This window comes from Lytechinus variegatus, chromosome 6 (genome assembly GCF_018143015.1).
Source record: "Lytechinus variegatus isolate NC3 chromosome 6, Lvar_3.0, whole genome shotgun sequence".
In the NCBI taxonomy this organism is placed as follows: domain Eukaryota; kingdom Metazoa; phylum Echinodermata; class Echinoidea; order Temnopleuroida; family Toxopneustidae; genus Lytechinus; species Lytechinus variegatus.
This window is the reverse complement of record NC_054745.1, coordinates 46,731,371-46,855,087: the sequence shown is the minus strand read 5'-3', so window position 1 is coordinate 46,855,087 and position 123,717 is coordinate 46,731,371. Positions and strand designations below refer to the sequence as shown.

The window sequence follows — 123,717 nt, the reverse complement described above, 5'->3', positions numbered from 1 at the left end:
GTGGTAAATGGTATTCAACAAAATGTTCATTGGCGATGGTTCGCTTGTTCTTAAAGTTGCTTTTAACAGTTTCATGAAACAACCCCCTGGTTTAATTCTTTTCTTCAATTCCAATCCTAATCCCATCTTAGTTTGTTTGGGGTTTTGTTTTGTTTTGTTTGGGTAATGGTATTGGCAATGAAGCAAAATATCTTCTCTTATTGATAGTATTTAGATATAATATTGAGTGTACATAATTCTTTTGCTAGTTGATTTTAAATGATTGATTTTTTTTATAGATTTGATGTATCTTATGTTTCTGTTGCATAATTTATTGAATATTGATTGATGAGGTTCTTTCTCACAAGCTTGCATCACACAATGAAACCAATTTTTTTTTTAACAAGTGCACACCAAGTTACCGATAATGCATATAGCATTTCCATTTATTTGAAAGCAGGAAAAAAGGGCATTGTACATTAAATGCCTTGCTCACGGGTAAAGGCCCGCGGCCAGGGATCGAACCCCTGACTTTCTATGTATAGCCAGGCACCTTCGGCCACGGCATCTCTACAATTGACTATAGTGTAAAGATCAGTTATTATCTTTTGAATCTGAAAGAGTATAGTACCCTGAACCCATCAATGTGTAATACATTGTATGTAGTCTTGTTTTCTGCTACTAGTATACTAGTGTTTAAAATCTCACTGATAGATATGAGGTATAGATGACGTCAGTTGCCATGGTGTCATGGTGGCTTGGTAACACATGAACCTGTGTTTCTCATAGGAGAAAATAGCTGCTATCTGAATTTGATCGGTTGCAACATATTTTTCATACAAATGCAGACCTGCCAACCAGTACGTTGTTGGCATATTTAGTACGTTTTTACAAAATTGTAATTTATTGAGAAAAATCATCTCTATATGTCTCTATTTCATAAAACTTACACAAATATGGTTATTAGATCAATGTAATTTCAGGTAACATGTTTTTTTTTTTTTCAATCATTTTGTTTAAAACCAGGGAGAGATATATGTTTGAATGTTTTTTAGCTTGAGTGCTGTGATGAGCCAGTGCGCCACTCATTTTGGGGGGAAAATTACAGTTTTTTATCACAGAATACAATTTTTCACTCCCAGAGTTTGGCAGGTCTGCAAATGTGTATAGACGATTGTCAGCTATGACTGTGTTAAGAACCAGCCCCCCATGACAACATGGCAACTGACGTCACACTTTGGTTCTCTGTAGTGCCTCCCATTTTCTACCTGATATAGTAAACCATTACACATAACTGAGAATATAAAGATAAATCAAAATAGTAAACACGGATTTCACAAGAATGTCTGTAAAACCAAACTTGACTGTCTCTATATCATTGTGGAACTAGAGCTGGTACAATTACATCAACTGAACTTTAGAAAGGACTGTGTGTACACAAATACACCCACGTGGGAGAATAATAGGTACTTCATGGACAATAATGACCTTTCATTTCTTTCATCATGATAGGCAGATTTCAAAGTAAGATATTACGTAAGCTTGCCTTACTTAGCAGGATGAAGAAATTGAATAGATCAGGTGACTAGAATAGCACACAAATCAACACTCTAAGGTATTTGTTGCATTCCTACTTTGAATGCATATTATAGCTTGTTGCACAATGTACTTGGCAAACTGTGAAATACTAGTCATTCGTTGACGCATTGTTGTTTTTGTGGATATAAATGAAAAACACAATTCAAAAGAATATATGAATAATCAAAGCATTAAAGTTGGTGCTTATCTCATTAAGTTTTAAACCACCATGTCACTTAAGTACAAATGACCTTCCTCTGATCATGCGCAGAGTGGAACTACAAATTTACTTATTTCCATTGCTTGGAAAATACCCAACATTTGACTTGAATCCCATGCTTATAATTATTTCACAGCAATTACACCTTGTATTCCAGAATCCTTTGGTATATATATTATATGCAAATGGGCACTTGGTGGTAATTTCATTGGATTCTGTATGAGCTCTAATTGAAATCTTAAAGAACAGGCATTTATGTATGAAGTATGACTTAAATCTTTATAACACACCATAAGTATAAGTTATTTGACTGTTGTCATCCACATTGTAATATAATAAATTGATTTATTACTGCAAAGTTTTAAGTTTCATCAGTTGTTGATTTAATATAGGTGGTGATAGTTTGATTGTTTTCAAGTTTCATGCATCTTATGAAACCAGGTCCCAAGCGACATGTCCATCTTGTATGTTAGACCAAAATACATTTTGTCAGAATCCATTTGCAAAATATATGGACCTCACATATTGGTATGTGAGCTTGAAATTAAGAAAAGCATATTTATGATTTCATGAATAATTAAGGATTGAATTCATTAGAAAAACATGAATTCAAATAAATAGAGAAAAAGTGAACAAGAAAAACACTGGAATTTCCATCACATTTAGATGATGTAAAATAGGAAAGTTATGACAAATGTTTTTGTGGAACAGTTGCACTGGTCATTATGCAAATAAGTGGACTAATGACATTGCACACTCATATTACATTAATCTCTGAATTATTTGGAATTATCATTGTTTGTGATTCAATCAAGATGGTCTATTTTCTCATCTATAAAAATTATATAATTTAGAAAAAAAATGTTGAATGCATATGAGTGGCGTCATTGACTCTAATTTGCATATCATTGAATTATGGATACAACTGCATGCAAAACTTTCTTAATATACATCAAATTTTGATGAAATTTTCAGCATTAAGCTTGTTTGTTTTTCTCTAAGGATTCGTGTAACTTTTTCCTGGGATAGACTTGATCTATAAATGGGTACTCCATGCTGAATCTAATTATATCTAAGGAAATAGAGCTAGATTCACCGAGCAAGGTGGGGGGAAATATTTGTAAATCGATTTTTAATTCTGACATTGTCAGGAGTAGGGGAAGGTGGGGTAAGTTATGACACTTTTTGCTTTTTGCATGTTAGAATTGATATGATTAATAATCTTGTCGAAATGAGTACCTTGCCTTGAAATTTAATTCTTATGAAATATTTTCCACCTATATATAACTTTCTATCCCCACACTGAAAGTCATCGTGACCTTTGAAAAAAACGATGTCAAATGGCTCAACTTGCCCCATATATGGGGTAAGTTTGAGCCACCTTCTGGGGTAAGTTGAGCCACAAAAACTATGTACAAAATGTATGAGGGGAGAACCAGCATGTCAATTTTTTGTTTTAAGTCTTTTAACTTGCTAATTCTCTATAAATACTAACATCCTTTCAAAGGAAAAGAGCAGTCATGTAAATTTGCTCCTTTCAGCCAGCATTTCAATCGATTTTTATGGTTTGTTTGTTTTTTAAGATACATTACCATAGGAATTACCATGGCCCAACTTGCCCCATGCTGTTTGGCTCAACTTACCCCAGTCCGAACTTAGTGCGATAATTTTGTATCCACACATTTATTATGCATCCATCATATAAAAGACTATGACAAGAATGAAAATCCATACCTGGACTAATAATGTTGTTATCATGTCTTTATTATAAAAGACGTGTGTGTTTATAAAGCACTTATCTATTTCACACTCTTTTTTACTTTTTTGGCTGAAATTCATATTTTTCCCTCTAAAAAACTACTTTTTGTTTCAAAGTTGAAAACAATGTGGTGGGGTTAGGGGTTATGCTATGCTGGGTCATCAATACATGACACCACCACAATGTCTGACTCATTCATTATTGGCCTGGGGCTGGTGGCTCAACTTGCCCCTATGCTCAACTTACCCCGCCTTCCCCTACACATTAGGTAATCTGATGTCATTTCACCAACTTTCCTTTCCTTATGTAATTATATGAAATCATAATTATTTCATGTTTTCATAAATCATGGACAAGTCCATCCCAACAAAAAGTTGATTTGAATAAAAAAAGAAAAATAACTTTCTTATTTTACATCCGATTTTGATGAAATTTTCAGCATTATGCTCATTATATTTTTTCTATTGATTCAAATCAACCATTTCTGGGGTGGACTTGACCTTTAACATTACAAAATAACAAGTGGGGATGTTACTATCATCAGTATGCTATATTCATGAAGATTATGCATAGAGTTTTCTCCAAAATCTGAAATAATGCAAATGTTTAGAATGTCATAAGTAATTCCTTTCCAATATTGATCAAAATGTCTGTGTTTTGTTTGATTCATCTGTCATATATTATTTTAATCCTGGAATACTCCCTTTAAGCGCACGCTAAAATCAGACAAACATAACACTGAAAATTAACATTAGACAAGGAAAACAAAGTTATGGCATTTTAAAGACTTGCATTATTCCGCTGAAACAGATCAGACCACAGATGGATTAAAGGAATGCTCAAGGCTGAAGATATTCATATCTTAATAAACAGAATAAAAAATTCACAGAGAGTAAAATGCTGAAAGTTTGATCAAAATCGGATGACAAATAATAAAGTTATTGAATTATAAAGATTTGCATTATGAAACAGTTATAGGAATTTCTTTATGAGTATTCATTAGGTGGGCTGATGTCATATCTCTACTTTTTTGTATTTTATTATATGAAAATTTTTATTCAAAATTTTTTACCAAGAACTTGAAAAACTGGATTGACAACTGATTAAGTGCATTAGTTGTTTATTGCCGCAAATTATTTCATCATAGTAGAGACACATCATTTACACATGTGTGAAAAAAATGAAACATTTATGATTTCATGTAATAACATAGGAAAAAGGAAAGTGGGGATGTGGCATCATCAGCCAACCTAATGAATATTCATGACGATGTGCACATAATTTTCTTCACGAAATGTTACTTGCTCTGTAAATTTTACTCTATTTAGGTATAAATATTTTCAGCCCGGACCATCCCTTTAACTGGAACACATCCATGATCGAACATATGTCATTTTGAATTTTTGAATCTCATAAATTCTGCTCACATTTAGAAAATTGGCACACAGGCTAAATTTGTTTTTTTAGACACCTAAGCAGTAAGAACACAAAACCATTTAAAGGACAAGCCTACCCCCAAAAAATGATTTGAATAAAAAGAGGAAAGTCTAACAGTCAAGCATAACACTGAAAATTTCATCGAAATGGGATGTAAAATAAGTCAAGAAAGTTATGACATTTTAATGTTTCACTTAATTTCACAAAACAGTTATATGCACATCTTGGTCGTGAGGCACATGGGGGTGCTGATGACATCACTCACTGTTTCTTCTGTATTTTATATATGCGATATGAAATATTATAATTTCCTCCTCGTCCTGTGAAACAAAGCTTTATTTCTCCCTAAACATGTGGAATTACCATTGTTTAGCATTTTATGGTTCAGTCAAGTTGGTCCTTATTGTGAAATCTGTAAAAATTGGAATATTATCTAATTCAAACAAGAAAAAAAACAAAAGACAAAAGAAGTAGTGAGGGACGTCATCGCTTCTCCCATTTGTTACTTAATTGTGCATATAACCATTTTGTAAAAAAAATAAGCGAAATTTTTTAAGTGTCATAACTTTCTTATTTAACATTGGAATTTGATGAAATTTTCAGCACTATGCTTGTTTGACTTTTTTCTATCGATTCAGATCAGTGGACTTGACCCTTAAAGGGGAATCCAACCCAAATAAAAACTTGTTTTTATAAGGTTAAGAAAAATCAGACAAGTTGATCGGTGAAAGTTTGAACAATATTGGACAAACCAAAAGAAAGTTATGAATTTTTAAAAGTTTTAAATATTGGTAATCACTACACCCATGGAGACTTCAAATTGGCCGCATATGGGATGTCATAGTGATGTAAGGCAAGGACTACTCTTCCATGTACTTCAATACATATTATGGCTAAAATGAACTTTTTCCTAAAAGTTTTATTTCAAATTATATTTTCTTTTCTGAGGACATAAAACAATATACTACCTGGGTTATATTTAGATTACTGCCCCAGGGAATAGGTACTAATGAGAAAACCACAAATCCCTGATAATAAAGTACATGGCCTATGGGAAAGTTGTCCTTGCCCCTTGTCATAATTTACTTACCCAGTTGCCAATTTGATATCTACATAGTATTAGTGATCTCAATTTCAAAACAGCTATAACTTTCTTATTGCTTGTCCGATTTCTTTCAAACTTTCACCATTCTGTTTAATTTATTTTTCTCCTTCCCAACACAACATTTTATGGCCAAGGCTGGATTCCCCTTTAATTGTCACGGACGTGCTACCGATAACCCAAGTAAAAACGTCTCCCATTTTCATTGCATCCGTTGGTCCCATTACTTCCCCTCCTCTCTCTCTCTTTCTCTATTCTCTTTTCTATTATCTCCCCCCTCTCTCTCAATGACCCCCCCCCCCGTAGCTAGTAGCTGTTCGATTTCACAACGCAGTTATCGGTATGCAATATTGTTAGGGTCGAAGCATGGACCTATTACGGAATAGGTCCATGGTCGAAGTCACACTTGTGTTTATTAATTAAACGGCACCACCATCACATTCGATCGTCATCACACCACTATTCATTCTTTTCAAAATAGGGGTACTATTAATTGGCATCGTCATCATTGATCATATATCAACATCAAACATTAAAGAAGCACGTATCCGAAACAATCGTCACCACCGCTATCATGTTAATCATCACCAACACCTCCATCATAATCATCTCGCCATTATTACCATCATCACATTCGACCAAATGTTGTTATCATCTTCACCACCACCTCGTCACCATCATCGACCGCCGTCACCACTATCATCATCGTCATTATACCACCAACATCATCGTCATAATCAACCACCGTCATCATCATGGCCATCACCTTCGTCATCACTATCATCATCATCGCTATCATCATCACTATTATCATCATCATCACTATCATCATCATCATTAGTCATGACCACCATCAACGTCATCGTCATAATCAACCACCGTCACCACCATAATCACCATCACTAACATGGCCATCACCATCATCATCACTATCATCATCACCATCGTCATTATCATCACCACCACCATCATTGTATTCATTTGAGAATCCAAAATCAACATCAATAGAATAATTTGTGTGATCCTAAAAATCAGAAAGAAATTTAGATCCTTTATCAGCATTACAGAAAAACAAAAACAACATTTGTCTGAGAGAGAAATGTCACCATGACAACATGATACTTTATTTTATCTCTGATACAGAGTACGTAATGGTTTACAGACAATAATATTCCTTTCTTACTGAAAGCACAATTTAACTTGAACTTTACGAAATACAAATGAACCCCATGCAGTGTAAGGGGATCAATTACATTCCTGCATTTATCAAGTATGCTGTACGAGCTACTACTAGTTATTTCTTTCATATTTCTTTGTCTCCTTCGTCTTCTTTTTTCTTCTCCTTCCCACCCATTAAGTTGTCAATCTTCATCACCTTTTCAAAAATTCTCTATAAATCTCTTACATCAATATTTCCTCTTAATTTCACTAAAATAGGAGAAGATATCAAGGTGTTAATACAAATATTTCTTTTGATAATTAAGAGCATTTGCAAGTTTCATGAATCAAGGAGTTAAGGGCAGTGTTATCAAACAGATTTGTGCAGTTTAGATGTGAAATAGGGAGTTGGGCAAGCGTTTCAAAGTTGAATTAATGTGAGTCTATAGGTCTGTTCATATCGGTGGATCAACCCGTCTGAATTGTTACGGTATACAACAATTTAAGGTATTGATGATCAACTGATTTTGAAATTTGCTCACTGAAAATTTTGAATTAGAAAGAGTTTTTATTTTGTTTTACTTATAGTTAAATTCAGTAGCTAAATTATTTTTTCGAACTTTTTTTTGTAAAAAACGAAATGAGCTGTATTTGTTGAATTAATTAATCCGGTATAAATATTTTTTGTCACTGGCGGGGGTAGGGGGAGGGGGCACAAGCCAACTTGATTTCAATATGTAGCATAATTATTTCAAGGTATTGTCAACCGAAGCGTAAAAAAAATCAATTCTATATAGTGAGATAAAAATGTTGATTAAGAATTCAGAAAGAGGCGACAAATTTGTACGTGAAAAAAATTACTCCCTATACCTTCTCAAATCACTAGTCAAAATGACTAGTTAATCGAGTCAGCAGGATGCAACTTATTCTTGTGATATTTGACTATATTCTAGTGGTATTTTACTAGAACGGAGTAATTTCTGAGTACTAAATACGTCAGAAATGTATATCATTTGCACCATCTGACCCAACTGCATATAGTCACTTTGACTAATTTGTTGAAGAGTTCGACCTAAATCAATCTTTGACGTTTCTTAGAAAATGCATTCAAAGGAAAGTCCACCTTCCACAAGTTTAAATTAACAAAAGCATTTTTTGGGGGGAGGCAACATGATGCAGCAACAGCCCAAGTCAATGATAAATTACACAAATTCTAATATGTTGCTTCATGATGACCGAAAATATGAGATGATGGTATGAAAATGATATTCATTTTCAGTGACAATTGAATTGATATGATATCATGACATATGGCAAGCTGCTTGCAGGTGACGTAACTAAATTCACTTTAAAAATATAAGATATAAATTTTCGCAAAATCTTCATTAATAGACTTATATTCACTTTCCATTATACCGTTAATACCAACCTAATTTTGAAGTGATCCAGCTTCCCCCATTGAAATATATCTTAAGCGACTGATAGGCCTCGAAAGGGGCAATTTCTTGAATAAATAATTGTTATCAAAGATGAAGGTTAAAAAAAGATCGAACATTGTAATTATCATGAAGTATCTTACAGAGTTACCTAAACACATGTTATGGGAGCGGCACCACCAGGGAGCACCTATATTTTTAAAGAAAATTAATTTTTAAACATTTGAAAAACCAAATGCAAACGAAAATATAATGGCAGAGAGCAAAAGAGCAGGAAGAAGAAAAAGGAAAAGGAGGAAAAAACATTGAAAACATGTGTTCGGTTGGGTAGATAAATCCCATGATGTTAAAAAGTCACATCATAATAACTATTTCAGTCACCGTACCCCCCAAAACGACCATAGAGACGCTACTATGGCCCCGGACTCTGGCCCCAAAAATATTTTAAATAAATCATTTCAAACGAGCAAGGTATAGTCAATGAGTATCTTCAAAAGTAATAAATAAGTTAACAACTAATTACAATGGATCCAAACCATTCTATTATCATACTAAATGGTTTCGACGATCACATACACATGCAACTGGAACAGGAAGATTCTCCTCAATATATCTGGGGGGAAAGACAAAAAAAAAGTAGAAGTCATTCATTTGAGCACATCTTTTTATTTTCACATTATTTCTTCGTTTTATCTATTCATTATCACTTATTGTACTAATAATTACCAATATCACCACAACTGTAACTATTATTCATATTATTTTAGTTGTGGTACCATGTTGTGTAGTACTAGAGTAATAGTAGTAGTGGTGGTGGTAGTAGTAGTAGTAGTAGTAGTAGTAGTAGTAGTAGTAGTAGTAGTAGTAGTAGTAGGAGGAGGAGGAGGAGGAGGAGGAGTAGTAATAGTAGTAGGAGTAGTAGTAGTAGTAGTAGTAGTAGTAGTAGTAGTAGTAGTAGTAGTAGTAGTAGTAGTAGTAGTAGCAGTAGTAGTAGTATAGTAGTAGTAGTAGTAGTAGTAGTAGTAGTAGTAGTAGTAGTAGTAGTAGTAGTAGTAGAAGTAGTATTTTTAGTAGTAGTAGTAGTAGTGGTAGTGGTAGTATTAGAAGTAGTAGTAGTAGTAGTCATTGGCGGCGGAAGCCAAAAAATTTAGGGGGTGTCCACCTGAAATTTTAGGATGGACACAGGTAAAAAATTTGAAAAGCGCCCCCAAAAAGGTTATCAACCTAAATGTTAGTAGTTGCTAACCAAAAATTTTTGACAAGCAAAAAAAAAGGTCATCAACCTAAATTTTAGGGGGGACAACACACGTCTCAAGGGGGGTCCACGTGAATTTAGGGGGGACGCATAAAAAATTTGGGGGGGGCCGTCCCCCATCTAAAATTCAGGGGGGGACACGTCCACCCCCGCTTCCGCCGCCTATATATGGTAGTAGTAGTAGTAGTAGTAGTAGTAGTAGAAGTAGTAGTAGTAGTAGTAGTAGTATAGAAGTAGTAGTAGTAGGAGGAGGAGGAGGAGGAGTAGAAGTAGAAGTAGTAGTAGTAGTAGTAGTAGTAGTAGTAGTAGTAGTAGTAGTAGTAGTAGTAGTAGTAGTAGTAGTAGTAGTAGTAGTAGTAGTAGTAGTAGTAGTAGTAGTAGTAGTACACTCTAAATTACAGGGATTTAAAATAAGTCCAGCTGGACTGTAGTTAGGGACCAGTCGATTTCTGGATTTAGTTTTAATCCTAAAGACTTTAAATCTAAATCTCAAATGAGTTAGATTTAAAACTTTCGAGATTTAAAAATGAATCTTAAGGATTCAAACTAAATCCGGAATTCGATTGGTCCCTAACTACAATCCATGTGGACTTATTTTAAATCCCTGTAATGCAGAGTGTAGTAGTAGTAGTAGTAGTAGTAGTAGTAGTAGTAGTAGTAGTAGTGGTGGTGGTGGTGGTAGTAGTGGTGGTAGTGGTGGTAGTAGTAGTAGTAGTAGTAGTAGTAGTAGTAGTAGTAGTAGTAGTAGTAGTAGTAGTAGTAGTAGTAGTAGTAGTAGTAGTAGTAGTAGTAGTAGTAGTAGTAGTAGTAGTAGTAGTAGTAGTAGTAGTAGTAGTAGTAGTAGTAGTAGTAGTAGTAGTAGTAGAAGTTAGCATGATCGCTTTTTTCAACTTGAGAATTGGGATTATGTTATGATGGTTGTTGCTGAGGCATTTAGTCAATTAATTTTGACCGAATATACATTTTCATTTTAAAGGTCCGTGCTTCCATTTATACGAAATAAAATGACTTCCGGTATTTTTCATATACATGTATTGAGATATCATTTTCTATTGAAAATTGGTCATGGTTAAGGTTTATGATTTTTGCAGGGAATTTCCTTCGATACCTTTGCCTGCCAATTCATAGTAGTTCACTCATGAGAAACTCGATATTCTCGAATGAACTTCCCCATGTTACAATTCGCATGTAAGCACTAACTCTTTCCAAATGAAGATTTTGCCTCAGCTTCCTCTGACCATGGACCTAGTAGGTCCATGCTCTGACAAAGCATTTAATTTATAAGAAATGAAAGTGTGACCGAGTAACTATAGTACGTCAGTAAACAAATTTAGAAACATTTTCTTCTTTCTTCACACATCGGATGTTGGTGTCAAGTACAAACCATTATAAATTACACTTTGTTGCTTATCGGTGGATAGTATATGTGATGAAAATATTTTTAAATGAATATAAATCGAATCATCAAAATTTGAAAATTCCTTTATCTCAAATTAAATTTTCTGCGTAAATTCTCAAACCAATTATCTCGTTACATACAAAATGTTCAATGAATTACTAGACTTATAAATAGTGAAAATGTTATCTTACTGGTAAGTTCCATTGACACAGGGTCCTCTGATTAACACTACTCTCCAAGAAACGACTGGCCGACATAGATTCATGATCGATAACGAATGGATGTCAGGATCGATGCAGTTGCGACATTCACATTGGGCGTACTGGATGTCTATGGGGAATCTGAAACAAAAACAAATTATGAAAAGGGCAAATCCGACGTAATAATAGTGAAGTTGATAACTTATTAGACGGGATTTAGTCCTAATAGATTTTCTATGTTTAAAGTCTTATCATTATAATTTGGACAAAGATCTGACTTCTTATCCCCCCCCCCAAAAAAAAAGTACTATTGAATTGCCCTTCTGAAATTTGATATATCAATAGGAGTGTGTTATTGTTGTTTTGTTTTATTGGGCTGGAAAATAGATCAATATAATATTTCAGTATAAGGTTATCTAAACTTAGAGTCTCATTATTTATTCCACGTATCATAATGTAAGATAGAAATAAAGATACATTAAATCTATCAAAAGACACACATATATTGTCAGAATATAAATAGAAAGCAAAAAAAGAATAAATTGACCTATAATTGTTTTTGTATAGAGAAACTAAAATATTTTGAGAGGAAAAGTAATTGTTTTGCTACTTGGTAACATAATCATTGTGGTATAGATATATATTGAGTAATTAATTAGCATGTATTATCATTCCAGTGGGTCTATATCACTTCTGGCCAGGTATGAGTAGATGATGACTCGAGGTGGCGACATTGACATTGGTTCATATCAGGCAGAAGAATGAGTCACATAGTTAACAACAAAATGTAGACATTCTGTGTCTGAGAGAACAGCTCTCTGGTCATGACGTTCTTTTATTTTACGTCCAAAGTTGATGAAAATTTGATTCATATTAACATTCTGTTTTGATGGGCTTAACTTTTAAAGCAAACTGAATTAATCCATACCTGTTGAGATTAGAATTCGTCTTGTATTTCCATGGACAAAGGGTTCTCTCGTTGAGGGCGTGTTTTCCCTCACCCAGATTAACCGGGACCGGCGTTGTCGGTTCGGTTGCGTAGACAGAGAAGTTGAACCGATTTTCTAAATCATATTCTAGATTCGATTCTAACTCGATGACTTGTTCACTTGGTACAGTGTTGATACACCGTTGAAGATCTTCGATTGGTGGATCAATACACGATTGTGTGTCTGGAATCTCTTCTATATCAACAAGACTCTCAAGGCCACCCATACTATCATAACTACTATATAACTCAGTTACATAGTCATATCCAACAGCTCGTTCTATTTGAATAAAACAAATGAAGTTTTGCATAAGATGATATCTTCAATGGAGTTTTGCAATTGATGACATTAATGATGACAAATGCAATCTTTGTTTACATTCACAACGTTGGAAAATGTGAAGATCTGTGACCCGTTTCATTAAGATCCGATCAGCCAATCGGATTGAAGGATGGTTTTCAAATCTTATTTCAATTTTTGTTATTATAACAAGTTTAATGAGACAGGCACCGGATATTTTTTTTTGTGGAAATGGCAGAGTGACAGAGGACATTTTTTCAGCTTTTAGGGGCAGGTTATAGTATTATCATTATACATTGCAGAAGCGAAGTATCGATTTTATATAAAATCATTTGATCTTCACCAATTTTTCTATTTATGCTAATTGATATTGAAATTAGTTTCAAATTAAAGGAGATATCACTTTGTTTTCATAGATTATAGAAAAGATGAAAATGAAAATTTCAACTCAAAATATGTTTGCGAAACCAAGAATACAATCTCCGTTTTACAGCAGAAAGGGGGTTTTCGAGTCATAAACATAATAGACTATAGGTGAAAAAATAATGAAAATAGAAATATCTATCAAAATATTAATTGAGCTAGTTGAAAACAAACACAAACCCCTTCCTGTCTCTCTCATTTGGGGAAGTTTTTTTTAAGTACATGTAGTATAGGACTGAAATTCTTTGTAAGCCTTTACTAATAATCATTCAATAGTGGCGTGCAGATGGGGGGCTTAATTCCCCCCCCAAAAAAAAAAAAAAAATTATTGTAATGATATAATCAAAGAGAGAATGATGAAGTATTGGTTTCTGAATATTATGACCAAATCTATCACAAAACTAGATTTTTGATAAAAATGTCGCCCGCAAATTTTATTCAAATTTTGTCCAATACAAGCTCCCTGAATCTTTTTTTTCACATTTCCCTACTCATCTGATCAGCTGATTATATTTTTGATTCAGAATTAAGAATACGACCTTCATCGTTCATAAATCCATGCAAAAATAACGAAGAACTAGGCCTAGACACATGGTCCTGCATATTTGCATACATGTTGATATCATGTAAATTTATATCATCCAATGAAATCCTTGATTCTAATTGGCAGATACAACTGAATGGCAAAACAAAAATGATAATATCCATGCTAACTTTCATGTAATAAGGAACAATGTTTTTAGTCTTATAATTAGTGAGTATAGATCTTACCGTTTCTCTGTAGCATGTCACTGTTGCTCTCTTTTTCTGACGGTATATTCTTCCAACCAATCACGTGTCCAGAAATATTTGACGTCATCGGAGATGAGAGCATCACGATAACCGTTATGATAACTGCATTCTTTTGATCAAAAATTAACAAAAAAGTGATAAAATTTGATAAGAAACAAACATCGACACCTTTATAGATGTCAGTTGAATTTGGCAGATTTATATGATGCTATTTATGTTATTATCAGCAATCATTAGAATTATTATTATGTCTAGTAACATCGTCGTTATTGATATCATTATCATCAGCAATCCAGTCATTTTAATTAGTAAAATACTTGCTATAATTACCCCCAAAATAATCGTCTTCGTTATCATAATATATAGGGCGCGTCGGGGGCGTAGTGGTTCTGACTCTCGCCTTTCAAACAGAGGGTCGTGGGTTCGAATCCTAACCATGGCGTGTTTTCTTTCAGCAAGAAATTTATTCGCACTGTGCTGCACGCGACCCAGGTGAGGTAAATGGGCCCCGGCAGGATTTATTCCTTGCATGCACTGAGCGCCGGTGATGGTAGCTCGAGCTAAAGCCGGGGTAATAATAGCAGCGCTTTTTATCCTCAGGAAAAAAGCGATTTATAAATACAGCTATTATGATTAGATTATCACAGAAAGTATGAAAAAGAAAATAATTTTTTTTAAATTGTTCAAACTCACCATCACTGTAAAATATGTCATCTTTTTGTCATGAAAGAAAGTATTGCCTTTTAATGTCCTTTTTACAATATTCACTCTAGAGCCTATATACTCCTACCAGAAATTATGCCAAGAATTCAAGATATGTGAGGCAGACAGACCAATAAACGTGATATATCAATCACTGTCGTATTTCTAATGATTGATGGTCAAACCATCTTTTACCAATTTATAGTAAACTCATGATAATTGCCATTTGGTTATTAATCATCCCAGTGTACATAAAAATAAGGATCCATAACTTTCCCTTAGTCTTTAATTTGTTTGGGGATTAAACCTCTGAATTTTTCCGGACCCGCTTTTGTTTTTAGGATCTAAAAATAAACGGATAACGATATCTGTGTGAATGCGGATATCAAGGTTTTATAATTATGTAAAATGGATTGCAATTGAATTGAACCAATTCCGAAACGAGGATGTGTTCAATTTCTCGCAGCGCTTTGCAAAGCAATAGCTGATTCAAGAAAGTGATCGGGCCTTATAGGCAGTGCCCTGGGAACGATTCTTTTGGCTGAGGTGCTGAAGTAGGCCTAAATTCAGAGGCGGATCCAGCTTTCATCAATAGGGGGGGGGGGAGGATTCACCTATAATTTCCCCGATCGGCCACTCATTGTTGATTTTTGTTTGTTTCTTTGAAGGGGCATTCGTATCAGTCCCTTATTAGCTGTCTTGTAAAATAACATTCATGATATTTCAATCTTATAAGCTCTATTTAAATAGTGCAAGCGCGAAACGCGAGCTATTTTATTTATTTATTTTTGAAATTTCATGTATTTAGTCTTTAAAATTAAACGTTTTCGGCAATGTTTGTGATCCTAATTGCGGAACGGTACCTTCCTCTTACTTGTAGTAAGACGATTCATATTTCAACAATCAAATAAAGCGAAGCGTTTATGAATTGAGATGAAAGATTTTTTTAATTTTATTTTTCAAGTCTTCCTCTCACCTTTTTTCATTCACACATCTTCATCCTCTCTTTTCTCTTCTTTCCCCCTTCATTTCCATTTTTTTTTTCTTTATTTTTGCTCCGCCAATAGGGGGCCCAGCCGCCCAGGACCCTCGGCCCCCTGGATCCGCCTATTTAAATTTGACAAGCAATAAAACAAAGGTTTCACCTCAAAATGAAGATCGTTTTAGTGCCAAAAAAAATTCTGCTTACGATAACTCCCGTAGGAACTCGGCAGGGCAGCATTTTGCTGGTAAATGTCAAGCTGGTATGTAACCTAGGAAACAATTGTCACCCTTCTCTTTATTCCTGTTCCCTGGGAACGATTTTTGTTTAACTTGGGATGCTGAAATAAATTTGACAAGAAAAAAAAAGGTTTCATTACAAAAGGAAGGCTATTTGGGGACAGAGAAATTTGACAAGCATAAGGCAGGGGGAGGGGGGGGGGGTCAGTACAAAATATGGGTCATTTCGCTTTCATTTCACAATTTTTTAAAATACCTACCAGAATTCTAGAGGTTGTTGCCAACACGCAGAACTCTAAATAAAATCTTGAGGGTGGTTCAGCACCCAGCACCCCCGCTTCCCAGGCAGGGCTATTCCTTTCATTTCATTTGTACCCCTCCAAACATTCTCATTTATCTGATATTAATCTATTTGACTTTATTATCTTCTTATTCTCCTTCTTCTTCTTTGTTGAAGGGGTGCAACATTGAAAATAGGTAGACTACTTATGTTGCACCCCTTCACTCTATCAGATTTATACGTCTTCCGAAATTCAATCTTTTTCTATCCCCAATGATAACGCGTATGGCGTCGGGATGAAACAATAGGGATGAAACCAAAATGGTTACGGCATATTTTCTCTTATTTTAATTTCAGGAGTATTAGGTAACGGCTCCTCTATTTTCATTCCTTCTCCCTTTACTTCTTCTTTTATTTTTCATCTTGTTTTTTTTTGGGGGGGGGTGGATTTATTTCCCTTTTTAATTACTTGAAAAATCAGAGAGGCCTGGTTGGTCCCTGAACGCCGTCTGTTTCAAAATATATTTTTGCTCTCAATATCTGTAGAAGATTAGAATGAACTGTGTCATATTGTCAATTATGATAGTGTGTAAGGTATACATGAACGCTAGCTATTACACTGTATTATTTCATTATTGTCAGTATAAATAGCTTTCCCAATCTATTTGAGTTAATTTTAATGATATGCCGATAACATTCATGAAATTTATGATGTTGATTGGAATTTTGCCGTGTCATTGCTTGACTGAAAAAAAAAATCGTGTAGCTGCTATTCAGAAACGAAACCAAACGAAAAAAATGAATTAAAGAGGCAGCATTATTACTGGCAGCTTCCTGCCTGTTGTCATTATTGAACTTATTGTTTCGAGTTGGCCCAATAATGATTTCGATTTAGGTTGGCAAAATAAACAGACAATAGTTAATTTCAGTCAACAGTTGTAAGGGCAAAATAATTTTGTCCGCCAGTTTAAAGGACAAGTCCACCAAACAAAAACTTGATTTGAATAAAAAGAGAAAAATTCAACAAGCATAACACTGAAATTCCATCAAAATCGGATTTAAAATAAGAAAGTTATATGACATTTTAAAGTTTCGCTTTATTTCACAAAACAGTTATATGAACGAGCCAGTTACATCCAAATGAGAGTGTCGATGATGTCACTCACTATTTCTTTTGTATTTTATTGTTTGAAATATGAAATATTTTGATTTTCTTGTCATCGTCATGTGAAATGAAGTTTCATTCCTCCCTGAACACGTGGAATTCCATTATTTTAACATTTTGTGCTTCAGGCAAGGAGGTCCTAATCATCAAATTCGTAAAAATTGAAATATTGTATAATTCAAACAATAAAAAACAAAAGAAATAGTGACATCATCAACTCTCTCATTTGGATGTAACTGGCTCGTTCTAGAACTATTTTGTTAAAAATAAGCGAAACTTTGAAATGTCATAACTTTCTTATTTTACATCCGATTTTGATGAAATCTTCAGCATTGTGCTTGTCTGATTTATCTCTATTGATTCAAATCAACATTTTTCTGAGCTGGACTTGACCTTTAAGAAAAGGATGAATACCTCGTCAATGCACGCGCGCGCGCGCGCACACACACACACTTTTTTCAAACAAGTGCACGCCAAATTACCAATAATGCATATAGCATTTCCATTTACTTGAAAGCAGGATAAAAGGGCATTTTACATCAAATGCCTTGCTCACGGGTATAGGTACCGGGGATCGAACCCCGAACTTTATGTATAGCCAGGCGCCTTAGACCACTCGGCCACACAGACACACACACATCCTTCTGAATTGAAATTGAATAATCCTAGTGGTGTCTACAATTTGGGTCTAATAACGAGCACTTCCAAATAAAAGTAAGACCTTGGAAACATTTTTGGGGCAGATAAATTTGATGTGCCTCGATATCTTTGACAGGAAAGGATGTACGCTAAACAACTCGATGAAAATGACATTGATTTGTTATTGAATGTGATGCTATATAATTGTATCATCTTGTATTTTGTTAAACGGCAAAATTAATAAATCTGAAATCTAAATCTTCTTTTACTAAATCAACAAAAGCTTCTTAAAATGCTTTTGACATTTTGAAAGTCAATGGGTATACCCGGTTACTTTCGTATCGAGGCAAGTAATATCATGCAATCAAGGGAAAATGAAATAACTTATTGTATCAATAATGGTATAGTTTCGAAAGTATTACTGATATAATGATCTTATTAGAGGAATAATATTAAGTGGTAAACTAGGTCAAGGGAAATTGGGGATCCTCATCTATTAGAGGTATACAATCTATATTTGGATTACTTAAGTTTATGAAATAATCAAAAGTCTATTAATTGAAATATCTCACTTCCTGGCTTTGAGTAAGATCGTACTCGCTTTTTGGATATAGGTTTAAATGTATGTTTATATAGTCTTCAGTTCTTGTCCACAAAATCGTCCATGATGATAAATTGAATGACAAATCAAGTTGGCAAAAATTTTACAGTCAAAACATAAAACGAAAAGGTTGATTTTATAGTGCATTATTTTCCTCATCGAGAATTTGACGCAAGAGAAATGTTTGTTTTAACTACATAAAACAGTTGAGATTTCGCTAGTTTGGGGTATTCATTTTCTACGGCCCTAGTGAAGAAATGTTTTTGTCCGATTGATGATGATTATAATGATAGTAATAGTAATGATATATTAGTAATGTATTATCATTATTATTTTTTGTATTATTATTATTAGGTCTATTATCATTAATAGTATTATTGTTATTATTACTAGTATTACCATCATAATGAGACAGATGATAGTGATATTGATAATAAATATTATTGATTTGCATATTTTATATGAAAACGGATAAAATGTCAATCTGAAGAAAATAAGTCTTTAATTGCATTGAATTGAGGTAATACCAACTATATCCAAAATAGAAAAATCCATGAATGAATACTATTTAAAATATGAATTGATAAATCTCGGAATAATGAATCAATAAGAAGTCATTATTCATGAATTAATAGATAAGTAAATGTATATTAATCAATAAAAAAATTGATCTCGGTAAGATTAGAATAAATTAGGTGTGACAAAGGACGGGGACAGAGTCGGGGGAATGGTGTGGGAAGATATTTGTTTTTATATGGGGATACATCTGCAATCACCAATAACCTCTCGCTACGTATCTACATTTTATTGATTTCAGTACAAGCTTGTTGACGTTCCAGAACCAGCAATTAAAGTCGGCAATGTTTCAATGAACCTTGGACAAAGAAAACTTTCTCTTTCAGTTTCTTCTCTTAACAACCACGCAATAATTATGTGTACTCACATATATTCGGATTTTCGATTTCCTAAAGTTAATCAGATTTATCCCGAATTTCCCTTTTCCATCCCCTCCCACACCTTCCATAAACCGAACGGTGATTTTATTTTCAGAGCGTCTTGGGGGCATGAAAAAAATATATATATACAAAGAAGCGCACTTTAAAATTCCTCTCTGATATTTCAAACTGCCTATTTAATAAAAAGCTCTCAGAGATTGGCCTAACATATAGAGTGAAAGTATAAAATCTAAAACTCTCTTGCTTCAAATATTTAGTTAGTATCAGATTGAGTTACATTTATTTTTAAAAAATGGCAATTTGATTTAGAAAGAAATTCAATCTTTGAAACAGGCCCGTGCCTCTCCCCCCTTTGAGAAGCAAAATTAAAATTTGTAATGTGAAAATGCCATTAAAACAAAAGAGTGCCCCCTCCCCCTTGGAAGTGAAGACCTTTTTTTTGCTTGTCAAATTTTCCCTTGTAAAAATGTGCCCCCGCCCCTTGGAAAATTCTGGATCCGCCCCTGGTTTGAATTACCGAATTTTCAAGCAGACGCTTCAATTCTAAAATAGCTTTCACTTTTTGCTGTTTTGGGTGAGAAGGAGGCGAACATAATTGTGTAGATTTCGTTGTGTTAATCACAAATTACTAGTTTTTTTTCTGGAAGAATGCAATTCCAAGAAATGAGAGATTTTGTACTCATTACAATGAGTGTAAAATTATGAATGAATTCTACTACCTTTTTAAAGTGCAGCCTCTTGACATGACCAACGAATCACCTAAAATCAATATTACTGGAATCATTCAAACACTTTAAAGGTGAACCAATTATTCAATTCTGAAAATAAAAGCATTCTTTCTAATTTAAGCAAGTTCTGTCATTATATTGGCACATTTTATTATGCATATTTATTTTAGATAGTCTGCTTTCTTTTTCAGGATGTGCCCATAATTTTGTAATAAATATTATTTGTCTTTCTTCATTTTCCTTTACTCTCCTCCTTTCTGCGCCCCTCCCCCACCACGTGACCACCTTCATACTATCCCCTTTAAATTTCCTTTCTTGTATGTATTTCCATTACTTGATATTTCTTTGTTGTTGATCTTTCTTTTATCCTGTTTATTTTTGGTAATTTTTATATCAATCAAATTTTAGATTTAATGATCTTTATACATATTGTTTTTATGTACTCTCAAATTGCTTGTTTGGCTAAGTATTATTCAAATGCTGTTATGTAATGTGTTTCAATATAATTGAAATTCAATACATTTGCTTTATGTTTGTAATTATTTCTTTCCTTCCTTCCTTTTTTCTTCACTTCCTTCTTTCTTTCTTCCTTTTTCCCTCCGTTTTCCTTCTGTTTGTCTTTTCCTCGAGACTAATTCATTCATTCATACTATTCGTCAAGTGAAACTTTTCCTATACTCTCTTACTTTCATAATCACTCTTTCTCTCTCCTTCTCTTTCTTTCTTTCTTACCGTTTTTTTTCTTTTCTCTTTCCCTCAAGATAATTGATTCATTGAATGAGGTTTGTATTATCCTAATATTAACAAATATTACAACGGTTCATTCACAATTTAGTTTTTATCATCAATAGAAACTAGAAGACCACAAAACTAAATAAAACAATAAATGGTAGGAATTTTTCTTATTGCTTATTAAACGATTTTCATATCCGCCTCAAGTGAGATTTTTTCGATTAACATAATTTGTGATGAGGATCATAATCTATTTATAGATTTGTGGTTGGATGACAATTTAGTGCAGTGATATATTTGTACATGTATGTAGACCTTTTTTTATGTATGTTATACAAAATATGAATATTGGAAGTTAATCTGATGACCTGAAACAACAAAACCATCTAAACCTAACCACATTAATATTACAACCCCTCATCAGACATGATCGCCCCATAAGACGCTCAGCATGTTCGGAAACTTATCACTAACAGAAAATTATGCATGCGTAAAGTGCAAATTAAATTATTTTCTGATCCAGAAACGAATGATGTAAGTTTAATAGTTTTAGGTGGAGGGCAATTATTTGACTAAATAAGTAATGATGGTGCGGGTATGAACCGTAGTCAGATACACAAGGTGCGGGGGACAGGGGTGCAAGGGCAAATTGACCCCCCCCCTGAAGAATGGAACCTTACAATTTTCATCAATATATTACACAAAGAAAATGATTTTATTGATTTGTAGCGCGTTTATAATCAATGCCGCATTAGTCCAGTCAATATAGGGTTTGACCCACCACTAATTGCAACACTGGATATTCCACTGCAATGCTTTCCAGGAAGGTCCCCTGAACAACATACTAAAAGTCCCAAAAAATCCAAGCACTGGAAATTTATGAAATTTGCATATTATGCAAATTAGCCATAAAAAGTTAGAAAAATAAGGAAAATAGTCCAAAAATTACAAATTAAGTGTCCAAAACAATTTTATTTGAGCGAAAATTCATGATAAATAACTTTAATCAATGTTTTTAATCAAAAGTGCAAAAAAATCTACCTCATTTGCATAATATGCAAATAAGCATCCTTATATGGAAAATTGTCAAGATATTGTGAGTTTTCTCTCATTGACTGCTTGAAAATTTCAATAATGTTGAAATTTACATGCTGCTATCACTAAGGACGTTGAATAGATTTATATTAAGCTTAGTTTCTGTAGTGTCATTTGCATATTATGCAAATAAGTATGTAATAAATATTCAAGAAAACACACTGGTGATACATTCCTAAAAAAATGCAAGTAGATTATCTATTGAAATTTGAATATGGCAATGCCTTAAGTTACAGGAAGTTAACACCATATTAAAAGCCATTAAATAGACAAGCATAGGAAAATCACAAAATTTGCATTTTATGCACATTAGCCATAAAAATTTATAATTTATAAAATAATCCCAAATTTGGAAATCAAGTGCGGAAAACAATATAAAATGAATGGAAGTTCATGATAATCTTTACAAATTTAATAATTCTTCAAATAAAATAAATCTACATCATTTGCATATATCATTATGAGCATCCTTGTATGAAAAAAACAACCCAGAAATTTGTATTTTTCTCATACAAACAGTTAAACCCTCATTCCAAAGAGACCAAGAGCTCTGAAAGACTGCTGTAAGACCATAAAACTTGCTTGATCTTTCAACGAACTTTTAAAGATCTCTGATGTCTTTCACGATTCCTGATAGATCTTTCAATGGTCTTTGTGGTCCTCGTGAGTCCAAAACATTTTTGAAACGGTTCAAAACAGTCTTTCAGGAAAATTGTTTTTGCTGGCCTTTCAATGAACTTTCAAAGTTCTTATTAGTCTTTCTATGATCTTTCGGCAGTCTCTCGAGATTTTTTCAGAGATTACTGTAAGACTCATGAGAGATCATTGAAAAATCATCAAAAGATAATTGAAAGACCAGGCAAAGTCTATGGAAAGAATTCTGAAGGATCACTTGATGCATAGACATCTCTGAAAGACCATTGAAAGATCTCTATAGGACAGGTGTCTTTCAGAGTTCTTCGAGGGGTCTTTCTGAGCCATTCCACAGAGATGACAAAATTCAGTGATCTTGGAGACTGCTGTATAAGACCTTGCCAATTTTTGGTCTTTGAAAGGCCCTTCAAAGGTCTCCCCTCTGTGAATCTAGATCAATATATGACTACTAAGAATGCCTAGTACATTAATTATCAGCTTACCGGTAATATCTGAAGTGGAATGTACATATTATGCAAATAAGCATCCGGCATGTTATAAATAATCAAGAAAACTTGTGATATTTTCCTCTAAAATTCCACGTAGATTATATATATGTAACCTTGATGACCTTGCTTGGTTGATATTGACTTTTTTTCATGAGCAGTTACCACCGGAGCAGATACCCCACTCATATTGTGCAATGATGAGTCAGTTCTACATGGGTCTTACTGTTTGAATGCTTCATATTTCTACCCAAGTCCTGCTCTCTCCTTGACTTGGTAGAGTCTTTGCGTTTCTTGCTAGTATAGTCCACGATAGCATGCTCCTTGATTGTCAAGTGATCAGTACAAGATGTCACACCCAGTACAATAAAAGCTCGTTAGCTTTGAATATTTGGTCCTTGTAGCACACCACTTGTCTTGGTGGTGAATATGAGTAACTTCCTTGGATCACGAGATCCCTGGGCATGGTTTATAAATACCAATGAGCATTTGCCCATACGAGCGACATGAAAGCCATTCATAAAGTCATGATAAAGGCTTAAAGTGTATATAGACATCTTTTCAGATACAGGAATCATGATTAGACGTCCTTGCTGAATCCAGTTGCTGCTTCAGGATGAAGCATCCGTTTTCTGTTCTTTCCTCTTTGATGAATCTCCTAAGGATGGCAACTATCTCCATATATTGTAGCTATAGTTTCTAAGCAAATCGTATGCAAATAATATCAATTTCCTGATATTTATGGCAAATGGAAATTCCTCAGTGAGACAATGAACAACCGAGTAGACTTTAACAGATGAAGGACTAAGCCAGATTATTGCCTTTCCAACAAGAGGACACAACATAACGGAACACCTTTAACATCACTATCAAATACCATCCAACATTGATTAAACAGTGTTTACCCATTCCAGGATTCATTTGCCACTTTGTGTTACTCACTGGTATACCGTGAGGGTATACAGGGGACTAAACCTTTCAGAAATTATGGTACGACTAAGGATGTCTTCTGGAGGAATGCTGAATTTCATAGTGTCATGCAGATGTACTTTGGACAATCATACAACTCTCTGTACTGAAATCCGACAAGTCGAGCATAGGAGATTGAATGTCAATCAAGAGGACTTTGACAAGAACCAAACCATTACCCTTGTCTTCTTCCGACACAAGTTGCCTCAATGAGACACTGGACATAAATCATGTAAATTGTGTCGGAAGAAAAGTTTTATAGGAAGGCTTGCGCATGTTGAGCATCAGTAAGGTGAAGCTCAGAATAGCTACAATGCATGAAGGAGGACCATAGAATGGTTTGTAGACAAGCCTTTCGTACATAATTTGTTGACCGGATTGGCAATGATCCAGGCTGTAACAACTAGCATGTTGGAAGCCCTTAATATCATGCGCTATGACTACATTGGAAGACAACAGATTTTTTAGTCTTAGTATTTACCACTGATCATGATGATGATGACGCTGCTCTGCAAGTCCTGGAACCCTGTTGTGACCCAGACATGGCCAGAGTCAAGCGGGTGTAGCCAAACTACTGAAGAAATTGTTAAAGAAAACAATCTGCATGAAGCTACTAGGCCAGATGGAATCTCTGTTACACTTCTTAATGAGACTACTCATCAGATCTCACCTGCCATAAGTTTGCTTTTCTTGGCCTCCCTTCTGTCGTTCTCATCCATATAAGAAAGGGATGTCAGCTCTAACAAACTACTCACCAATTTCAAATAATGTGCTTTGTTCTTGCCAATCGCATCATCTTGTCAGACTAACAACATGGCTTTAGGACGTGAAGAGCACATTTCCAGTATTTCCCTTAAATACAAATTATATTAGGATAAATATGCATGCTTAGTGATAGCAGCATAATGATTTGAACAACAGTCAATGTGAGAAAATCAAAATATCTTGACATTTTCCATACATGGATACCTATTTGCATAATATGCAAATGAGGCAGATTTGCTAGCTTTTTAAAAGAAAAACATTGTACTTATTTATTCATCATTAAAATTTTGTTCAAATCAATTGCTTTTGACATTTGATAATATAATCTTTGGATTATTTTCCTTATTTCCTATTTTTAATGGCTAATTTGCATAATATGCAAATTAATTTTCAGGCATTGTGATGAATTCTCATGCTAAGTGATAGTAGCATATAAATGTCTACATAATTCAAATGTTTTCAAGCAGTCTATATGAGAACAATTACAATATCTTGAAATATTTCCATATAAGGATGCTTATTTGCATAATATGCAAATTAGGTAGATTTGTTTGCGCTTTTGAATAAAAACATTGAATACAGTTATTTATCATTACTTTTCGCTCAAATTAAATTGTTTTGGACGCTTAATTTGTAATCTTTGGACTATTTTCCTTATTTTTCTAACTTTTTATGGCTAATTTGCATAATATGCAAATTTCATAAATTTCCAGTGCTTGGATTTTTTGGGACTTTTAGTATGTTGTTAAGGGGACCTTCCTGGAAAGCATTGCAGTGGAAAATCAAGTGTTGCAATTAGTGGCGGGTCACCCCCCTATTCTGGCTAGATTGACTGGACTATAGGCCTACCTTTTTGATCAGTTCAAAACGTGTGTCAAAAATTTCCTCTCGCGCTTTGCGTTCATAGTATAGTTGCATAGGCATCCTTTCCAGGATAACAAGCATTGCCTAGCATGTCCCAATTAGTATGGAAACTGTACATAACATTCTCAAAAAAAGTTTGCTCGCGCTTCGCGCTCGCATTTTATAAATGATGATTATGATATTAAATGTTTATGTTGATTTATAAGAGTAAAGATAAGAAGTAATTATAAAAACTACCACTTCAAAGAAACAAATAAAGAATCATGTTCGAGCGACCGATCGGGGAAAATATGGCTGAAAATAATTTCACCCCCCCCCCATTGGCGAAGGCTGGATCCGCCCCTGTATAAAACATGTATTTTAGAACGAGATGGCTTTAATTTTGGGATGATAACCCCTTTTTTTGCTTGTCATTTTTGTCGAAATGACCTTAAATTTGGGGTGATACTAACCTTGGACAAGTCAAATATTCCAGCCCCATGTCCCCCCTACCTTTTGGGAGAGATTTCCGCCCCTGGTCTGGCGTATAGGGCATGCACTCTTTCAGTGGCTTCAAAAAGTGGGGGGCAATCAGCCCCCCCCCCCCCAGGATCGCCGCCTCTGGATCAGCCTGCCGCCACTTTTTTCAGTTTCCTTTTATTATGATCGAGAGGAGGCAATTCCTTTATTGACTCCAAGATATTGTACACGCTCTCTCCTTTTTCTTTTTAATTCCTCTTACGGCTTTATCTTTCCTTATTCCTGTAGACGTTTTTATATTCTCACTTAACTTTATATAATTTCCATTATATGGAATGAAAGTGAAGGGAAGGAAAAAGAAAAAGAAATAAAATCAATAAAAGAATAGGAAAGAAAACAAATAAATGCAAAGAAAAGAAAATGTAAAAGAAAAAAGGAAGAGATCAGTGAGAATTAAGAGAAAAGAAAAGACAAAAAAGAAAAGACAAAGAAAACAAGACAAAAGAAAAGAAAAAAGGAAAGGAAAAAAAAGATAGAAAGAAAAGAAAAGGAAAGGAAAGAAAGAAAATAAACGAAAAAATTAAAGAAAGAACAGAAAAAAATATACGGTATATATATAAAAATTATTAAGGAAATTATATGAAAGAAAACAAAAGAATGGACGCTATATAAGATAAGATAGAACAGCAACTTTTATAGAAAAAAACAAGTAAGAAAAATTGTTTTAGTGAAAAATACTCATTATGACTCATGCATGCATAACTCTCAGGAAAATGATAATCATATCAACTCTATTTCTTCCTAGCCCCCCGCCATGCCTAGCCTGCGGCGCCTGCGCGTTTCCGTTTTACACCCTGGCGAAGGCATTTTCCGGAAAAGTAGCCAAAAAGCGACTAGTGAAGAGTCTACACACGTCGCTGGTTAAGGTTGCATGCAGCATGTTGCGACCACTGATCTCTACACAGGCGAGTCCACCACCGCATGCAATTTGCACAGTTACTGATCAGAGCACAGAATTCCTCGGCACTTCATGTACAGAGAGAGCGGCAGTCAGGAGTGAAATCCGAACATGCTTTTGCAGTTGCGTTGTTTATATATTTTTTTTCTAAAAATAAATTATTAACTAAATGAATAGAATGACAGACAAAATCAAAATAAACAGATACTTATAATGGAAAGACAAATTGAAGTTTGATGGATTGATACACTTAGAAGCTGCCGAAAGATAGATATAGAAGACTGATAAATAGATATAGACAGATAGATAGATAGAAATAGAGAGAGGGAGAGAGAGAGGTGGATAGATAGATAGAAAGAGAGATGGATGGATAGATAGATAAATAGAGAGAGAGTGAGAGACAGAGAGGTCGATATATAGAGGGAGAGGGGGAGAGAGAGAAAGAGAGAGAGAGATAGATAGATAGAGAGATGTTATAGATAGAAATATGGACGGACAAAGAGAAAGAGAGAAAAAAGACAGACAGGTGCTAGAGAAGGAGAGAGATAGAGAATTTGAGAGACAGATGTTAGATAGATAGAAAGATAAAAGAATGAGAGAGACAGAGAAGATAGACAAATTAACAGATAGATAGATACATAGATAGATATAGAGAGAAATAGAGAAAGACAGACAGATGAATAGATAGAGATAGATAGATGTTAGATAGATAAAGAGGGAGAGAGACAAAGAATATTAACAAATTAACAGATAGATAAGTTTAAAAAATAGATAGATAAACAGAGAGAGAGAGAATAAGAGAAAGACAGACAGATGGATAGATAGATAGATAGATAGAGAGAGGGAGAGATTAAATAGATAATTAATGAATGAGAGAGACAGAGAAGATTATGAACAAATTGACAGATAGATACTCTAGTTAAAAAAATAGAGAGAAATAGAGAAAGACAGACAGATGGATAGAGAGATGGATAGAGAGATAGATAATTTGAGAGATAGATAGATGTCACTATAGATCAAGAATGAGAGAGAAGAGCGACAAATTAACAGATAGATTCTGTAGTTACATAGGTAGGTAGAGAGACTTTTAGAGAAAGACAGACAGATGGATGGATAGATAGAGAGAGAGAATTTGAGATAGATATTATGTTACATAAAGAATTAGAGAGACAGAGAAGATTATTAGAGATATAGATACTGCAGTTACATAGATAGATAGATATAGAATTTGAGAGATAGATATATAGACAGATAGAGAGAAAGACAGACATCAGCAAATCGGCAAGGCAAATGATCAAGGCAAACATGATTCGTATTGAACCTGGAAAATATAATATAAGCTCAGCTGCCGAGTACGGCATGTTCTGCGGATAACTTCGACTTTGGATCGCGCGCCCAGCTGATAATGTAAACAAACGTAGACGTAGACTCTTCACTAGTCGCTTTTTGGCTACTTTTCCGGAAAATGCCTTCGCCAGGGTGTAAAACGGAAACGCGCGCGGCGGCCATATCATTTGAGTTCGAGCGTGGAAAGCGATCATTGGTGGGGAGTAGAGCAGTTGAAAGTCTCACGCAAAATGGAGAATTTGCGATTAATTCTGGGATATTTCATTCTATTAATTGTGGCAGAATTGTCATCAGGGATAATGCATGACCTTACAGTAATAGTTCCTCCAGGAAGAAGAGAATGTTTCCATCAAACGATGAATTCCGGCAGCAATTTGGAGTTCGAGTTTCAGGCAAGTTTTACGATTCGGCCCCATATATTAAATGTTTTGTTAGTGCGATTTCATGATGTGCACGCAACATGACACAGACTCGACTTGGAGAGCGAGGGAGGGAGCCTTTGCTGCCGTTGAATTAGGCGTTGACCTGCGTGGTGTGCGATCAAGAATCGCGTAGGCCAACCCGTCGCCGTTGGTATAACGTCAAGAGTTTAATTATTCAATTAAAAAAGTCAGTCTCAATTTATAAGCCCGAGTCGATTCGATTAGATTTTTGTGTAAACCCTCTATTGGTGGAAAATAATATGGCAAGCCAAGACAATCATAGTTTTTCAATCTCTATTTTTAATTAAGAAAAAAATAATTTAAAGAATCAAATTTACTTAAGAACCAAGTTATATGATGAATAACTGTATTGGAACCTGACAGTGTCAAAAAATCAAGCATTTGTCCCAAAGAAAAAGAGAAAATAAGCCAAACATTGCCAACCTTATTTCACCACACAGTCACAGGGCACTCACACATTGTACGAGGTTAGTATGTACTAACCTCGTACAATAGACCGTGTTTGACCCTGGATTTCGAAGTAGTCGGCAAACATCGCTTCATTGCTGAAGTAATATTTGCCGAAGCTCCTTCTCGCTACGCACCGGGGCTCTTGCCGGTAAGTAGCAAGAGTTTGTTGAATGTAAAAGAATAATAAAATAATAATCCGATAAAAAAAGCACATTTTGCTTACCTCGGCCTCGAAAGTGACTTCGCTTGTCTCTTCCACGGAAATACAAGGAAGCCCGTTGGTGGCGCTAATAATTTCACAACCTTGATTCAACTCCTCGGTAATTTTATAACTGTATCTAAATTCTTTGAATGCGCAATCCTCATGATTAATTTACTAATTATGGGCACCAATTAATGAAATGCCTTCAAAAAACATAATTAATGATTATTATTGGTGATGATAACACTCATTTGCATTAATTCAAAAAGATGACTGATAAAAAAAAAATGAAAATAATATACGTGCCTGGAAAGAAACCAGCAGTACAAGCTTTGACGAACGTCAATAATACGTATACGGTATACCAAAGTCTATACAATGAAAAGATTGGACACTTCACGGACTTTGCGTAATGCCTTGCGTCGATATGCGTGTAAAATAGTGTAGGTGCCTATTCTTTCCCTTGTCGTGTCTTTGATATGAATATAAATCGCGCGCCCTCTTCAGGAGAAAATTGATATCAACGCTGACTGATTTCTATCTCCGTAAAATCTTCACTAAAGATCAAGAAAATATACATATTTTTAGAAAGAAACTTCAAGAAGTCACGGAAGGATCTAAATGATTCGGTAAGTGTCATAGCAGGATGTGGAATATGTATTTAAACATAATCTTTTATGTGGGCAAAAGCCCACTGTATTTTCGAAGTGTAGTGGTGTGTCGCGTGCGTATGACTGATAATCCTTCACTCGCGAGACGATATGAACCCATGGGTGGTCACAGGGAGGAGTAGCAGCTTGTTTATATAATTACGTTCATAGAATGAGTGGATGTCGTGTAGATCCCTCGACCCACATGTACACAACGCAAACACAATTTGGTCGACTCTTGAGCCGCTTATGTATGACGTACATCTGGTTAGCTATGCCATTTTGAAGAACAATTTATGATGAAAAATATTATTACAGAAACATTAAAATTTAATATGTGATTATAAATAATAAGTATAATACTAGTAATCATTTATAATCACATATTTAATGTTAGTATTTGTGAAATAATAACATCTTTAACTTTGTTATTATTTGTCTCATGTCTCTCAAATTTTGACCATACTGTTTCACTTCTTCTGCTCTTCTCATTTATAAGTAAGGTGGGATTCCCTTCACTTCTTAATCAAGTCAGCCTTTTTTGTTTATGTTTTTTGAGAGAACTGCCTAAATTAAATTATCTGTGATTTTTTATTTCAGGTATTGGAAGGAGGAGATTTAGACATTAATTTTATTTTACGTTCACCAACGAACAAAGCTTTAGCAACAGAAGCAAGAAAACAAGATGGAATTTATTCGTGAGTAATGATATCATTGGCCCGTATTCTGAAGTCCGGTTTACATAGACCATGGTCTAACTCTGTGCTAAAATCATGGCAAGCCAAAAGTCTCAAAATTTTAATTACGTTGTATGTTTCTTACGTTTACTGTGCTCTTTCCTGATTTATCGATGGTGAAGACAATCATCCATTTATACTTCCTAGACTCTTATGAATGATTTGAGTGCCAATGAGCTGAAAAATGATATCTCTACCGTTAGTGATTTATGTAACAATTGGCTATCCAAACATAAACCACAACTTTAAACCCGACTTCAGAATACAGGCCATTGTATTAAGGAGTATTGAAAGGGGAAGTCTACCCCAACAAATTGATGAAAATTAGCTATTTGCAAATGATATTTCCTTCAATTAATTGGATAGTAACTCAATGGTTTAATTTCCTTCAAGAAATTGATCCACTAAAATCCACAGAAATTGTTCTGCAGTCTGCACTCAACGCAGCTCAGGTCATTAGGTACCTGGCAGGAATAAGATTATTGTTAGTACATGTAGTAGTAGTAGTAGTTGTAGTAGGGGAAGGCAGGGTAAGTTGAGCATAGGAGCAAGTTGAGCCACTACCCTCAGGCCAATAATGAATGAGTCAGGCATTGTGCTGGTGTCATGTTTTGATGACTAATTACATAACACTTAACCCCACCACATTGTTTTCAACTTTGAACAAAAAGCCATTTTTAGAGGGAAAAATACAAATTTCAGCCAAAAAAGTTATAGATATTAAAGGTCTTTTTACCCGCACACGTCTTATTTGTTAGTCCAGGTATGGATTCTCATTCTTGTCATAGTCTTTTATGTGATGGATGCATAAGAAATGTGTGGATGTGAAAGTATCACATAAAGTTAGGACTGTGTATATTTGAGCAATAAGCAGGCAGAAAGGAGCAAGTTCACATGACAGTTCTTTTTACTTTTAGAGGATGTTAGTATTAATAGAGAATGATCAAGTGGAAATACTTTAATTAAAAAATTTACATGCTAGTTCTTCCCGCATACATTTTGTACATAGTATTTGTGGCTCAACTTTATACCCAAGTAGTAGTAGTACATGTAGTATAAGTAGTAGTAGTAGAAGTAGTAGTAGCAGTAGTAGTAGTTGTAGTAGTAGTAGTAGTAGTAGTAGTAGTAGTAGTAGTAGTAGTAGTAGTAGTAGTAGTAGTAGTAGTAGTAGTAGTAGTAGTAGTAGTAGTAGTAGTAGTAGTAGTAGTAGTAGTAGTAGTAGTAGTAGTAGTAGGAGTAGTAATAGTAGTAGCAGCAGCAGCAGCAGTAGTAGTAGTAGTGTAGTAGTAGTAGTAGTAGTAGTAGTAGTAGTAGTAGTAGTAGTAGTAGTAGTATTTAAAGTAGTATGTAAAAGGCACAAATACAATGTAATTTTTAATAATTCCTTTTTGGACCGTAAAATGCTTTTGTGCTGTAAAAGGCTTGCTGTGCATCAAAGCCAGTATGATAAATTCAAGTCCCTTTTGATATACATAGTGGCATTGATACATGTATGCACTAAACAAGAACTGGATCTTATCATTCCTTTTTTTCAGATTTAATTTACAAGAGACAGGGGACTACCTCATGTGTTTTGATAATTCCTTCAGTCGAATGTCAGAAAAGGTTTGTCATTCTTTCCTTCTTAATTTCTTATCTGACCTACTACATGTATATGTCAAGTTTAATAGTCTCATGAATAACAAAACTTTAAAGGGATAAAAATACAAAGAATGCCAGAGATATGAATTTTGAAAGTTATGATATTGACATGTGATATTAGTTCAACTGCTCTTCAACTGCTCCCGAGATGATGAACTACATGTATTCTGCTTTATGATATTGACATGTGAGATTAGTTCAACTGCTCCCTAAATGATGAACTACATGTATTCTGCTTTATGATATTGACATGTGAGATTAGTTCAACTGCTCCCTAGATGATGAACTACATGTATTCTGCTTTATGATATTGCTAGAATATTTCAGCCTGCTCCTAATAATCTGAACATGTTGCCTATGCCATGTCAATGTAAATCAGGGCTGACAGGTTTTATCTAAATTTAACTTTTAAGATAGCAATTTTGTCAAACTGCATCATTTATGATAATTTCTTAGGATTTTGTTTGAACTTGTTTGGTTAAGATTTGTATTACATGGTACAACCTATAGGTTACTCAATGCATCGCTCCAATTAATCTTGTTTGACTTCTGTCAATATTGATGAATCAGAGCTGTGTAAACATCATCAGCTGGTGATTTCACACGTGGCATAAAAGAATTCTCATATGAGATACCTGCACTATGAAAAGATCTACTAAAATAATTTTAAATAATGTATAGAGCTTTGAAACTATGTGTGTGAAACGATAGATATTAAAATGATTTAAAATAATGTATAGAGCTTTGAAACTATGTATGTGAAACGATAGATATTAAAATGATTTAAAATAATGTATAGAGCTTTGAAACTATGTATGTGAAACGATAGATATTAAAATGATTTAAAATAATGTATAGAGCTTTGAAACTATGTATGTGAAACGATAGATATTAAAATGATTTAAAATAATGTATAGAGCTTTGAAACTATGTATGTGAAACAATAGATATTAAAATGATTTAAATAATGTATAGAGCTTTGAAACTATGTATGTGAAACAATAGATATTAAAATGATTTAAAATTATGTATAGAGCTTTGAAACTGATAGAAATGGATATAGTTACAAATCATAGCCAGGGATTACTCTGAATTGATCTTACTGTCATGAAACCTTCAGTGATCTCTGGTGTAATAACAAAGAAAAGTGTTTCAGAGAAAATATACATTTTGTCTTTGATTTACATGGTGTTTTTTTATGAAGCAACTGTAGCCTTATAAAAAAATACTTCATGAAAATATATTATTTATCATCATCATCATCTTAATCATCATCACCATCTTCAGCATCAGCATCAATATCAGCAGTGGCATCATGATGATCATCATCGTCTTCATAAACATCATCATTGTCAACATCATCTCCATCATAATTATCATCACCATCATAATCATCATCATCACATCTTATCTTGTAATCATACCCTATCATTATTTGAGTGTATAAATTCTTTTTATCCTTCACAGATTGTTTATTTTGACTTAGCATTAGACTATGAGGATGAAGGAGAATCTGATGTTCCTAAATGGATGGATGCGGTTGCTAATAGAAACGAAGAGGTAGAGATTACCATGGAGGAGATTCAAGTAAGATATCAGGCATAAAAAATAACATTATTTTTAATTTCCAGAATACTTCATCTTTTGCAGTGCTGTTAATATAAAGTGTACAATAATTCTTCTAGACACAGCTTTTAGTGCTTCATTTTGGTATGAATAATTTACCTGTTCTATTAATTGCACAAAATCTGAAAATTCTCCATATTCCAATACAGTCCGACCTATCTTATCCGGACACGTTGGGACCAGCACCAATCCGGATAAGGGATTTATCCGGATCTGGGAGACCCAATATTAAATACACGCAGCTGCGGCCTCGATCCCCACAACGGCGGTAGCTACAGTACACGTTATCTATTGTAGTGGCCGTACAGACAGTGCCGGTATTCACTGCAGTGTCAGTGCAAATTATAGGCGGTATTTTAACGGAAATGAAATCGAACGATGGCCAAAACTTTTGGATAATTTACCTGCTAAAATGATTGAGGTATAAATCGAGCATACCTCGAAAGAAAAAAGAGAATGAATGACTCGATGAAAGTAAGTTTCACAATTAGATCATCACGGCGGCTATCACAGCTTCGCAATGTCAGCCATTGTTAAACTGACTGTAGGCTCAAACATGATAGATGGTGCTGTCCATATTGAGGCCTAGCGTTAGCTAGCGAGACATGCGTTGTTTTTCCCGGGAAAACAAAAAGAGAACGTGATGAAATGTTTGTACTGCGCCCCGATTTACTGGAAAATTATCCTGCCTTTCGGTGATTTGGGTGAGATATTTTCATGAAAAATAATGTTGTTTTAGGTAGACTATATTGTAAAATATATGTAATCAAAGTGAGTTTGTGTATAGGATTGAGTTTAGATTGCAATCTCATCTCCTCACGTACTAATTGAAAAAAAAAATCTCGGCAAGTGTGCGTCCGGATAAGGGAGGTCGGACTGTATTTGTACTGTACATACATAAATAATGATCATAAAAGTTAGTAATTACCTGTACATTTTATGATTTTTCTACAATACATCTCTAACTGCCATGGAATTATGCTGGTATCCAAGGTTATTATGAATTTATCACTATGCGTTAAGTCAATCTTCCATAGTCAGTTAACCTAATTCAATAAGAACTATTTTCTGAAGTTGAATTTAACTAACAGACCATGGTCTTTACTCCATGCTAAAATTATGGGAAACCTCATTTTATTGTTTACATTGTTGTGTTTCTGTTTGCTGTGCTTTTTCATCTACCTTAATAGTGAATGAAAGAGGGTTATTCCCAAGCAGTTATGTGAATGAATTTAGTGTTAAATGAGCTGTTAAATTGATCATGTATTGTTAGAGATGTTTGTCATAGTTGGCTTTCCACACACACCACAGCCTTAGACCAGAATTTTAGGGGTGCTCCAGGCTGATAATAAAGAGTAAAAGTCACTGAGCAGAATGCTGAAAATTTCAATGAAACTTGATAAAAAAATAACAATGTTAATAAAGTTGCATCGATGATTACCTTACACATTAAATCAGTTTTCAATCCTATTTTTTTGGTGGACAAAGTTTGAATAAATAGAATTTCATATTATAAAATACAAAAGAATAAGTGGGTATATGACATCAGCTTGAACCTCATTGCATATTCTTGAATATGTGCATACAGCTACATGTAACTTTTTACCAAAATAATGCAAAACTTCAAGATGTCATAAACTTAAAATTCATTCTTTGTCTGAATTAATGAAATTTTCAGTTATTTCTTTGTCAGATATTTATAGTTCAAATCATATTACTTTCTGGAAATTTCTCCCAGGTTTCAGAGTTCCAGAATATGGAATATTCAAATTCTTAGACCTGGGGGATATTTGCTACCAAATTTGCCTTGATACAAATGAGTGATATCTTTTAAGGGGATGTCTGTACATATGTGGTAGCTCCTTTTGCATTTGGTTTTTATCCTAATTGTACAAAGAGTCATTTTGACAAAGAAAAACAGATAAACATTGGACTGAATATGAGAGGGTTAAGCAAGAAAGGAAAGGTTGCATTTGATGAGAAGGAAAGAAGAAGATGATACCATATCTAGTGTGTGTGATGCCATTCCTGGCTTAGGAAAAGGTTTATTTAGGTAAAGCTTTATTAGGTAAAGTGGAGGTGCCGTGGCCGAGTGGTCTAAGGCGCCTGGCTTTACATGTAAAGTCCAGGGTTCGATCCCGGCACCTATGCCCGTGAGCAAGGCATTTAATCTACAATGCTCTTTTATCATGCTTTCAAATATAGAATGGAAATGCTATATGCATTATTGGTTAATAGGTCAGGTGTGCACTTGTTAAAAAAAAGCTTATCAATCATTGCACTTCCGAAAATGCAATGATACAATAAAATCTTTGTTTTAACATGCATATTGGCAACTTCAATTGAATTTTCATCTTTGGTTCATTTAAACGATACTATATCCATATTGTTTGAAAACCATATTTGAGAAATATAGCTGTTGCCAATTTAAGGGTAGAAAGAAGAATTTTAAAGATATGTGAGTTAAACAACCTGCATGGTATAAAATTATATATTTTTTTATTTTTTGCAGACATCATTAGATATTGTGAGCGACAACCTACGTAAGTCGCAGACTCACCAACGACAATGGCGCAACATAGAGTTCCGGGACCGTTATCTAACAGAACGTAACTTTGAACGTGTGAATTTCTGGTCAGCTGTCAACACCATAGTTATGTTGGTAACATTAATCATACAGGTCGTTATGATTAGGAGTTTGTTTGCTAATAATACCAAAGTGAGAACATGATTGGTATTGTATGCTCAAATTAAGTAGAGAATATAAGCTCTGTTCATACATTTATATTTTTTGAGCAATATGTTAGATGCAGATTTTTATTTCATAAGATTAAATCGTGTATGGACATACGCAGTATTGATTTGTATAGTTCATTTGGTTTTGCTAATAAGTAAAACTATTACTTTTATTATTATTGATAATTTTTTTTATTATTTTATTATAACTAATATTTATTTTCAATGCTATTATTATTCTTATCATTATTATTATTACAAGTAGTAGTAGTAGCAGTAGTAGTAGTAGTAGTAGTAGTATCATGTTATTTTTTATATTGTTTCAACATTTTTATCATAATTATTGCTGTATTGATAATTAAACTATTTTCATTATTATGATTATCATGTTTAGCGACAATGGTCCTAACTATGATCATATCAGGTTTAGCAATCAGATATACACATATTATTAGAATGCTATTAGACCAGAATCATGTTAGTTGTCGTCAGTCAGTACCAAACAGATTACTGACCTGCAATCAATCAATGCAATATTACATCCACCCTCCCAGCAATATGTCACATTGGTAGATATACATGTACATGTACAGATGTACTACAGACTTTACAAGATTTATTAACATTCAGGCATAGGAGTATTCTGAAAATTGTCCTATTCTTCTATTATCTTGCTATTATTAGATTAAATCAGTATTGTGAAATTATCTTTCTCTTTAAAGACTGCCCAAATTTTATCTCTATTTTTCTCTTACGCTCTTTAAATGTTTTGCCTAGATCAATTTATAGAGGCATCTCTTTTAAAATGCCCATGCATTATTGAGAAGTAGCAAAATATACATTACTCCCTTTATACACTTATGCTGACATCTAAAAGAAAAGAGAATTCATCACTTTACATTTAATCATAAATGGCTGAAAAATCTTACATGTACATTTTGAAATGTCTCCTCAAATAAAATACTTCTTACAGAATCAAGTAAGGAATATATCACAGTGACAAACATACTTCTGTAAATTTTGTTTAAATTTCTGATAAGTTAAGAAAAAAAAATGATTCACAATTTTCAGAATATCTATGTACAGTATCTCAAGATATGTGAATGGGTTGAATCAATCTTTGTGCCATTTTGCAGCTCAAGGCATGAAGCTCACACATGTACAAGTGTAAGAAAGATACTAGATATTAAAGAAAATACAGATTTTGCACAGAAGTTAAAACAGAATTTGAGAGAAAATTTTCAGAATATGGCCCCTCTAACACAAAACAGTAATGAATTGTAAAGTTAATTGAGTTATTATACATTGACCATTGCAATCATTCAGAGAAATCAATTTGACAAGTACCCTCTACTACTGGGGCAATTCAGACTTTATACTGAATAATATGCTTGTGTGGTAGTGTTGTAATTGATTATTTTATTGTATTTTTGAAACCAAATAGTGCCTTATATTATGTTTATTATGACATTCATACATGTATGAATATCTCTCAAATCATTGCAATTGTATTGGATTAATGCTTTATATTTGGTTTAGATGAATATGACTTCAACCTAATACCTGTTTTAACTGTTTGATGAAGAACTCAGTGCCTTTTTCTGGCTAATTTTCAGCATATAGGCCCATACAAATCAATGGTGAATGATGCTGAATTGGATTCCTGCTAAGATACATGATAACGGAGATTGTATTAGATTCAAAGACACTATAAGGGGAAGACGGGGCACTCTGGTGATTTTTTGACGCGCTTTATTTCATTCATGGGGAAGGGCATTGAACTTGCTTTATTGGCATGCAGGTTGTGTATAAACCGCATCTAAAGGGAAAATGATAGAAGGTATGAGGGAGAGGGCACAGGGGCCGCTTATTTGGAAATCTCTGAGATAGACGTACATGTATGCATTTTAACTTTGTTAGCGTTTTTAAAGAAAAATGACGATATGTACATGTATACTTAACGAACCCTGTCGGGCGCTCTTCCCAAGCGTTTCATCCACTGTCAGTCTTTTCCCTTGTAGTTTCTTTGTTATTAACAGTGCTATTAAGAGTATCATTGATTCTGGAGTCATGTGTGTTTGGTCATTCAGGGCTCCGTAACACAAAGATTAGCGATCAATTGCTAAATGAACTGACCAATCAATATCAATGTTTTACGCTCATTAGGTTTAAAATTCTGACCAGGAACCAATCAGTGCTGTTCTTTCATATTTGCAATTCATCTCATTTGTGTTCCGGAGCCCTGATCTTTGATTCTCTTCAAATGAAATAAGACCAATGAAGATCTTTAAAAATCATCTGAATCTGCATGTTTAAAGTTTGATTAGAGCATAGCACTCACATTATGTTAAGAATTTGAGAATCTCAACTAAGCACAAACAACAGTGGGACAGTAGTCCTGTGTGATGTCATATAAATAGCTTTGTGAAAAGACAGGTTGGTCTTCTTTCTTGTAGTAAATTTAGTGCTTCCTTCAGTTGTTTCATGTGTCCTTTTAAATCAAACGATCACAAAATTGAATTTCACTGGGTCATAGCTCACTGGCAATTACATCATTGACAGCTACCACATTTCATGAAATTTATATTGAAGTTCAGTTTGAATATTAGTTATGTTAATTTATTTCATAGTACATTTGTTTATTTTTCTAATTTTTTTATTCCTTTTTGATAAATCAATAGTAATTATTTGGTATGTTTTTGTAGCATGTGCTGATCCAGGTTTGTGCAGAAGGTGGGCACCTAGCCTGCAAAATTTTGTAAAGAGGGCGGTCGCTGTAAAATATGTTCATTTCGGAGCGATTATCTTTTTAAAGGACAAGTCCACCCCAACAAAAAGTTGATTTGAAAAAAGGGAGAAAAATCCAACAAGCAAAACACTGAAAATTTCATCAAAATCGGATGTAAAATAAGAAAGTTATGACATTTGAAAGTTTTGTTTAATTTCACAAAATAGTTATATGCACATCCTGGTCAGTATGGAAATTGGCAGACTGATGATGTCACGTACTCACTATTTCTTTTGTATTTTATCAAATGAAATATGAAATATTCTAATTTTCTCCTTGTCAAGTGAAACAAAGTTTTATTTCTCCCTGAACATGTCAAATTACCATTATTTTAACAGTTTATGGTTACGTTAAGTTTATCCTTATTGTCAAATATGTAAAAATCAAAATATTGTATTATTCAAACAATAAAACACAAAAGAAATAGTGAGTGATGGACATCATCGACTCTCTCATTTGCATATCGCTGAGTTGTGCATTTAACTGTTTTACGAAAAATATGCAAAAATGAGAAATGTCCTTACTTATTTTACATCCGATTTTGATGAAATTTGCAGTGTTATGTTTGTTATCAATTCAAATCAACAACTTTCTGGGGTGGTCTTGACCTTCAAATACTTTTTCAAATGTATTGTGTTTGTCAAATCTTTGTGCCAATTAGCACCCTGTATATGAAAGTCAAACTCTGGATCCATGCCTTATAGAGTGCATTCTTATATAGTTAACCAATGCCATTTTGCTATTGATTCTTATGTAATTCTAATCTCTTTATTTTGTATATTTGAAATGTTTCTGATGGTTTGAACATGCATGCCTATTTGAAAAGGGTTTATTCAAGTCTAAAGTGGGGGGGGGGGGTAACAGAAAAAGATACGATTAATATTGCAATTGACTATAACTTTTCTTACATGTATTGCCATAGATAGATGTACTGATACGCTTTGATTGTATGTCACTGGGAGCTATATGACTTCATATTCAAAGATAATTAACTCTTTGTAGAAATGAATGTTACAACATGTGTTTGACATTTCTTTTAATTTTTTTTTCAAATGTTCAATAAATTAAGAATAAATAATTCGCTTATGTGTTTCATTGGTGTGAGTATTTTGTATTTGAAATTCCATGGATAACTCAAAGCAAAAGATGCTTAGCATTTTTTATGCATGATTTCTTATCCCAGTGTGTTTCAGGAACGTTTGTTGAAAGCAATATATTCTCTTTGCAACACACTTTACACGTATGATCTACATGCACATGTTTTCGATTTGCTGTTAAAGTTCTATCTAAAAATTGAAAAGTTTTGAGAACAGAAATCTAAACACCAAATTCTAAGCTATCTTTGAAACTTTGAGGTTTATGACAGCCTGCCAGTAATACTTTTCTTTTTCTTCCTTTTGAAGGAAATAAAAGGTATAGATAAGTTAGAAAATAAAGGGGCTTGGATATTGAGAGAGCTAGATGTTAGAAAGTTCAAAGAAGAGAATGAGATGAGAGGTTATAACTTTGTTACAAGTTGTTTCATCACATCAAGTCATAATGAACAAATTCCTTTTCACGTGTGACTTTTTGATATTTTAACATATGAAGCTTCACCCCTTATATTATGCCTTATCTGAAGCTGACATTTATTAATGATCCCATTTGAACATAACTGTGTTCTCAGTTATTCTTTTTTTTCTCTCTTCTCTGTCACACCACTGGCTCACATCCTGCACTCTTATTTCTCTCATTCTCTATTGTATACACCCCCTTCCCTCTCATTCTCTATTCATCTGCTTGTACCTTCCTCTTGTATTTGGTTGTTCTTCAGTCATCTCTCTCTCTATTCCCTCTTCTTTATTGTCCACTATCATCTCCATCCAACCATCCATCCTACCAACCATCCACCCAACGAACCATCCAACCAACCAACCCTCCATCCAATCAACCATCCATCCAACCATCCATCCAACCATCCCTCCAACCATCCATCCATGAATCCATCCAATCAACAAACCAACCATCCGTCCAACCATCCATCCAACCATTCAACCAATCAACTATTCATCCATCCAACTAACTATCCAACCATCCAATCAACCATCCATCCATCAAACCATCCATCCAACCATCCATCCTACCATCCAACCATCCATCCATCTAACCAACCGTCCATCCATCCAATCCAACCATCCATCCATCTGTCCAACCATCCATCCATCAATCCAACCATCCATCTATCTAACCAACCATCCAACCAACCATCCATCCATCCAACAAACCATCCATCCATACAACCATCCGTCCATCCATCCAACCAACCATCCATCCATCAAACCAACCATCCAACCAACCATCTATCAATCAATCAACCAACCAGTCAGTCAATCAATCTATCAACCAACCAACCAGTCAATCAGTCAACCAATCAATCAACCAACCAATCAATCAGTTAAACAATCAACCAACCAATCATTCAACCAGTCAGTCAGTCAGTCCAGCAATCAATCACTCACTCAATCAACCAATCAATCAATCTATCAACCAACCAATCAGTCAACCAATCAATCAATCAGTCAGTCAACCAATCGATCAATCAACAAATTAGTCAACCAATCAATCAAGTTATTAATTGCAAACTAACCAATGATTGCTAGTCTGCTTCTATCAACAAAATTTATCAGTTAGATATGAAATTGCAGAATGAAAAAAAATTGTAATCAATTGTTACTGATGTAAATACATTTTGCGGTACACTCTGACAAACATGTCTCTATTGCATTCAAATCTCTCTACTGGATTCAGATTTCTACATATCATTTAAGGCATTGTTATTACTGACATCAAAGTTTCATTTATTCCTTAATAATCAGTGTTCAAATTCTCACATGATCAACCACAATATGGTTACATTCTTAGTAGCTCTAATTCACAAAGAAAGCATCAAAAGATGGATTTGCGCTTTTATCACTGGCATTGAAATGACTTATTGCAGCCTATTGTTTTGAATTAATAGGACTCCCATAATTTATTTCAAATACTTATCATAAACAGTACATTCATTGATCTTTATGAAACAGGCCCCAGGCTAGAACTTGATAGAACACAGACCTTAATCTGCAAGACCCATTATCACAATCAATCCGCTATCCCAAAGTCCCTAGCATCCCCTGCCGTTACCAGATCTTGTAGATCTACAATCAGCAATAATTAACAGATAAAACAGGACAAACTTCTTCAAATTCTACTTTTTCTTTCGTATATGCAAAGTTTGGACCAATGGATACCGTTAGATCCCATACTTTTGATATTCATATAAGAATGCTTTAGCACATGACCATGTTTTTCAGTTCCTGTGTTTTACGTGGATAACAAGCCTAATTATAATAATAACAGCTGGATTTATAAAACGCTTTTCGCCCGAGGATACAAAGCACCGTTATCATTACCCCGGCTTTAGCTGCACTGCCCTTTTGGACACTCAAGCAAATGAGGAATGTATTCCTACTGGGTACCCATTCACGTCACCTGGGTTGAGTGCAGCACAATGTGGATTAATTTCTTGCTGAAGGAAACCATGCCATAGCTGGAACCCACATCCCTCAGATTGAGAGACAAGAGTCATAACCACTAGACCACAACCCCCAAAAATAATGTATAGTGTATATCCATGAAGAAGAACATCGATAAGTGAACAGCTAATCCTCAAATGCATTACCTAACTTCTTCTCATGTCACTTTCTCTTGATCCAGAAAGCTGTGGTTGTAATAGGAAAGGATTACCAAAGATAAAATCAATCGTACAACTACGAGTAGCTGAAATAAATTTCTGAGTTAGGTTGGCTTATATAGCGTTCAGTCTACTACGTGACTGCACAACAGAATACTATAATAAATACAGGAATAGAGTTTTCCTCAATCACTTCTTCTTCTTGTACCGTGGCCGTTTCGGTTGTCTTAAGAACGGATTATCAATGATCTCAGGATCGTGTCGTCTCTTTGCCGGTGTGGACTGAGCGCCCTCATCTTCCGTTCCTTTCACCTTCCCTTCCGTATCTTGAGAATCCCTCTTCTCCTCGCTCTCATCCGCTGATTTAATGTCGCCCTCTTGTGCTTGTTCATCATCACTTTCTTGTAGGATATCATGTTCCTGTGGTATAAGGGCATCTAGGTACGGTACAGGTGAAGGGGTACAAGCTATCACTGCAGCAAAAAACAAGTAACAAATAAAGATATAATTTTGTTTTTAATATAATGGACTTAAAAGTTAAATGCCAGTTGTAATGATTTCAAGATGAGGTTTGTACTGTATCTAATGACTACCACATCTGTATGTATAAATAAAAGAATATGTGCCTAGGATTAAGGAAGATTGTGGAATTGTGATTACTATCATCAGTTAATAATATTATACCATCTAGTTACATGGGAAGAGATTGCTATCATCAGTTAATAATATCATACCATCTACTTACATGGGAAGAGATTACTATCATCAGTTAATTAATGATTTCATACCATCTACTTACATAAGAAGAGATTACTATCATCAGTTAATAATATACCATCTACTTACATGGGAAGAGATTACTATCATCAGTTAATAATATCACACTATCTACTTAACATGGGAAGAGATTACTATCATCAGTTAATAATATCATACTATCTACTTAACATGGGAAGAGATTACTATCATCAGTTACTAATATCATACTATCTACTTTATGGGAAGAGATTACTATCATCAGTTAATAATATCATACCATCTACTTAAATGGGAAGAGATTACTATCATCAGTTAATAATATACTATCTACTTACATGGGAAGAGAAAACTATCATCAGTTAATAATATTATACTTACATGGAAAGAGATTACTATCATCAGTTAATAATATCATACTTACATGGGAAGAGATTACTATCATCAGTACTTACATGGGAAGAGATTACTATCATCAGTTAATAATATCATACTTACATGGGAAGAGATTACTATCCCCAGGGAATAGTGTCTGATTATCTCCTGTTTTTGCAATGAATCTAGTCAAAGCTCTTTCTACATCACGTCTTTGTGAAGCAGCCTTCTCCCGTACGGTCTTGTAATCATTATCCTGAGGCTTGAAAGTCTGGTAGAAATAATAGATAAAAATAAAAAGATAGATGGCTTAAAGCTTTTATTTATTAAAAGATTTTTAGTGAATACATACATAATAGAATAAAATTGAATTATACAATATTTTCAGAGAGAATCAAAATTGGTTATCCAAAGATTGACATTACACCGCATTAAAATAAGATCTCATCTGATAAAGGATAGTAGTTGGAGCAAAAAATGATATCATGAGAAGGTATTCAATAAAAATAAATAACCACAAAATAGCAAAATAGAACCAAGATAAGGTTAAGAAAGATAAAGGGCAATTCAATGTTCACATATCTTTGATATATGTAACCTTCTTGAAATGATTGTTTTACACTTCATATGAAAAGGTAGAAATGCTCTCAAATTAAAACAGACAGAGCAGTTTGTGAAAAGAGGTAAAAATGGGAATAAAATGGGTTTGAAAGTAGACTAGTTGGACATACAAAACGCTTGATGGATTTTCTTTGAACAATTAGGACTTACTGGTGTTTGTATGTATGTATGAGAATCAGGAAAGGCTGGTAGATGATCATAAATATAGGATGGATGTTTGTTACGTTGACCAACTTGTAAACCAGATGGGTCAGTGGTTGGTCGTAATCTGTCCTCTGAAAAACAAACAAATTAAGCTTGGTATTAGGGAAGTAACAATAATTATGAGTTCTGTTATTTAGGTGGAGTATTATAAATATCCACTGCATATTTTGTTTCACGTATGGCCTGACATTCAAGATTCAATGAAAAACAGCTGAAATGTTTCGATGAATCAACAGTGCTTAGTCCCATTCAATCAGATATATGCATGACTCTCACTACACTTCAATTTCTTATGATTTTTTATGATTCCCAAAATATACATGCACATTATTCCAGGATTTTGAGGCAACTTTCTACATACATATCTTCTGAACACACATAATTCTATATTTAGAGATGAATTTCATTTTGAATTACACTGTTTGATCTAGGCTGGGGTCATTCAAAGAATACATACATTAAACAAGCCAGTGAGGTAGCTGGTATCTAAGTAATCAATTATTTCTTATACCACTCTGGGATCATCCAAACACTCCCCTCCTCCCTGGAATGCACAATTCATTTTGAATTGTATGGTATCAAAATAATCTGCCGTACTTCCCCCATCACACACACATATCTCTCTCTCTCTTCCCCCTTCATTAGACAGTGCGTCCCAGAAAAAACGAAACTGAAATTAAGCGATGATTTATCATAACTTAAAAATATAATAGACAAATGACCTACCAAAGTAAAGCTTAGAATCTCCTCTTTCATCTGATATTACTTAGATTATTCCCCATTCACGCATGAGTGAGCAAAAACAATTTGAAGAAAGGATACTAAAAACTCATTTAGCGGGGGTATCTGAATTTCAAAAAGAAAATCACATGCCTAAATGTTCGATATCTGCTCTTTTTTTTGATACCTTAATGAGAAAAAATGGCCAAGAAGTAAAAAAAGTTATATTCCCTTGAAACAGTGCTTGTATTTCCATAATTTCATTAAATAAACATGTTTTCACTGGTTACCCACAAAAGCTATCGCATGGTTAACAAAAGACTTAATGGGTGATCGTCAAAAAAACGGAGTGTCAAGTGAGTTTGAACTCTGGCCTGCAGAACCTCTTAATTTTATGAAATCATTGAAATTCAAGCCTTATTTCAAATAACCAGAACTTTGTTATTTCAATTTTCATGACCATTTTCTGTAATTGAGGTATCAAATTAAAGAGCAGATATTGAACTTTTTAAAAGTATAGTTTTCTTTTTAAAACCAAGATACAGCCCGCCAAATTACTTTTTGGTGACCCCTCTTCAAATTGTTTTTGCTCACTCATGTGTGAATGAGAAACAATCTAAGTTATTTCAGATGAAAGAGGAGATTCTACGCTTTACAACGGTAGGTCATTTGTATATTGTATTTGTGATTAAGTTATGATAAATCTCGGTTTCGTTTTCTGTGGGACACACTGTATAACACTTCTAAACTATTCATCCAAGTTTCAATGTATAATCTATATTGCCAAATTTCAGCTGTCAAGCAGCAAACACATTCTATCAAATTTTAAAATCTTGACTAAAAAAGACTTACGCTTAGGAATGACTATCTTATGTTTTCTACGAGCAAATTGCTTGAGATCTGAGCAGTCAACTCCCATCTGAGACATCGCCATGGCAATATCTGTAACCATAGGCAATGAACGACAAGCAAGCTCACAGTATGCCCTACTGCTTTGTCCTAATTCTGTGATAACTGGAAAAAAACAGACATTGGGATGTTAAACAAATGAAATGAAAAATACAGATTTGACATTACATTGATATTCTCCTTGTTCTCCCACATCTCACTAATACTCCTCCTCCATTTAATTATTCCTCCACTCCCTAGATTTATTTATCGTTAAACTTATTACAAGAAGGATAAAACTAGGTGTTCCTTTCTTAAGTGTAGAGGGAAATATTCATCCTCGGTTGGACAGGCAATACTGATATTTTTTCCCGGGGCTTCAGCAATTGGTAAAAATAGTAATAAACCCAACCTCACAGGAATAATTTCCTCTACACTTTTTCAAGCCTGGTACATGTATATTTGTAAAGTAGTCATAGGCTTCCAGTCAGAAAACAAAAAGGAAGGTGGCAAATATCACTTCAGTATTAGCAAGTACAATAATGCGTTACAAAAGTAAACTATGATAAAAGTTGATACAGATTTCCTGGTTGGAACAGTACTCAACTCTCTAAAGCGGCTATGCTACTTTCAAAATTTCTATTTTGAGATGCTGCTAGGTTTGTGCTCCTCCTGGTCATGTGCATTGAGCTATGATACATTCTCTATGACTATGCTCAAAAACCTGTGCTAAAGAACTCCCTCAAATACCAAACAAACACCAATCCATTTGACACTGGTATATTTGAGCAGTACATTAAAAACTAATTAGTTTACCCTGGGACTTCAATTGCCCCACTCTCCCCTACTATCTAAGTTTCATGAACTAGGTTTATGGACATTCTAAGTTATGATGAATTTCAAAAGTTTAATCTTGGTTAAGATATCAATGTTGACGATGATGATGCCGCCGACGCGGCTGTCGGCAATGCAGTGCCTATAGTCTCCCTCTGCTATGCAGGTGAGACAAAAAAACAACCTATGGTTACGGTTAACGGATTAGAGGTTAAGGTTAGGGGTAGGGGTGAAGGGTTAGGGTCTATTAAAGGGTTAGGGGTAAGGGGTAATGGGGTAAGGACCCTTACCTTAACCCTCACTTAGGGTTAAGGTTAGGGTTAAAGGTAAAGGTTAGGGGTAATTGTTAGAGGTAAGGGTTAGGGATTTAGGGTTAGGGGGTTATAAGGCAAGAATTAGGGGTAGGGGTTATGGGCAAGCGGGTTATAGGGCAAGGGTGTTAGGGGTTAAGAGGAAGGGGTAAGAGTTAGGGGTAAGGGGTTATAGGGCAAGGGTTAGGGGTAAGGGTTAGGAGTAAGGGCTAGGGTTAGTGGTAAGGGTCAGGGTTAGGGATAAGGGTTAGGGGCTATAACTTACAGCTTTGAATGATTTCGGTGAGTGTTTCTAAGCATTCTTTATCTCCTGTTGAGAATCCTGCTTCGCTACATGTAGCTGCCACAGAAACAAATAGCGCCCTCCTGTGTGAAGCTGTAAGCTGTGAATTATCTGTTGACGTCATGTCTCCTCCTGAAATTATGAAAGAGGGACATTATAAAAATTACTTTTCAGTTATTATAAAATCCATTTCATTTTAACCAACCTGTGCATCTAGAATTAGTACATGTACTTGGTAGGCCAAATATGCCCCCCTCCCAATAATATAATATAATTTTTAAAAAATTGGAGTTAACTTGGTAACAAAATAAACTACAATACAATCTACTTATTTTGTGACTAATAATTTGCTGGTGTGAGAAATTTCCTTACATAACTGCCACTAGCATTATATATTGTAACAATATACAAAAGTGAGTTTTGAAACACTGTATTAAACAAAATTTCAAAAGTTTAAACTGTATAGAACTAGAGGGAACATCTGGAGACCCGTACAACACAACTCAAACAGCCAAATGTTGTTGACTCAAATAGAAAAAGATTAGAAGAAGTTAAAAAACAGAATATGGTAGCACCAACATGTTTGACTGGCACAATTGTGTGCTCAAGCTGCAAAGGAACATAACAATGATTGATCGTTGGAACACAACACCAGCTCTTTGGAATTTAACTTTGGGATTTTAAATCACTTATTTCCAGAAACTGGAAAGCTGATTGCTTCCTTAAAATATTAATTCTCAATTCACACACTTTATTTTCCCTGTCACAAAGGGGTAATTAAGGAGTAATGAAAAAGGGTGCGGTAGCGCCACTCACACTAGTGCCAGGTTAGCTATACTAACCTCACACTAGTGCGAGGTTAGCTATACTAAACTCACACTAGTGCGAGGTTAGCTATACTAACCTCACACTAGTGCGAGGTTAGCTATACTAACCTCACACTAGTGCGAGGTTAGCTATACTAACCACACACTACATGTAGTGCGAGGTTAGCTATCCTAACCTCATACTAGTGCGAGGTTAGCTATCCTAACCTCATACTAGTGCGAGGTTAGCTATACTAAACTCACACTAGTGCGAGGTTAGCTATACTAACCACACACTAGTGCGAGGTTAGCTATACTAACCTCATACTAGTGCGAGGTTAGCTATCCTAACCTCATACTAGTGCGAGGTTAGCTATACTAACCTCATACTAGTGCGGGGTTAGCTATACTAACCTCACACTAGTGCGAGGTTAGCTATACTAACCACACACTACATGTAGTGCGAGGTTAGCTATCCTAACCTCATACTAGTGCGAGGTTAGCTATCCTAACCTCATACTAGTGCGAGGTTAGCTATACTAAACTCACACTAGTGCGAGGTTAGCTATACTAACCACACACTAGTGCGAGGTTAGCTATACTAACCTCATACTAGTGCGAGGTTAGCTATCCTAACCTCATACTAGTGCGAGGTTAGCTATACTAAACTCACACTAGTGCGAGGTTAGCTATACTAACCACACACTAGTGCGAGGTTAGCTATACTAACCTCATACTAGTGCGAGGTTAGCTATACTAACCTCATACTAGTGCGAGGTTAGCTATCCTAACCTGCAAACATGATTACACAGTGGATTTTTTAGAAGTCTGTAAAGATTGCTTCATAACATTTCAAATGGAAAATAACGGAAAAAGTATTTTCCCTCAAAATACACAGAATAGCAACAGAAATTACTCCAAAATAACAAAATGAGAATATTAAATGGCCACAAAACCCCAGAAAACACAATCTCACTTCGCTACAATCATGACAATTCACACATCGTGACTGCTCTCGACATCAGCACACTCGATAGTACCCCGCGCCCGTACCTGACGCCGGGTTGAGCTTCACATGCACACATATCGCTCAACTGCACAGCACGGTCGTGTGTTGCTGCCCTCTACGTTTGAAGATGTAACAGCCCCGGTGGGGTCACTCAGCCGCAGAGGGGGACACGTATGACCGTTACCACAAATGCAAGTGACCCCCTATTGCAGTCAATTTCAAGGACATTTTGTGAAATTTACCCCCCTATTTTCACGCAAAATAAGGACAAAATTGCGGGAAAATGGTACCTTGAAACACCCCTAATTATAAGATTGTAAGGACACTTTTGCCCATTTCGCAAATTTACCCCTATTTACCGTATTTCAAGGACAGTTCATTTAACACCCTTTCCTCATTAGAGCTAATTGCAACACAGGCGTCAGAGTGCTCAGTCCTTAAAGATGACCAAGAGCCAAGTCATACTGATACAATAATCCAAAAAAAAATTATTTTTCTTGAAAAATAAGAAAAGTAGAATTCTTTGTAAAAATAAATGTAGAGTTGTCCATATAAAGATACAGAGCATGATGCCCACGCCCCCTGCGGCTGGTGGCTCGGCGACGGATTTTACTTCTCGTAATTGTTCTCCCCTTTTTCCTGACCCCTATTTCCATCAGATCGAGGACGGTGAGCACCCCTATTTTCACTACTTCGAGGAGTGTTCTGTCCGCGGATGTTCCGTGAAATTGAACCCTTTTCCCGCGATTTTGGTAACGGTCATGCGGTCCCCAAGTCATATTGAGAGACGCCACCGGGGTAACAGCACGATATCTTGGTCTTAAAATCCAAGATGGCGGATTGGCGAAAGTCGTTGACTGATGATAACGATGTCCAAAAAACCCCAAAATTATCGTTGAAATTTAATTTCACTGTAAAATAATGCTAATAATGTGAAAGGCGAGGATGAATGCAAGCTAAATGTGTTTGAAAAATTGTTAAATGCACCCGATTAGAACGGATTCTATTGTGTTGTTGGTACAGTAGCAGATACAAATTTTGACCAGTGCGAGTGTACGCGCTGTGATTTTGCTATTCAATGTGTAAACTTTTCCGTGTGTATTAAGTCTATGGGGAAACGTAATTTCCGTTTTCTGACATGCTGAAACGGAATTTGAGATTTTCTGAAACGGAAAAGGCCATTTTTTTGAAACGGGAAATCACTGTCCCTAAACAAACCCACACAAAATACCAAAATCACTTATCTCTGCCTGGAAAGTGGCTTCAAGCCACTTTCCAGGCAGAGGTAAGCAATTTTGTCGCTTCGCATGTCTCTTCCACATAAAGAAAGGAAGCTCAATGTTGGCGCTAATAAAAGTCACAAACCTAATTCAACTAGCCGGTAGTTTTATAAATATGTCTAAATTCATTGCATGCGCAATTCCTATGATTGTTTGATTAAATTTAGACACCAATAAATGCAATACCTTCAAACACATTCTAAGTTTTTTTTGGCGATAACACTTTCTTGAATTTGTTTAAAGCGATGACAAAAACATCTACGTACGTGTGCCTTGAACGAAGCCAGCAGTGCAAGCCTTCAAGTACATTAAGTAATATTAAAAATAAATACATCAATGTTTGTTTTTAAACTGTGCCGCATTCTAGTACCTGCGCGATCATTTGGGAAAGACTTCCATATGTCCCCTCCACTAATTTTTAAAAATACTTCTCCAAAACCCCCCTTCTGTCTTTCTCTTTTTTTCTTGTTTTTTTTCTTCTTACTTCCGGTGGGAACTTGGATTCGAACCTCTCGTTGCAGAACGAAGCATCTCCAGTCTGTCGCCTTACTCACTGAGCTAACAGGAATTGTTGAAAGCCATGGGTTTCATAACGGTTATCAACCAATTACGACTAGTCTACTCTCCAAGAGTATTGGGTATTTATTTTTGACTAAAATAAACCGATGCCATCATCAGCCATGCCATGGCATTGGGAATTACACACACTCAAATTTTTGACGGAATAAAGCCATATTTTGGTATGTATCCGACTTTTCCTTCTTAAATCTCTTAGATATATGTTAGATAAAAATTATAGGCCTAAAAGGCTGAACCTAATTTTTTTTTTCAAATTTTTAGTGGAGGGGACATCACATATTATATGGAAGTCTTGCCGCGATTTGCATGCTGACGAGAATGAGATTAATATACTTCTCATACTAGAAGTCCATACTGCCCCCAAAAAAATGATTTCATCTTTTGGCAGTACACGCAGATGATGAATGGGAAGGAATCTTTGGCTCCGTTGTCGTTGAGAGTAAGCATAGCCATAGGTCTGGTCTTTAGGTGTAAGGTTTTTTACAAACAGCAATTGTAACGAATGGGACTGCAGTGTAACATAATCGGAATATAGTCATGCGTCACTCCAATCTTACAGCGGGATCTCTGCCTTGCAGAAAGGGGTATAAACTTAAACGTAGCCAAAAATTACAAGAGGAATTAATGGGCTTACCTTTAGAATACTTTCAGACTGAAAGCTGACAATAAAGACCAATAAAAGTGACTCCAAATAACAAAAGTCGCTCCTCCAATAATATCCGTACCGTACCGACAATAGTGTCGTCGAAAGGTCAAAATGGAAAAAGAAAGAAGAAGAACGGACCCCCCGGCCCCCCCCCCAACATCAGGGGAGGGGAAGATCCGGGGGAGGATCGAGGATTTTCCAAGGGGGGGCAAAATTTTAAGAGGAAAAAGGTTTTCAACCACAATTTATGGATATTTCGTCCCCTAAAAAAGTAACAATAAAAAAGGTCTTCACTTTCGAAAGAGCTATAGGGCGGGGGTCACCCGGGGGTCACCTAGGTTATGGCGCATATTACAAATTTTAATGTTGCTTTTCAAAAATTCAATTCAATTCAATTCGGTTTATTATGAAAGACATTGTAAAACAGTCCGAAGACTGACACATACAAAGTTAACAGAAAAAAGGAAAAATACATTGAATTATATACCTACGAATTAACAAAATATAATAAGAACGTAATAGTAAGATTAAATATTGCACTCGAGGTTCAGAAATATAATTAAGGGGATAATGCTATGTAAGGAGAAAATAGAAAAATCGGTAAAAACACACAAAAATATTGGGATATGTATTATGTTGATCGATTTCAATGTAAACTGAGGGGGGGGGGGACTTGTCAATTATGAAAAAGGAGGTGAAGGGAAGAAGACAATGTCATACTTTTACACACAAATTACATATAGACATTGAGTTCAATGGCATATAAAAGAGGCACATATCACAGAGCAGCATTCAGTAATGCTGTGACATGAGGGATAGTTGAGTTCTTGTATCTCTGAGTTCTGCATCGCGGTAAGTCCAGAAGATGTGCATTACGCAGGGCCGAACTGTGTCGCGAAACAGATTGACGTGTGGGGGGTAACATGTCTCGATGGCGGTGAGATTTGAGAAGACCAAGTCCAAAACTCAAGATGAGATCCTTTCTGCGTTCACATAATGAAGAGAGGCCAAAAAGAGTGAGTTGTTGAGAGTATGAAAGAGATGACGGATACAAAATCATACGAAGAGCTCGTTTTTGGAGTCTTTCAATTTCGTCACTTTGTGTTTTAGTGATTGCAGATCCCCAAACCGGAACACCAAACTCCAACAGTGGACGAATATACACTTTGTAGATATTTACGAGATCATGCTTATCAACTCCAAATTTCTTTAGAATGCAGAGGATGTCACTGCAGCAGTGTGCAGTGAGATGTATATAATTTTAGGCTGTTTACATTTCTTGTTATATGTTGTTTTAATTGAATTTCCTTTTTTCTAGATGTTTAATTTCTGCATCTTTTTCTTAATCCTTTTCTACATAAAGTCCCATAGGGCAGGTTATGTGTTAATGTATAGGCATAGAGAAATCCAAGCCAAAGAGCAAACTGTACGTCTACCCTATATTGTTCCGATTTGAATAGGTTAATCAAGTTCATTGTCTGGTTTTCTGTTAAGACATGGTAGAGTACCAGCAACTCTAATTGGGAAACAATAAGTAACTTAAGAACATAGCAAAAGAATAATCTATGTTGGTTCAGTTTCTGCATGCTTTATATAGAGAGAAAAAGCTTTCAGCTATCAGTTTTATCAAAGTTTTCATAGAGAGAGAGCGACAGAGATTCAGAGAAAGAGATAGAACTCCTAAGTTGTACTTTTGACAAGCTTCTCATCTAGATTTTACAAGTGAGCTATATAGGGTGTAATCTGCTTAAAGCCTCCAATTGGTAAGTTAATTCTTTCAGTAATTTAAGTATTATATAATGCGATATACATGTAACTCTAACATACTTGCGATGGATCGTATTCGTTAACAGACATATCGACTGTTATAAGAAAATAGTTATATCTATAAGTTTATTTAATTAACCTGTAAAGTAATGTAGATCAATACGTATTTCATTTTGTTGTAGAATTAAGAGTCCTTGGTAGTATAGTATTTGTATGAATAGGCAAGTTTATTCTTTAGTGCTTTGGTTATTAGTTTCAGTTGTTATATATGCATTATGATTTATTATATGTTTCTTTCTTTGTATTTGCAGTATTTTATCTCAATCTTGGTTCGTCTGGGATGATGAAATAAAGCACCATTTCACATAAGCCAACACCATTTTTGTGAATATATTTCTTTTGGAGTGTATTGACTTTGAAACTCCGCATTGGTTACCGAGGGTAAAGTGCGGCAGTCACAATAAAATACAAGTGCTTAAAGCAGTTCGTGACAGACACCAGCAGTCCTGGCTTTTAGGAGAAACTGAGAGGGAAGATGTCGGCTATAGAAGAGTCTAACTTAGTAGAAGAGATACGTGAAGATAGATCTACTCGAAGTGGGATAAGTGTTCACAGTATGAAGAGTAGAACTAGCCAAGTGGCAAAGAGTCATGCAAGTTCTCTTCAGTCAGTGAAGAGTGAGAGACTGTCCATTAAGAAACATGAAGCCTCTCTTAAAGTTAAGCAGTCATTTGAAGGTGACCATCTAAAACTGTTGCAGCAAGAAACAGAAGTCGAACAACTTTTTAGAAAGCGACGGATAGCTCTTCAACAGCAACTAGATAAGGAAGAAGCTACCTTCAAACGGCAACAGAAGGAGATTGCAATGAGAAAGGATCGCCTAGCTAGACGCGAGCGTTTAGCTCAATTGAGTGCCATAAAGCAAGTATTAGAGGAATTTGAAGATGAAGAATTGGGCGAAAGTGATTCAGAGATTTCATTTAGAGGAATGAGAAAGGAAGAGAAGAGTGAGGGAATGCAGAGATTCTTTGATTCCCAAGAAAAGATCCACCCCCATCAGTCAGAAAAGACAGGAGTTCATCAGAAAACCGAGGCGATATCTGATCTAAGTAACCCATGGGTGCCACCTGGGTTGGACAGTTTAGTATCATCGCTAGAAGCTTCTGTTGCCCAAATCACCCGCATTGCTATTGGACAAAGTGAAGTAAGTAACCAGTTGGCAGCAACTAGCCAACTACCAAAGATCGATGTTCCAATGTTTAGTGGTGAACCGATGAATTATCCTTTGTGGAAGAATGCATTTGATTGCATGGTGGATGCTAAGCCAATCAGTGACTCTAATAAATTGAACTATTTGAACACCTACGTTTGTGGAAAGGCTAAAGAAATTGTTGAACACTATTTGTTATTAGGAGAGGACGATGGTTATCAGAAGGCTCGTGCAGAAATTGATAGTAGGTTTGGCAACCCAAGTGCTCTCAGTGTTGCTTACACCAGAAAGCTCTGTTCATGGCCAAGTATTGAAAGTAAAGATGCAAGTGGATTGAGAGACTTTTCCGACTTCTTGCAGAAGGTCTTGTCAGCCAAGACGAAGGTCAAGAACCTTGGAATCCTGGACTTTCCCCAAGAGAATGCAAAGCTTGTAGCAAAGTTGCCAGAGTACTTGGAAGATGAATGGCGAGAGGAAATAGAAAGCTGGCGCGAGACTAATAGCCCCCAAAGTTATCCCTCGTTCTCGTGTTTCGTTGGTTTTGTGAAGAAAGCAGCTGACAGAGCGAACATTCCCGAGTTGGAACCTTTAAGGTTAAACCTATCAAAGCGAGCTCAAAACGAAAATGCACGGATTTTTTCTATCTCTGGGATGGAGGATGTAAATTCGACATGTCCTTTCTGTGATGGAAGCCATCACCTCGAATCATGTGCAAGTTTCATGATGAAACCTATCGCAGAAAGGAAATTATTCTTCTTTAAGAGAATGTTGTGTTTTGGTTGTGCTCTTACATGTGAACATCGTGGTAGGGAATGTATGCACAAGAGAATGTGTAGAATCTGTAGAGGCAGACACCTAACATGTCTACATGAAGATAGGTCAAAGAAGACAGAAGACCAGGGAATTCCCGATCAAGGAGCCAACAACACAAAATGAACATTTGATATATTCTTTGTTTTCCGCTATCTTCTCTCTTTCAATCTATTCTTTCCCTTTTCTCGTTTCGTTTCTTTTCCATTATTAGTCTAATCATTTCGCTAGAGTTGTCATTTCAGTTTTTCATATGGTTTTGATCTTTCCTGTTTGTCTAGTTTTCTTGTTCACATTCTAGTCTTATTCTTCTTTCTAGTGTTATAGCTATCTTTACTTCCAGTTTTTTTTTATACATATGCACAAGTAATTGATTAGATTTCCTTTGTTTGTTGAATCTGCTGACATGCGTGCAGTTACAATATATGATGTTATACTTAATGCTTAATGCCAATAATATTTCTTAGTGTATCCAAAGTAGTTTAAGAAGATAATAATGTCTTAATTTTGTTGTGCCTGGCAGCAACGGGATTGGAATGTTATGGTTCACATTTGTTTTGTTAAGTTCAATGATGATAGGTGATCAGTTAAAGTATCTTACATGTTCATATGGTTTTGAGTTTATTGGTTGATTTGAGATATTCAGACATAATTGATAATGTGTGTGTTTTAGTTAGGTAACTGATGGCAATCAGTTAAAGGAGCCATGTCACTGCAGCAGTGTGCAGTGAGATGTATGTAATTTTAGGCTGTTTACATTTCTTGTTATATGTTGTTTTAATTGAATTTCCACTTTCCTAGATGTTTCATTTCTGCATCTTTTTCTTAATCCTTTTCTACATAAAGTCCCATAGGGCAGGTTATGTGTTAAGGTATAGGCATAGAGAAATCCAAGCCAAAGAGCAAACTGTACGTCTACCCTATATTGTTCCGATTTGAATAGGTTAATCAAGTTCATTGTCTGGTTTTCTGTTAAGACATGGTAGAGTACCAGCAACTCTAATTGGGAAACAATAAGTAACTTAAGAACATAGCAAAAGAATAATCTATGTTGGTTCAGTTTCTGCATGCTTTATATAGAGAGAAAAAGCTTTCAGCTATCAGTTTTATCAAAGTTTTCATAGAGAGAGAGCGACAGAGATTCAGAGAAAGAGATAGAACTCCTAAGTTGTACTTTTGACAAGCTTCTCATCTAGATTTTACAAGTGAGCTATATAGGGTGTAATCTGCTTAAAGCCTCCAATTGGTAAGTTAATTCTTTCAGTAATTTAAGTATTATATAATGCGATATACATGTAACTCTAACATACTTGCGATGGATCGTATTCGTTAACAGACATATCGACTGTTATAAGAAAATAGTTATATCTATAAGTTTATTTAATTAACCTGTAAAGTAATGTAGATCAATACGTATTTCATTTTGTTGTAGAATTAAGAGTCCTTGGTAGTATAGTATTTGTATGAATAGGCAAGTTTATTCTTTAGTGCTTTGGTTATTAGTTTCAGTTGTTATATATGCATTATGATTTATTATATGTTTCTTTCTTTGTATTTGCAGTATTTTATCTCAATCTTGGTTCGTCTGGGATGATGAAATAAAGCACCATTTCACATAAGCCAACACCATTTTTGTGAATATATTTCTTTTGGAGTGTATTGACTTTGAAACTCCGCATTGGTTACCGAGGGTAAAGTGCGGCAGTCACACAGGATATACAGTCTTCTTGAAGAGCGTGAAATCATGTGTTGGACCTTATCATCCCACTTGAGATCCGAACGAATCATCACACCAAGAAGAAAATGGGGGGCGGGGTGGCACGAGCCCCCTGTGCCCCCCCCCCTGGATCCGCGCCTGCCAAACATATAATTTCTGGGCTTAATTCCTAAGTCGGCAGTATGCGGTAGGCACTTAATACTTCAGTTTGAAAGGACACTCGTGAATGACGTCACTCTCGCTGATGAATATTCATTAGATTGTGGTCGTGTGTGTTCCATACAAACATGCACACAGAAGTGCATGCATGCAGAGAGTTATATGAGAGGAACATTGGCTCCAGAGAGAAGTTGTCAATAACGTGTGTGTACTATTCCATGCTGTCCGCATGGGAGAGAGTGCATGGCAATTCGGTTAAACGAAGTTTCCGATATAAAGAGATAATTACTCTATGTACAGTAGACGTATACTGTAATAGAGGCAAATGTCAGATCAGGGGAGGCTGGAGTACAATCAGGTTTTCTTTTTGTAAGGGAAGAATAGTGTATAATTATAGCCAATTGATCTAAGTAAGGGAAGTGAACAATAATGTTTTTTAAAAAGAATGGAATATACCTGCATGGTGAAGCCAATTTGAAAGGAGGTGAGGCAAGTTTCAATGGAGGTTATTAAAAAAAATAAACTGTACAACACATTATAGTGAAGCCAGTTTAAAAGGAGGTGAGGCAGGTTTCAATGGAGGTTTTTTATAAAGAATAAACGGTACCACACATTATGGTGACGCCAGTTTAAATGGAGGTAAGAAAAGTTTCAATGGAGGTTTTTTTCAAAAGAAACTGTACCACACATATCATGGTGAAGCCAATTTAAAAGCGGGTGAGGCAAGTTCCAATGGAGTTTTTTATAACTACTACAAATGATGGTGAAGCCAATTTAAAAGGAGGTGAGGCAAGTTTCAATGGAGGTTTTTAAAAAGAAAAAAACTGTACTGGTATTATGGTGAAACCAATTTTAAAGGAGGTGAGGCAAGTTTTAATGGAGGTTTTTATAACTGTACTACAAATGATGGTGAAGCCAATTTAAAAGGAGGTGAGGCAAGTTCCAATGGAGTTTTTTATAACTACTACAAATGATGGTGAAGCCAATTTAAAAGGAGGTGAGGCAAGTTTCAATGGAGGTTTTTAAAAAGAAAAAAACTGTACTGGTATTATGGTGAAACCAATTTTAAAGGAGGTGAGGCAAGTTTTAATGGAGGTTTTTATAACTGTACTACAAATGATGGTGAAGCCAATTTAAAAGGAGGTGAGGCAAGTTCCAATGGAGTTTTTTATAACTACTACAAATGATGGTAAAGCCAATTTAAAAGGAGGTGAGGCAAGTTGCAATGGAGGTTTTTTAAAAAGAATAAACGGTACCACACATTATGGTGACGCCAGTTTAAATGGAGGTGAGACAAGTTTCAATGGAGGTTTTTTCAAAAGAATAAACTGTACCACACATATCATGGTGAAGCCAGTTTAAAAGGAGGCGAGGCAAGTTTCAATGGAGGTTTTTATAACTGTACTCTGAATTATGGTGAAGCCAATTTAAAAGCAGGTGAGGCAAGTTCCAATGGAGTTTTTTATAACTACTACAAATGATGGTGAAGCCAATTTAAAAGGAGGTGAGGCAGGTTTCAATGGAGGTTTTTTAAAAAGAATAAACGGTACCACACATTATGGTGACGCCAGTTTAAATGGAGGTGAGACAAGTTTCAATGGAGGTTTTTTCAAAAGAATAAACTGTACCACACATATCATGGTGAAGCCAGTTTAAAAGGAGGCGAGGCAAGTTTCAATGGAGGTTTTTATAACTGTACTCTGAATTATGGTGAAGCCAATTTAAAAGCAGGTGAGGCAAGTTCCAATGGAGTTTTTTATAACTACTACAAAATGATGGTGAAGCCAATTTAAAAGGAGGTGAGGCAGGTTTCAATGGAGGTTTTTTAAAAAGAATAAACGGTACCACACATTATGGTGACGCCAGTTTAAATGGAGGTGAGACAAGTTTCAATGGAGGTTTTTTCAAAAGAAACTGTACCACACATATCATGGTGAAGCCAGTTTAAAAGGAGGCGAGGCAAGTTTCAATGGAGGTTTTTATAACTGTACTCTGAATTATGGTGAAGCCAATTTAAAAGCAGGTGAGGCAAGTTTCAATGGAGGTTTTTTAAAAAGAATAAATGTACCACACATATCATGGTGAAGCCAGTTTAAAAGGAGGCGAGGCAGGTTTCAGTGGAGGTTTTTAAAAAAGAACAAATTATGGTGTAGCCAATTTAAAAGGAGGTGAGGCAAGTTTCAATGGAGGTTTTTAAAAAACTGTACTGGTATTATGGTGAAACCAATTTTAAAGGAGGTGAGGCAAGTTTTAATGGAGGTTTTTATAACTGTACTACAAATGATGGTGAAGCCAATTTAAAAGGAGGTGAGGCAAGTTCCAATGGAGTTTTTTATAACTACTACAAATGATGGTGAAGCCAATTTAAAAGGAGGTGAGGCAGGTTTCAATGGAGGTTTTTGAAAAAGAATAAACTGTACTTCAAATGATGGTAAAGCCAACTTGAGAGGTGAGGAATGGAATGGATGTAGAAGCAAACTTTTCCATTCCCCCAATACGTAAAAATTCCCTTCTCAAAAATCCAATTATCACTGAAATGGAATATACATAATATATTTTTTTATAAGCCAGGTTATGCAAAATAATCATGTCATCCTTTGTCAACAAGAAATCTGTACATGTCCTCTGGAGAAAAAATAATACCTTGGCCGCCTTTTAATTTCTAAGTTTTGATTTTATTAGTATTTTACTTAGCAATTTGGCTGGCTTAACAAAATGCTTAAACTTGCATGCAGATCAGATCTCAGAATTTACCTTATCCAAAATGAGGTAAATACTAATACCCATTGTGATGTTATAAATTTTTATCCAAATAGTGCCAAATGTATGAATGAATTTCTGTGCGTTTCATTTTTGGATATGCAGACTTAAGTCTAGTAGATGGCCGACTTACATTTAGGCAAAATACTTAGCCAAAAAAATGCAATTGAATACCAACGATGGATAAGTATTTTACTCTCGCAAAATACTGAGTATAATATACTTAAAATTGTGGCTTTAAGAATAGCATTGAATACTGGGGTACCCTGTTCCTCATCATCATTATTATCCCACTACCACACCAGTTTCTGCAGCACAAAGTTGAACTTTCATGGGTTGAGTCCATTTCAAAGCAAACACTCACTTTAACTTTCTCTTACAACATGACGTCCACACACTGGCAATCACATCATTACAACACCAACCGTCAGAGTACAACAGAACTGCAGTTACCATAGCATTACCCCAACACACCACTCAATTTTTAATTCATCCAAATGAAATATGACTGTGTTGCACAAAGAAAAACTATGTAGTCATAGTAGATTTTATTGACTTGCACATTTATAAGGCTATACATATATTTTGAGCGATTGCTCTGTTGTCATCAGTGATAGTTCGTACCCACTGTGCTTATGGCCAACTTTGGTAAAGGCATACATTGAATAAACTTTTATAAGATACAGTTTTTAAACCTTGTATATGTACTGAAAATGATGACAGAATATTTTCTTAAAAAATAACATTAAAACTGCATGACAGGTCATACAACATATTTCAACATGAACTATTTCACAATTTGCCAACATGGCAATAAATACTAAGCTTAAAAAATATAGAAGCTGATATTGGATGGAAAAGAAAATCTATGTCATACAGCTTGAAAGACATTACATATGTATGCACTTAATGGTATCTATATGATCATGAAGTTCTTCTACACAGCTTGATAATGTTGATTTATCCAGTTTGGCAAGTACTGTTGTGGTTGAGGCAAAGTTAAGGGTTGTTCTGAATACTAAACCCCATTTTGTGTAACAACATGAAATCTATCAGAGTAACATGAAATAGTACAAGAGACGAAAATACTAGCAGCTAGGCAAGCTTTTTTACATAAATGTTTTTTTTTTCATATGCTCTTTGATATTTTTTCTCAACATAACGAAATTTGGCCAGCCACCCAAATATCAACAATAAGTTGCCAGTGAAGGTTCGTAGAAAATAACCAAAATGGTAATTCGGTTTTCCAAACGTATATTAGAACATTGGGTTATCCAAAAAAATATTTTTTTTCTTTATACTGTCAAAATGTGAGGTTGTAAAAGTTGAAGACAAAATACAAGACTTCGATATCCGTGTTTTGCTCACTGCTAAGTAGTTGAACTACATATTACACATCGCATGCTTAAGTGAACCCCATATCTTGTTCTCTTATTTGAAGCTCTCACCAAACTTCTTCTGCATTCAATCAGGTACTAGCGAGGGATATTATTCATCAATATTATCAAGATAAATCATTTTACAGCTTAGGATGTGATTGTTCAAGATCAATGAGAATCTTTAAATCAATGTATTTACTGTTGGTATTGGGGTGTCTGGACACATATAGCAACATACTCTTGCTGTTAAAAAGAACAAGTGATAATTACAATAGTTAACAGCAAGTATTAACTGCAGTTTGAGTAAATAAAAATATACACTATAATACAGTTTAAAATACGTTTATTTTCAGTACTGGCAGGCCTAGGATCATGATAAAAGATGATAAGATACTAAAAGTTGGCAAGTACTGTGTGCTAATGGCATGCATTCTAATCAAGTTTATGCACAAACATCTACAATGACTGTTATGTGGGCAGCAAAAATTGTGGCAAATTATGTTCAGAATGATATGAGACATTTTAACAATACTGAATAAAACACAAAGGTCATTTAGTCTTGCATCAAATACTTATTGATCAGCCTCAATGCCGATTAATGCAACAAACAATGTATCATTATTTACACAGGTTAACATTTGCAAGTATCCTAAGGAACCCTAAGTTGAATGGATACAATTAGTTGATGTTTTATGACTAACTAGATGGATTCTCAAATACATGCAGTCAAAACTTATGGCACTGTCTTTGCTTAGACCAAGAATACATTATATATTTACATTTTTAACATGACCTTGCCGACAATAGAAATTTGACTTAAAACCTTCACTAACACAAGAGGTAATTTTCAAATTGATCCTTTCAAAGATTTGAGGAGATTAAAAAGTTATCAGTCAGAGTGCAGGTCCCTATGCTACAGAGCTACCAAGTCTCATGCATTATGCGTGAGACTCGAGCATTTTGGACTCTTGTTCATCCCGTCAAATCTCTGTCTCACGCAACTATCACAGCCTATCCCCATATACATTGTACACAATGTCTGTGATCTCACTCAGATTCAAAGAAAATCTCACGCATAGCTGGTCTTTGAACTTGGCATCTCTGATGCTAATGAGCTAATTGGTCAGAATCATCCAAATCCTCCCGTGGCTTGTGCTTTTGTCTTCATCAAGGTCATTGAATATTCAAAACCTCTGTAGTCACAACTATCACTTGGATGAAATATGCTTTTTGAGGACATGACTGTTATACCATGAACTTTGATCTCATGGGCTAATATTTCACCAGCCATATGCACAGATAAGCCATATTGGAAGTAGAACCCTCAAATGATTCTATAAGACATGGGAATAGGAGATATTTTGGGTATACAAGTATACTGATGCCTGTGACCTATGAACTGAACTACAACTATTTACAGAGATTATCTGCATTAAATGTGCATTCAGGAACCAAGCTTGAATTTCATCCTATTGACAATTGTACAGATGATGTGAAAATGAACTGTTTGAATTTATATAACGACTGCATATCTGTAATCTTGCAATATAATCAGAACCTTACCTTAATTTTGAATTTGATCCCACAAATGATTCTTAACTGAATAACAGCAAGAATAGGATATATCATGTATTTAATGAGTCATTGACTCTTAACCCCAAAATCTGATCAGATCATCTGTACTCAATTATACACACTTAGACTAAGTCTCAAGTTGATTAGAGCAACTATTCTTAACCCAAAACAGGCTGAGGGGAGGGTTGAATCAACTCCCCCCTCAACATTTTCTGCGATAATTCCACCGCGCGAATTTTGACCACGCCATTGCAGAGTTTATACTTAAAAGTCTTGCGCATCTTGAGACCAAATTTACGAAGCCCATGTACGCGGTTCTGAAATTACGCAACATTTTATAAGTGCATGTCTGACCAAAAATTGTGCCAAAACATGATTTTGTATACAAATTCAATGCAAATTGAGTTTTCTCATCTTAGTCATAAAGATATGATTATTTATACTTTAAACAGCTGAAATAAATTGATTTTAGCATAATTATGCTTCAAAAAGGTTGTGCAATAAATCTGGTGGAAAAACAAAGCAAAACAAAAGGTTGAAAATCAGAGAAATACATAAGAAATTCATAAAACAATAAAATACAATAGAAATTGATTTCCAAAACAATTTTTTCCAATCGAGATTGTTAAGAATGCTACAAAGAATAATTTTACCAAAACTTAGCATTCAAGGAGCTTTATTATTTAGTGAATTAGAACAAGAAGTATAATTTATGCATAAATTAGCATAATTAATTTATATAAAATAAAATCTCCTTATTTTGGAAAATTTTATCCTACAGCCTTGTTGATTACATCGCACAATACCAGCATGCAAATTATTGTGGCACTTGCGCCATCGGCAACCAAGGTCTCGGGGGGGGGGGGGGGGAATCAACTCCCCCCCCCCGGCCACTGAACAGCCAAAAAAGCCCGGCCTAGTTAGGGTTAAGTTGTCGGGAGATAAAATTGGCTAGACAAGCCAGAATAAGCGTCCTGCAAATTTTGTTTATATTTTATAATCTTGTTTATAGTTGTTAAACAATCCATATTTACATTTTGTATGGTGAAGATTCAATTTTTCTTGAAAGAGCTGAACTTTAAAGTAAAGGTTGCAAACCTGTGCTTCTACCCCTTTTGTCATTGGTGTGATGTAGTTTAATGTTCATCTTGTAATGAACTTATTAAAACAAGGTATAACTACACAATCACAGAGGGGGCCTAATACAAATCAAATATTTTTACAAGAGATACTGTTATGGAGTAATTTAGTACTGTTTCACAACTATAACATTCAGCTGCCAACTGCCTTTAAAAATTACATGTTTACAAATATTGCATAGGCATTGAATACATCTACGAGAAAAAGTCACAAACAGTGTCCCAGGGTATAAATTAATTTCATCAGAAAGAATGCTTGTAAAAATACCAATCTTGCTATAATATAAAATAAATTGTTAATAACATGAAAGAGAAACAATCACAGATTTGATCTTCACCTGTAGTTGCATAATGTGAATGGTGACGCACCATCAAAGGAGATAATGCTTTATTAGATCTAGCCTTTTGACAAGGCAACATGACTTCATCAAGTAGTGGCTAAAATTGGCTTCACCATAATTCAGAGTACAGTTATAAAAACCTCCATTGAAACTTGCCTCGCCTCCTTTTAAACTGGCTTCACCATGATATGTGTGGTACAGTTTATTCTTTTGAAAAAACCTCCATTGAAACTTGTCTCACCTCCATTTAAACTGGCGTCACCATAATGTGTGGTACCATTTATTCTTTTTAAAAAACCTCCATTGAAACCTGCCTCACCTCCTTTTAAATTGGCTTCACCATAATGTGTGGTACAGTTTATTCTTTTTAAAAAACCTCCATTGAAACTTGCCTCACCTGCTTTTAAATTGGCTTCACCATAATTCAGAGTACAGTTATAAAAACCTCCATTGAAACTTGCCTCGCCTCCTTTTAAACTGGCTTCACCATGATATGTGTGGTACAGTTTCTTTTGAAAAAACCTCCATTGAAACTTTTCTCACCTCCATTTAAACTGGCGTCACCATAATGTGTGGTACCGTTTATTCTTTATAAAAAACCTCCATTGAAACCTGCCTCACCTCCTTTTAAACTGGCTTCACTATAATGTGTTGTACAGTTTATTTTTTTTAATAACCTCCATTGAAACTTGCCTCACCTCCTTTCAAATTGGCTTCACCATGCAGGTATATTCCATTCTTTTTAAAAAACATTATTGTTCACTTCCCTTACTTAGATCAATTGGCTATAATTATACACTATTCTTCCCTTACAAAAAGAAAACCTGATTGTACTCCAGCCTCCCCTGATCTGACATTTGCCTCTATTACAGTATACGTCTACTGTACATTGAGTAATTATCTCTTTATATCGGAAACTTCGTTTAACCGAATTGCCATGCACTCTCTCCCATACGGACAGCATGGAATAGTACACACACGTTATTGACAACTTCTCTCTGGAGCCAATGTTCCTCTCATATAACTCTCTGCATGCATGCACTTCTGTGTGCATGTTTGTATGGAACACACACGACCACAATCTAATGAATATTCATCGGCGAGAGTGACGTCATTTTACGAGTGTCCTTTCAAACTGAAGTATTAAGTGCCTACCGCAGTATGCAGACTTGCTGTACTCCGCCATTCAGAGGCGTCGATTATGGGGGGGGGGGGGGGGCAGGGGGGGGGGCGATCGCCCCACCAATGAAAATATTGGGGGGGGGGGCAAACATATCATTTTGCCCCCCCAATAATTCCGCATGTGCTGAAAATAAAATAAGATTGTAATGTTACACAGAAATCAGCAAGCGAGATTGAGATACACAAATCGTTCTTTGTCTAAAATCGTGCTCAAAATGTCCACTTTTCAGATTGGAATATCAAAAAATTTCAGCTCGCGCTTCGCGCTCGCATCATTTTTGTAACAAAAACCCATACTTTCCATGATTAAATAGGTGAATATGGTCCCGTTTTCAGTTCTAAACCTCAAAAGAACTCCCACTTCGATTTGCAATAATCTTTTGTTGGATATATATATCTTGTTCTTTATAAAAAACATCAATTAAACTCAATTTTTTTTCAGATCGAAATTTCAAAATTTTCAGCTCGCGCTTCGCGCTCGCATTAATCTGCTGGTGAGATATGTATATATATAAATATATATATATATGTGTGTGTGTGTGTGTGCATATATATATACATATATATATGTACACATATAGGCATATGTGTTTGTGTGATCGAGCGCCTTTGGAAAATTGATTCATGATTTTGCCCCCCAATATGAAAAATGGATCGACGCCCCTGCCGCCATTTATTGATGTGTCTGGGATCAACAAGAAAGCAGGTCACTTGCTAGGTTTTTGAGTGATTTTGGATTTGAAAGAGTCCATGTTGTGTCTACTCTATGTTTAACTCATTCCAATGATTCTTTGGTAGTTCGAAGGAAGAAGCTGTATTTATGAGCGTCCCTTTGACGTAGCACACGTTGTCCAGAACTTGATACTATTTCCTCTAGTCTGCCGGGTGGTTTGCTGGATGAAGTTTTTGGGGTTGATGGCAACCGAAGACCTTTGATTATTTGGAACATTGGGCTCAATCTACTGTATTTCCGTCTGTCTTCCAATGAGTCCCATTCTAAGGCTCGTAGCATGGTTGTGACACTACTGGTTCGTTTGTTTGAGAGGGCCAGATATTGCGTATCGGGCATAATTTATCTTTTACAAATTAAAAAAGTTGTGAGCGAGCAAAAACTTTGACCTTATTAATACAAAATCCACACAATTTTGCGATATATAGATTTTGACATGATATCCAAAAAATTATTAATATTTTACTCTTCTCTCTTTCCATTCCTTTTTTTTGTGGTCTGTACGTATGCCACTGTGACGATTCTTTGCGGCAGTAGCGTGAAAAGTAGGAAAATGAGGGGCGCAGTATTACACATGTGCTAAAAACCTGCTTAAAATAAGTCCCAAACGAACGAAGTGAGCGAGATAAAAATCACCTTTTTATGAGAATCTAACTTTGAGATATTACAGTCAGTAAATAAAATTATATCCTACACTTTTCCTTTGCTTTTCTTTCCTTCCTTTTTTGTTTGTTCTTATTTGTAGAACTTTTTTGGGGCCAGTGGCCACCCTTCCATACGACAGTGCTGTGCGGTTGAGGTCCTGGCCGGAGCCCCCGGAACTTTTTTCTATCAAAGCCATCTAAACCTCGCAGATTGCCGCTATTTTAATTAAATCGCGGCTATATATACAGAATATTTTTACACAACATATTTCAATTCAACCCAGTTGCATAATGAACCAAATATTTTGAGGGGGCAAAACATATATAGCAATGTGGGAAATTTTATTAAAAGTTGCCAGCGTGCAAAGCGAGCTGGAAAAAAAGCCTATTGAAATTAAATTCTAATTATGTGATAGATTTTTTCCATCATATTCAGCAAATAACATATTTTATTGTTTCCATTTATTTTATTATACTTTGTCTTCTATAATTTCCTCTCTGGTGTAGAACAACCCTCCTCGCCTATATGCCAGTGCGTAAAGCTGATAAGGATCCCGATAGGGGAAGGGGTATATAAAAGTTGAATGTTATTTAATTGTTTCCATTTATTTCATCATACGCTAGTCTCCTATAGGCTCGTGTGTGTGGAACCCTCCCCCCCCCCGCGTCTGTACGCCAGTGATTGAACGGGGGGGGGGGGGGGTTGATAGATGAAGAGCCCGGCCCTACTGCGTGGGGTTTGGGGCAAGGCCCCGGTAGCTATTTGCATAAAATTTAACAAGCTTATCGTATGTTGTTTGCAGTCCATCTTTCTTCCTGCTCTTTATTTTCAATCCTCGGCAGCCCGGTCGTGTTATTAATTTTTGTTTTCTTAATTGTCCTCTCTTTGTTTTCCATGCAGATTAGCTTTTGACTCATTCAATTCTACCTTTGTTTCCTGCTATTGTTTGCCATTTTGACATATTTTAATTTATTTCCCTTATGCTATTGCATTTCATATAAGCCTATTTCGGAATGATTTGTTCTTTCTCAAATGTTATTCACAAAGTTTTATAAGCTAGGTGATGGATGATTCTTGTAGTATATACCAAGTTTTTAATTAATATTGTATTAAATGACGAAATACATTTTTTTTTCAATTCTCGCCTGCTCTTGACTTAGTTGTTAAAATTGTTGTAGTATCAGAGTAAATTAATTTTTGACTAATGACATTTTCCGGGGTGGGGGATGCCAATTTATTTCTGGAGATGAATTGCCCTATATCATGTTTGTGAGCGACTTTTTCTTCTTCCTTGTCATTTTTTTGTTCTTTTTATCAATATGGAGTTGCTCAATAGGCACCCCATGAAAAGTGAATCCACGTCAGAGACTTGATAATTTTTAGGATATTTTTCGGACTTTAAAAAAAAAATGTTAATGATGTCACAAAGTTTTAGGGGACATCACTTGTTTCATAGGACATTCATTTTTGCTATATAACGTCGACCCAGACGAGATAAGGCAAAAATGAAAACAAGTATTTCATTTGAAACGTATTATTTGACTATCCGTGTTCAGGTCTACTACAAGATTTCTTTTGTTTTTTTTCAAACCAAAATGCATAAATCATTATATGTCACCATATTATACAAACAAGTGATGTAAAATAACTCTTTTCGTCATAACAGCATGGGCGGAAATCCCAGGGAGACGTGTCCCCCCTACTCAAAATAGTAGGGGGACACAATATCAAATGTCCCCAATGTCCCGCTACTATTTTGGGTCTTATGATGGTAAGAAATACGTCATTCAATATCGAAATAAAACATGTATTTTAGGACGAGATGACCTTGATTTTTTTTTTTTGGGGGGGGAGGGGGTTGCATGCCAAATCTATTTTCGTCGAAATGACCTTAAATTTGGGGTGATAACCTTTTCCCCCAGCCCCTTGTCCCCCTACCTTTTGGAAGAGATTTTCGCCCCTGCATAACAGTGTTATATTCTTTCATGGAAAAGCATTTTATGCACATGCGGACTTCTCCCCTCCCTCTCTTCATCTCCATTCTTTCTCTTGCCCCCCTTCTCTCTTATATCTGCCTCTCTTGCGCATCGGTGAGTTTATATCGGTATAAAATCATGTTAATAATACATAAATGTCATCTAGGTATGGCATTACATTCTAAATCATTACAGGTTTTTATTCATTCTCTTTTATGGAAATTGAATTAAGATTCACTCATTTAAATATTTTAAATGCTAACAAAGTCAAAGGCAGCTAAATTTATTTTCAAATTTCACGTGTTAAAAACCTCCAAATATAATTTTCAAAACAATATTTTCATTTTAAAAAGTGTGCTATGCTCAAACAAACTCAGATTTGTACTTGCAATGGTTAACTTATTATCTTCTTGACAAACTCACACATAAAAAATCTTTTTGTTTTCCTGTTCTTGTTACATAGCTTAATGGTTTCCAAATATAACACCCCAGACTAAGCCAAAGTTCAAGCTTGCAAAATATACATCGTGTCCCACAACAAAATATCAGTGGCACTTCAGATATACTTTGTCAAAATTACAAAGTCATATTGTATATAATTTTGTAATTGCAAACTAGCATTTGTTATATGTAATTGGCTTAAATTCTATGTGATTTGGTCCATGATTGAACAAAGAGATATGAGCCTTTAAGCACTCATATAAAAAACAGTAGTCCAATCACATCTTCATTTACTCTGTTTTTTTTCTTCCGGGCCTATTTTACTTATTATTTTTTAATGAAGGTTTAAGAAAATTGACATATCTTTTATCAAACATTAAAATTGATTGATTATAGGCATAAAAGAAAAACTAAATGCATGGAAATGAATTCAAACAAATTTTGTAATCCATGATCTCATCATGATATCATGTATTTATCACAAGGGATGACGCCATCCCAAAGTCATGAACAAAAGAAAATCCAAGCAGATTCACACCCATGGCTTGACGTGAATAGACATACTCTGTACCACTTAAAAAGATTAAAAGAATCGTTTTAGCCGAAACTTACTACTTCATACAAAACTTGGATGAAGATGTTTCCTGATGAATAAATGCTCATATCTTTGTGATAATTGGACCATATCACAAAAACAGAACGGTTTTCAAAGTGGGGAGGAGGGGGGGTGGGGGGCTGAACATGTAAAAAAATCACAATCAGATTCCGCAGCCCCTGAAAAAAATCTACTTGTGGGAAATAAATTGTAGTTTACAGGTGTAAAGATATAAACAATATAATGTTGTAATTTGAAAATTATACCCATCTAGAGTGCCATTAGCATTTTGGGGGGAAGGGGGGAGGGGTACATGCTGTATCTTGGAAAATCGCCATGTAATATTTTCTCAATGAGATGCTTGATCTTAAAGCAAACACTTCTCTTTGGTTGTATTCAATTCACAAACAATTTCTATTTTTCACAGCACCATGCATTTTGTTTTCAAATCTACATAAATTAACATTCAATATGGAAGTCATATTTTTTGACATATTGAATACATTTATTATTTAAAAATTGAACAGACATGCACAAATATCACAAATAATAAATATGTAAATACTTCAATATGTGGAAATATATATGTCAATAAATCTATAAAATATTTGAAGTACAACACTTATAGCACATAATACAAAAATAAATATAATTTAGGTTAATTCTTTCAATAACACAGATCCCCATCTATAACATAGCAATTACAAGAGCGATATGTATAAAGAATCCTCGCCTGTTACTTTATGCTCACAAATTGCGCCCCAATTGTGACATCATGCTTTCATGTTAGCTTGAGATAGTCAGTCAGTAGAGCGGGGGTAACAGTCACCGGGTTTGATTTCCAATTTGTGCGCTAGTACTCTTTGGTAAGGCATTAATCCCCATTACCAGGTCCCTCGGAGAGGACCTTAAGTCATCAGTCCTCTGGTTTCTCCTTACAAGCATTGAAGCTTTCTTAGCAATCAGGTAAAAATCACTACCATTACCATTTAGGTTTATTGTAAAAATCTAAACAATAATGAAAAATATTGGTAAAGATTTGAGGGAAATCCATCAAAGATTTTAAAGTTATTTGAATTTCAATATTTTTTTTTTATTTCGTCTATGCAAGCAGCTCCAAGAATCATGAATTTAAAAAATCAATGAAATTTCATTTTCTAAAAAATTGAAAATGTTTTTCATTGTACAGGTCTTTAGTATATCAACAGACAAACTATTTTACACCAGCTCTCAACATAACAAAGTCATCATGAACCATTAAACATTTACATATGGGGCAGCTGCTTGACCTCACAAATCAAAAACTTAAAATTCTCACAACTTTCGTAATCTTTATTGGATTTTCCTCAAAAGTTCATGTTTCAGATTCATCATTAAGTTAAATATTTTTCTGTTCAATTATCACAAACATTACGTGATATACATGTCAGCCCCCCCCCCCCCCCCCGCAAAAAAAAACAGCCTAATTTTGCAGCATTTGATAAGTTTTAACATTGCAACGAATGGAGATTTTCGAGAGCCTTTTATAGTTTCAAAGTTTCTTTTGATCATATTTTGGGGGCTGTATTGCCCTGAGCCTCTGTGTATTTTTCCTATGACACATGAAAGGCAACTAGTCAATACAGAGAAAATAAGTTGATTGAAAAACAAGGCCCCTCATTATGTTGGTGGCAAATATATTTATAAAAAAAAAATTGTTTGAATACAGGCATAGTGTAAAATTGTCATAATGCCATCCACAAGCTGAGTTTTATACACCGCACCTTTAGATTGATCACATAAACCTAAGGTGTAGTGTAGAATTATCATAATGCCATCCACAAGCTGAGTTTTATACACTGCACCTTTAGATTGATCACATAAACCTAAGGTGTGGTGTAAAATTGTCTTAATGCCATCCACAAGCTGAGTTTTATACACTGCACCTTTAGATTGATCACATAAACCTAAGGTGTAGTGTAAAATTGTCTTAATGCTGAGTTTTATACACCACACCTTTAGATTGATCACATAAACCCAAGGTGTAGTGTAAAGGTGTTTAATGCCATCCACAAGCTGAGTTTTATACACCGCACCTTTACATTGATCGCACAAACCCAAGGTGTAGTGTAAAGGTGATAAATGCCATCCACAAGCTAGGTTTACACTAGGAAGTTTACACAACACCTTTAGATTGATCCCAGAAACCTGTTACATAATGAACATATTATCTGTCTGAAACCCGGTTGTCCTATTACAGTGACAATTGATTCGCTAACACTTGTAGCCTCCTCTTATAGTTTTCCCATTTATACCATGCCTCAAATGTCATTACTTTACAAAAAAAGCCACATTACTAGAGGGCACATATTACAGAACAAATAAAAAAATTATGAAGGGCAGAATTAATCTCCAAGGCCAAAGGTCAATCAGGCAAGGGAATCCTTGACCATGACTTTAGAATAAATTATGAGAAGAAAAACCAGATTTGTCCACTCAAATGACATAAGGCAAGATAATGTACTACCATACTATCTACAAGAAATCATTTGATTAATTGCTTGGTACTGCAGAATTGGAAAAAAAGCATTAATAAAAACAGACATACTGAAGTTTTCCATCATGCACTCATTAGAGTAAAATCACATGAATGAAAAAAACACCAGAACCAAACAATATGGAACAAAATTATTTGAAGCTCAAAGGCAAAAAAAAGGGGGAAGAAAATCAGAGAACAAGACAGGCAAAAACAAAGTGGAAAGGGGGAGAGAGAGAGAAAGTACTAGTCGATAAAATCAATGAATATTATATTTTTAAATGCTATCAGCCTACATGTATCTTTGTGATGTTGCATTTTTAACCATAGAAAGCCAATGAGCAGCTAATTGAGTAAAATCCCACTCCATAGAACTAGTTTGTTAACCAAAATAGCAGGGTAGGTTTGATTGAGAGAGGTTTGGAAGTACTGTATAATAGACCTTATAAAGCCTGACGCACACTACACAATCTTACTGTGACGCACACCTGCTAACCTCTGGGAATGAAAAACTTTATTCTGTGATTTAAAAAAATGTATTTTTTCCCCAAAAGTGTATTTCATGATAAAACAAATAACTCGCTCATCACGGCACTCAAGCTGCATGCAAGCCAAAATGAGCACTTCTCTTGCAGGTGAAAAAAAAAAAAACATTGAAACATGTGTATATGCTCTGAGGGATTGTATTATTCCATTGGATTTTCAGCATAATACTAGGAATAATAAAAACAGAATTCTGCAAACCCTGTGTTCAAAGTCAAATCTAAATCGGCTTCAAGTCACAGCCGACTACAACGTCAATACGATTGAAATCAATCCAACTTTGCTTTTATTCCTACTGAGAGAATAAAAATACATGTAGACTTTGAATTTAAAGTATAGTATTTGATACCACTATTCAAAATTTGATTGTTAAACCTGTATGTTGGAATGTTATGATTATGATTTCTGTGAAACTGGATTGTAATAGAAGGTGTAGTGTGCGCTGGGCTATAACTAGCAAGTTGCTATCAATGTCTTTTATAATCTGTGAATTACAATTACAAGGAAATCAAAAATCACAAATGTTAAAAGTTACTAAAACTTTTCATTACTATGGCACAGCAGAAGATATATCAAAAAAATTTCTACAATTCAGAAATATCAATATCATAAGGATTGCAGATGACCACACCACCAATAATTTCAAAATATCTCAAATAAATAATTTGCAAATTCCTAATTCCCTGATTTTCAACTGACTTTAGGTTGAAAAAGGTACTGTCGATATCCCGGACCACTACAAACCCTGTGGATGTCAAAACATAATACTCATCACAAATCAGTGACCAACCGTTTCCCTTCTTCTATTTCTGGAAGGCTACTCGGAGAGTCTGAAGTTAACCATAGATAAGCATCCAACATATCATCAAGGCAATTACATATAAACCTAATAAATGGTCTGATATCACCAGCATTAGCTTGTTTTATGGTTTCATAATATTGCTGTCTCTGAGATAGCTTAACAATAACTGGTGGATAACCAGTTCGTAGCAGGATTAGATTCATTAAGAGACGTGACGTCCTTCCATTACCATCCATAAAAGGATGAATGTAAACAAATTTATAATGTGCTAATGCAGCAAATTCCACAGGATGTAGAGACAATGCTTCCTCTGAATTCATCCACTCAACAAAATCATCCATTAGGTCATTGATTTCAACCGAAGGGGGCGGGATATAACCTCCAACAAACACCTGTGTGGTGCGTAGACTCCCTGCCCCTAAGGGGTCAACGTGACCAAGAACGCGTTTGTGTATTTGAAGGATGTCATCAACGGTGATCTTCCCAAAGCGATGCATGAGAGTGTTGTTGATGAACTGTAGTGCAAGGTTTAGACCAAGTACCTCGTTGTGTTCCATAACGCTCTTCCCACCAACAGCTAACCCGGTCTCCATAATAGACCTCATCTGTTCCAATGAAAGGGTGTTGCCTTCTATAGCAGTAGTGTGATAGATCTGAAGATAGTAGAACTCTTCTTGAGCTCTTTGAAGAGCACCATTATTGTCAGGGATCTGGAGACCTAGTTGTTCTCTCTTCTCATCAACCTTAGCAAACATTCTCTTATCAATCTCAGCCACTGCTGCGGATGTTCTTTCCCTACAGACAAATGAGAATAAAAATTCAATATGATAGATGGATAGACAGAAAGATATATTTGAGACATTGCGATATATCATGCATGGATAAATGGATGGTGGAAAGACTGATGGTAGGAAGGAAAGACAGAATTTGAAAATGGGGAATAGACTGTAGAAAGATAGATACATAGATAGATGGATAGATAGATCAATAGATAGATAGAAGGATAAATGGATGAATAGATGGGTAAGGGGTGGATTATAAAAAGCTATGAATAAATAGATGGATGAGTGGAAAGAAAACAACATGAATGGAAGATTTAATAGATGAAAAGATGGATGAAAGGGAGGATGAACAAATAGAATAAAGGATAGATGGATGGACAGACAGATAGAACTGGTTCACTCTTGTTTTAAGACACTACTTACCGATTCATAAGAGCTTTAGAATGAGAATCATTTGAGATGAGAGCACAGGAGTAGAAATGATTTGCTTTGATGATATCTTCTTCTTCAATGAATTCTCCATAAGCATTGAGTGTATCTGCATGTGATGGATCTAATGCCAAGGCATGTTGGAATAGTTTATGAGCTTTCTCTTTCCTTCCAATAGATTGTGCATCTAAGGCTTGATTGACGGCAGCCTGCACCTCACCAGCAACATCTGCAAGAAAATAAAAAAGGTAATTCATTAGTCCTGTTTGGGAGGTATTGATGGCCCACTCTATATGCAAACTTTCCAAGAGCTTAGGTACAGGAGGTTCCAAGAGATTTTTACCAATGAAAAACATTTAAAAAACATTTGGATTTTGCTGTGTCATTAAAGTATGAAAAATACTTAATACAATAATATTGCTGTGAAGTTTGATGACATTTGACCTTGTGCTTATCAGTAAAACATGCATGAAAGGGGGAGGGCAGGTCTGTGCACCTTAGAAATCAACTTCTAAAAAATTCCTTTTTTTCCACAAATTTCTTTTTAGATAACCTTCCTTTTTCTTATAAAAAATTTAAAAGTGCCAAAAATCTCATTCAAAAATTTGAGATAAATTTATATGGTCTCCTTGGAAAATCCTTAATCAGTCGCTTTCAGATTGAACACAAAAATGTAGACCAAAACTAAAGCTTCAGTCTCTGTATTTTGGTTGTTCCGCTGAACTGCATCATGTGCATTGGCCATGTCAGAAATTGTAAAATAAATCCCCAGAAACGAGGGTTATTCCGGCATTATCGTGATATTGGGAACCACCGTTCACTTCATACAGCAGCGCTTTATTCAGTCACACACTCACACGCACGGTTCCCTATTTCCACCTCCATTCACTTTGTACACAAGTGCGTGTACACAAATCTACGAGTGGTTCCCAAAACCACGATTTGGCCGTTATTCCTGTCTGACGAAAAAGATGCCGCATGTCTGTGCACTCATTTCCTTTACACACAACTCGCTAATTTTTAATTTTATTGTTCCAAATCCAAGGTTTCTTTTTCCCCTTCTTAGCAATAGCAGTTAGATGGGGTGGCTGTGGCGTCTTAGTAACTTTTTCCAGTTTCCACTATCCCCCTCGGCCTCGGCCGGGTCCATACTGAGAAGCCTAAATATTGGAGTCTAACATGCAATACCTGGCGAAACAGATGACTTCTGCGATGCAGATACTGGCCAATTTCGCAGGCCATAATCAAACTTTTGAACTTCAGTGTTTGGGAGTGTTGACAATTCGGTTGTGCCGGTCCCACTAATTGACTTTCGCGTGGGTAAAAATATTCCAAGGTTTGAGACGAGTATCGCGCTCACCACACCACCCAATAGAAATAACAAGGCACTAAATACGCTTGATGAAATGTTGATCGTCAGAACAGTGTTGTTTCGCGATCTGTTGTCCCCCTTTTCCATGATTTTGGTCCACCAGAATTGTCATGTCGAATATGATGCAATCAGCTGGCGATGACAGCTCTCGAGAAAATAGATTTGGCAACTTCTGATTGGATGAAAGTAATAGACGTCATCATAATTAAACAAGATGGCTGCGCCCATGGTCGAGAAGTAACAAGTATTTTCATTGAATTTTAATGATCTCATTCGTATGTTGAGCTGAATATAATGGCGTTATTTACAGTGAATAGGTGAGTAAGTTCCAATGATTACACGAACCAAAGTATAGGCCTGTTTTTTTTTTCATTTTATGCACACTGACATCGACTGTCGAGTGTATGTAAACACGTGTTCTTTTTCTGTTGAGTGTGCATGTGCAGTGTAACTCGCATGATTTAACCATGGACCTGATTTAACCGAGGCCCAGGGTCAGAGGTAATCCAGGGAACTCCCGCCCGCTACGCGGGCGGGAGCCCAGGACCTTAATACGTGTAAAGGCATACTCACCTGACAAGCGTGAAGTATGGTCAAAATAATTCTCCGAATAAATAATAGTTAAAAGAGAAATCAAGCACCACGATTATGGATGAAGGTCTAACGAGTGGCAGTTTCCTGACATCTGATTCTGGGCACCAACTGGAACCGCATAAAAACGGAATTTTGTTCTTTCCTACCCCAGTCTCGATCGGCCATTTTGTTACGATTCATAACAAAAATGGCCGATCGAGACGGGGGTAGAAGGAGAGAACTTTCCGTTTTTTTTGAGGTTCCAGTTTGTGCCCAGATGTCAGGAAACTGCCACTCGTTAGACCATCATCCATAGAATCGTGGTAAGTGCTTGATTTCTGTTTTAACTATTCGGAGAATTATTTTGACCATACTTCATGCTTGTCAGGTGAGTATGCCATATTACACGTAAGGTCCTGGGTTCCCACCCGCGAGCGGGCGGGAGTTCCCTGGGTTAAGGGTCAGGGAGTTCACACTGAGTGATACACAGTACGATCTATCTAATTTTTTGCATTTTTTCTCTTGTAGGCCTATCCTTTACTTAACTAACGTTAGAATACGGTAATAGAGAGTGTAAAAAAATTGAGCGTTTTATCCCCAAGATTTTTAGAGAAGAACACAGAAAAAAAAATCAAAATAGCCATGATAGATAGCCATGGCATGATCGAATAGTTTGCCCAACGTATTTCACGACACACACTGTATTCACATGATTGTAAGCTCATGTTTGAGGTTGGATGATTACTTGGATCTGATTGCACATAAATGTGTGAAGTCTACATCATGTAGATGGAGAACATTTTGTTAATACTCATTCTGCCAGTTTATGTTATGTAATGATTATTGAAATCTTCAAACAGACTAAATAATTCAAGTGTCTCCTGAGTCACTCATCCAATGAACAATGAACCTTGTTCTCGGTTGCATCTCCATGTGTGGTAAAATAAGGGTGGCAATGTTTGGCTTATTTTCTCTTTTTATATAGAACAAATGCTTGATTTTCTTACACTGTCAGTTTTTATTACAGCTATTAATCATATAAATTGGCTCTAGTCTTATGTTAATTTAATCCTTTAAATTATTTTTTTCTTAATTAAGAATAGAGATTGAAAAATGAAAATTTTCTTGCCATATTACTTTCTACCAATAGAGGATGTACACAAAAATATGCCCCAAATTCAAGATTTTGAGCGCTCTAGTGAATACAAAAATTGTTCCCAAGTTACTAATAAAAAATAAATTGCAACTGTATGGAAATTAGTAATTTTGGTCACAAAAGTAATATTTTAATTGATTTTTTAAAGTGTGTGCTATGTACAGCATTGGCATACCATAGTCCTACCTGTAGATTCTTCATAGGCAGGATGGTAGCAGTGTCCTGAGTCAGTGATTCAGAGAAACTTGAAAGGAATTTAATTTTGAAGAGAATAGAAAATAAAAGGTAAATGCTAAATGCTAGTTTTGGTAACGATATCAAAATGAGTTCGTACAGAATCCAATGTAATGAAATGACCACCAAAGTGTCTGTTGTTATAAATAGAATGTATGTGCCAAAGGATTTTGGAAGAAATTGCATAATTGCTGAGAAATCAGCTAATAAGCACAATATTCGGGTAGAGTGTCGGGCCCAACATTCAAAGCAATGATTATACACTGTCCCACATGCGCTTATCCGTGTTGGGGATCTTCAGTCTGAACATTTTTCAGCGTAGATTTCAAGATTTCACAAAGTTCAGTTAATAACTGTACCATCTAGATCCTCGATGATCATACCGACAATTAAGCCTGGTTTACAGACTTTCTCATGAAAACAGTGTTTACTGCAACTACTGGAATTTCTCTTTAAAGGAGAATATTTTTCACTCCACATCACTTACAAAATGCATGGTATTATAACTAAAATTGACATAGTATGGTACGTGTGGTAATTTTGCTGAAATGTTGATGTCAAGCCATATGAAATGGGCTATACATTAATTCTCGACAAAAGAGGTTAACAAAACTTCCATTTTATGCCTAAAATAATTTTAATAGTTAATTACATCAAAATATACACCGAAGATTCATGGTCAGGAGCATGACAATGAATACGTGTAACATGAGTAATGCTAATTTTGGTAAATTTGTCAAAAATGTGAAATGTTTAAATAAATCTGACCATCTACATAATTTGTGAACCTCTATGCCAGTTATAAAAATCATAAACCCACTAATTGAGGACACTTTGAACAAAGTCATGTTCTTGACTTATGTGGTCCAAAAATGTAACATATTTTTGCTTGCCTATATTTTCTGAATAGAATTGTCAAACTAAATTATGATAATATACCAAGGTATTGTCAATCATAAACCTTGTGCAGAAAAGAGAGATTGTCAAAAAATGGCAATTACAATATGTTAGGTGCCTAGATTGTGTAACATATGGAATTGCCCTTAGGCCTACCGGTATTGCGGTAATAAGAATGTCATGAGAATTTTAATTTGTGATTTCATACTATAATAACATCACAAATCAAAATTCTCATAACTTTCTTATTAATGACATCACCAAAAAAAATTATCATTTATTACCGCATTTAACTCGTAGTTGTAGGCTGTAGCTCTATAAATGAAAGAAGAATCATGAATGTAATTGAATCTTTTTGTAACTACAATTTCTACAAGAAAGAAGATTTTTTGGAGTGTGAACTTTCAATGCTTATTAAACTGAACGCAGGTTTTAATTTGTAGACTGATCAAGATATCTGGCAGGTCTATTGTTTGGACATGACAAGACAGAAAATTTAGGAATGTTGCCATCAATATTTCATAAATTGGTTGAAAATGATGTGATTCCCTATGATACACTGTTGATGAGTCATTTTTTCTTACATTTACAAATTAAAGATGGCCATTAAATATCTGTGAATTTTTCTCGTGTTATATAATTGGTCAGAAATTTCAAAAAGAAAAATCTGATTTTGATTATCTTTTTATCTAAGTAACCTTTTTCAAAATTTTCTCTTTTCCTACACGATCCAGATATTTAGGGGAATCGCCATTGGAGTTGGGTCAAAGTTCGAAGTCAAGTATTCTTGATAAGATTAATGCCAAGGCTAAGGAAAGAGAGGAACAAAGAAAACAGACGCCTTGTAAGGAAACTCCTCCTTCTAAGAGGTCAAAAGTCAAAGGTCAAACACAAAGGAGAACAGAGAAAGATGAACTAACCCCGAGCACAGATTCTGGTTTACAAAGGAAGAAGAAGAGGAGATCTTTTATAGAAAAGGACTGTGGGAGGAATGGACAAGGTGAGGTATCAACAGGGGATGTGGGACAGGAAAGTGAAAAGAATGATGGGAAGGATGATGATGTTATTTCCATGGAGATTACAAACAATGCAATGGTTATCTCAAAGGAGACATTCCTCCATGATGGAAAGGCTTCAGAGAAAACAAAAAAGAAGAAAGGGAAAAGGAAACATGATACTGAGAACAAAAAAGAGGAGGAGGAGGACATGAATGCAAGACTTACAGATGAAGGAAAAGAAAAAGATGGAGAATTACAAGCTTTTTCTCCATCACATATTGAGAGAAAGAAAGAAACTTTGAAATCCTTGAAAAAGAAAAAGAGGTTAAAGGAAATCAAAAAGAAAGATGAAAATCAAACTTCTGATGAAGATGAAGAGAACAAACAAATGGAAGTTGTTACAAAGGATGATGAAGAAGTAGATGATGGAAGTATGATCGAAGGAGCGATAGAGGCAATAGAGGAACATCATGATTTTGTAGTACTAGGAGACTTTGAAAGGAAACACAAGAAAAAGGTAACACTGACATTCTCAATCTCTTTTACCACTCTCAAAGTCTAATCTAGAATAATAAACCTACATAGAGTTTAATTCTACAGTCAAATGAACAGAACAGACTCCAAAAGGACCAATCACTTCAATTGGTTTAATAATAGCTGTATTTATAATGCGCTTTTTGCCTGAGGATACAAAGCGCTTGCTATTATTACCCCAGCTTTAGCTCGAGCTACCATCACTGGCACTTAGTGCATGCAAGTAATTAATCCTGCCGGGTACCCATTCACCTCACCTGGGTCGAGTGCAGCACAGTGTGGATAAATTTCTTGCTAAAGAAATACACGCTATGGCCAGGATTCGATCCCACGACCCTCTGTTTGAAAGGCAAGAGTCAGAACCATTAGACCACGATGCACCCACTTAGAAGTTTAAAAGTATTGTATTTAGAATTGATCAGTCTGGAGTCTGTTTCGCCAATTTTGACGTGACATTAAAAAGCTATATAGGCATAATTTACCGGATTATAAGAACAATCTTAAAAAAAAAGAAATGTAGAAAAGCATGTTGGTGAAATTTTTGCTATATTTGATTTGATTCTAAAAAGTTTTTCTTTTCCTTATTGACCAAATGGATAATATCATTGTTATGATTTTTGTAGGGTGGATTTGAATCCCACAATTGTGATAGCATACAATTATTGACTGTACATGAGGATGACTGTGTCTTTGTTTGATAGATAATGTTACTATGTATCATGTAATCTTTATGTGTATCATATAACATTCTAAAATATTTTGTGCAAACAAATTGATTTTCCAATTGTACCTGATTGCATAATGGACAATGAAAATATCTGAATGATCATATCTCTGGTATTTGTCTCACCTGCATAGCAGAGTGAGACTGTAGGCGCCGCTTTTCCGGTGGCGGCAGCGGCGTCAACATCAAATCTTAATCTGAGGTTAAGTTTTTGTCTCACCTACGAAGCAAAGTGAGACTATAGGCGCCGCTTTTCCGACGGCGGCGGCGTCAACATCAAATCTTAACCTGAGGTTAAGTTTTTGAAATGACGTCATAACTTAGAAAGTATATGGACCTAGTTAATAAAACTTGGCCATAAGGTTAATCAAGTATTACTGAACATCCTATTAGAGTTTCACGTCACATGACCAAGGTCAAAGGTCATTTAGGGTCAATGAACTTTGGCCGAATTGGGGATATCTGTTGAATTCCCATCATAACTTTGAAAGTTTATGGATCTGATTCATGAAACTTGGACATAATAGTAATTAAGCATCACTGAAAATTTTGTGCAAGTTTCAGGTCTCATGATCAAGGTCAAAGGTCATTTAGGGTCAATGAACTTTGGCCGAATTGGGGATGTCTGTTGAATTCCCATCATAACTTTGAAAGTTTATGGATCTGATTCATGAAACTTGGACATAATAGTAATCAAGCATCACTGAAAATTTTGTGCAAGTTTCAGGTCTCATGATCAAGGTCAAAGGTCATTTAGGGTCAATGAACTTCGACCATGTTGGAGGAATCAACATCGAAATCTTAACCTGAGGTTAAGTTTTTGAAATGTCATCATAACTTAGAAAATATATGGACCTAGTTCATGAAACTTGGACATAAGGTTAATCAAGTATCACTGAACATCCTGCATGAGTTTCACGTCACATGACCAAGGTCAAAGGTCATTTAGGGTCAATGAACTTTGGCCGAATTGGGGATATCTGTTGAATTCCCATCATAACTTTGAAAGTTTATGGATCTGATTCATGAAACTTGGACATAATAGTAATCAAGCATCACTGAAAATTTTGTGCAAGTTTCAGGTCTCATGATCAAGGTCAAAGGTCATTTAGGGTCAATGAACTTTGGCCGAATTGGGGATATCTGTTGAATTCCCATCATAACTTTGAAAGTTTATGGATCTGATTCATGAAACTTGGACATAATAGTAATCAAGCATCACTGAAAATTTTGTGCAAGTTTCAGGTCTCATGATCAAGGTCAAAGGTCATTTAGGGTCAATGAACTTCAACCATGTTGGAGGAATCAACATCGAAATCTTAACCTGAGGTTAAGTTTTTGAAATGTCATCATAACTTAGAAAATATATGGACCTAGTTCATGAAACTTGGACATAAGGTTAATCAAGTATCACTGAACATCCTGCATGAGTTTCACATCACATGACCAAGGTCAAAGGTCATTTAGGGTCAATGAACTTTGGCCGAATTGGGGATATCTGTTGAATTCCCATCATAACTTTGAAAGTTTATGGATCTGATTCATGAAACTTGGACATAATAGTAATTAAGCATCACTGAAAATTTTGTGCAAGTTTCAGGTCTCATGATCAAGGTCAAAGGTCATTTAGGGTCAATGAACTTTGGCCGAATCGGGGGTATCTGTTGAATTACCATCATAACTTTGAAAGTTTATTGGTCTAGTTCATTAAACTTGGACATTAGAGTAATCAAGTATCACTGAACATCCTGTTTGAGTTTCAGGTCACATGACCAAGGTCAAAGGTCAATGAACTTTGGCCGAATTGGGTGTATCTGTTGAATTACCATCATAACTTTGAAAGTTTATGGACCTGATTCATGATACTTGTACATAAGAGTAATCAAGTATCACTGAACATCCTGTTCGAGTTTCAGGTCACATGATCAAGGTCAAAGGTCATGTAAGGTCAATGAACTTTGGCCATGTTGGGGTTTTTTGTTGAATAACCATCATATCTCTGTAAGTTTATTGGTCTAGTTCATAAAAAGTGGACATAAGAGTAACCATGTATCACTGAACATCTTGTGCGAGTTAGAGTAGTTTTCAAAGTCAGCACTGCGCGATGCAGGTGAGACGGCCAGAGGCATTCCACTTGTTCTATCACCCCGATGCCTTGGCCGAGGAGTGATAGACGGGCTGGTATGAGAAGCACGGAGGGAGTGATGACATACATAGCAGTCCATATTTTATCATTAATCATATAAGGGCAAGTCCAAGAAAAGGTCACCCTAGAGTAGAAGGCAAAATTTCATCTTTAATTTAAGAAGTTATCTTTGGTGGGGTAAGAAAGCCCAAATGTTGAATTTTTAAATTTCATTGAGAAAAATATGATAATATGCATATTTATGCTAATTTGGGGCACCACATTTGCATAATTGGTAAAATTGGTGTTACATATGGGACAATTATAAAAACTCATAGAAAATAAAAAGAAAACTTGAAAGGCAAAAAGAAGCTGCTGAAAACTGCTTATCTAAAAAAAAAGAGCCAATGGAGTAAATTAGAGAGTCAAAAGGGGCCTAAGCTTTCGATCCTAGCAGAATCTTCGTCGGAGGCAAAATGAAAATGGCAAAAAGAAAACTTGTGAGATTTAGTCATAGGTGGGACATGGACCCCCTAACATCTTATTACTTTTTGGGGAAAAAAAGTGATGTCATCTAATTAATTGTGCAAATTAGGTTTTGTCCAAGGATGGAATGTCCCATACGTAACATTTTGAGGATGTTTTTTAAGTTATTTCTCATAATACAATACTTGAATTGTTGCTTCTCTGGGAAGTTCTGATTTATCAAGTATGAAACTGTTATACCAAAAAGAGTTTCAAAAATATAGTCTACTTTTTAATTAAAAGTTAATTAAAAAATTGTTACGTTTGGGACAACATGTTACGTATGAGACATTTACACACAATGTCAATGGGGAGATTTGTGTACAAAGTGAATGGAGAAAAACAAATTTCAAGAGTGCTCTAAAAAGTGATAATTTACCTTTTCTTTAGTTTTTAAAGACTGATTTGTTATGAATACTGATTAATGAAAACAAATGAAGTAAAAAAATTGTGAAAAGGGAAGAATATGAAAAAAATTAAAAACAATAGAAATACATAAGAAATTCATGAAACCATGAAAAACAACAAAAAAAAATATTGAAATGGCTAATTTCCTCTTCAGTCATATCAAATATGTCTCAATATAACATTTTAAAAGACAGAAACTCTTTTGTTATTTCCATATTTTAAATTATTTCAATTTTTTTAATTATGGAGAAAATTGTGTACGTTCTCTATGGGGACAAAATGTCCCATACGTAATTGTCCCATACGTAATTGTCCCATACGTAACATGTCATTAATTTGTTTAGAGTCTGTAATTAGAGGGATTTGGCTTATGACATGAAACTTGCCTTAGATATACTAGAGTATTGTGACTTCTATCACACTGAGTTACAAGTTGTCAAATGAATTCAGAGAATCCTCAACTTGAAAAAAAAGGTTTCAAAAGTTGTCTTTTTTCTGCGTCCCATACGTAACAGCCCATCTTTTCTCTCTAAAAGGTCAAGGTCGAGGTCAATGTCACAATTTTTTGCATGATTATTCTTCTCCTAGATGTCTACCATCAAGAGGGTATTCAATCTAATCAAAGTCAATTAACACTATATTTCAGGTCATTAAAGCCTCTGAAATGTCCAATACGTAACGCGCGCGAATTCTTGGACTTGCCCATAATCTCTAATCTAATATAATTTGCTCAATCACTTTGTAATTTTAAATGAGCTGCTAGTTCTGCTGCTGGTCTTGGAAACTGTTTCATGATACATCCACATGGCCATTGCGCAGTTGTATACGCATACATGAACAAGCAGCAGCAGCGTGCATAGCCAGTTTTTATAGCTCGAAACAGCTAGATGTAGATGCACGTGTTGCGGCGCATAGCAACACAACTTGTGGCCCCTCCCTCAGTGGTTACAAGTACATACACTATCCAGAGGGTTTGATGGAAAACATTGAAAGTTAAGTCAAACCACTGAGATGATGATAGGCGGAATAGCACCGCATCACATGAGGCAGTTTTGACCAATCTGTTTGACCAATCAATTTTGACCAATCAATTTGACCAAACACTTTTACTATATGAGGTATATAATAGTGTACTTAGATTTGTATTCATATCTTTGAGGGCCAACATGAATATGCTGACTTATCTAATTGGTTCAGGGCGCGACAAACCCGCTTGCCCGCTTGCCCGGGGCAAGTGAAAATGACGTGCGGGCAAGCACTTCTCTAAGTCAATTGCCCGATCGGGCAAGTGGTTGTTGCGTCTTTTTTTCTGTACCGTACCTCGCTTTTCCATAAATCATCAAAAATCCACACTCAAAATAATGAATAAGCCTTAAAAAATAACGAGTAGCGCAGTTTCAAATTCCGAAATTGCGTTATTTTTTCTGTACCACGTATTTCCATAGCATACATGGTACCAGGTATGAAAAAAATCAACGCAATGGCCGGGAAACAGTTGAATGTAGTATAGGGGTCCATTATGACTACCACCATGTGCAATTTCTAATGCACATTTTCCCCCTTCCGATATCACAATTCTGTGATAAAATAATTAGAATTACACAGGAAATAAATCACAGTCTAGTAACCGCGCATTGGTGAGTTGTCATTCGGCTTTGCTTTTCAAAACGGCCTATTAACATCCAAAATAACTTGCCGTATTTGTTAATTATAACTTAAAATTCATTTGTTTCCCTTTTTGAGGGGATGAGGTAAATATCAGACAATAAATCATCAAACAAAGCTCCATCTATTTTACAAGGCCGGCGGGAGACTCACACACGTGCGCATATATATTTGATGATTTCTTCATTGTCATGTATATTTAAGTTATTAATGAATACATTCTCACCAAATTTAGACTTCCCAATAGAGAAATGCAATTTTCGTAGAAGTCTGCGTTTTCAAAGAACTTCAGGAAAAGTTAGGGTATGTGGGCCTTTATTACATGGCCGAGTACAGGTTATTGTACTGGAATAGGCGAAGTAGAAATTAGATATTGAATTCATTTATATCAAAGTTCAACTCACACCCACACAAACACCCACACACACACACACACACACACACAAGATTCTAAGCATAGTGAAAAAAATTACTTAAAAATCATACAATATTAAACAATGTTAGTAATAATTCATTAATAAGTGAACAGGTATTCCTCAAAATAAAAAAAAAGTAGCATGTGAAAACATGTAGATAAAATTATTGACCGAGTGGAACATCATAAAATGATGAAGAAAAGACTTGATGGTTTCCAACTAATTTTTTTTTTAAATCAAGGAAATATGGAAAATAAATTACCATTTCATGGATTTAAAGATGCAAAATGTGAAATTTTAGCCACTCCACTTTTGATGATAAAATATTTTTTTCCGAGTCAATAAAGAGCTGAACATTTTCACTGGCTTTCTTACTTTTTCAACTGAAAGCAATTCTAAGGAAATATGGTACGCAGGAAGCCATTTCATGGATTTAAAGATGCAAAATATGAAATTTTAGCAACTTTTGTTGAAGGGTTTTTTAAAACCTTAAATAAAACATCGATTTTTTTTCTCCAAAATAAACGTAAAGACTTAGGCCTACGTTGCTGAAAATATCCTTTTCAATGTGTGTTCTTTTATACTGGACATGATTCTCAATTGTTATTTTGTATACCTTAATAAAAATAAGAGTAGTGCCGTCATAATGAAAAAATTATTTAAAAAATTGGGCAAGCAGTTTTTTCTATTGGGCAAGCAAATTTTTTCATCACTTGCCCAACAGGGCAAGTGACGAAAAAAATTTTTGTAGAGGCCTGATGCTTGATAAACAATACAATTTCATGGAGTAGGCTTATATAAGGATGTCTTTGATTGGTTGATTACATTTCATTGAACAGGTTTATGAGGCTCTACCTGATTGGTTGGCTAGACCTTCTGTTATCAAACAAAGTCTGACAAATGATTTACAATCAGTCACTTCAGTCAAAGGTCTGGATGAGAGACTAGTCACAGCTTTGGCAGAGATGGGAGTGGATAAGCTCTTTCCAGGTAAAATCAGTGATGAATTAATTCAATAATCAACTATGTTGCTCAACAGTGATTATAAGATTTGTTAAGCAAAAAAATACATTAAGCAAAAAAATACATTAAGCAAAAATACAAGCTTAATGTTGCAAAAGACATTATGACAGTAACCTGAACAACTCTTGTTAGAACAGTTATTTATTTCTATTATTTCTCTTTCTTTCTTTCTCTCCCTCCCTCCCTTCCTCTGTCTTTCTTTCTTTCTTTCTTAAGTTTGTTTGTTCTTTACATGTATCTTTTTATTGAATGTTGTGTATTAAAGCACTTTTACAATCACAAACATAAGAACAGAATGACACATGATTCTTGGATATATTACATGCGAAGGCCCTGCTATATAATACTTTAAGCTTAGACTGACTGTGCATTTCTACGTTTTAAAAAGAAGCAATATAATGGGTACAACCCAATGAAATGTTTGATCTATTATTTTATGACTGACCCTTAAATGTAACAGCCATTGACTTGTCAAAATGTACAATCACTTGATAGCAAAATTATTATGGTCCAATCTGTTTCATTCAAGCGTTCAAGTTTGAATGTAGTTAGGATGCTATGTCTGCATAGCACTTGTTGTAATTTGTAAGATGTACTGTTTATGCATCATTTGATCCAAAATACCATTTGTCTAATTCAGATGAGAAATGTTCCCAAGCATGTAAGACTTCTAGGTCAGTCTGCCAAATAGTATTACATGAACTGGCCTAGTAGACTAAGTGGAATTAGGACAAAATGGTATTAAGGTTTGTAGTAGACAAAATAAAATCAGGCCAGAATTATTTCTTTATTAGACCAATTGGTAAGAGACCAATCATGTTTGTGCCATAGTTATCACTTTTATAATTACTACATGTATTTTGTTCTTTTTTAAATGTATCTGTACACAGTTCAGCAGCATGTAATTCCTATTCTACTAAAGTCTCTTCAGTATGGTATACATACCGGTCATGCTGGTTATAGACCTAGTGATCTCTGTATATCAGCTCCTACTGGTAGCGGTAAGACGCTTGCATATGCTATTCCTATAATACAGGTGAGTAGTAAGATCCTTGTGGGACTACCTTTATTCATGTTAGCCATGCTAAATGTATGATCAAACATTCTCAACTCCTAGGTAAATGGCAAAACTTTGTAAAATATTAAACTAATGGTAATACTTTGTAACCACTTTGCAATTTATTTTTCTAATAATTTGTCTCCTATGCTTTTATACATGTGCTATTTGTCACAAACTGTGACAAAGTCATATGGGGAAAGATCATTTTCACATGCAGCTGCTATTTTATGGAATAATCTGCCAGAATATCTTAGAAATAAACAACCATACGAAAAGTTTAGAAATAGCTTGAAAACACATTTATTCACCATTTTGTAAACAATTAATGTAAGAACGCAGTGTTCTCCCCCCATCTCCACTCCTTTTGTAAAAAGCGCTTAGAGACATGCAACTTTGCTTATGTATTTTGCACTATACATAAACGTTTCATTATTATAATTTGAATCATTTGCAAAGAAGCTTGCTAGACCATCAAAATATGCCATTGGGATCAAGGGGGAAAATAAATCCAATTAATGATTAATTACATGTTTTTTGGCCTTATATTTTTTCATTTGTTTGTGTCACACAGATGAACTGTCTATGTTAGAACATAAAGTAAGCTTACAATTAATTCTACAAGTATAAGGAAAAAAGAAGTTATTTTCTCACTTTAGTAGGTAACTTGTTCAGTACTGATATTTTCTAATCTTCTCTTTAATGTAGGCTCTGATTGATAGAGTAGTTTGTCAAGTGCGAGCTCTCATCGTTCTCCCAACACGTGACCTTGCCACCCAGGTTTATAAGATTGTCAGCTCGCTCTGCAAGGCCACGCCCCTCAGACCTGTTCTAATTGGAGGAATCAAGAAATTCTCTCAAGAACAGAGTGGACTTGTAAAAGAGATGTATGTCAATTATTAGATTCAATGTATTATCTCTAAACACAAAAATCTGGCCTTCACTGGAACAAAAACTTTTAAGCATAAATTAAAAATATTCAACATTTCAAATACAAATACAAACCCAACGTAGGCAAGAATAATAAAAATAAATGTAAAACTTTCATGTAGTCTTTCACTACTCTTCAGCACTCTATAACTCACTACCCTATTAGAGAACATTGAGATTTATTGAATCTGCTCTGTACCCAGCATTGTAGGGAGTCAGTGAATTATTAAAGTACTGTTTCAACTATGGACCATTTACTTTTATTGCACTAAAAACTGACTAGTAAATATTAAGGTCATGTATGTTATTAAAACCATGTCTGCCCATTTTAAAGAAAGTGATAAACAAAAATACGCAATATAATGGTATCTGGTTGTACTATCTGGTCACATAATAACCTATTTTAAATTTTTGTTCTGCTCCCTGTCAATTGAAGATGAGAGCAGACTAAACCAACATACCTTTATGGCTAATGCCTATCGGATGATTTCCTTTTTCCAGCCAATTTATTTCAAAGCATTTATTTTAGACATTAACAATAAGGATTAAACATATTTACCTTTGAAGGTGAGAGTTGAAGTCTTGAACTCTGTTCTATGTTTCAGTATGTTTGGTTCATTTTTAGTGATGGAGAATTTCATTCCCTTGCTGATATCGTCATAGCAACACCTGGAAGACTTGTTGATAATCTCTGTAAGACTGTTGGATTCAATCTTCATCATCTTCGCTTTCTGGTTAGTACCCCTTCCTCCCTCCTTCATTGAGAGCATTGTTGGCTCAGTCAGTAACGTGTCTGTCCGTTGAACCAAAAGATTGTGGGTTCAAGTCTACCCTTGGCGGATGACTGAAGCCAGTGCGTTGTGTGTAAATGTCTCTCCCATGTTTCATAGATACAGGCTATTATACAATGGGAAACACCTGTCCCTCGGATAGGACGTTAAATGGAGGCCCCGTGTAGAGGAGAGTCACCACCTTTGCATGTTAAGAACCCACTGCACGATTCGTATAAGTGTAGGGGGAATCCCCGGTGTAGTGGTCCACCTGCATTCCCCCCAATCAGTTATATCGGGAGGAGAGACCTGCAGGTCATAGTGATTCAGTTCGCTTTTCGCCTCCCAGGCACAGGTGACGCCAAACAAATAATAATGATAATGGTCTTCATCATCTTCTCCATTATTTATTGCTTCACAAACACTTCCAAGTCACAGCACACTCTTTAATACACAACAAGGTTTTCTATCAACTTTTACATGGTTTTTAAATTTTGATGAGAATTAGAGAGGGTCCCGGCATGTTAAATTTCTAATCACATGTTGACCTAAAAAGCATATTTAGGAATGTACCAAATTAATGGAAAATACTTAAGTTTCCTAAAAAATTTTAATCTCACAATCTGAATCCATTGATTCTTTTTTTCCATTATTGATAAAGTTTGAATTCTGGAACTTACTATCTTTGCTTTCAAAAACTGTATCACAATTTTTCACTAAATAATGTTTTCTAGCCATTTGGGTTCAGAGTGTTTATTTGATTAAGCATAACTTCAAAATTAAAATTGCATGCACTTGTGTCTTGAATTTGATCTAAAAATATGGGTGGTATATTCTTGAAGAAAGTCGTTTCATGTAGCAAATTTGTTTTGCAATTAAAGCTTGTGTAAAGCATTAAGAAGTGAGCTTTGGAGCCCCCCCCCCCTCCCTCCAGTTAACTCATTGCCTACTGGAACCAGATTGTTCTTTTCTAATGGTTATGGAAATTAGAGACTCTTTTTAGTCAATTGATTAATTATTTGTAAAACAATATAGAAAAGACCAATAACCTCCACATAATATCATTGTTCGTAGGTTCTCCATCTATCCCCTCCTATCACCACTATTTATTATCACATATATTACCTTGTATTGTGGAGAAATATTGATGACTGCATATTTTGATATCTAAAGGTGATTGATGAAGCAGATCGGTTGATGGAACATATCTCACAAGATTGGATTGCTCAAGTTGAAAAATCAGCTTACACCCCTCAGTCTGATAATGGAATAGCCCCACCATCATTCACTTCAATTAGACAACGGCCTGGTCCATTGACAGTCAGGAGGTAACTCTTTTTATTTGCAATGTGTCATTATGTAACATAACCAGTTTAAGGACTAAATGTTTTGTATATTACATTACCGGTATGTGATTTTGATATTAAAGGGGAATCCAACCCAAATAAAAACTTGTTTTTATAAGAAAAAGAAAAATCAGACAAGTTGATAGGTGAAGGTTTGAACAATATTGGACAAACAACAAGAAAGTTATGAATTTTTAAAAGTTGTAAATATTGGTGATCACTTTACCCATGGAGACTTCAAATTGGCCGCATATGTGATATCATAGTGATGTAAGGCAAGGACTACTCTTCCATGGACTCCAATACATATTATGGCTAAAATGTCATTTTTCCCAAAAGTTTTATTTCAAATTATATTTTTCTTTCATGAGGACATAAAACAATATACTACCTGGGTTATATTTAGATTACTGCCCTGGGGGAATGGGTACTTAGGAGAAAACCACAAATCCCTGATAATAAAGTACATGGCCTATGGGAAAGTTGTCCTTGCCCCTTGTCATAATTTAATTACCCAGTTGCCAATTTGGAATCTACATAGTATTAGTGATTTCAATTTTAAAGTAGCTATAACTTTCTTACTGCTTGGCCAATTTCTTTCAAACTTTCACCATTCTGTTTAATTTATTTTTCTCCTTCCCAAAACAACTGTTTAAGGCCAAGGCTGGATTCCCCTTTAATAAAGAAGTTTGTTTCTTTATTGGTTCATTTACAAAGTCTTTGGTGACAATATTTTTTAAAATTCATATCCTTATTTAATTTCTTCACCAATCTCTGAAAAAATAATCATAAAAGGTTTGACTAGTCGAGGAGTGTTCAGCATTTTGCTGAACACAATTGTTGAAGCTTTCATGTTTTAATTTGTCCTTTTGCTATTCTCTTTTTTCCCCCTTCAGGTCATCAGCATATCAACTACCGGTAAGTACCACAGAGTATCTTGCTCGTACAGTAAATTAAGGCTTGACAAGTTTTAAATCTTGAGAGAAAATCGACTTGATCCGTACACATGAAAGAATCATATATTTTTTGCTTTTTAATCGTACATACATATTCCCCTGGGGCAGTAATCAAAATGTAAAAATGGACTACATATTGTCTTATGTCCTTCTGAAAGGAGTTCAATTATAATTTTTTAAGTGATAATAGCAACTTTGTGTATTGGAGTAAATGGAAGAATAGTCCCTACCTTACATCACTATGACTATATTAATACAGCCAATTTGAAGTCTATATAAGTATAGTGATTAAAACTTTTTACAACTTTTAAAAAGTCATAACTTTTTGTCATTAGTCTGGTATTAGATGATCTTTGTAGGTTATACATGGTGGAGTTTATAATGTGGAGAAGAAGGGTTATGGTTAACCATGCGTAATGTGAAGAAGGGAAGGAAATACAGGCAGAAAGAAAGTGATAAATGTCCTGGAAAGGACTAAACCAGATGAGATGAGCTGAATATTGCTTGAGTAGCGATGGTTTGAGTAGTAGCAGGATGAAGTATGGTATTGTTAAAATTCTTACCCATCGCAACAGTCACAGCTTTTATATGAATATATTCAGCTACACTGGCTGAGAGCTCTTTTTACTTCATTCTACAAAGAACTTTCCTACTTTCAGCGTTTGTAATAAGTCTAGTGTCCAAGCAAAATAATGAGTATCATAGAGGGGATCCTTGTTATTCAAAAACCATTAACAGTCAAAAGATCTAGTTCTGGGTACCAGTCATTAGCGAATTTTCCTAATCTAACTATTGACAAGTTAGGTGATAGGATTCAGTCAACCATTTGATTTTATCACCATTTTATCATTTTGCTTTGTATTCTGTAGAAAAACATTTTAAAGTCCAGTCATTAATGTTTTTTTATACAGCTTCAAAAGCTGCTTTTCTCAGCTACTCTCTCTCAGAACCCTGAGAAATTAACACAGCTAAGATTATTCCAACCTCATCTTATCACCACGGCAACCAGTAGTAAGGCCACACCCACATCAGGATTGAATCTGGATAGAGAGAAGGATAGATTAGATGAGGAAGGAGAGGATATAGATGAAGGAAGAAGTGACTTTGTTGGAAAGTATACAACTCCTGTTGGTTTATCGGTATGTACTCCTACATTGCCTAGAGGATTTGCTTGCATAGATATTCTACTAAATACTGTATCACAACTTGAATACCCACAGCACAGTTCTTACCAGAAAGTTCTAAAAAGCTATTTTTTATGATAGAGTTTTGAAATGTTGTTTACACTTTCTCTGATACTTTGTAAAAAATTCCATATGAACATTTTCATGAAACATTTGAGAATTTCCTTGTGACATTTGTATTTCCAGGTCCCTTGGAAGGATTTTTTGAGTTGGGGCGCTGAAGTCAATTTGAAAAGCAAAAAAAAAAAGAAAAAAGGTTTTCTCTACAAAATGGAGATCCAATCATGCCCGAGAAATTTTGAAATCAAGAAAAAAAAAGTTTCACTACGAAATGAAGGTCATTTTGGTTACATTTTTACACATCTTCCAGAATACCTTGGTATGCTGCCTATGGAGAATAATACTCGCAGCACCCCCAAGGAAATTTTTATCAAAATCAGATGTAAAATATACAAATGTCAAAATATAAAGACTGAAATAGGGACCAATCTTCATTTTTTGTAAAGATTTTAGTTTCAGTCTGAATAGAGGATAACTACAACTAAATTTTGATTGACCTACAAACTTTTAAAAAGCAGTATAAGTGTGTGTTTAATTTTGATTTTCAAGTTTAAACAGCAACATGAATCATGATTCAAAATGCAATTACAAAACACAGAACACAAACGCGCCAGCAGCGCACCGTTCATGATCTAAAACACGAAGCTGATTGCCGTTGAATTCTCCGCTCTCATCACAAGGTCAACTCTGGCGCAACCTTGTGTAGGGTTCCACTGCGAACACAGTCATTCTTGGGAACTTAATTGTGTTCAGTATCGTATTTTGTTACATTCTTGATGCTGATTGTCCTTAAGAGCTTACCTTTTCCATCTTGAAAATTTTCTGCAAATTTTGATCAGAAAGATGTTCAGTTTTATGACTGAGAATGGAAGACCTTGACAACACCCTTTGTTTATTTTTATTTCTCTGTTTTGTAAAATTTTGTGTTTTGAATCATTATTGTGTTGTTGAAAAATCAAAATGGAGCACACCCCAAGCTGAATCGACATCTTATTCTGGTCCTAGGCTTGTTGAGTAGTGTATAAGTGATAGTAAACTGTATTGATGTTGTTATAAGGAAGTGAATTATTGAAATCAACATTCATATATCAATGATAAACTTGATATCATTCCTGCAGTGTGGTTTAAAGTTTGTCATCTAGTTGCAGGCTTGTTGTGTAATGTTCAATTTTCTTTTTTTGTCTTGTGAAATTATTACCTTCAATAAAACTGTTTAATTTTTTAATTGATATACTAGGAATACTATGTCCAGTGTACAGCGGGTGAGAAGCCATTGGTTCTGAAGCATTTCCTCATCAATCTTTACTTCAAGCAAGTACTCTGTTTCACAAATAGTGTTCAGACAACTCATAGGTGAGTATTGTATGTCATTCAAATATTTCTGAAAATAGGTGCACTCTTAACACTTATAACACCAGGGCATTACGCTTTATCATATTTAATTATTAGAATTCATAGAAAATAATGTGACAATACATCTTTAAAATGTAGCTATGCAACCACTTATATTTTGTCCTTTTCTTTCATCATTAGTGTTTTTGAGACTATGACATCTACAACTGATATCTAAAACACCCCAGCCCGCCCCCCTCGTTCAGAAAGTAGGGAGACTAAAATACCCGGATTATTAGTGTTAAATCAACATAGTAAATGAACAAGAAACCTCATGTCAACTTCTTGAGAGTAATTTCTGTTGACTTTACTGCCCCACTGATTTTATATAGGCATTCTAACCCTCTCTTTGTTTTTTTAGGACTGTATCTCACTTTGTGGTTTGCTTGAACTTGGATGTAATAAAAGACTCAGCAATAGAGATCATGGATAATTTGTGAGGGGGGGGGTAGTTTGGAGACAGATCTGGGGGGGGGGGGCACTTCCATTCACGAATGGATACCATGCGCGACCATGAGATCTTAAAAAGCACCCTAAACACGTATTTTCTATATTCTGAAAATGCTCCCTTAAACAAGTATTGGCATGTGAAACCCTATCCTTAATTGGAAACAAGACGATACTCTTGGCAAGTATTCCCTGAATTGAACCCCTAAACAAGTACAGCGATATTTCAATGTTGTATCTTGGACATCGGTTGACAGTTTTACCTGCATCATTGGGTTTAGTACAGCTTGGAGGTTGGGATATTGATGATACAAATATTTAGAAGGTAGAGGATTGACTATGCTTTGTGATGGAAGAATAAAAGAATTATATTAATTATTTTTTCAGGTTATATCTTCTCTTGAAGTTGATGGGTGGTATTGATGTAGCAGAATTCTCATCTAATCTCAGTCAAGCTCAAAGACAAAACATCCTCAAACAATTCAAAGCTGGTAAAATACAGATGTAAGTATCATTATATCCCGCAGAATGTTGCTATAGGATTGGTCAGAAATCAGTCATGTGATAAAGGATAGTTTTCCCATCAATCATCACTCGCAGTGATGAAACTTTTGTCCAGAGGGTTATAATGCGTTATGAATTAGTTTGAATACACACAAAATGAAGAGGTCATTGCCGCTCAATTTCTTTGTTCCATCATTCTCCATCACCTGCAGTGACAATCGCACAAGATCTAGATTTGCGCGCCCAGTGTACATATGTGCCAGCAGTGAAACTTTGCACAAAATAAAAGTGCGTTGCCCCTCATTTGTTTTGTAGTTATAGTAAAATTCCACTGTGATGTCACATTAAATCTTACAGGAGCAAGATATTGGATACTTGCGCACAGTAAAACCTATCTACACCTACATTCAATAATAAATTTCATTATACTAGACTTTCATTCTAATATTCAAGTCTTAAAAATAAAAAATATGTATTCTTAATCATCTTCCAGCTTATCAAATATATTCTTCAGACTAAAACTCTGCGTTTCAGGAATACAGGAACAATTAGTGCTCTCCACTCCATCTCCACTTAGAAAAAGCGCTTAGAGAATGCAATTTTGCCTATGCATTTTGCACTGTACAAAAATGATTCATTATTAAATCATTTCAGCCTGATCTGTTCTGATGCAATGGCTCGAGGAATGGACATTGAGAATGTTCGTTGTGTAATCTCATATGATCTACCACCTCACCTTAAGACATATATACACAGGGTTGGACGAACAGCTAGGGCTGGAAGAGGGGGCACTGCCTTCTCATTTGTCAGGAAAAAGGAAGTAAGTTATGGTTGCTAAGTGCATGGTGATGATGATGAAGAAGATGATAGTGATGATGAAGATGGTGATGATGATGGCGATTATTATGCTGATGGTGATGATAGTCATATTAGCAGCATCATTTGGTTTATGACAATGACAGTCAGACGGCAGGTCCCAAGAAAGTGGCTTCTTTCTTCCAAGTGAAATTCATGTTTTGCATATTTAATGTGCTTGATGCAGACCGAAACGCCTCTTCATTCGGTCATTGCTGCTCTAATTCTGCATCGAGTTTCATGAATTTGGTATCATTGTAAAGAAGAAGAATCATTCTTTCAGGTCATGTGTTTGAATTTGTTCAAAGATTTTGTAATATAGGTTAAAATGTTGATCTAAGATATGCTAGAAAATAATTATTTTCACCTGACAAAAACTGCTATTTTCACACTTTATTTTTATTTGAGCCCAAATGATTTTTAGATCATGACAAAGCTTAATATGTATGCTTTAAAGTGGTATAAGTTTCAAAATAAGAATTGGTTTAATCGGGTCAAGATCACACTTCATTGGCCAAGTACATAAAGCAGTTGGAAAACGAGAATACTGCACTCTGATTGATCAAAGAGACCACACAATGGCAAATTTCAACGGTTCCAATGCCTGGGTTCACGGGAAGGTCACACTTACCATGTGGTAATCTCCTCAAATACCCCGCGCCTGTTGTTCTGTGAACCTTATCCAGCCAATCAGAACTCTGGATTTCATGCAAGTACAAAATTTCAGAAATCTCGTCTTGTACCTTGGTGGGAAAAGTGTGATCTTGACCCGATTAAAAGGTGCGGCATATCAAGATTGGCATTGTGAGAAAAAACAGAAGTTCAGCTTTATGTTAATATATAACATTGAGGCTCAAAATAAAAAAATTTTACACAATTTGCAAAAGAAAATAGAGGAAGATAATTCAGTTTTGGGGCACATTTTCAGGCCAAAAATTTACTTATTTATCAAAATATTGTATACAAGATAAATGACCAATATGAAAGAATAACATTTACTCTATCTGATGGTGCAATAATATTTCATTTAACTTGAAGTTAAAACAGGTAAATTCTTAGAATCACAAGATTTTTCAAGGAAGAGGATTCAGCCACGAGATGATTTGGATGAATATGGCCATTTTGCTCATTAGCATAGGGACCTGCGGTCTGACTGATGAGTTTTCTCTGTTTTGAGAAAAATCATTGCCACAGCAACATGATTTATATATACACTGTATACCATCATCATCACAATCATCACATACAACATGTTGCTTTCACTCATGTAATTTATCCTAAAGGTCAATGAATTTAAGCATATGCTGAGGAATGCTGGGAAGGATGGCATCCAACGACACACAGTATCATCCAATCATCTTGAAGCTCTCACACCATCTTACAGTGAAGCACTTTCCAAGCTATCCACCCTACTCAGAGTATGTATAAGTAATCATCTATTTTTTTTTAATTCTGGACCCCTCCCCCATGACAGTGTATGTAGATAGCTGACAATTTGTCTCACATATTCATTAACTTGTACAGTAGCCGGTGATAGAACTTTTACTGTGTTAGCTTCAAATTACTAGAATGAACAACACATCTCCATCACAAGCAATTATCAGAAAAGCATGAAATATCCATATCTATTTGTAGTTTTGAAGATTATGTGATTCCATTTCATTAATCTATTAATCAGCATTTTGGGGTCTTATGGGGGAAAGTGTAGTAAAAGTATTGATAAATATTATTCAATTTAAACCTTTATCCTTTTTTTCTTTCTACAGGAAGAAAAGGCACATACACTTTGATATCAAGACCTGGAGAGGACAATGGAAATACATCTTGCAGAGGATATAACTTCCAATGACTGGAAAATGATATTTTATCCTCGTAATTAGTACTAGGTTAACAACAACCCCCAAGAAGTGGGGGGTAGGAAGGTTTGAAATACCATATAGGTTTGGTAATTACCAAAAATAATAGGAAATTACATGAAAGTGGTCAACTCAAATATTTCAGCTGTTCTTTTGCATACATCTGTATTACTTTTTGGATGGGATTGAAGAATTATTTTAAGATACAGTCCGACCTCTGTTAATATTTGGCCTCCCTGGATCTCTCTATTATCCGAACACACACTTGCTGAGATTTTTTTTCAATCTAGTACATGTGGAAGTGAGATTTCAATCTAAACTAAAAATTCCTATGCATACTCACTTTGATTACATACATTTTCCAATATAGTCTACCTACAACCACAGTATTTTTTATGAAAATATCTTTCCCAAATCATAGAAAGAACTGTATAGCGCTCGGCCTCGATTCGGACAGCGCCATCTATCATGTTTGAACCTACAGTCATAACAATGGCTGGCTTTGCGAAACTGAGCCTGTGATGCTCGCCATGATGATCCAATTTTAAAACTTAGTTTCATCTGGTCATTCTTTTTCTTTAACCCTATCTAGGCCGGGGTATTTTGGGAGTTCCTATGGCCGGGGGGGGGCCTCCCAGGCCCCCCCCTAAGATCTTGGCCGTCGACCGCGCGATCGCGCCGAAAATTGGCACGCAGGTTGCCTGGGACATAATCTACAAGATTGTATAGTAATTTATTTCATGTGAATCGCTATTAAGTGATTATGCTAATTTATGCGTAATTAGTATGCGAAATCATACTTTTTCCTCTAACTCCCTAAATAAAGCTCCAAATGTACTAATTTTTGGTATAGAAACTCTTTGTGGTGTCCTTAGCAAGTGTACATGAAAAAAATTGTGACATCAAATCATTTTCTTATGTATTATATTGTTTTTTGCAATTTCTTATGTATTTCTTTGTTTTTTGACCTTTTGTTTTTCATTGTTTTTTCAATGAAATTTGTTGGGGACTCTTCTGTGATCATAAAAAGCATAAAATGAATACATTTAGACTAGCAAAACTAAAAATAATCATACATTTATGAATTTTGGTTGAAAGCACAATTTGCATTGACTTTGTACACGAAATCACGTTTTTGAGCCATTTTCGGTCTGACATGCACTTACTCAATGTTACGTAATTTCAGAACCACGTACCCGGGTGACGCAAAATTGGTCTCAAAAGTTGCGCAAGACTTGAAAGTAAAAAGTCAGCGAGCGGCGCGGTCAAAAAATTTCGCACGGCAAAAATATCGCGCGATTCGTTGAGGGGGGGCCTCCGAGGCCCCCCCCCCCGGCCTAGATAGGGTTAAAGGTATGCTTGATGTATATCTCGATCATTTCAGCAGATAAATTATCCAAGACTTTTGGCAACCAATTGATTTAATTTCTGTAAAAAAAGTGTCTATGATTTGCACTGACACTGCAGTGAATACTGTCTATGTACGCCCACTACACTAGATTACATGTAGCTACCATAAGGGAGGCAGCTGTGTGTATTTAATATTTGGTCTCCCTTATCCAGATTGGTGCTGGTCCCAACGTGTCCGGATAAGTGAGGTTGGACTGTATATTATAAATTAATACGTATATTTTATAAGTATAATAAAATGAAAAAAATGAAGCTTACAATAATTCACCATTCCCTCAGTCACATTTTTCTTTAAACCTTTAACATGTCTGTGTGATGAAGTTACTGTTGGACATTGTTTGTAATAAAAAGAAAACCTGTTAATATTTTGATTAATTCAAGAATAACAAAAACATGATTTTTGTTCTCCATATTTTTGTCACTTCTCGTGTATGAGGGCCTATAGTGGTTTAGCTTGCTTAAACACATAATTAAGTAGTTCATAATACTCTGAATAGATGCTCAGGCTTCAAGACTGAATGCTTGATCAGTGTAAATAGATTGTTTGTATTCGATTGGTCTAAATTCAGGTTAGAAAGCCAATGAAACAGGTTATATTTGGGTTCTGATTCTATTCCAAATGAGAAAATAGACTGGACTCTATTTCAGAAGACTTGTAATAAATAGCAAACTGTGCCATTATGATGTACTGTACATAAAAAAGGTTTTTTTTTATAGAGGACTGAAGTGCCGCCCGGTCAAAAGAATGATACAGATTATAAAACTTAAAGGTCAAGTCCTCCTCTGAAAAATGTTGATTTGAATCAATAGAAAAAAATCAGACAAGCACAATGCTGAAAATTTCATCAAAATCGGATGTAAAATAAGAAAGTTATGACATTTCAAAGTTTCGCTATTTTCAACAATATAGTTACATGAACGAGCCAGTTACATCCAAATGAGAGATTCGATGATGTCACTCACTCACTATTTCTTTTGTTTTTTATTGTTTGAATTATACAATATTTCAATTTTTACGAATTTGACGATTAGGACCTCCTTGCCTGAAGCACAAAATGTTAAAATAAAGGAATTCCACATGTTCAGGGAGGAATGGAACTTCATTTCTCATGACGATGACGAGAAAATAACAATATTTCATATAATAAAATACAAAAGAAATAGTGAGTGATGTCATCAACTCTCTCATTTGGATGTAACTGGCTCGTTCATATAACTATTTTGTTGAAAATAAGCAAAACTTCAAAATGCCATAACTTTCTTATTTTACATCCGATTTGATGAAATTTTCAGTGTTATGCTTGTTGAATTTTTCTCTTTTTATTCAAATCAAGTTTTTGTTGGGGTGGACTTGTCCTTTAAAGCAAGGTGCATAGAACTGGTTCAGGTTTGCATTAGTTTATTTCTAGACTAAATCAATTTACTTTATTCTCTGTCATGTAGTACTATCCCGTGCGTACGTCCAAGCCGAGTGAGAGCATAAGTCCGAAAACCGCTCTGCCCAAATTTTTTTGGTGGCGGACAGGTTCTCGGATTTGCGTGCTCACTCGGCTTGGACGTATGCATGGGATAGTACAATACAATACAGAATAGAATTAAATCATCTAGAACTAGACTAGGGTTGCATGGCCATAGTGAGAGTAAAATGAAGGGAGGGGGCGCGAAATGAACAGAGAGAGAGGAGGGGAGATAGAATGTGTGAGAGTGTATGAGTGAGGAGGGGGATTAAGAGAGAAAGTGAGAGTGGTTGGATGGAGTAAATGGTTTATTTTCAATTGGTTTAAAACCATATTGTCCAATTACCAACTCGTCTATTATTTGGTCTACCATCAGTTTGTCCATTATCCACATGGTCTAATTCACATTTCGTTCAATCACCAATTCGTCTTATAACTAGTTGGTCCAATAGCTTTTTAGTTCTATACCATGTGGTCTTGGACTGGAAATGAACGAAAAGAAAATGGGTATTAGACCAACTGGTTATGAAACAAAATGGTCATAGACGAAGTGATTGTTTGACCAAATGATTATTGGACCACCTGGTTGTTAAATGAAATATTGATTGAAGTAATGACATTGGTCTAAATGAAAATAGACCATGTGATGAGTTGTAGCAATAGATCAATTTTCTGATTAACAAGAATGACAGAAAGAGTGAGAGACAAGAAGGGTTTAAAAAGGAATGAATGAGGAAGAATGTATGACTTGGATATGAACTAGAGACAGAAAATATTGAGGTTGAAAACAAATGAATGAGAATTATATTCTCTTTCATTTTTTGAGGGGGGATTGCATTTGAGGAATAATTTTCTTTTTAATAATTCTCAGGGTTTATCTTCTATGGGCAATCTGATACCTATAATACTGGTATATGTTTTTAAATACAAATGAGTATTGTGTATTGAGTTATTGTGTTAGGCTATGTGTTAACTCTGTGTTAATGAGAAGCCAAACATGTCAAAATTAGTTTACTTTATTAAAACTAATGAATTCCAGTCAGTTCAGAACAATTCCAGTGTCAAATGATCTGACAAATTAAATGTGTACTGGTAGAAACACCTGTTACAATTGGTTATCAAGTTAAACCACAACTTTTCAAAAGTTCAGAATATGGGCCGATGACTTTGAAACCATGATTCATGAACAACCTACTAGATGGAGGCTGCATCTAAGTTTGTCTTCACTGCTATGTCTGATGCCACTGGCGGATCGTGACCCAGAGGAGACAATGTTTGGAGGGGCACTGTGTTGTTTGTGAACAACTTGACGCTGTGCTCCTCAAATGCTTTATCTCTCTGGGTCCACCACTGTCTGATGCAACCATTCTTAATAATTAAGTCATTTTAGTTTTATCAATGATTCAGTGCAGACCAGAGCATATTTTGTAGTCTTGATGTAACAGGCCTTGCCACATCAGACTCATAACAGAAAATAAACCAACAGCCTGGAATATAGGCTAGACTCTCACAGAATGCAGTAATCGGACCATGATCTTTACAATGAACCCTTAAAATGGAAAATGGAGCTATAGAAATCTAATGTAAAGTATTAAGTTAAAAGCTGCTTTGACACGAGAACAGAATAACATACAAACAAGAATGTGATGTTATTTGTATTTATTCATACTATATATCAATCATGATTAGCAATATAATGCACGCTATATTTCTGACTAGTAAGGTTTCATCTTCATGACTTGGGAATGTATTGTGGATGTAGACCAATTCATGTGGTCTGAAGTAAGAAACCAGCTGAAAGAACTGGTATTGGTAATTCTGGAGAAGTAAAAGCTTCATGATATTTGATTAGTAAAAATATTCATAGAGTATTGAAAAATCTAAAACATACATGGAAACTTTATATGTTTTTTTAATCCATTAACAAATAATGTGAGATAATATATTGACCTTGTAGGGCTTTGCAAAAAGTTACTTGTTCTAAATGACAGACATATTTAATCTAAGACTTAAGGTATCAAATCAACATCCTTTAGAATTAATCCTGTCTACAAGAAAACACTGTCTCAAACAGCACTCTGAAAAAGGCAATCTATAATGCAAATCAACTTGTAGCCATGGGGGGGGGAGGGGTCCCCGATCCCTTCAATATGTTACCTTTTAAGCAGTGGCGGCACCAAGGGGGGGCATGGGGGGGCATTTGCCCCCCCCACTCAGAAGCTTTGCCCCCCCAGTTGCCCCCCCAGAAATTTTGAGGACTTAAAAGAAAATTATACAGTAATTTGTAAATAAGTAGATGCTGTCGTACTACATATTCAAGCTCAGCTGTGAAGTGCTCTAAAATACAATTTTCTGCTCTTCAAAACTTGAAAATTTTCTCACTTAGTCGCTGTTGGCTTCCTCGCACACTATTAGTTTGTAATAAGTTTATATCGCTTGTTATATCTTGCATTAAGGCAGACATTTCAATGTGTGATACACAAGCTAATGTAAGTGTTAAACTACAGTACATGGCGTGTATTCTGTCGTCAGCAATGTTTATTCTTTGGGGGGGGGGGGGCGTGGAGGACAAATACTCAAAGTCTGCCCCCTTCCTTGAAATAAATATGCATCTACTCATGTAAAATTTGGATTAAACTCATCGATTTGCTTCATTAACAAATAAGAATGCTTGAACTCTTCGTTCATAATTTGTCACCGTCATGGTTTTTAGCGAAAAAGTAAATAGGCTATGTAAAGATGTGCAATCTGCGATGGGTGTTCTGTCCCCTCCCTCTTAAATTTTCGACCTTTCCACGAGGGGAATGTCTGTATCTATTAGGCTATATTCTCATAACAAGACACCCAACTATAGTATATTTGAAAATAAACTTTACCCTGTGTATTAAAAACTTTCCTGTCTTCGGAAGAAAATTATTAGGCCTATGTATGAAAAAAATAAGATATGAAAAAGAGAACAGAAATTAAATATTGAAGTCTTTTACAATGCGATCATGCATTTTTTCTGATGTGATACAAAAATGTAAAAGTAGAATAGGTCTACGCCTTAAGATTACATATATGTAAATGTTCAGTTCATGATCTAGTTTTGATCAATAACTTTGCTCCATTAAGCATTACCTGATTTTACAAAAATTTCTGTTTATATCAAGTGTAACAAAAAAATGTTTATTGGGGCCACTAAAACTCGCGCTTCGCGCTCGATTTTTCCACACATGCAAAAAATTTTTTTGACTGCCCTTGCCCCCCCAATATTTTCTTTTGCCCCCCATTTGCCCCCCCACTTTGAAAATCCTGGTGCCGCCACTGCTTTTAAGAGAAAAATTATAATGGTAAGTTATGATCTGACTACATCAAAACACCAGTATACAGTGTATTTACATGGTTCATCCATCAGGCTCGGTCCAATTTTTGTGAAATAAATACTTGATGATACATGAACATCTTGCACACATTGTGACCCTAACCCAAAAGAATAACCCACATATCAAAGCTTACATGTACATCAAAAGGCCTTAAAAATATAAATACTATTTCACCAGTATACCTTTCATCATTTGAACAGTAAACCAAGAAGAAAGCATCAGACAAAGATAAACGAACAAACCAGAACACACAAAAAAATATAACTTGCCCAGATTATGAACTTTTTACATTTACATGTACATGTAAGGGTACCAGGGGGGGGGGGGGCACTAAATTGATATTTTGACGGGGTGTGCCTCACGAAACTCTGAAATGAGGGTCTAAGAGACTAAATATTTACTGCGTGGTGTGAAAAACGGTCGGCGGAACAGGATCGCGGCACTGTAGGTACGTTGCACCATAGTACTGTGCATGCGCTAGCCATGCATGGAGTGGCTACTAGTTATGTAAGGAGTTGCGAAGCCGTACATACTACATACATCTCTCTCTCGCATGCCGTGCTCACGCTTTGCAACTTTGGCAGGGCTTGGAACTGAGATGTCTTATAACAGGAGTAAGGTACTTAGAGAACTAAAAATTAGGTCTGAAAAGGGTCATCAAAGTGGCTCATCCCTGTACCACCAATATATGTGAGTGCCCCCTCCCTGGACAGGTATATCACAGAGACCAAATAATCCAGGGGAGTGTTTCATCAACATTTTTGTCCGACAAGTTGTCAGATCTGACATCTTTCTCTGACTCTGATTGGCTGTGAGGCACTGTTACTATGGTAACTGTCGGATAAAATGGGACTTGTCGGATAAAACGTCTGACAAGTCCTTTCATGAAACGCTCCCCTGATGATATCTTCCTTCTTGTAAAAAAAATTGGTTTAGGGTTAGTTATCGAGTTCAATAAACTAAAAAAGAACAAATATTCAGTTTATTTTTTTTATTAGGTCACTCCGCATATTATACTCCTGTTTCTTTCCACAAATTTTACAGTTAAAAGAATCAGAAGATTTTACCTCATTTGGGGCATACAATATGTTGTTACCATGGCAACTTGATTTCCGACACACAAAAAATATGCGTCTCGGACATCTTTACCTTGAAATCAATGCGTCAGCAAAATTTCTTGAGAATTGGTGGAAATTGATGAAGCAATTTATACCACAAGATTTTCGCCATATAACATAAAATATGTAACTACCATGGCAACATAACTTCTGACACACACATTATATATGTCTTGCACATCTTTACCTCAAGAACAATGTGTGTGCCAAATTTCATGAGAATTGGTTAAGATTGAGGAAGTACATGTAGGTTGAACTGCTAGATTTTTACTTCATTTTTGCCATTACATGTATATACTGTTACCATGGCAACACAATTTCTGACACATATGACAAATGTGCCTTGCACATCTTTACCGCAACACCAATACCTGTACCAAATATCATGAGAATTGGTTAAAAACTGAGGAAGTAGTTTGATGCGCAAGATTTGCAATTGACCCACCGCCAGCCCAACTGTACACTGATTCCTACCCCTTCAAACTTTATTTGGCAGGGGTATAATAATAATGATGGTGATATCTTATTAAGTGCATCAAATATACTCATGGGACTAGCCCAACAATTCCTTTAGACCTTTAGATATATACAAAAAACTACAAATATACAAGCAAACTTCAAAAATAGATTTTAAAATACTACATACAAATGGGTACACATAAATACTTCCTTTTATAATTTCATATTAAAGTGCAGGAATGAGAAAGGAGTGTTTCATCAATCTTAAAATTTATTTTTATATCAATGCTAAAGCCAACTCAGATATAACTTATGCTTATTGTTAGCTATTTAAATAGATTTTAGGATGTTTAATTTTTAAAAATACTTCATATCATACTGAAAGGAGAATCCAATCTCATTAAATATTTTATGGAAAAGGAGGACAAATAGGAAAAAGAGAATGGTGAAAGATTGAGAAAAAAAATTGGATAAAGAAAGTTATGACTTTTTAAAAATTGAGATCCCTAAAACTATTTAACTTTCAAATTGGCAACTGGGTAAGTAAATTACAACAAGTGTGAATGACAACTATTCAATAGTCATAAGCCATGTACTTATAAAGGATTTGTGGTTTTCTTTCAAGTACATATTCCCTTGTGGAAGTAATCCAAATATAACTGATGTAGTATGTATGCTTTATATCGTAATGAACAAAAAATATATATATAGTTTTAATTTTTTACATAACATTTAACCCCTCTCCCCGACAATATAACAATTTTATGGAGTATATAGGAGAGCAGTCCTTGCCTTTATCACTATGACATCACCAAATGCAGCTGATTTTTACAACTTTTAAAGATACATGACTTTCTCAAAGTTTGTCCGATTTTGTCAACACTTTCACCCATGTACTTGTCTGATTTTTTTTTCTTCTGATAAAAATAACTTTTTGCTTAGGTTTTCCCTTTCTTAGTAATTTAGAAAACACAAAATGGAATAACAAAGTTCAATGCCTCTCTATGCGATATCACTACTTTCACCATCCTCTGTAAGAGTTGAGTCATTCTTTGTAATTGAACCAAACTGCACTCCACAACACAGAGCAACACCTAATAATGCTGAACAGATAATAAAGATATGTCTAGTACCAGCCTTAGTAGGTTCATCATGAAGTACCATGAGACCAATACATGCTATTAAGTTGAGTGGAACACGGAACCAGTTCATTATTCCAGCTCGATGGGACTCGGGAAGGATCTTGCCTCGAAGGAAACCCATCGCAGGGAAATAGATCCCACAAGCCAGCTCTAGCAGGAGGAAGGCAAAGTAGGAAACTGTTGGATGCTCCTGAAGAGGTTTAGTAGAACCTACACAAATAAGAGTTGATACGAGTGCTATAATGATAGCTGCATTGACTAGAACTACAGGAGAATGTCTGAAGCTGGTGAGGATTTGATAGACAGATGATCCGATCATGATACACAACATGAAATTAGAAAAGATAAGACCTAGGGGAAGTTGATAGGGATCAAGGACTGGTGTCCAAATAAAGATGAAGATATACATGACACTCTCATAGAGTGATTGCATTGCACCAATTAGCATCATCCGTCGGCTACTGACGATGTGTCGCATTCCTTCACCGCAGGTTTTAGAGCAGTTGACACGTTGCTCGCTGTAATTCTCCTTCCATGAAGTAGCCACGATCAGTCCCGAAGCAACGAGAAGAGGGATGGCTAGAAGAAATGGCGAGACTGGGCCCCAGCCAAACGGCCCAGCGATGATGTTTGCGACAATTCCTGCACCAACAGCAAGAGCTCCATTCCACACAGTTGCCTTTGAGAAGGTAACAGAAAGCCACTCCTTTGGGAAGTCATGCGTTTCAAGGTGTTCATGCGCATACCATGCCTCAAACGCTGTGAAGAGAAGAGATGTTGACACTCCTCCAAGAATCCTACCAATGATAAGAAGTCCATAGCTTCTTGAAAGCTTCATGAAACATGATACAGAGTACACTATACAGAAGGTTATACACAATTTCTTGCGACCAAATCGATCAGCCAAGGTGCTGGTGAGACTCCCAAAGACTACACTTGCAGCAAATCCACAGACATAAAGTACAGTAATCTGTGACTCAAGAAAACCATAGTAACTGTATAGTTTATAAAGATACGGTCCTTGAAGCCAATCAGCAGCAAGGGCAAGGAAGTAGGCCAAAAAATATTTCCTCTGGAATTGAACAAATGTTGGATTGTTACCAGTGCTATGCTGCTGACCGCTCAGCCTCTTGGAAATTAATGTCAGCAGCACACATGCTGTCACAAGACCAGCGAAGGTCCCATACACAGTGTAGATCAAACCTGCCACCAGAGGCATGATTATCAATCGCTCTTACAGTCAATGATAGAATGTGTGTTTCCGCATCTGATGATTATCCCGATTAACATACTGTGAGAGATGAAAGAAATTGAGAAAACATGTGATGGTATCAGGTATGTATTCACAATGTGATGTTTATGTTGTTTGAAAATTCTAAGATATACAATATACAGTACAAATTAAAAGAGAGAAAAACTTCAAAAGGACAAGTCGACTCCAACATAAAGTTGATTTGAATAAAAAGAGAAAGATCCAACAAGCATACTAACACTGAAAGTTTCATCAATATCACATGTAAAATTACAAAGTGATGACATCTTAATGTTTTCAATAATTTCACAAAACAGTTATTCTCATCCTAGCTGTTATGCAAATGAGGGGACTGATGACATCACTCACTCTATTTCTTTTGTATTTTATCACATGAAATGTGAAATTTTCTCCCTATTGTACATGAAATTAAGTTTTATTCCTCCCTGAACATGTGGTATTACCACTGTTTTAATATTTTATGGTTCGGTCAAATTGATCCTTATTGTCAATTCTGAATAAAAATGAAATATTTTATAATTGAAACAATAACAAACAAAGGAAATGTGAGTTAGGCCGTCAACACCATATACTCTCTCATTTGCATGTCACTGAACAGTGCATTCTGTTTTTTGAAAAATAAGCAAAAAACTTTCAATGTCATCTTTGTTATTTTCTTCTTATTCTTCCTCCATTAGCTTCGGAGATCAGCAGAGATATCCTGTACAAATAGTATTGTAAGAGAGGTCAGTCAGATTTTGATGAAATTTTCAGCGTTATGCATGCCTGTTCGATCTTTCTCTATTGATTCAAATCAACACTTTTCTGGAGTGGATATGACCTTTAAATTAGGGAGACCGCAAGATTTTTCAATCTCATCAACCACTTCATTATACTGTCTGATTTTCTTAGATCTTGATGAAAATAGACGTGTCCAAAAAGTCAATAGATCAGTTGGCCTCAAATTTCCTTTCCATATTTTGAGAGCACAAATGTAGTTATGTAGAGACATCTTCACATTTTCTGGCAGCTAAGTTGATTTTCTATCAATGAATGTGACATGTTTCCCCAAAGAGGCTCAAACAGTCTAGCCTCTAGGTCAGCATAATACATGATTTTAAATAATTATTATAATAATAAAATATTTGTATTCACGTATTAAATATTAGTGTTTGTTAAATACTAATTTTCATCTATGATTGTTCTTCAAAATGGCATTTTGCAACATCGCTTATTGTAGATACGTGACGTCATAATGAAGCGGTTCAAGGGTCAGACCTTTTGTATTTGCTTTGTTGACAAACAGATCGAGGGATCTACACGAGATCAATCTGGTATAAGAAATCTTCAATTTTTAAAATTTCTATTAACCAATTTTTGACACCTTCTTACGCATTAGGCGTAGGAAGGTGTGAAAATAAATAAAATCACCACCATTTACAATGTATGTGATTTTTATCTTAAAAGATGGATTTCCTAGGGAAATCCATCTTTGTTTTGGTCAGTCTCTTTATGCGTCAATGGGAAGAGTGTCAAGACTCCATGATGAAGAAGTATATGTCAAAATATTTAAATAAACATCATCATGGAGTCCTCAAGAATAAGTATGGAAAGTTCCCCCAAGTCTGATCTGTCCCCCTTGTCTGCCCACATGCTATCTGCGCGATAGTAATGTACTAAAAGATAGCCTACACAACGAACACAGACACTTTAACAGATATTAAAAAATCTGACTAAAAATGGTGGAAAATAAGGAATTTGGGGCATTTCATGTGAAGCCGGCGCGGCCTAAAAATGCAGCCTTTCTCATCAAAATCCCCAAATCGTGTGCAAAGTGAATGGTGCGCAGATATAGGGTACAATTTTTTTTTCAATCTGTAAAATTAATTGACAGCCCGACTCGAGGTTTTTTCCAACAAATGGCAAGAATAAGACAATCTTATTTCTTTCAAATTTTTATGAGATATTTGGCACACTTTATAAGGAACATTATTATATAAGAGAACTTGTGAAAGAAAAGGTAATTCATGTTAAATCTTAACTCACATTGTTAGGTGCGCAGACTACCTACCATGGAGCTGGACTATGCCGGCAGCATTCAGCACCAAGCCAACGAGGCGGCCCCGGCCCCGCCGACAGTCTTCCGATCCTGTCTCTCCGGGGTCCGGTCAAGTCCTGCAGCTGTGCCTTGGACTTGGGTGATTTCGAGTCAAATCCGGATCCTGGTAAATAAATCGTCTTCCCTAAATAAATCTTACAGCTAAACGCCCAAAGTCGTACATCTACGAGAGTTGTATTTATGGAATGACAATATAGATGAACTTGTTATTTGATAAAGCTTAACAAAATTATAACATAATAGTTCAAGTTTAACAACGTACCGTAAACTATGCCACGTAAATTCGTAGTTTTAATTGCGCTGCTAGCTATAATAAACTTAGTCTAAAATTTGAGACATTTGTCAAAACACTGAAAAGAGTTCGAATTCCAACCTTGATTTTTCATTACCATATACCAAAAAATCTTGGACATTTTTAACATATACACTCATCATAATAAGTAAATATTTTTATTTGAATTTTATTGAGAGAAATTCATTGAAATCAGATATCTACTTGCAAATATCACTGGAGTTTATATTTTTGCGATTTTCTTCAAGACTAAGTACGCCCTCTTACGGCCTCTTTCGAAACATCAGTAGAGGGGTCTAAAATCGGTGAGAAACGGGAGATGAAATCTGCATAAATTTCCGCAATCCTTCAATGAAAACTAAAGATATCGATATGATTGTATAATGATAGTACAAGATTATAATAAACTGAATCGTATTTATGTATTTTGTATTTTAAAGCTGAATTACATGATGTTATTTGGTAACCCTGTCCGGATTCGATTTATTTCAATCCTGCCTGTGCTCATGCTTATAATGTACCGTACGTCAGTGCACTACGTGCTCCATGCATACACAATTGTTCTGCCGTGGTTCTGAATGAACACCCATTTCAAGGTTTTAATAGAACATTAAAAGGTTAGTTTTGTGCAACTAGGGTCTAACGTAAGACCCTAGTTGCACTAAAATAACCTTGGAATCCCCACCGTATTATGAAACGGGTGTTCATTCAGACTCAGACTCTAGTCAGAGCCACGGCAGAACAATTGAAATTGTTTGTCATTTGTGTAACTTCTGCCCCTGGAAACAGTACTGTCCACCGTCTGGTGTATTGAACAGATCTATTTTTACTTCCTTTCGCTTTGCCAGTCTATAGTTTCGAAAATTTGCCATTTGTTCTTTGAATTGATTGATCTTTTTTGTTGCTTTGCAATTTGCCAAGGCAAAGAGGCATGGCAAGACCTAGTAGAAGTAGGGCCCTAGGGCTAGGCCTGGCTACAACAGTAGGGGCGCTGGTCCAAAAATTGGGATTGTCCCAGAAAACAAGGATATCCTCATAAACCAAGACAAATCATGTCTTGATAAATTGAGACTGTCCTTGTTTATGGGGACGTTTTTTTTTTTCACTTCCCCCTATGGGACAAAGACAGCAATTACGGAAATTGAGAGTGCTAAAAATAGATTCAGTGACCTCAATTCCCTCCAGTTCACCGTCTATTTTTCATGACTTACTGTCTTCCAATAATCTTGTTAAGATAAATATGAAACCTGATATGTTTACATTGACTAGCACACTTGATTGGTGTCGGCACTTGACAGGTGAATGAACATTCCTAGATTTCTTGTGTGAAAAAATCCTTATAAACAGAGACAGTCCCTGTAAATTGGGACGATCCCAATTTTCTGACCAGCGCCTCTACTGTACAACATCAATCAAGTGAAGTTCGTGCAGGCTCCACTCCACTTCACTACTGCGCAGCAGAGCTACCAAGTCTCACGCATTGTGCGTGAGACTCATGCATTCAGGGTCTTACGATCTCACGCATGGCACCCATTGTTCTCACGCATCGGGACCCAACAGAAAAAAAGAGAAAAAGTAGCATTATTCGCTAGATTATACGACTGGCCGACCGCCTTCGCGTCTAGCCCGGCACGTGAGACGAATCGAGAGTGCAGTCAGCGCACAGCTAGTACGCGATACGATGAATCGCGTCGCATGGTTTTGTAGTACGGAGCGATATCATGATGAAGCCCATATCTCCTTTTCGCAACGTACGATTGTAAGTACTGACCGCGTGCGCGCAGAGACGCCGAGTCATGAAAATCTCATGCATAACATTTTTTTTACTTGGCATCTCTGGCGCTGCTACACTACCAGTAGGCCTAGAGGCACACAACCAATGGGAGACTGTCTCCATATCAGACTCAGAGACTTTTGTAAAGAATTTGGGTATCCAATTTCAGAGACAGTGTCCAGTTTGGGAGACCATATCAAAGAAAAATGACTTAACTTCTTAGAATCTTTACTCTTACCCGGCCATATTTCACTCCGTGTCCATTATTTTTTCTAATGTATACATGCACTGTACACATGCTTCATCTTGGTTTGAGAATTTTTAAATCGGCTGCTCGTAAAGTTAAAAAATACCTTTAACCTCAGTGCTAAATGAATCTCAAAGAAGTTAACACTTTGTTAACAATTTGTGTGTGTTTTTGTCAAAGTGAATTGATTTTTTTGTCTTTGATTGGCAGGTCCACTCTCTGAATATAATACACCATGGGGGCTTACAAGTATATGCAAGAAGTATGGCGCAAGAAACAGAGTGATGTCATGAGGTTTCTCATCCGTGTAAGGACATGGCAGCTTCGTCAACTCTCTGCTATTCACAGAGCTACAAGACCAATGAGACCTGACAAGGCTCGTAGTATGGGATACAGAGCTAAACAAGGTCAGTCAGGGGGTAGGGTTCATTTCTCCATTGAAATGAGCACTAAAATGAAGGTTGACTGTCATGATAAAGCTTGTCTTATGTTGCTGTGTTTGGCAATAGTTTGTGAATAGCCCTAGAAAGTGAAAATGAACTATATGCTTTGGGTTTACATAAGCCAAGATGAATGAGCCAAAATGAATTGCAAGATTTTTCATATCAAATAATAAAGAGCTATGAAATATAATTATATCTCTGGTAGTGCAGTAAGTATTTTTCCATTCCTGAATTGAACTAATTGTTACTTTCTAAGTTTGCAAAATAATAACCTTATTGAAAATGAAAATTCACAGCTTTTAATTATAATCTAGTATTGTCAATCACTAAGTTATTTTACTTAGAAATGTGGAATGAAGGCATTATTAATTCTTGCCAATTTGAGAACAAGACTAATTCAGATTTAAGATCTCCGTTATTATAATTCTCCTATGGTGACCATATGGTGAGTCAAAAACAGCAATTTTAACATTTTTTGTACCACTGTACATACAGGTGGCTGTTTTTTACTTGCTATACAGGCACCATAGGAAAATGTTGACTGAGGTTTTAGACCTTGAAATGTTTTGAATTGACCTCAAGCGTTATTTCATTCTACAGAGCCACTGATATCTACCTTGTTTCAGAAGTTTAATGAATTTCTTGCCTTGTAGGTTATGTGATCTATCGCATTCGTCTTCGTCGCGGAGGACGCAAGAGGCCTGTGCCAAAGGGCGCCACCTATGGCAAGCCAACCAACCAGGGAGTGAACCAGCTCAAATACCAGAAGTCTCTTCAGTCTACTGCTGAGGAACGTGTTGGTCGTAGATGTGGTGCTCTACGAGTTCTCAATAGCTACTGGATCTGTGAAGACTCTACCTACAAGTACTTTGAGGTATCTTTATCTGGACCCTCTTGCACATAACCCACTATAAGCATTTATAAGGCACCAATTACATAGTTGCCTATTCAATATAACCATGGCTTTAGCTCCAGCTGCCAAATTTGCTAGGTTCTTTAAATGAATTAATCCTGCTGGGTACCTCACATGGGTTGAGTTCAGCATGATATGGACCAAGTTCTTGGCTGAAGAAATACATACCATGGCTAGGATTTGAACCTGCAACCTACTAACAGTTACAAAGTCAAGAGACTACGCTGGGCTACATATTGCAAAAATGATCAAGTTGACTGGTTGCCAAATAAAAGAACCCCACTGTCTTCATCGGAGCCTGTTGCACCAAAGCCAAGATGATTAAGGAGAAAAATGTGCTGCTTTTGATTAAATTATATTGAAGCCATTAAAGATAAACAGGGCTGAAAAACATTAACAAAATCCTTGTTGGATAAACTCAATATTTCTTGATGTACTTGGAATGAACCGTCTTGGACTTTACCAATTGTGACTTCTGAGAATGGATAACAGGCTTTTTATTATCATAGTAGGGAATAATTTTCAAAGCATCCGCCTTGTATCCAAGAAAATAAATTATTTTCAGTAGGATTATATAAAGCTAGATTTTATTTTTCTGAAATGACCCCTGTAGATGCTTCTCAAACTTACTGAACCTTGTCCCACGCGCCCCCCCCCCCCCCCCCCCTCAAAAAAAAAAGAAATTTACTTTATAATGGTGTATCATAGCATTGCAATCTACTGAACTTTTTTTCATGATGCAGAGATCATATACTTGCAAATTTCAGTTATGACAGCTGTCCTTATTTTCTTTTCATATTGATTTCTATTATTGACCATAATATGTGGTTTGTACATCGACCCCCAACATTTTTGACCATCTTGAATTTATTTGTCTATGTTTTTATAGTTTTTATGAAAAGTTTTAATGCTTTGATAAGTGAGTACCTGAAATGATTATGACTTGAATAAGATCATGAAGAGTATGAAGAATGGAGAATAATAGGGGTTGAACATTGAAAAAATGTTAAAGTTTGCCCTTTGACAGCCTTCTTAAACTATGCACATCTGGCCAGGTTGCTTACCCATAATGCTACATTCTGAGCACTGTTACCTAGCAAGTGAACATTGTCCTTTCAATACAATTTACTTTCTCTTTACAAATAGAATTGTAAGGTAATTTATTCTGTGTATTGATATCAAAATGTATATTTTAAGATAACACACAGTACTCATACCTAGTTTGCTTACCCTAAGATGATATTGATTATCTTCATTTATTTATACAGGTGATTCTTGTTGATCCAATGCACAAAGCTATCAGACGTAACCCAGACACACAATGGATTACCAAGTCTGTTCACAAGCATCGTGAATGCCGTGGACTTACATCTGCAAGTAAGTTTTACCTACTGTCTTTGCACTGTCAAAAGAAAAGCCTGGTTGTTCAAACAAGCTTTCTAGTAAACAAACTTCTTACCTCTCTTGTCTTTACTGTGCCATGATCATCATCTCATGATGGATATTGACACATTTCATATGTTTAATTTATCTTGAACTGGCTACATAGACTATTAAGATTTCAGACTTCAATCATGTCTGTGACATAACAAGGAAATTAACATCAACATTTAAAACAACAGGAACAATCACACAGCCAGACGCAAACCCCCTGGGGATCTCCCAGTAAGCGGGGGATAATCTGCACACCGTTTGCGTATCTCAGCCACATGCAGATAGCAACATGTTCAGATTATTTGCCCGCTTACCAGGACACCAAAGGGATCTGTGCGTGGCTAAAGGATTGTTCCAGAACTTCCCGTCATTTAAAACTTTGATTTCAACTTACTGTAGCTCCTATGTGATCAAGCCAATCACTGTGAATTGCATTTGTAATAAACTGGGAGGTTTGTTCAATTATATCTGATTTTGATTGGTATTTTGCGACTTTGGATTCTGATGTGAGGGTCTCTTTGTGATTGAACCAATCACTTAATTATTGACACGGGCTTAGTAAAGTTCATGATAGCTAGCCTGTGTAAATATATTGTTCATTTGGACTGAGTGGAATGTATAAAGTGTCCTTATAAAATCTTAATCAGTTTGTTTTTTAACCCAGTTTCGATAGATCCATAGTGTTATATAACAAATAGTTCTCTGCAACAACATAGAAAACAAACTGGAAACAAGTTGAAATAATTATATAATTTTCAGATTTCATCAGGGAATACTGTTTTGATGCTGGGAACCCTGTGATATTAAGAATTCATTGAAAAACAAGTTTCATTTTCCCTTCTCATCTAAGAACAAACTTTGTCATTGTCTGATTACAATTTTCTATGTCATTTTGTTTCACCCAGGCAAGAAGAGTCGTGGTCTTGGCAAAGGTCATCTCTACAAGCAGACATCTGGTGGTTCCAGGAGGGCTTCCTGGAAACGAAGAAACCTTCTCCGTCTCAGAAGATATCGTTAGACACCTCATCAATCTTCCTCTTCAGACTCATTTCAAAAGTTATCTGAACTTTGTCTACAAGTCTCTCAATCACACCCTGGATTTATTATTACATCAAGACATCAATGTATTACCCATCATGCAGATCAGGTTGTTTCTGGACCTCAGTCACTGGATTCGACTCACAAAGAGATCTTTGCTCATCATAAGAACCCGTGGTATAAACAGAGGACTTACCAAAACTGACAATGATAGAACTCTTGGTTTTGATAAGTTCATACTGGTACAGCCCCAATAAAATACATGAATCATGGTATATACTCTTTTAGTGTCATCATTGTCTGTGTTGATCAAGCCAAATTTATACCATTAAACTTGAAGAGGGGTCATAAAGACTTCTAACTATTGTAACTTCCATGGAATCCTTGACTGATTGGCTGCTGAGCCCATTGTAGTTGTATCCCTTTATGAGACAGCCCTAGAGCTGCTAATCATTAAAAATATTGAGTATTTCTTTAGAAAATTTGACAAAAATATGAAAGTGAAATATTATTGGCCTGGTTCCTAATATTTAGAACCAGGCCAATAATACATTGGGTGATTTCAAGTATGGTGTTGAAATCTGGTGTTGGTGTTATGACAACACCAGCCACAACACCGTACTTGAAATCAGGCTGGTGTTGGGATTGACCTCGAAAAATATGACATATTTCCGGCAGTTCGTGTTGGAAGAATGGTGTTGAATATCGTCTGCTAAACCCAGCACTGCGGCTGGTGTTGACGATCTATGTGCAATATCCCCAAAACCAACCCCCAGGGATTGGGAAAATCATGATTTCAAGTTCGGTGTTGGTGTTGGCAATCTCAAGCTCGTGAAAATGCGGCGAACACGATGAAACATCCCCGTAAAATTAGCTTTTACAGTTAAGATGAGTTCAAATTATTTGAGCTTTACATATTTTGATGAAGAATAATGTTCACTGTTGAATTAATTAAAGCATTGGTATTCTGTAGATGAGAATTTAATGCATTTCTCTCCGATTTCAGTTTTGTCGTCAAGACTTCTCGTGTGAAGTTGAGATGATTTAGCAGCGTAGAGGCGTGACGTCATGTGCTATCGATAAACGCAACCGGTATCGTTCCTCTGAACTCAGCTCGGTTCAGCGGACTCTTTACGCTCTCAACACCGTACTTGAAATCACCCATTGACTTAAATAGGGCTAATTCACAAGGTCATACATGTATTTAAGGCCCCATAGAAGCAATTTTGGTTTTTCAACATGCTCTTCCAAAATATATGGTATAAAAGTGCTGCTGTTATGCAAAAAGTGAAAATTTATGTCACACTTTGGTGGTACTCTATTATCACATATATAAAGTCAATGTGTATTGTTTATTTACAACAGAAGAATGACATATGAACAACAGGGTGTGTGTGAGATTGCTTAGAAGTGAATTTTAAATCTGGTGAATTTCTATTTTTTTTAATCATCACTTTATTCAAAATCAAACAAAGGAACATAGGTGTCTATATAATATTAAAAGGAAATAAGCCCAGGTCATAAACTAATAAAAATTACATGCAGGGAAACACAGGTAAATTACAGAGAAAATGAATCACAATATCAAAAACATTTTGAAAACAAACAGAAGATCAAGTTTTGAGCAAGGAAAATATGAGAGGTTACGAGGATGGAATATAACGATTGGGAACAAAGATGGATGGTAATGTTTTGAGAAAGTCTATCATAACCTTGCTAAATCTTCAAAGCTACTGGGGGTTCTGTCCAAGAGTCAAGATCCGTGCAGTGGGGGCTCGTCATCAGTAAAGTTTAACCCTAAATAGACTGGGCTATTTCAACGCCTAAGAAGACTGGCTGAATTAGCCCCCCTTATGATGTGTGGAGCGTTGTGGCTCAGCGGATAAGTGTTCTGACTTTGAAACAGAGGGTCGTGGGTTCGAATCCAGCCGTGGCGTAATTTCCTTATCTCGGCCGTCGATCGCAACGAAAATTGGCACGCGCGTAATACCCATGGCATCTACAAAACCATATCAAATTCTGCAAAACATCTCATTGCTCATTAATTATGCTAATATATGCATAAAATCATAAGTTTGCTCTAGTTAATAAAATAATGCCCCTAGAATGCTAATTTTTGTTTCACATACTCTAGATAAGCATCTGATTTAATTTATTTTTTGAAAATTTCAACATCACATTTTCTTATGCATTCTATTTTTTTCTACATTTCTTATGTATTTCTTTGTTTTTTTACTTTTTGTTTTTTCAATGGAAATTGTTGGGGACTTAACACATAAACAAGATAAAATTAATTTATTTTAAGCAGTAAAAGGGAAAAAAATGATACATTTTATTAATTAAGGCTAAAAATACTATTTGCATTGGATTTGTACACAATTCACGTTTTTGAGTAATTTTGGGTCTGCATGCACTTACGAAATGTTGCATAATTTTGGAACTGCATACCCGAGGTCGCAATTTTGGTCTCAAAAGTTGCGCGAGACTTGAAAGTAAAAAGTCAACGAGCGATGCGGTAAAAAAACTTTGAGAGGTTGATTTATTGCGAAAAATGTCTTCTTAGTCTTCTTAGGGTTAAAGGGCTTTATAACGGGCCCCTATATGGACTCATCCTGCATTAAGCTTTGCATCAAAGCACTAGTGTACGGGAGATGGTTCCACAGCCAAGGGGAAATAAAAGAAAATAAAGAAGGCAGTGAAATGAGACGACTGAAAAAAATATATGACATATTTGCTATGATGGAAAAGTCACAAAATTTGAATTTCATTTTCTGAAGATCACATAAAAATCTATCATGTTAGATTCTCATGAAAAGGTGATTTTTTTTATCTCGCTCATAACTTATATTAAGCTACATCTTGCCACAAGCGCCATACTGGGCCCCTCGAGCATATAGATGTTTGCCCTAATGGGCACAATCATAACAAATATCCTGTTCACCTTGGCGTACAAAAGAGAGATAGAAGGGTGAAATATATCTTTTTAACATGTCAAAATCTATCACAAAATATGATTTTTCCAATAAAAATATCAACATTTTTGCTCGCTCACATTTACATTTATTTGCCCGATACACCATATCGCCACCTCAAAAATTTTGCCTTATGATGCCATTGCCTGTTCCATGATATGACAGAGAAATCCCCCCCCCCCTTGGTCCCAGTTACGCCCCTATCTCTTTCACTAGTTTGTATCCTACATCATATTCTTATTTCACTACAACCCATGGCTTGTAATAACAAAGGAGGTTTAGTTCGCCTGAGATAAAACTTAAGACCATGGTTTGATTGAGTTAGCCCAGGCTAAGTTTTAGACCATGGTCTAAACCTCAGATTATTTCAGAAAAGATGGTCAAATAGTTTTAAAGCCTGTGTATAGCTTTGGTAAAGGGTCAATAATGTGATTGATAATCAAATATCATCTAATATGACAGTCTTACTGAAGCGTAGAGACCGTTAGATATTTTTCCAACTGCACTTCTCTGAGAAAATTTCAAATATTCAAATCTTGGATATATAGCGCCCTCTCTCGGCGATGCTTGTTTTACATTTAAAAAAATGGGCATTCAAGCACTTATTTTATAAATTTAGTGATTACATATCCAAAAGTTACAAAGAACATATCTTGAAAGTTTCAGCCCATTCCATGATTTGGAATAGGATTTAATTGAAAGACAAAAACACACAGATATTTTAATTTGATCGGGTGACCCGATCAAGTTAAATTTCCATGTAAAATCGCAAAATTTATCCTGAAAAACACATTTTCATTTCATATCCTCCACATCATAACTGTTATAGGGCATATCCATTCATATTAGCTAGCAATGAATTGGAATAGTGATAGGTGCATTTTGGTGGATTTACCAAAACTATACACAAGCTTTAACATTAGGTTTTAAAAAAATTAGACCATGCTGTAACTACACCTCCCTTGTGAATACCGGGAGGGTTACTGGCCAATGGGTTTCTACCAAAAAAATGCAAGGTCATGCAATGTTCCAATAAAGTTTTTAGGAAAATAAAATAAAAACTGACCCAGGTGATGTAGCAGGTGGAAGGAAAAGATTTCTTGAAATGTAAACACATTTTTTTTGCTGTAAATAGTTACAGCCCCAAGCTAAAACTGGGGTAATATTATCAAAGTCATTTGGAAGCGCATAGAGACGTTACAATCATAATCTGATACACACTATACAAGAACTCTTGTTTATTGCTAAATAAGTTCACAGATTTAGGGCATGTAAACACTGCTCCTTTGGAACAATTTCAGCTAAAATTTGATCCTTACAGTAGACCCAATATTTTGTTTCTACTGGAAAATCTTGCCTTGAATGACCTTGCATACCCAACAAATATAGGGGGATGATGAATCACTGGGCAGTGTTTCTAAGAGGTGTTACCTCTCCCCTCCTTCATTCAAGCAAGTCTCAAGATATAGTGTGGAGTGGCATTCCACAAAAGTTTAGTTGCAATTGAATGCAGATCAATAAATTGTTAATTTGAATTTAATCAAAGGAATAACATTTTGGAACTTAATTTGGGAATAGGGGCTGGTGTATTTGTTTTTTTTTTCCTGAAAACACTGGAATACATGTATAACAAACAAAATGGAACTATATAATAGTGTATTGTCAACTGCTTTATTATTGACATCAAAACAAATCATTTTATGATATCATCTTGATAAAATACATGATTTCAAACAAAATAATGATTCATCATTTTGAATGCTGAATCTGACACACAATATCTCATTTAGCAATAGTTAACATAATTGGCAGGATAAAAATTTAGATAATTGCA

The 123,717-nt window shown here is 35.4% G+C and overlaps 8 protein-coding genes and 1 long non-coding RNA gene across 10 annotated transcripts; 5 read left to right on the top strand and 4 right to left on the bottom strand.

The window, feature by feature from the left end:
* Nucleotides 1–9,188: 9,188 nt before the first annotated feature.
* On the bottom strand, nt 9,189–12,738 carry LOC121417908 (interleukin 17-like protein). Its single transcript, XM_041611642.1, has 3 exons — nt 12,452–12,738; nt 11,515–11,664; nt 9,189–9,282 (listed from the first exon to the last, which is right to left on the bottom strand). The coding sequence occupies exons 1-3, from the start codon at nt 12,736–12,738 to the stop codon at nt 9,216–9,218; spliced, it is 504 nt and encodes a 167-aa protein (XP_041467576.1). The 3' UTR covers nt 9,189–9,215.
* Nucleotides 12,739–28,818: 16,080 nt separating this feature from the next.
* Nucleotides 28,819–37,369, top strand: LOC121417561 (transmembrane emp24 domain-containing protein 5-like). The gene is made up of 5 exons (XM_041611298.1): nt 28,819–29,039; nt 30,993–31,090; nt 32,665–32,734; nt 34,238–34,357; nt 36,909–37,369. Exons 1-5 carry the CDS (start codon nt 28,878–28,880, stop codon nt 37,125–37,127), a joined length of 669 nt encoding a protein of 222 aa, XP_041467232.1. The 5' UTR covers nt 28,819–28,877; the 3' UTR covers nt 37,128–37,369.
* Nucleotides 37,370–42,559: 5,190 nt separating this feature from the next.
* Nucleotides 42,560–53,058, bottom strand: LOC121417560 (transcription initiation factor TFIID subunit 8-like). Its single transcript, XM_041611296.1, has 6 exons — nt 52,933–53,058; nt 48,607–48,756; nt 47,161–47,322; nt 45,535–45,659; nt 44,887–45,034; nt 42,560–44,105 (listed from the first exon to the last, which is right to left on the bottom strand). The coding sequence occupies exons 2-6, from the start codon at nt 48,746–48,748 to the stop codon at nt 43,822–43,824; spliced, it is 861 nt and encodes a 286-aa protein (XP_041467230.1). The 5' UTR covers nt 48,749–48,756; nt 52,933–53,058; the 3' UTR covers nt 42,560–43,821.
* Nucleotides 53,059–54,173: 1,115 nt separating this feature from the next.
* LOC121417559 lies at nt 54,174–58,441 on the top strand. 2 transcript variants are annotated; one of them, XR_005970386.1, is made up of 3 exons: nt 54,174–54,707; nt 55,023–57,977; nt 58,293–58,441. XR_005970386.1 is itself a non-coding variant. In XM_041611295.1 (2 exons), the coding sequence occupies exon 2, from the start codon at nt 55,247–55,249 to the stop codon at nt 56,855–56,857; it is 1,611 nt and encodes a 536-aa protein (XP_041467229.1). In that variant the 5' UTR covers nt 54,174–54,707; nt 55,023–55,246; the 3' UTR covers nt 56,858–57,978. The 2 variants fall into 2 exon arrangements, 1 of the variants encoding a protein (XP_041467229.1); XM_041611295.1 differs by lacking the exon at nt 58,293–58,441 and having other exon boundaries at nt 55,023–57,978.
* A 13,960-nt stretch (nt 58,442–72,401) lies between these two features.
* On the top strand, nt 72,402–73,927 carry LOC121417558. Its single transcript, XR_005970385.1, has 2 exons — nt 72,402–73,240; nt 73,322–73,927. It is a non-coding gene; the product is annotated as an uncharacterized LOC121417558 (long non-coding RNA).
* A 285-nt stretch (nt 73,928–74,212) lies between these two features.
* On the bottom strand, nt 74,213–77,900 carry LOC121417556 (protein adenylyltransferase FICD-like). The gene is made up of 3 exons (XM_041611294.1): nt 77,630–77,900; nt 76,436–76,670; nt 74,213–76,025 (listed from the first exon to the last, which is right to left on the bottom strand). The coding sequence occupies exons 1-3, from the start codon at nt 77,898–77,900 to the stop codon at nt 75,200–75,202; spliced, it is 1,332 nt and encodes a 443-aa protein (XP_041467228.1). The 3' UTR covers nt 74,213–75,199.
* A 140-nt stretch (nt 77,901–78,040) lies between these two features.
* Nucleotides 78,041–101,024, top strand: LOC121417555 (ATP-dependent RNA helicase DDX51-like). The gene is made up of 14 exons (XM_041611293.1): nt 78,041–78,130; nt 81,408–82,188; nt 88,908–89,058; nt 89,982–90,127; nt 90,857–91,035; nt 91,704–91,812; nt 93,022–93,176; nt 94,091–94,112; nt 95,062–95,289; nt 96,632–96,747; nt 97,621–97,737; nt 98,392–98,557; nt 99,876–100,010; nt 100,359–101,024. The coding sequence occupies exons 1-14, from the start codon at nt 78,108–78,110 to the stop codon at nt 100,380–100,382; spliced, it is 2,352 nt and encodes a 783-aa protein (XP_041467227.1). The 5' UTR covers nt 78,041–78,107; the 3' UTR covers nt 100,383–101,024.
* A 7,020-nt stretch (nt 101,025–108,044) lies between these two features.
* Nucleotides 108,045–113,027, bottom strand: LOC121417554 (molybdate-anion transporter-like). Its single transcript, XM_041611292.1, has 2 exons — nt 112,723–113,027; nt 108,045–110,690 (listed from the first exon to the last, which is right to left on the bottom strand). The coding sequence occupies exon 2, from the start codon at nt 110,616–110,618 to the stop codon at nt 109,260–109,262; it is 1,359 nt and encodes a 452-aa protein (XP_041467226.1). The 5' UTR covers nt 110,619–110,690; nt 112,723–113,027; the 3' UTR covers nt 108,045–109,259.
* A 236-nt stretch (nt 113,028–113,263) lies between these two features.
* LOC121417553 (60S ribosomal protein L15-like) lies at nt 113,264–119,186 on the top strand. The gene is made up of 5 exons (XM_041611291.1): nt 113,264–113,367; nt 115,294–115,490; nt 116,180–116,400; nt 117,708–117,816; nt 118,779–119,186. Exons 2-5 carry the CDS (start codon nt 115,319–115,321, stop codon nt 118,889–118,891), a joined length of 615 nt encoding a protein of 204 aa, XP_041467225.1. The 5' UTR covers nt 113,264–113,367; nt 115,294–115,318; the 3' UTR covers nt 118,892–119,186.
* Nucleotides 119,187–123,717: the final 4,531 nt, after the last annotated feature.

What these genes read in the sequence shown, in the direction of transcription:
- LOC121417908 (XM_041611642.1), bottom strand. Translation starts at nt 12,738, where the DNA reads ATGGGTGGCCTTGAGAGTCTTGTTGATATAGAAGAGATTCCAGACACA. An exon ending in ACGAATTCTAATCTCAACAG is followed by an intron (nt 11,665 to 12,451) that starts GTATGGATTAAT and finishes TTTTTGTTTCAG; the next exon opens with ATTCCCCATAGACATCCAGT. An exon ending in TGTGTCAATGGAACTTACCA is followed by an intron (nt 9,283 to 11,514) that starts GTAAGATAACAT and finishes CTTTCCCCCCAG; the next exon opens with ATATATTGAGGAGAATCTTC.
- LOC121417561 (XM_041611298.1), top strand. Translation starts at nt 28,878, where the DNA reads ATGGAGAATTTGCGATTAATTCTGGGATATTTCATTCTATTAATTGTG. An exon ending in ATTTGGAGTTCGAGTTTCAG is followed by an intron (nt 29,040 to 30,992) that starts GCAAGTTTTACG and finishes TTTTTATTTCAG; the next exon opens with GTATTGGAAGGAGGAGATTT. An exon ending in AAACAAGATGGAATTTATTC is followed by an intron (nt 31,091 to 32,664) that starts GTGAGTAATGAT and finishes CCTTTTTTTCAG; the next exon opens with ATTTAATTTACAAGAGACAG.
- LOC121417560 (XM_041611296.1), bottom strand. Translation starts at nt 48,748, where the DNA reads ATGACGTCAACAGATAATTCACAGCTTACAGCTTCACACAGGAGGGCG. An exon ending in CACCGAAATCATTCAAAGCT is followed by an intron (nt 47,323 to 48,606) that starts GTAAGTTATAGC and finishes GTTTTTTTCCAG; the next exon opens with TTATCACAGAATTAGGACAA. An exon ending in TAAGATAGTCATTCCTAAGC is followed by an intron (nt 45,660 to 47,160) that starts GTAAGTCTTTTT and finishes TTTGTTTTTCAG; the next exon opens with AGGACAGATTACGACCAACC.
- LOC121417559 (XM_041611295.1), top strand. Translation starts at nt 55,247, where the DNA reads ATGTCGGCTATAGAAGAGTCTAACTTAGTAGAAGAGATACGTGAAGAT.
- LOC121417556 (XM_041611294.1), bottom strand. Translation starts at nt 77,900, where the DNA reads ATGGAAAAGGGGGACAACAGATCGCGAAACAACACTGTTCTGACGATC. An exon ending in GAAGTCATCTGTTTCGCCAG is followed by an intron (nt 76,671 to 77,629) that starts GTATTGCATGTT and finishes ATTTTCTTGCAG; the next exon opens with ATGTTGCTGGTGAGGTGCAG. An exon ending in TCTAAAGCTCTTATGAATCG is followed by an intron (nt 76,026 to 76,435) that starts GTAAGTAGTGTC and finishes ATTTGTCTGTAG; the next exon opens with GGAAAGAACATCCGCAGCAG.
- LOC121417555 (XM_041611293.1), top strand. Translation starts at nt 78,108, where the DNA reads ATGGCGTTATTTACAGTGAATAG. An exon ending in AGTGGACTTGTAAAAGAGAT is followed by an intron (nt 91,036 to 91,703) that starts GTATGTCAATTA and finishes GTTCATTTTTAG; the next exon opens with TGATGGAGAATTTCATTCCC. An exon ending in TTCATCATCTTCGCTTTCTG is followed by an intron (nt 91,813 to 93,021) that starts GTTAGTACCCCT and finishes TGATATCTAAAG; the next exon opens with GTGATTGATGAAGCAGATCG.
- LOC121417554 (XM_041611292.1), bottom strand. Translation starts at nt 110,618, where the DNA reads ATGCCTCTGGTGGCAGGTTTGATCTACACTGTGTATGGGACCTTCGCT.
- LOC121417553 (XM_041611291.1), top strand. Translation starts at nt 115,319, where the DNA reads ATGGGGGCTTACAAGTATATGCAAGAAGTATGGCGCAAGAAACAGAGT. An exon ending in GGGATACAGAGCTAAACAAG is followed by an intron (nt 115,491 to 116,179) that starts GTCAGTCAGGGG and finishes CTTGCCTTGTAG; the next exon opens with GTTATGTGATCTATCGCATT. An exon ending in CCGTGGACTTACATCTGCAA is followed by an intron (nt 117,817 to 118,778) that starts GTAAGTTTTACC and finishes TGTTTCACCCAG; the next exon opens with GCAAGAAGAGTCGTGGTCTT.